This window comes from Ictalurus punctatus, chromosome 11, assembly GCF_001660625.3.
Source record: "Ictalurus punctatus breed USDA103 chromosome 11, Coco_2.0, whole genome shotgun sequence".
NCBI classification, from domain to species: Eukaryota; Metazoa; Chordata; class Actinopteri; order Siluriformes; family Ictaluridae; genus Ictalurus; species Ictalurus punctatus.
This window is the reverse complement of record NC_030426.2, coordinates 668,364-812,542: the sequence shown is the minus strand read 5'-3', so window position 1 is coordinate 812,542 and position 144,179 is coordinate 668,364. Positions and strand designations below refer to the sequence as shown.

General features: G+C 40.6%; 1 protein-coding gene across 1 annotated transcript; it reads left to right on the top strand.

Moving 5' to 3' along the window:
* The first annotated feature begins 26,913 nt into the window (after positions 1-26,913).
* On the top strand, positions 26,914-140,495 carry rims4 (regulating synaptic membrane exocytosis 4). Its single transcript, XM_017479581.3, has 6 exons — positions 26,914-27,583; positions 71,581-71,719; positions 118,705-118,817; positions 119,485-119,586; positions 120,797-120,936; positions 138,151-140,495. Exons 1-6 carry the CDS (start codon positions 27,487-27,489, stop codon positions 138,367-138,369), a joined length of 810 nt encoding a protein of 269 aa, XP_017335070.1. The 5' UTR covers positions 26,914-27,486; the 3' UTR covers positions 138,370-140,495.
* The last annotated feature ends 3,684 nt before the right edge of the window (positions 140,496-144,179 follow it).

The window sequence follows — 144,179 nt, the reverse complement described above, 5'->3', positions numbered from 1 at the left end:
ACAGTTGATGTCATATGCTGTTCCCGCCCATATTCACAGTGGCGGCAGACATAAATACGCAGGTTTAGCCTACTACCTGTCATGACAGTGCTTTGATCCTGCACTTACTTCCAGTCCCAGTCTCGTATCGTAACAGATTACTGCGCCATTCACCATGGAAGTTGCAGGAGAGTGCCTTGTCGGGAAACACTCGGATTACTGGCCGCGTTTCATGTCCTTGCAGTTTCCTCAAAGGTACGCCGCCGAACTCCCACCGAAGACAGTGGGATTGGGGAGCTACCCGCTGGAGTTCCTCTGCCACTGCCAGATATATTTCTGCAGCCTGGCTTATCCCAAGCCTAAGAAGAGACAGTGGATCGGGTTCTTAGTGTCCCGGTTTTGCGGCCCGGCCTGGGACTGGGCTGAGCAACTGGTGAGTACTGGGTCCTCCACCCTCCATGATGTACATGATGTCTGGATATACTGGGTTGGTGGATCAGTGGAAAGCCCCAGCCTGACCTGCCATTCCACCTTTTCTACAAGTGGGTAGACATGCTAGAATCCGCAGCTCCCAAGACCCAGCCCGAGGTCAATGTGGCGATCTTGGGGTCGCCACATTGACTTAATTATATTAATTAATATAATTAATACATTTCAGGACAACAGACATGCCATGTTCATATTTCAGGCACTAGCCGCACAGTGCCTGTTGGTGTATAATGCAGTGCAGAACAACTGCTGGACCTGCTTTTTCCTATTCTAATTTTCTTTGTACCAGCACAACCAGTCCGTTTTTTCTGCCTGTGATATATGGGGCTCCGTCAGTTGTAATGCCTACCAGTCGGGTCCATGGTAAACGAGCACGCTCAAATGCGTCACACAGCTCCTGAAAAATATCTTTGGATGTGGTGCGGCCGTGCATTGGACACAAACTTAGCAACTCTTTTGTCACTTCAAACTTCTCATTAATACCCCTTATGAAAATTGTGAGCTGAGCATTGTCAGTTTTATTTGTGCTTTCATTAAGCGCCACAGAGTATGCAGTGAAAGCTTTAACTTTATCACATAACTGATCATAAATGTCACTTGATAACACTCTGATCCACTCCGCCACCATGTTAGCTGATAGCACTATATTGTTGAACAAGCTCTTTTTTTTCTGGAAATAAAATATCCGCAACTTTCATCATGCAGTCCTTCAGAAACAGGCCTTCAGTGAACGTTGTTCTTGTTGCCCTCTCATCTCCCTCGTACCTCTTATACTGCTCTCTGTGTTTAGTCCAATAATGACGCTTGATATTATATTCCTTTAAAACTGCAACTTTTTCATTGCATATCAGGCAGCATTTCTATTAAACTCCACAAAAAAATACTGGGTAGTTCATCTTTATTGAAACAGTCTGTGTTCATCATCCACCTTACGTTTTGATTTAGACAGTGACATCTTTGTTCTTCAACACCTTGAGCGCATTTTGGCCAACTTTGACCTTTGCCGTAACAAATGAAATGCATTTTTAAAAAAAACAGAATTGTGTTTTTATTTGAATTATTTCAAATGGGTAGCTTGAATTGGCATGAAAACGCTATAAAATATCATTAGATTTGGCAGGCCAGATTATATTATTTTTTTTACATCCCGTCACGGGCCGGACTGAGAGGGAAGGTGGGCCTGAAGTGACCCGTGGGCCGGGAGTTTGAGACCCCTGCCATAAATGATGCATTTATAAAGGTTAGTAATTGTATTATAACTCACAATAAGTATTTATAAGGCAGCACAACACATCTATCAACAACAATATAAAATAATTCACTAATTGGACCTAGAAATAAATCTGCTTTACCAATAAGTTATTATAACTATAATATAATAACATTATAAAAATGCAGGCTGCATTTTTATGAATACATTAATGGAACCATAAGACTGACTAAATAATACTTATAAATTGGTGTATAATGCATTATGAGCAAGGGCATCGAAAAAGCAAGAGTATCACATAAGTAATTTTAACAATAATATGAATGTAGCTATATCTGTTATTATAACGAATTATAGGTCTTTTTGTGTTGTTATAAATGTGTTTATAGAGAAGTAATACTTGCTTATGAATAATTATAAATGGGATTATAATTCATTATAAGCATGGGCTTTGTAGAAAGTGTTACATATATTTTAAAAGTGTTTTGATTGCAATTATTTCATATCCATGAGAGCAGAATATTTTTGTGAGATTTTAAAACAAAAGATCAAAAGGTTAAATAATAAAGACAGATTTTCACAGCCTCCTTTGCTCATATTTACCAAGGGTGCCAGTATTAGTGGAGGGCACTGTATAACTGAAAGTATTGCTTAAAATACTACATCTAAGTCAGCTTTGGTCCACACCTTGTGTGCCAAGTTATGTTTCATGATTAGTAAAATGATTTCAAACTTGAAATGGTCAGCTGAGCCCCACTTTCTATATTAATGGATAAGAGGCTGCTCCATTTTCTGTGAAACTAGGTTGACATGTACTGGAAGAAACTGATCATGCTACTAAAATGAGTGCCTAGGATCTTGTGGTTGCATATTAAATTTAACTGTTTCCTGAGAGGTCTGGTAAATGCAAAATCAGTCACTGTAGTTTCCAAATCACTTAAATTCCAATTAGTTGCACAAAATTTCAAAAGTTCAAAAGTTTTAGTATTGTGCCAATACATAAACAATTATAATCAATATGCTTTTGGAGTTAATTGTCTTTCTTTTTTGTATGTTTGAAAATTTAGTTAATTTGGTGCATACTCAGACATTCGTACTTTTAAAAAATGACACAAATAAAATAATATGATAACAAAATGTGAACATGTATACACACATACTGTTTACAAGTAAGATATTTACCAAGTGCTAAAGGCATCCATAATGCATACATCAACTGAAAAATGTGATGCACTGAATTTACTTGATTTTTTTTTACTGTGAGTACATCATTCCCACATTAACTAATTTTGTCTATCATTTTACTTGCAACAATTTTGTAAATAATTGCAAACATGCTTATGCAAAAACAGTCAGCGAAACACTGAATCAATACTTCACAAAGCACAAAGACACAAGTGGGGGTTAAATATGCAGACTAGTCAGGACTAAACATGAGACAAGTGAGGTAGACATGACTCGTGAAGGATACAACCAATGGCAAGACAGGGGAGGAGACAGGGCATGAATGAAAACAAAACACACATTCAGGTCCTTTTCAAAATTAATCAAAAAGTGCCCCTCTCAACAATTATCAATAATAATATTGTGGTTAAAAAACAAAAAACAAAAAAACAAACAATGCATTTGAATTATAATCAATATGACAGCGTGTAAAAAACAGTAACAAATCATTCAAAACTCCCACTATGATCTGTGACAAGAAGTTGAAAAGAAAGCACCAAATACACAAATTGATGAAGAAAGCATCAAAAAATTAGATTTAAAAAATAATTTAAAAAATCCAGCAGATCCAGGTCTAATACAGAAATATGACATAAAGTCTAATCAAGGGTATATTAAGTTTGCCATCAAAAAAGAACCATGCCTACCTGATATGAAATTCCCTAAAAATGAAAGGGGCACTCTTTCAAGTGGTAACTTTTTCAGTGGTATAGTGACAGTCCTTGGCTTGAATATTCACCTGAAAATACTTTTAAGATCCTGTTGGATTCAGCTATACACTGTTTTTATTTCATTTTATTATTATTATTTTTAAACATTTTGTTGTAATTATTCTGCTCATTGTAAAAATAAAAAACAAGACATTTATATCAATAGTCCCATATTCATAATTGTGAACACCCAGTCTGTTTACAGTAGGTGATAATGATAAGATCATTTATCTCATTATTAGTAATTGTTACGTTGGTAGTGATAGGTGCCCTTTTTTTTTTTTTTTTTTTTTTTTACATGTGAGCCCCTGCCCTTGAGGAACTCTCTACATGTCCCTGCACACATGTTAACATAAACAAACCATAACACAGGGTGGCTGTGGTTCAGGTGGTACAGCGGGTTATCCACTAATCGTAGGGTTGGCACTGAACCCCAATTTGCTCCCGATGACAAATTAATGCCTTGCATGGCAGCTCTGCTACCATTGGTGTGTGTGTGTGTGTGTGAATGGGTGAATGAGACACAGTGTAAAGTGCTTTGGATAAAAGTGCTATATAAGTGCGCCATTTACTATTTCATCATTTATCATTGTGTTGCTGCATAATCCAGTTGCGCTTGAGTTTCAACTTACGGACTGAAGACCGGACATTCTCCTTTAGGATTTTCTGGTAGAGAGTACAATTCATGTTTCCCTAAATGATTACAAGTTGCCCAGGCCCTGAAGCAGCAAAGCATCCACACACCATCACACTTCCACCAGCATGCTTGACCATAGCTACGATGTTCTTTTTGTGGAATTCTGTGTTTGATTTACACTAGATGTAATGGGACCCCTGTCTTTCAAACAGTTCCCCTTTTGACTCATCAATCCACAGAACATTCTCCCAAAAGTTTTGTGGATCATCAAGGTGTGTTTCGGCAAAATTCAGATGAGCCTGAATGTTCTTCTGGGTTAGCAGATCTTCTGTGTTTGATTTACACTAGATGTAATGGGACCCCTGTCTTTCAAACAGTTCCCCTTTTGACTCATCAATCCACAGAACATTCTCCCAAAAGTTTTGTGGATCATCAAGGTGTGTTTCGGCAAAATTCAGATGAGCCTGAATGTTCTTCTGGGTTAGCAGATCTTCAGCTCTTTTTAAGTTGTAGGTCACATGACATTGCCAACATGTAGCATGTCCAGATTGCATTATACGATACACATGTACTGATCAGTATGTTCTGTTTCAGTGGCTGAGTAATAGGTACTGAATCGAATGCAATGATGATCACAGTGTGCTGTGTGATAACAGTGCAATGATGATGATGATGGCTTCAGAACAACACACTCTGATAGTCTCAGGACAAGACACTGTAATGATGATAATGCTAAACTCCGGAAAAGACATTATCAATGCGACTGGGGAGGAAGAGCTGTCAGAATCAAAAATGGCAGAAGGCAGCGTGTTGGCTCTTTTATGTTGTATGTCACATGACAATGCGAGCATGGCAGATGTAGCATGCCCAGATTGTATTCATACTACACACATATTCTGACCAGTATGTACTGTATCAATGGACTAGCAGTAGGTACAGAATCAAAGCATTAGGTACTCCCTATCCCCTGACCCCCCCCCCCCCCACACACACACACACACACATACACACACACTTACCATAGAATGTTGACTCAGGAAAACATAATGTGATGATGATGATGATGATGATGATGATGATGATGATGATGATGATAATTACTGACTCAGATTATTGATCATCTTTGAAACAGTGCCTATTAAGAAAGTTGATATTATAAGGCTGGTGCCAAGAAAGATGTCTGAACCAGGAGAGAACTGGTCTCTGAAGACAAAGGACTCTTACGAAAATTAACATTTTAACTCTCTCCCACAGAATTAGAATCTTCATCCGATATAACACATCACACTAAGTGGAGACTGGAAGACCACACCTCACTATTGTTCTTCTACATTGTTCCCTTCTCTCTCTCTCGCTCTCTCTCTCTCTCCCCCAACTCTTCTCTCTCTCTGTATTGAGATTACCTAAACTCACCCATGGTCTACATGTATTAGATAGTATATTTAATGTGAATAAGAACTTGACACTACATGTTTAGAATCATTCAAAAGCTCTGAGTGTGTCTGAAAAAATGGTCTCATTTCCTCAGCAGCAGTTCTGTGTAGAAAAATATTGCATGCTGTTGAAGGCATACCCTCTCCTCACACAAATCACTTCCTGTATGTAAATAAGGTACATCCTTCCACAGACATTGAAAACCCATTCAATAACAAATGCCAACTGCCCCCCTGAATAGTGGGACCAAATTCCAATTACAATCACAAATAACACCATTTGGTGGACATACAGATTATCTGAGTATTTAGGGAGAGCTAGTAAAAGATTCAGGCCTCTTTAGACAGATCTCACACACAATTATTGTGTATAGTTTTATTGTCAGGTAAACATTTCAAATTCTCTTGTTTGTGTTTTATGTGATGTTTTTATATTATTGATCACTGCTTGTTATCTTTTGAATTGGATTAAGAATAATCTTTGGAATTACCTGGTTAATAAATTGTTACCTTTGAATTTATTCTGACCTACCCTGAAATTATTGGCTCTAGTAGATAATGTTAAATCCATGTTACTGCAAATCTGTGACCAGGTTAGTACAGGCTAATATCCAGGTTTATGTGGAGCATTGGGGAACACCAACTGAGATTTTAGGTTAGGCTAACAACTTGGCTTTAGTTAAGTGTACTTAAACTGTAAATTGACCAATCTAAACAGGGTGAGCCTTAACCTCTGATTAGTGTAATATTATTCTAGTTAAGTGTACATGTGAAACCATAGTATGATTATACAAAGCTACTATTATAGAAAAGTAAACTTGGTCGACTTGTTCTGATAGTAGTGATCATGACCTCTGACTAGAGATAATGTTATTCTAATGATGTGTGTACAGATCTATGGGGACTAAACAAAGTACTTTTTAGAAAAGGGCCAGCAAGGGCAGCCTTTTAAATAGTATTAGTCAATTACCTTTGTCTAATGACCAAGACTGGTGAGGTTGTGACCATGAGATCTGTGTACATGGCTGGTGCATGGCCATCTAAATAGTATTAGTCAATTATCTCTGTCTAATGACCAAGACTGTTGAGCTTATGACCATTAGAGCCGCATACACAGCCGGGTTGAGACTCTGAGCGACACCGGAATCTGAACGAACAGGCACAATCTACATAAAGGCTTTAAAAGGATCATCAAATATCGAGATAAATTTAATGATAGAGATCGGAATTCTAATATCTCTTAGAATTGTTCATATTGGATAAATAAAAAATATATATATAATATTTAAGGTTGATAAATTGTTAATTAAAATGTTTATATATCACATCAAAGAAAGACAGTAACATGTAAGAAGCCTTCTGCCACTCCGTTGGATACCGTCGTTGGACCAGTGGGTGGTTTCCTTACAATTTACTTGAACAAAACAACAAGGAAAATTAGCTTTTTCAGTCATTTATTCAACAGAAATATCAACAGATGTGTTATTTTTCTGTGGACAAAGCAAGTACACCCTTGGCCTCAGAAGATAGCATTGCCCTCTTTAGCAGAAATAACTTCTTAGGCAATTTGCTTAATTGTCCGCTGACATTGGCTTGCTGAAATTTTTGACCACTCTTCCATGCAATATTCTTTCAGTTGAAGGGTTTAAGGGTTTTCTTGCATGTACTGGCTGATGCAAATTCCCCCCCAAATTTTAAATGCGATTCAAATCCAGGCTTTGACTAGGCCATTCCATAACCCTCAATTTCTTCTTTTTGAGCTATTCCTTGGAGGATTTTCTAGTGTGCTTAGGACCATTATCCTGGTGATAGGTCCACTTTTGGTTCAACTTCAACTTTTGGACAGATGGCCTCACGTTATCTTCAGTATAAATTAGTCCAGTCCCTGAGGTAGCAAAGCAACCCCAAACCATAACATTTCCACCACCATTCTTCTCAGTTGGTATGAGTTGCTTCTCCTGAAAAACTGTCTTTGGTCACTGTCAAACATGTCTGTTTTTCCTGTGGCCAAACAACTCTTTGATTCATCTGTCCAGAGCACATTATTCCAAAAGGCCTGCTCTTTGCCTATATGGCAAACTGTAGACTTGTTCTAATGTTCTTTTTAGACAGCAAAGTATTTTTCATTGGCACACATTCCATGCAGGTCAAATTTGATACTTTGACACCAACAGTTGCAAAACTTACTAACCAATCCTGCAATAAAATTTTAGGGTTCTTGGAGACTTCTTTTTTGCATCAGATGGTCTGCTCTTGGGATGAATTTGCTGGGACGGCCAGTCCACGACAAATTGGCAGTCGTTTGAAATCTGTGTCACTTGTAAATGATTTTCCTTACAGTGGAACTATGTATTCAAAAATAATTTGGAGATCTTTTTAAATCACTTGCCAGAATCATAGGCATCCATAACCTGAAGTCCTTATAGTACTCTTTAGATCTTGGCATGATGACACCACATCTCAATAACAAAAGGAACACCAGACACTAGATATGAGAGAGGTATAAATAAGACAAATTCCACCTGCACTACCTAGCCAGCTTCTAATCACTGGCACCAAATCTTGAACAGCTGGATTTGAAGGTGTGATAAATGTAGGGATGTACTTACTTTTTCCAGGTGACTGATCTGTTGTTGTTGTTTTTTTTTCATTTAAATTGTGGAAATGACTACAAAATGTAAATTTTATGTGTCATTTGGCAGAGTGTATCAACTTTATTAATAGGCACTGTTTCAAAGAGGATCAACTGTTTGCTTCTCCAAATATGAACAAATAAAACAATTTTTTGACTTTTTTTCCACATGATTGTAGTCCATATAGTATTGTTACGAGATTTTTTTATTATTATTTGTTCAAATTATGCATTTTATTTTGTTTGTTTTCTTTAGAATTCCAGCACTATATGCAAAAAAAAAACAAAAAACAACCAAACAAAAAAAACAAAAAACAACTAAAAAAAAATTAAAAAATAGTTCAAACAATGATCCATCTTGTCATGACACTGGTATGTATAGTTGTTTCTGTCTTTCTGATATGGGTGAAAATAGGATCTTGGTGAACAACAACCTTTACTAGTCTCCAGAGACATGCATGAAGTATTTTGAATTTTGATACCTAAAGTGCCTTTTGGAGACAAAATTAACTGCTGTGCCACGCTATGCTTTAGTAGTGAGAACTGTGTTGAATTTTGAAAATGTGCCTTCAGTATTGAGAAATGCATGTTAGCAATCTTAAAAATTTGTAATGAGACTGATCATTTTATGAGAATGATTAATTAAATTAACAGTGAAGCACCTATGATGCTGGTATGTACATTGCATTTCCAGTGCTTCCTGCTTAAACAGATCCACTTCCCCTACATATATCGACTGTTTTGCCATTGTCTGTTGGTCACATGATTGTACAGTGACCATTTCCCGATAGGTCTCGGAATCAGCCGCCTTGAGTATATATGCTTTGTGATATAGTAGCATTATGATGCTGGAAGTAGCCATTAGAAGATGGGCTAATTGTGTTCATGAAGGGATGCACATTGTCAGCAACAATACTCAAAAAGGCAGTGGCATTCAAGGGATGATTCATTAGCATAAAACAGGCCCAAAGTGTGCCAAGAAAACATTCCCTCCACCACTACACCACCTCCACCAGCCAGGACAGTTGACACAAGGCAGACTGGGTCCATGGATTCATAGTGTTGGTGAAAAATTCTGACCCTACCATCTGTGCGTCTCAACTCCAGATTAATCAAACCAGGCTACATTTTTCCCAGTCTGCAACTGTCCAGTTTTTGGTGTGCCTGTCCCTACTACACCATTCTGAGTGACTGTTAGTGTGTGTTACTTTAGTTACTAACATAACTTTAGTGACTGTTATGTGTGTGAAAATCCAGTGATCAGCACTACAGACACACACACACACGCACACACGCACACACACACACACACACACACACACACAAACACGTAGAGTATATATCAAGCATATACGTGGCCCTGTGGTTAGAATGCTTACTTTACACCTACACTGTTCAGGGATCGACTTCTGCTGCAGCCCTGTGCGCACAAAGGAAATGTCTAAGGACCTCAGTAAAAGAGTTTTTTACTTTATTATTTATTACATTTATTACATTACATTTATTTAGCAGAAGCTTTTATCCAAAGTGACTTACAAATGATGAACTACAAGCAAAGTGATGTATCAAGCAGAGAACAATACAAGTAGTGTTACCATAGAAGATTTTTAATTAAGATTTTTGTTGATTCTCATCAGACTGGAAACGGTTACAAAACCATCTCTAAAGAGTTTGGACTAAACCAATCCACTGTCAGACAGATTGTGTAAAAATGGAGGAAATTCAAGACCATTGTTACCCTCCCTTTGTTGTCGACCAACAAAGATCACTCCAAGAGCAAGATGTGTAATAGTCTGTGAGGTCACAATGGAACCCTGGGTAACTTCTAAACATCTAAAACACCCAACCTGGAGCCCTTTACCATCAAATTTTGCCCTTTCTACCTTCCACATGAGTTTACCTCTGTCATAATCAGTGCCGTTTATATTCCACCTCAAGTGGACGCGGACACTGCTGTATGTGAGCTACATTATGCTCTCACCATTCACCAGACAAAACACCAGGACACTGCGCTCATTGTAGCAGGGGACTTTAACAGAGCCAAACTGAAACACACAGTGTCAAACCTCTACCAGCACATCACCTGCCCCACCAGGTACAAGAGAACACTGGACCATTGCCACACCCCATTTAAGGGCAGTTACAAGGAACAGGCTCATCCACCATTTGGAAAATCTGACCACACCACCATCTTCCTCATGCCTAAATACAAACAAATGCTTAAACAGAAAACTCCGGTTCATAGGGAAGTTGCATGCTGGACAGACCAATCGGTGGCCACTCTGCAGGATGCGTTAGATGATGCAGACTGGGACATGTTCCGGCGTAGCTCTGACAACATCAACATGTTTACAGAAGCAGTTGTGGGATTTATCGGGAAACTGACAGATGATACAGTCCAGAAAAAATCAGTCAGGACATTTCCCAACCAGAAACCGTGGTTGGATAAAACCATCCACGACACTCTGACGCTCTGAGATCTCGCACCTATAACACAGGGCTTGCTACCTTGAACATGGACGAATATAAGGTTGCATCCTACAATGTGTGCAGAGGGGTGAAGGTGGAAAAGTGGCACTACGTGAGGAAACTAGAGACACAGATCCAACACCGTGGCTCTAGAAACTTGTGGCAGGGACTCTAAAACACTATGCAACAGCACCCTCTAGAATGATGAATGCAGACGCTTCTATGGTAGATGAGTTAAACACTTTCTAGGCTCACTTCGAGTCTGCAGCAAACAGCGCTAATGACGCAGTCAACGTGACTGACTGCATGCAGACGAAGAATACCATAGAAAATACTTTCATCATCTCTGAACATGATGTGAGGATGGCTTTCAGGAGAGTGAACACCAGGAAAGCAGCAGGACCAGATGGCATCACAGGTCAGATCCTCAGAGCCTGTGCTGGCCAGTGCTGGCTCAAATGTAGCCTATTACCCAAAATCACTTAAAATTCAACTTAGAAGCCAATACTCACATCTACCTTTTAGCCCAGTTGGAGATAGAAAAAAGACACCAGCCGTGAGTGAGGAGAAGCAAGGGTCCAGCTTTATTGGTTCCGTTCCACCACACGAGATCCACACCAATGAGAATTCTCAGAAGTGATCTGATACCCTGAGCTTAAGCTCCAGTATTTATACTGTATTTACACAGTAAATAACCCATATGTTTCAAGAAGACTATGATATCAATACCAATAGGGTTAAAAAAGAGCTCGTCTACCTTACTATTATGTTATAAAAAAGGGCTATTCCACTTACCATTAGCTCAAAAAACAGGGCTTTTCAACTTACACATAGAATCAAAACCAGGGGTTTTCAAATTACACATAGAATCAAAACCAGGGCTTTTCAAATTACACATAGAATCAAAACCAAGGGTTTTCGAATAACCCATAGAATCAAAAGTGGAGAGACAAAACAATTTAGAGTGACCTTGGTCTTACTATTATCTCACGGGGGGGCAGCTTGACTCAGCTACCCTTATAAATGGCTCCTCATGGTTTTCTCTTAAAATTAAGGCCTTCCTTGCGGGACAAGAATCTTCACCATCTGAATTATGAATAAGTTATATTTTCCTGCATTTCTAGTTTATAATTTATTTTCATATTTGCTCTATATCTCTATTTTATATAGTTATACTGCTTGAAAACTGGTTTACTGTACTTCCTACTTCATAATATCATTACAGTTCTACTGTCCTACATATCCTATTATTCTGTATTTTATAAAGAGTTTTCTATTATTATAAGATATTACCCTTATAATATCTTAATACTCCTTTTTATTATTCTTATAAAGTTATAATGTTATGTGCGTGTGTGTTATGTCTACATGCCCGCCCTTGACTGTGCGAGAGTGTGTGTGTGTTAGCGCTCCTCAGCTCTTATACTTCTGTTTGACTCTTCGACTAATAAACCAGAGTGTAGTACTCTTAAAGATCTTTAAAGTGTAAATCCAATTTGTCAATATTCGCCTAATACCGCTTCTGTGTGTCTAGGTGCCCATCGTCAGTCCTTCTTCTCCCCTTTACTGAATCTGGATCTGGATCTCGATCTGGACACTCATTATCAGCTTGCGCATCTCACTGCTGATATCATGATGCTACTTAACTTTCTTCGCAGCACCCCCTCTGGAAATGGAAATGCGGGGTCCCCCCCCTCTCCGATACAGAATCTGCCCCGTGAACGTGTGTATTGATGCCTCTACACAGCCAAAACCACCCTCCAGCTTTCAGTCTGAGGAAGATGTCACCTTCTCTGACCTGGGCCCCGACCATTCTTCTCTCTTCTCACCTGCCAGTCCGCCCCACTCTCAGTGGTCCTCCCACTTCACCTTTGCTGACTTTCCCATGTCCCCAGGACGCACCCCATTTTCTTCCCCCTACCGCTCTCCTCAAGATTACGCACCCACCAGTCCTGTGAATTACCAATGAAACTACATATTACTCATACTAAGTCTCCCTCATGTTTATTTCATGTCATTTTTATCCACAACACCAGCTAGCATCAGTGTTCACAGAGATATTCAACCTCTCCCTGGAACAGTCAGTAATCCCTATGTTCTTCAAGCAGTCCGTCATCATTCCTGTCCCAAAAAAACCCCAGCCCGCCTGCCTCAATGACTATCACACACTTTGAACACCATGATGTTCTTTTTGTGGAATTCTGTGTTTGGTTTACACCAGATGTAACGGGACTGCTGTCTTCCAAACAGTTCCACTTTCTACTCATCAGTTCACAGAACATTCTCCCAAAAAGTTTGGATCATCAAGGTGTGCTTTGGCAAAATTCAGATGTGTGTTCATGTTCTACTGTGTTAGCAGTGTTTTTTGCTTCAACACTTTTTTTTTGCCCAGTGCCTTTCTGATAGTGGAGTCATGAGCATTGACCTTTATTGATGCAAGAGAGGCCTGTAGGTCCTTTGATATTGTCCTTGGGTCTTTTGTGACTTCTTGGATGAATCATTGCTGTGCTCTTGGAGGAATTTGGAAGGGTGGCCACTTCTGGGAAGGTTCACTACTGTGCTAAATTTTTCCATTTGGAGATATTGGCTCTCACTATGGTTCTTTGGAATCCAGGAGCCTTTGAAATAGCTTTGTAACCCTTCCCAGACTGATGTATTTCAATCATCTTCTTCTTCATCATTTCTGGAATTTCTTTAAATTTTACCATTGTGTGTTACTGGGTAAGACCTTTTAACCAACTTCATGCTGTTGAAAAAGTTTTATTTAAGTGTTGATTTGATTGAACAGGGTTTGCAGTAATTATGACTGGTTGCATCTAGTACAGCTGTACCCCATTATGAATGCAATTTAATTTGGGGAGTTAGTAACTACATTTTCATAGAGGCCCAGTTGGTATTGGATAAAAAATTTTGCTTGAATAAATAATATTATCATAATTATCATAAAACTTGTGGGTTTATAGGACGATTACTTAATTATAGAATTATTACATAAAAACTGTATTTTGTGTTTACTCAGGTTGCCTTTGTTTTAGGTTTATGATTATGTGATTTTGCTTCAATTTATTAAATAATTTAGTATGAGATATACACAAAAACAGAAGAACTCAGACAAATGGTTTTGTGCAATTTAGACGAAATGGGGTGGACAGTGATATCACCACTCCCAAAAACATTCCTGTTAAATCTAAGGGAGGGAAATAGTTACAGTGTTTGTTTTAATGGCACAAACGAAGCAGAAATGACCAGCGCCGATTTGGAGTGATTTGAGTGACATGGGGTGGAAAGTTATGTCACAGATGCAAAAAAATAAAATAAAAAATGAACAGCCTAACACTAAACCATCACAAACATTCATTTTTGTGCCAAAAATCAACACAAACAAATGACATAGTTTTGGTGATTATTTAATTTCATGTGGTGCTGACTTCACTGAGATGACAGTTCCTGTGATACCCAGCCACTGGGTTGTGGCTCTGTGACAAACATAAGAAAAAATGCGCCCTCCCTCTACCTCAGTCTGTCAGACATAACACCCTAGCTGCTGTGTCACAAAAAAACAGCTCCCGAGTTACCTGTCATGAACTGTTTGGATTGTCGAGTGAGCAGTTCATAAAATTTGTGCATGAAATAAGGTTTGGATGAGTGTTTTAAAAATGTTTTATAATAATAATAATAATAATAATAATAATAATAATAATAATAATAATAATAATAATAATAATAACATAAAATAATTTTAAAATGTTAAGTGAATGTGAATATGTTAACGTTGGAATACCTAGAGAATCCTCGTACCCACCAAATGAGGAGCCCCTCCTCGTACTCCCCATATAAGCTGACCCTTCCCTCTCCAGTGCCATTAACAGCTTTGCTTTGCAAAATTGATTTTGCTTTGCAAAATCACTCAATCGAAATCATCCCACAGCCAGAAGTGAAATCTTGAATTCAACTGCATTGAAAAGTTTATGTAACAGTTCTAAAGAATTATATAAGGCACCCGTTGATATTTCATAATTTGAAATACATACATTTGATGTATGTTCTTAGTCTACAACGATGTGTAAATATATGATGAAATAAGGAATGTTAGGTCTTGTAGACAATACTAAAAAAAGAAAATATTAATATATAATAAAGATATATTGTTAACTTGAGGTGTAAAATGTGTAACAACTGTGTTTGTGCATATATCACGTTCAAGCGGTTATATTTTATATAAATGCATACATTTGATCTGTGTCTGTAACAATCTGTGTAAATTTATTATGGAGCAAGACAAAGTTAGTGCTAAAAAACAAATTATTTATGTTTGTTGTTATAATTACCCTGACGTGACATAAGCGACATTATAAATGTGTCACAGATGCAAGACAAGAAATAATGTCACCTTGAAGTGTAGCCAGCATGTTATAAAATTTGTACAGTTCAATATCAGATGGTATAAAAATAAAGACCTAAGAAACTCTTTTTATAACTAATCATTTTACTAACCTGTTGCCAATTAACCTAATTAGTTGCAAAATGTTCCTCCAGCTGTTTCTTTTTTGTAACCCTTACTTTTCCAGCCTTTTATTGCCCGAATTTTTTGAGATGTGTTGCAGCCAGCAAGTTCAAATTTACCTTTTTTTTTTTTTTCTTAAAATGGTACATGTACTCAGTTTAAATTTTATGTTTTCTATGTTCTATTGTGAATAACATATGGGTTTATGAGATTTGCACATCATTGCATTCTGTTTTTATTTACATTTTACACAGTGTTCCAACTTTTTTTGGATTTGGGGTTTTAATAATTAAAAAAGTTTAATAAAATATAATTTAAAACGTTGACATTTACCATTCGTCTTGAATTCATTCGAAACAACATATGTTTACCTGGGCTTTTGAGTACTAAATTTGTTCTGTTAATATGATTTGACTTACAGATGTGTTTTTCTTGTATTCTCCACTGACTGCAACTGACAAATCTAGCCCATTGGTAAAGCACAGTTGACAGTTACTTGCAAGAATGAGCTGTGTGTCATAGTTTGGAGGCGGAGACGGATGCAAGTACAGATTTTCAGTTTTAATGACTACGAAAACAAAACACAAAACAAGAACTATGAACAGGCATCAAAACATTAAGGCAAGACTCAAACATTAACAAAGACAATGAACACAAATACAGAAACAACAGCAATGAAAGACAAAAGCAAGACTAGGAATGCAGTGCAAACTGTGGCTATATACACATAAGTGCTCGTTAAGTGAATGAGAATCAGGTGCAGGTGGTCATATGATAATGCTGTGTGGTGCAGTGGCTGCTAGGAACTATAGTCCGTAGTCCCTTCTGGGATATCCATGACAGAACCTGTCCCCCTTTAAAGTGTGGCTCCCGACATGCGTACTAAGTCCGAGAGGGGGTCCTGGATACCCAGACCAGAGGTCCCCAAGTGTTCCAAAGTTCCCTTGAATGTCATCCCTCACAGGACCATAAAGAGGATGCTTGGCCTGTTCACTGGGGTATGGACATGGGACGGTCTCGTCCATACTGCAGAGAGATGACATACTATCTCCAGCCTGGCTTGAGCATGGAGTGATAGCCACCATGCAGCAAATGGGGGGAATGAAGCTCAAGGCAGACCCTGAGGTGGGAATGATGTTAACTACGTAGCTAGAAGGGAAAGCGATGTTCTCTGTGAGGCCAGAGGGAGGAGCAAAGCTTTCCGTGAGGCCAGAGGGGGAGCAATGTCTTCTGTTGAGCAGGAAGGGTGAGCGACATACAGCATGCAGGAAGGGAAAGCGACAAACGACGCGAAAAGGAGCAACGTCCTCAGTACAGCAGGAAGGCAGAGCGACATCCTCAACTGAGCAGAAAGGCAGAGTGACCTCCTCAGCCAAGTAGGAAGGCAAAGTGACTTCCTCAGCCTAGCAGGAAGGCAGAGTGATGTCCTCAGTGGAGTAGGAAGGCAGAGCGATGTCCAAATCGGAACCTGGCATAGTGACATCAGAGGTGGAGCAGGGAAGAAAAGCTGAGCACTTGGCGGCACCAGGAGGTGGAGTAATGTCTTCAGCTGTACAGGGAGAGTGAGTGGTGTCTTCAGCAGGGAGGCTGAACAATGTTCTCCGTCGACATGGCAGGCTGCATGAGATCCACATTGAGGGAGGGAGGGTGAGAGATGGTTCCAGCATCGTTGGAAGGATCCTCCTTGTTTTTTTTTATTATTTTTTTTTTACCCCATCCAATGACCCTCACCATACCTGGCCCCAATAAAATAAATCACAGTCAAAACCAAAAGAAAGGAGGAAACAAAAAACAACAACAAACAAACCAAAACAAACAAACAAACAAAAACAAACAATCCAAAAAACAAACAAACAAAAATAAATAAACAAGATTATTCGTATTTACCATATACCATCCCCCAATCCACCTCCAGGGTACGTATATCATTGAGGTAGGTAATAAATTGTTGCCATTTTCCCCAAAATGAGTCAACCCTGCCTCTGATGTTATACTTGATTTTTTCAAGTTTTAAAAAGAACATTAAATCTTTAAGCCAGACTGATATAGAGGGGGGTTGTGGAGAGGTCCAAGACAGCAATATTCTATGCAGAGCAAGTAATTATGCAAAAGCCACAACATTAGCTTGTTTATGGTTCAGAGGCTGATGCTGAGATGGAACACCAAAGATGGCAATTAAAGGACAGACATCCAATTTGATTTTAAGAATGTCGGAGACAGTTTCAATGAAAGAGTTCCAAAATTCTGCAGTTTGGGACAGAGTGCAAACATTTGACTGAGGTTACAGGGTGAAATTTTCCATTTTTCACATATGTCAGGAACATTGCCATATATTTTAAACAGTTTACTCCTAGAGAGGTGAGCTCTGTGGACCACTATAAATTGTATGAAACTAAGTCTAGCACATGACGTGGTAGTATGTATATTATCTAACACTCTGCCCCAGTAATCATCCTCAAGCTCTAGGCCCAATTCCTCTTCCCAAGCACTAATGGTTTTGATACTGTAAGAATCATCCTCTGACCAGATCATTGCATATATCTGTGAAATAATGCCACCCTTATGAGGATTCAGCTTGAACACCTCTTCCCATGCAGACTTTGTAGGTAAGGAGGGAAAACCAGCGAATAGGGAGGAGACACAATGCCTAATTTGAACGAAACGGAATAGGTGAGACAGGGGCAGGCTGAATGATGAGGATAATTCAGAAAAGTTTGCAAACACATTATTAATGAAAAGATCCTCAAAGCATTTCAGATCCTTCTTTTCCCAAAGAGAGAATGTATAATCTATAAAGGAGGGGGGAAAGAGGTGGCTATTACATATAGGTGCCATGGTTGAGTCCGAGATGGATTTAAAATGATGGCGAAACTGATAGAAAATTTTTAGTGAGGTACGTTCTATTGGATTATCCGTGTAGTGTGAAAGGGGTATAGGAAGGGAGGAGAACACCAGAGCCGGGAGGGAAGTTGAAATACAAGACTTTGCTTCTAAGTGGCACCATGGAAGAGAGGGGGCCTGCACCCAGAGCACCAGTTTCTGAATATTAGCCGCCAAATAATAATACATGAAATTGGGCAATGAGAGGCCACCACTTAGTCGACTCTTTTGAATTCAAAATTTATAAACCCTGGGAGTTTTTCCTGCCCATATAAAAGAGGAGATGAATTGGTCTATGTTCTTGAAGAAAGATTTGAGTAAAAAAAAAAAAGAATGGTCTGAAAAAGGTAAAGGAATTTTGGAAGCATGTTCATTTTTACCATATTTATTCTACCAAGAGGGGATGATGGTAGAGCTGCCCATCTTTGAAAGGCTGACTTCATGTATGAAATTAAGGGTGTAAATTTCCTGCCATTAATGCAGAATAGGAACGGGTGATATTAACTCCAAGATATTTGAATTTTGAATCCTCCAAGTGAAAAGGTATGTCAGTCTGTTTTATTTTTTGGCCTGATTGGTTTATGGGTAAGCATTCACTCTTTTGTAGGTTCAGTTTATACCCTGAAAATTTCCCAAAGTCATTTAATACGCGTATTATCTCTGGAATAGATGCAATTGGATCTGTAACATAAAGTAGTAAGTCATCAGCATGTAGGCCTAGTTTATGTTCAATTCTCTTGCGGATTATACCCTGAAATACAAGAAGAGTTCTAAGCGTCATCGAGGGGGGCTCAATTGCTATGGCAAAAAGTAAGGGCAACAGAGGACATCCCTGGCGTGTACCCCGTGACAAAGTAAAATAGTCAGATGTAGCATCGTTGGTGCATATGGAAGCTTGCAGTTCCACATATAATAAACGGATCCATATCAGTCCATCCCCAAAGCCGAACTTCTTTAGCACCATAAAAAGATATTCCCATTCTATCCTATCAAACGCATTTTCGGCATCCAAAGAAATTACCACTTCAGAGGAGTTGCTGTTTTGTTTTGAATATAAAATACTAAGAAGAGCACGCATATCAGAAAAGGAATGCCGTCCTTTTATAAATCCGGTTTGCTCCTCTGAAATAATGCTAGGGAGAATCCCCTCTAAATGAGAGGCCACAAGTTTGGCTAAATCCTGACATCAACATTGAGGAGGCTAATAGGTCTGTATGGATTACATATGGATTATCAATGTTTGTGGCAGTGTACCTAGTTCTAAGGATTCCTCGAATACAGCCAGAAGTAATGGGGCCAATGTAACATGAAATTTCGTATACAGTTCAGAAGGAAACCCTTCCGAGACAGATGATTTCTTAGATTGCAATGAATTGATTGAGTTAATGATCTCATCTAAGGTGATGGGGCTGTCAAGTTCAGATGTCAATAGAGTGTCAACTTTGGGAAAATCAATATTTCTAAGAAAATGGTTCATGTTATCAGAATTGTCAGGAGCTCCAGCTGTGTATAAAGTGAAGTAAAAGCTTTTAAAAGTCGAATTAATTACTACAGGATCTGAGGTTAATGCACCACTGGACTGCATAATATGAGTAATAGAGCATGAAGCCGCTTGGTTACGCAGCTGGTGAGCCAACAACCGACTGACTTTATCCACATATTCATAATAATTGCCACATGTATTTAACAAAAGCCTCTCTGCCTCACCTATCAATAACAAATCAAAGTCCGCCTGCAAATTAAGCCTTTATTTATGGAGCTCAGGGGTCAGGTTGAGAGCATATTGGTCATCTATAGCTCGAATATTATCAGATATCTCTTTTTTCTTATCCTTCTGTTTCTTATTGGCATAAGCAGAATAAGAGATTATCTGTCCCCTTAAGCAGGCCTTTAGGGTTTTCCAAAGTAAAGAATAAGAGATTGAATCGGTTTAATTAATAAGAAGAAAATCATCTATCGAAGTAGAAATATACTTGCAAAATGTTGAATCGGATAAAAGTAGTAAATAAAGCCTCCATGGTGGACGAAAGGCGCGATGTGAAGGTAGAAGAATGTCAAGACTTAAAGGAACGTGGTCTGAAATAACAATTGGTAGATATATAACCCGAGAAATTAGAGAGTTATTAATAAAAAAAGTAATCAATGTGAGACAATTTATGTACGTGAGAAAAAAAAGAATATTTTTTTACTGTGAGGTTAAAATACCACCACAGATCAATGTAACCATTTTGAACCATAAACTCAGAGAATACCTCTGCCATTGCAGAGGGAGTATTTGTCACAGCACTAGATTTGTCCAAAACTGGGTCAATAACACAGTTTAAATCTCCCCCAAATATCAAGAGATGTGTGTTCAAAGCAGGAATTTTTGACAACAAATTCTGAGCAAAAGGAGCATTATCAAAATTCGGGGCATATACATTTATCAAAACTACTGCCATTTGTGAAATTTTCCCTTCCACAATCACATATCTACCATTTACATCAGAAAGAACTGTATCAGAAGAAAAGGGCCCAGTCTTACTTATTAGGATAGAAACTCACTGCGTGGGTGTCTTCTCACTCACATGCTCAGATGGAAGTCGGAAAGCTCCTCCTTAACATACCCCATGATGGAGTACGTCATGTTAAGCCACTCCCGGTTGGCTTGAATTAGGCAGAATTTTCTCTCCTTCTCCAACCTCGACTTTTCCCTTTCATATAGCGCCTCTTGGACTCTGCAGCACCCATGTAGAGGTATTGCGTTCAGTCACAGTTTGGAGGCGGATTGAGCAATTTGATTAACCTATAAACACGTTTTTCAGAAAGTGGCTTACTGGCGAGAATACTTATGCACTACACAGAACTACCACTGTAAAATACGAAATGACACCCCCATGTCCTCTTTACTGACAGTTCTGTAGGTGGTGTAAATTTATGACCTCTGGTAGCCCTATTGATCTGTGTGTGTGTGTGTGTGTCTGTCTGTGTGAAATAGGGCATGTATTTCCTGAGTGGTTTGCTGGCCAGAATACTTATGCCGTGTTTATGTTAATTAAGGGGCGAGTCGTGCGTCTCAGTGTTTTATGACCCGTATCAATGCTTACATGTGTTATGGAGTCAGTCACACTGACACTGTCATCTCATACATATCTGTTAGCGTGTTTGTAGTATAATATTAATTTCTCAATTTACTTTTTTGGCCAGTTTTGAAACGCAAGCATACTTCAAAGAGAAGATGGCTGTCTATCTTAACAGTACATGATTTGTTGATTGTTTTAAATGTTCTTGTTTTTTTTGTGTTTGTTTTTTTCAGAAGATTTATCAAACCTTGTAAACAAGGTTGGTGCCTTTGGATGCAAAAATCGCATGGATAGTGTTAGCGGCTGTGGTGTGACAACAAAGCTGAAAAGACTGAAAGCAAATCGGTTACAATCACACAGGTGCATGCTCTAGTTGATGGTTGTGTGAGAGACCTTGATTTCGTTCCACCAACATCAAAACAGAACGGTCAAAACATTTGTTCGAAGAAGCAAATTAATGCTGCTGACATCGTTATGGAATGCTTGGACATCTTTGAGAAGATGCAGGCCGAATATAAGCAGTCTGGGATGGCCACACAACAAGAACACAGCATTTAGATTAAGCAGATGATAGCAACACAACATTTGCATAGTGGCGCTAGCCAACAAGCAGCCCACGATCAAAACCTGCCAATGGACTTGTTAAAGCAGGTTGTGTTCATTCTTAAAAAGAAACTCGGGTGAGTTGTAAAATATGCTTTATACAGCAGTGTTTATTTTTTTATATACTCTTGTTCAACCGTTATTCCCACTGTATGTTGATTTAGTTTCATTGTAATAGTTTTTTGTTTCTGTTTTGTTTTTACTGTTTAGCATTTTTATTAGATTTATTTCCATAGTTGTTTCATTAGTTATTTAAGCATACACCCCTACTTGTGGTTTAAAAATAAATAAATAAAATGATAAATAAGTAAATTGTATTATAATAATAATAATAATAATAATAATAATAATAATAATAATAATAATAATAATAATAAAAGATCTGTTTAAAGAAAGGGCAAACCGTGGTTGGGAGTCAGATGGTTGTGCTCAGAGACTAGCAGCTAGTTTTGGACAATGTGTTGACAGCAAGGCTGTAATTGGTGCCAAAGGTGCTTCAGCAAAGTATTGAGCAAAGGCTGTGAATACGTATGTACATGTGCTTTTTTTGTTTTTTATTTTTAATAAATTCGCAAAGATTTCAAACATACTTCTTTCACGTTGTCACTATGGCGTATTGTTTGTAGAATTTTGAGGAAAATAATGACTTGAATCCATTTTGGAATAAGGCTGTAACATAACAAAATGTGGAAAAAGTGAAGCGCTGTGAATACTTTCTGGATGCACTGTGTGTGTGTGTGTGTGTGTGTGTGTATATATATATATATATATATATATATATATATATATATATAGTCATGAAAAAATATATAAATTAGAGATGCACCAATACTAGATTTCTCAGCTGATACGATAACCGATTATTCAGAGTGTTATCGGCCGATACTGATAACCGATACGGATATTTCTGCCTTTTATACCTTCTTTTAAATTAATAATAATTAATTCCACAATTCTGAAGGAAATGCAAATATAAAATGTTAGTCTCTCCATTTCAACAAGTAATTTCACAGTAACTGATCTCAGAAACAGAAAACATTACTCAAATTAACATTAACACATTAACTAAATTCTGAAGATTAAAGTAAGATTTCTTAACATATTGAGTATTATTAATTCATATTAACATTAATGGAATTCTAAAAAATCTCCTGAAATATACTACTCTACAAATATATTTTTCTGTGCAATGTATACTTTTTTGTCATTCATCTTCATTTAAACCTTTCAACGGTGTTCTGGACCTTTAATTCAGCGCGAGCAGTTTGAGTAGCGCGGGGAAAAAGATTAAATAACTAGACTCTACGCCGAAACTCCCGCTTCACTGATGCTCACTTCCGGTGTAAAATTTTTGCTGTGCAGAGCTTACAGAGCTTACAAACTGCAGTTTTGTCATCATTCCACACAAGAGACATCTTTACACGCAGCAAAAAATCAATGTGTTTTCCTGCCCTCTTTTGACTGACAGGATATAATCAGCCCTGATCATCGGATGTTTTTAAACTATCGGCCGATGGCCCATAGCATGATAAATAGCCTTTACCTACATCGGTGCATCTTGTCATATGAAAAAAATGTATATACAGTGAGGGAAAAAAGTATTTGATCCCCTGCTGATTTTGTATGTTTGCCCACTGACAAAGAAATGATCAGTCTATAATTTTAATGGTAGATTTATTTTAACAATGAGAGACAGAATAACAACAAGAAAATCCAGAAAAACGGATGTCAAAAATGTTATAAATTGATTTGCATTTTAATGAGGGAAATAAGTATTTGACCCCTCTGCAAAACATGACTTAGTACTTGGTGGCAAAACCCTTGTTGGCAATCACAGAGGTCAGACGTTTCTTGTAGTTGGCCACCAGGTTTGCACACATCTCAGGAGGGATTTTGTCCCACTCCTATTTGCAGATCTTCTCCACTTGTAGATGATTTTCCTTACAAAGGAATGATGTATATAAAATACTTAGGAGATCTTTTTAGATCACCTGCCAGACTCATAGGCAGCCACAATATTTTTTCTGAATGCCTTATAGAACTCTTTAGATCTTGGCATGATGACACCACACACCTCAATAGCAAAGGGAACACCAGAAACTAGATGTGACAGGGGTATAAATAAGACAAATTCCACCTGCACTCCTAAGCAGGTTCTAATCACTGGCACCCAATCATAAATGTAGCGGTGTACTTACTTTTTCTATGTAACTTATCTGTTTTTTGTTCATTTAAATTGTGAAAATTACTACAAAATATAAATTTTATGTGTCATTTGATAGAGTGTATCAACTTTATTAATAGGCACTGTCTCAAAGAGGATCAAATGTTTGCTTATCAAAATATGTCAAAAAACCAACAATTTCCATGTGGTGTACCTTTTTTTTTTTTTTTTACATGTCTATCTATCTATACATACATACATACATACATACATACATACATACATACATACATATATACCGTGCATCCAGAAAGTATTCACAGCGCTTCACTTTTTCCACATTTTGTTATGTTACAGCCTTATTCCAAATTGGATTAAATTAATTATTTTCCTCAAAATTCTACAAACAGTACCCCATGATGACAACGTGAAAGAAGTTTGTTTTAAATCTTTGCAAATTTATTAAAAATAGAATACAAAAAAAGCACATTTAAATAAGTATATACAGCCTTTGCCATGACACTCAAAATTGATCTCAGGTGCATCCTGTTTCCACTGATCATTCTTGAGATGTTTCTACAACTTGATTAGAGTCCACCTGTGGTAAATCCAGTTGGTTGGACATGGTTTGGAAAGGCACACACCTGTCTATATAAGGTCCCACAGCTAACAATGCATGTCAGAGCACAAACCACGCCATGAAGTCCAAGGAATTGTCTGTAGACCTCCAAGACAGGATTGTATCGAGGCACAGATCTGGGGAAGGGTACAGAAACATTTCTGCAGCATTGAAGGTCCCAATGAGCACAGTGGCCTCCATCATCCGTAAATAGAAGAAGTCTGGAACCAGCAGGACACTTCCTAGAGCTGGCCGCCCGGCCAAACTGAGCGGTCGGGGGAGAAGGCCCTTAGTCAGGGAGGTGACCAAAAACCCGATGGTCACTCTGACAGAGCTCCAGCATGTCTCTGTGGAGAGAGGAGAACCTTCCAGAAGAATAACCATCTCTGCAGCACTCCACCAATCAGGACTGTATGGTAGAGTAGCCAGACAGAAGCCACTCCTCAGGAAAAGGCAAGTGTCATGTATGCAGGAAACTAGGCACCACTCATCACCTGGCCAATACCACCCCTACAGTGAAGCATAGTGGTGGTAGCATCATGCTGTGGGGATGTTTTTCAGCGGTAGGAACTAGGAGACTAGTCAGGATTGAGGGAAAGAGGAATGCAGCAATGTACAGAGACACCTTGATGAAAACCAGCTCCAGAGCGCTCTGTACCTCAGACTGGAGTGAAGGTTCATCTTCCAACCGGACAATGACCCTAAGCACACAGCCAAGATAACAAAGGAGTGGCTACAGGACAACTCTGTGAATGTCCTTGAGTGGCCCAGCCAGAGCCCAGACTTGAACCTGATCGAACATCTCTGGAGAGATCTGAAAATGGCTGTGCACCAACGCTCCCCATCCAACCTGATGGAGCTTGAGAGGTCCTGCAATGAAGAATGGGAGAAACTGCCCAAAAATAGGTGTGCCAAGCTTGTAGCGTCATCCTCAAAAAGACTTGAGACTGTAATTGGTGCCAAAGGCGCTTCAACAAAGTATTGAGCAAAGGCTGTGAATACTTATGTACACGTGCTTTTTTTGTTTTTTATTTTTAATAAATTTGCAAAGATTTCAAACAAGCTTCTTTCATGTTGTCATTATGGGGTATTGTTTGTAGAATTTTAAGGAAAATAATGAATTTAATTCATTTTGAAATAAGGCTGTAACATAACAAAATGTGGGAAAAGTGAAACCCTGTGAATACTTTCCGGATGCACTGTAAAAGAAAACATGATTCATCAGACCAGGCCAACTTCTTCCATTGCTCCAAGGTCCAGTTCTGTTGCTCATATGCCCATTGTAGGCTCTTCCGGCCATAGACATGGGTCAGTATGGGCACGCTGATCGGTCTGCGGCTACGCAGTCCCATTTTCAGCTTGCCAACTTTTTCAGCAATTTGTGCTACAGTAGCTCTTCTGTGGGATCAGACCAGACAGGCTTCACTCCCCATGCACATAAATATGCCTTGTGCGCCCATGACCCTGGTCTCAGTTCACCAGTTGTCCTCCTTTGGACCGCTTTGGTAGGTAACCAGTGCATACTGGGAACACCCCACAAGACCTGCCATTTTGGAGATGCTCTGACCCAGTCCTCTAGCCCATTATTCCTGCTTCCAACACATCAACAGAGAACTGTCTCTTCATTTGCTGCCTAATACAGTGGTGCTTGAAAGTTTGTGAAAATGTTCTATACTTCTGCATAAATATGACCTAAAACATCATTCAATTTTCAGACCTAAAAGTCCTAAAAGTAGATAAAGAGAACCCAAATAAACAAATCACACAAAAATATTATACTTGGTCATTTGACTTGGCCATTCCAAAACATTAACTTTATTCTTCTTTAACTTCTTTATTACTTGGTAGAACAGCTTGTGTGCTTAGGGTCGTGACAACTTTCCCTTGAGATGAAAATGTGCTTTTTTTGTTTTTTATTTTTAAAGATTTAAAACAAACTTCTTTCACGTTGTCATCATGGGGTATTGTTTGTAGAATTTTGAGGAAAATAATGAATTTAATCCATTTCGGAATAAGGCTGTAACATAACAAAATGTAGAAATAGTGAAGCGCTGTGAATACTTTCCGGATGCCCTGTACATAATATATATATATATATATATATATATATATATATATATACACAGAGAGAGAGACAGAGAGAGAGAAGTGAACCATAGCCTCAGACAACCCCCCCCCCCCCCCCCCGTCACCCATGCTGTGATTGGCTGCTTCTCTGAATCCCAGCAACAGCTCTATGCACCTCCTCCCTCTATTACCTCCACAAAGAGCTTGCTGCTGAATGAACTGAATCAGCCTCAGACTGCATGAATAGTACAAGCTTTTTCATCTCTCTATCGTCCCATCTCCTTTTTTCTCCCGCCCTCTCTCCATCTTTCTCTTGCTGTTCCTCCTCCTCCCTCTGATGAACTGCCTCGTCATGCCATCCATTTATATCTACAGCATTGCAAGCAGAGAGGGATAAGTACAGATCAGCCTGAACATCAAAAAGCAGTAGATCATGCTGTCTACAACAGCCACGGACATCCACTTCTGATATGAGATTGCCTGCCGTTTCATCTCTCTATCACTCAACCTAAAGACCTTTCCTGAGGCAAAAGGAGTGATAAAAAACAACAACGTCTGACCATCATTTCTTGAGACGAACTTTGGGATTCATTAACCCAGTGGGGAAGGATAATAGGCAACAATTTTGAAATATTGCTCCCCATTTTTTTCTGCTCATTTTTTCCTTTTCTCCTCCCTGTCTGCTGGCGAGGGAGCCGGTAGAAGTCTGCCAAGACGCCGCGTGCCGTGCTCCGCGTGAAGAATGCCCAGGCGCGCCTGCCCAAGCCATCGGAAGCGGCGCCCACGCCCGCCTCAGGACTCTACATGGAACGCTCACAGAGCCGAATCAGTTTGTCAGCCTCATTTGAGGCTCTTGCGATCTACTTCCCCTGCATGAACTCCTTTGATGAGGATGATGGCGGTGAGTTTGTGTGTGTGTCTGTGTGTCTGTGTGTCTGTGGAGGTAGGAGGTAACCCTATATTTCACAGTGAATGGTGATTGTAAACTTGAAACACCCTGGGATCTTGAAGGCCAGTTATGTTTCATAACATCATCCCAAGGCCATGCCTTAGGTTCATGGTCAGTAAAACATGAAACCCAAACAATAACACTTCTGGTGCCATTCCCTGCATTCTTTGATATTATTCAAGGCATGTTTCAAGCCTTTGTATCCTGTTTTGTAAAATATTTGCTGAAGTTCATATGTCAGAGCATCTCTCAAAACTCACTCTATTTCCACTTAAACACAGATTGCAAGTTAATATTTAGTTATGCTCATGATTAGATCACACAATGGGGTCAATTTATATTATTAAGCATATTCAAACTGCTCAGTGCACAAACATGCACACTTGCAGGTGCTTTCTGTTTTTCATTTCTAATTTAAAAAAAAAAATCTTTTTGAAAGATAAGAAATATTGCTGTGCTATTACATACATGCATGTTTAACAGATATGCTTATTGAATTCACATTCTATCTCTTGTCCTCCCTATTTCTTTCTCACACATGCACAGTATACTATTGGCCTCATTTTAAAGTACTAGCGTAGAAAAATGAGACACCATGTCTAGCCAGCAATCATTTCTGCTCTCTCTCGCTCTCTCTTTCTCTCTCTCTCTCACACACAGACTCTCTGCAAGTGTATGTGCTTTTCCTAAGACTACATTTCACAAATGAATTCAGCACATAACATACACATTCCTTATGATCAATGCACTGTTTGCATAAAACTAGTAAATGCAATTTTGTACAAATATGCAAATGAAAAATGTATATAATAATACAGCCTGAGAATCACATCGAACCACACACCTATTTAGACATATTTCTGAAAAAATAGATGAAGGTATTTCAATCAATATATGACAATTATTTAAAAAAGTTTTTTTATATATGTAAAGTATGTAAAATATTTTCCTCCGTTAAGTTATCATATTTGACGCTACAAACATGTAAAACTGTTCTGGTTTGAGAGTAACATATTCAATTTCTGTCTATTGAAATGTTTCATAATAGTTAGAAATCAGCTTTGGAAACCTTGTATTAGAATATATGTCCTAAACTGTCCTAAACTCTCTTACAACTTAGAAATCAGTTTGCCACAGTTTCTGTAATAACATTGATTATCAACACCAACATTTCTGATTATACAGAAAGAAAAGGACCTTGTAAAATGGATTCTTGCCAAAGAACATTCTGTTATACTTTTGTCTCCTGGGTACTGTATGAAGTGACTGTAAAAAATTCACACACATCTTAAGCTATAATCAATACTAAATTCCCCAGACAATACCCTAGAAATGAAAATTCATGGCAGCATGGTGACACAGTGCTGCTACCTCAGAGCTACAGGGGGTCTGTCTGGGGTTCTTCTGGGTTTAACAGTTTCCTCCCATCTCCCAAAAACATGCTGGTAGTTGGTTTGGCTATGCTAAATTGCCCTTACATATGAATGAGTGAATGAATGCATGTGTCTTTAGTGCTGTGTGATACATTGGCACCTGACAGTGTATTCCCACCTTACACCCAGTCTGGGGTGCCCACTGGGGATCCACTGTGACTCTGACCAGCAGGTACTGAAGGTGAGAGAATGATTGGATGAATGAATAAATGAATGAAAATTCTCTCAATTTGTTATGCAACTCCAATTGTGTTTCAAAACACTCTACAATCAAAGAAAGAATACTTCTGCTTTCTTATTCAATAAATGAATTACGATTACAATAACATTTTTTCTCAAAAACACAATCTGTATTTTTTTTAAATTCAGTTCTCCAATATAAAAAGAAACAGATATGTTCAGAAATGTGGATGAAAAGAAACAGAATGAGAGGAATTTTTTTCAAATAAAACAATGCCTTATTCATTGGCAATGTAGTTCAAAAGAGAATGAATAAGATTGCAAGAATAATTCTTGCAAGTGTGTAATGTCAGGAATGATCAGAAACTTGAGATACTTGACAACAATTATGTTTTTATAACCATTAAACACATAAGGCAGCAAGATTACAGCATGTTTGGATTGGCCATGCTTTGTGTATATGCCGGACTTAGACGTTACACTGTTGGTGGGAGAGACTGACTGTTCACACAAAAAAAATGGTAAAATTGTAAATATGTAGTGTTGATAAATGCCTCTACCCTAAACATTAAAAGTAACCTAAAACTCAAAATAAAATACCCTACATGACAAACAATATAGTATTAACTTATTATTTCACATTGTGAAGGCAATTCCTTCCTTCAGCTATTCCTCATGCTCTATTTCCTTCATTAAGACATTTCTCTCCTTTATCTTTGTCCATTGTACAGGAGTTTGTATAGGAGATAGTAAACTGCACTCTTTATCAGTGTGTTATATCCAAATGACCCTTTTGGAAGCTTGCTGGATAAACTTTGGATGCCAGGTATTGCCATTTCAGAAAATAAATTATTGCGTGGCTTTTATGAATAAAAAAAAAAATAGAGATTCATAATGATAGACACTTGGGTCTATATTGACATGCAGGCACAAGCATACTTTGCTGGTATAATGTTGGTAAAAATTTGGTGGCAGTTAAGGTATTTGTCAGGTATTTCCCCCTTGTGCTGAGTGCTTGCTGCCTGTACTTACCAAGCTGTCTTCTTTTGTGTCTCGCTTTCCAGGTTATTGATCTTGTTCTCATTTCCCAGCTCCTGCTTTTGGATTATCCTGTTTCGTATTGTTTGTATATAACTCGACCCATGTCTGTTTAAATGTTTCTGATTCTGTTTCATGTTTTGGATTATCTGCCTGCTCCTCAGTAAAGCTTTTCATTGAACTTGTATCCATCCTCATCCCTGTTTCATGACAGAATACTTCGCCAAATCATGGATACAGCAGGTAAGCATGAGGAGTGTTTCGCCAGATGGATGATGCTGGTGTTTGATTCAGTGTGCTTTCCCAAGTGGCTGGACATCGATACTCCAGCCCCCTTTGGTGGCATTGAAATCCCTCTGAATGGATTCTTCCTTCAATGCCAACTTTATTTTGTGAGCCTGCTTGACCCCAAGCCCATAGAGGGACAGGGGCTGAGGTTCATGTTGTCCCGGTTCATCAGCACAGCTCGCCAATGGGCTTAACTCCTGATTGCCACAGGTAGCCTTGGTCTGGGAATTGGGGACGAGTTTGTATGCCTCATGATGGTGAGCTACAGGAAAACTGACTTTAAATTTGACTTAGGAATTTTTTGGGGGTTTGGGGAGGGCCAACCTGACACTGGCTACTATGAGGAGAGGAAGGCTGCAGATGAAGAAGCCAATGTGGTGACCTCCCCTGCCGAGCTCTAGCCATAGGCTGACATGGCAACCTCCCCTGCTGAGCTCCAGCCATAGGCCGACATGGCGGCCTCTCCTGCCAAGCTCCAGCCAGAAGCCAATGTGGTGACCTCCCTCCCAGAGCTCCAGCCTGAGACCAACGAGGTGGTTTCCCTTGCCGAGCTCCAGCTAGAGGACAATGTAGTGGCCTCCCCTGCCAAGCTCCAGCCAGTGGCCAATGTGGTGGCCACACCACCGATCATGGGCAGTGCCAGCCTTGGGACCTTGAGTTGGGACCAGAACGGCCGGACCACTGGGGGGGACTATTTCCCCCTTGTGTTTTCCCCTTGTGTTGAGTGCCAGAGTGACAGAATGTGCTTCTGGGATGACATTAGTTTGTTTACTATGACACATGTTTGTTTTGCTTCCTGTCTTATCTCTTCCCTTGTAATGTTACTGGTTATCTCACAAATGTGTCATGTTTACTCTCACCTCTTTCGTATCTAGTGTTAGAGTATTTATAGCCCTCGTGTTTCCTTGTTTCTTTCTGAAATATTATTCAGTGTTTTGATGCCTGTACTTACCCCATCATTTTTTTGTGTCTCGTTCTCCAGGCTATTGATCTTGTTCTCATTACCCAGTTCCTGCTTTTGGATTATCCTGTTTAGTGTTGCTTGTAGATCTCTCAACCCTGGCCTGTTTAAAAGTTTCTGATTCTGTTTCGCATTTTGGATTACAGTACCCTCCACTAATATTGGCATCGATGGTAAATATGAGCAAATAAGGCTGTGAAACATTGTCTTTATTCTTTAACCTTTTGATTTTTTGTTAAAAAATTCACAAAAATACTCTGCTCTCATGGATATCAAACAATTGCAAACAAAACACAGGTTTATCAAAAACATATTTGTTAAATATAGGTGTGCAACAATTATTGGCACCCTTTTAGTCAATACTTTCTGCTACCTCCCTTTGCCAAATTAACAGCTCTGTGTCTTCTCCGATAATGCCTGATGAGGTTGGAGAATACATGGCAAGGGATTTGAGACCATTCCTCAATACAGAATCTCTCCAGATCCTTCAAATGTCAAGGTCCACACTGGTGGACTCTCCTCTTCAGTTCACCCCACAGGCTTTCTGTGGGTTTCAAGTCAGGGGACTGGGATGGCCATGGCAGGACCTTGGTCAGTAAACCATTTTTGTGTTGATTTTGATGTATGTTTTGGATCATTGTTCTGCTGGAAGATCCAACCACAGCCCATTTTAAGCTTTCTGGGAGAGGCAGTCAGGTTTTCATTTAATATCCATTGATATTTGGTAGAGTCCATGATGCCATGTATCCTAACAAAATGTCCAGGTCTTCTGGCAGAAAAATAGCTTCAAAACATTAAAGAGCCACCACCATATTTAACCATGGGCATGAGGTACTTTTCCATATTGCTACCCCTCTGTGTTCACCAAAACCATCTCTGGTGTTTATTGACAAAAAGCTCTATTTTGGTTTCATCTGACCATAAAACTAAATCTCATTTGAAGTTCCAGTAGTGAGTTTGTTCCTGGATGAAATCCAAATAACTTGTGGTGATGTAGGTGATTTTGGACTGTAGTTTTGGAGACTTTCTGACCTCAAGATGCAACTAACTTCAATTCTCCAACTGTGATTCATACCATTTCCAGTTGACTGAAACTTCTTAATTATTGCGCCGATGGTGGAAATGGACATTTTCGATGCTTGTGCTATTTTCTTATAGTCACTTCCCATTTTATGAAGCTTAACAACCTTTTGCCACACATCACAGCTATATTCCTTGGTCTTACCCATTGTTATGAATGACTATAAGGGAATTTGCCTATGTGTTACCTCATATTTATACCCCTGTGAAACAGGAAGTCATGGTTGAACAATTTCATGTTCGTAGTGACCCAGGTGTACTCCAATTTTTTAAAAATATATCAATGCGAATGTACTTCAAATATATTTTCCTCATATGAATTCATAATTCAATAATTGTTGCACACCTATATTTAACAAAGTTTTAAAAAAAAAAACCCTGTGTTTTGTTTGCAATTATTTGATATCTATGAGCGCAGAGCACTTTTGTGAATATATTTTGTGAAAGACAATTTTTCACAGCCTTGTTTGCTCATATTTACCAAGGGTGCCAATAGTAGTGGAGGGCACTGTATGTGCCTGCGCCACAATAAAGCATTTTATTGCACTTGCATCTGCTCTTATCCCCATTTCATGACAGTATTTTTATGCATACGCACTTGGGGGTGGTACAACAGGGAGCGTGACATTTTAAATCTACCAATGCAGTGGGGATTTTCTAACCCAGTTTAATTTAAAATTTCAATTATCAACTGCCTAATCCCCCTCTTAGGCAAAGCGAATGACAAAACAGTATTTTCCAACCTTAAAACTAAGGCTTAAAGTTCATTAACTATCTGCAACAAATAAGAACAAACAACTATGAAATGTGAATCAGCTTATGCACATTTATGCATGGATCATTAAAAATCAATAAATATCAAGAACACCAGACTTACCAAATTAATTCCCTTCATAAAAATGTTAGCCAGTGTGCAATAACAATGTGTAAACAATTATTTTAATATGTAAATTATACATTATATATATATATATAGATGTATATATACAGTCACCTCCGAAGTTATTGGAAGAGCAAGGCCAATTCTTTACTTTTTGATATAAACTGAAGACATTTGAGTTTGAGATAAAAAGATTAATATGAGATGATAGATCAAAATTTCAGCTTTCATTTTCTGTTATCTATATCTAGATGTGTTGAAAATCTTATGCACCTTTGGTGGCATCCCACCCAATCTGTAGGTGATCAAAAGTATTGGAACACATATTAAAGTAAATTGAAGCAAATTAAGCTGCAAGGAGCATTATCGTGGGCCAGGCATCTGGACTTGGTGATCTGCAAATTCACAGATATGCACAGAAATCACAGAATCACAGAAAGCAGAGCCATAACTTTAGGCAAAGGTATTCAAGTGTGATTTGTAGTTTCACTCATGATGTGTATGTTTTGACCACGGACAGTGGTGGAATTCTCTGACTGTAGGAGGAAAGGTCTAGATGAACAAATAGGCATCAGGGTGACACTGCTGCTGCACCTGAAACTACTGCCATGACCTGTGGTGTTGTCTGTTGCTACTTTGACCTGTGGTCATGATTGCTGCTACGCTAACCTAAAATTCTTCTTCTAATTTAAAAACATCTAAGGTATTTCTATCTTAGATTTCTCATTAGTCTGCCCCCAACCCCCCCCCCCCCAACCCCATCCCTTTTGTATATTTAGACATTATCTAAATATAAAAGATAATTATCAAGTTTTGTTATGATACATAAGCACTATTCCTGAATTGCATGCAGCAAGCAGAAAATGTGTGTAAGAGCTATGTTAGTTCATGTTGGCCAAAACACACAAGGAAAAGCATTATGAAAATATATTATAGGCAATCAGAGACATTTGCATTTGCACGGGATTAGATTTCTCAGAGGATCACTAAGTTAGCCGAAAAACAGCAGGTAATTTGCTCTGGAATTTGTACAGAGCAAATAGTACAGACTTGGCAGATTCGGACTGGATTAAAATTGTGAAGTACGTCTGTGAAACATGAATTCTCTCCTAGAAAACTAATCCCATCAAAATAGTGCTATAGATGCATTGCTAAGATAGACTCTCACATCCTATTTATTTGCATTTGCCTGCACATTACAGGAGAATGGTTTTGAATATCAATATTCCTTTGATTACTTTTGTTCAGATGGGTCTCAAGATGATGTGAGCTAAATGTGGTGAAGATTTGGAGGAGTAGCTTAGATTTAAGAAATTTTTTAGCATGTTATTGTTCCCTTTAACCAGTAGATGGTGCTACAAAATTGCTTGCATACCCTCAGTTCATGGTCCTGAAGAAGCATATGATACGAAGTTTTGTGTCAGTGCGCAAAGGTGTTGCTTAGATACAGCCTCACTTCCACTGTCAGATTCATTGACCCATTCTGGACAAACTGTTTGGTATATTCAAAATTCTTTTGATAACATTTGTGAGGCTTACTCTGAAGATGACGTCTACCTAATGTGGTGGTTATCAGAGCATGTGAGTGGAGCGCTGATAATTCCACAGTAGTGGAGAGCGCATTCTTAAGATTTTGTTCTGTTTGCTCAGACCGCTCAGCGCCACTCAGTCAACCCAGGATGCACTTTGTGATATGCTGGTTTGAGAAACTACAAAATAAGCTTAAAAATGTAATAAAAATTAATAAAAGGCACAGCAAGTAACAGAATGTCACCCACAAATATTTATTATATATAATAATTATTATCTCCACTACTGTTATTGAGGCATTTAATCAAGCAAACAGAAAGAATTATACTACAGAGAAATTTCATGAGCAGGATTTGAGTGAACTTTGTTTTACTGGTATGCGTGAATGGTACATGAATAGGGCGTTCACTTGGGCCATGAGCGATTGAGTGGAGGGCACACATATAGAGTGGAATATTGAGCGGAGTGTCACACCGCTCCACTTCACTCACATGCTCTGGTGATTACTGGACAAAATTTGTAGGCAGAGTAGCAAAAAAAAATGTTTTTAACAAAATCCAAGAAGGTTGACAGGAAATACACTAGAAGGTTCTGGTACTTCATCTTCTGGTATGTGTTCACTTCAGCATACACCAGGGAATTTTAGGAAAAATTAACTGCGAATTTAGCACAAATTTTTCACATGATATAAGGAAAATAATGAATGAGTTGTTACAGTTCTTGACCACAAGGGGGTGCAGTCAGGAACCTTCTTGGGCACATTTAGGCCATGGTCCTGAAGGTACTTATCAAGTTTCATGATGATACATACATGCATTGCTGAGATACACCCTCACATCCTTTTTATTTTTTTGCATTTGCATTTGCATTTGCCAGTACATTACAGGTAAGCGGTTTTGAATATCAAAATTACTGATTTTTTCCAGACAGGTCTTGAGATAATGTCAGCAAAATTTTAGGAACATTGTACAACGTTTGGAGGAGGAGTAGCAAAAATGGCAGTGAGATGGAAGTATTTCAGGCATGTTACTGTAACTTTTGACCAGTTGGTGGCGCTGTCACGAAATTTGTTGCATAACCTCAAGTCATGGTCCTGAAAATGCTTACCGAGTTTTGTGTCAGTGCGCAAAGTCACTGCTCAGCTTCACATCCTGTTTAACAGCATTGCTATTTGATTAGTTGGCCCATTAAGTGCAAACCGTTTGGAGTATAAGTTTTGTGAGTCTTACTCTGAAGACAATGTGTGCCACATTTGGTGATTATTGGAGAACATTTGTAGAAGTAATGAAAAAACAGTTTTTGACAAAATCCAAGGTGGTGGATGATATAGGCAGAAACTGATGTCATATGGTGCGTTGAACTCATTTTGACCCAGGGAATCCAGGGATTCCTGGCTTTTACATTTTGGACACATAGTTCAAAAGTTATGACTGTAAAAGTACTTCCAAATTATGCCAAAATGTGACCTGATGGTAGTGCTAGAGCGTTGGCAGCACTTGGCCCAAATTTGGAAGAATATTCCCTATACACTCCTGAGTCAGTCTGGCAAATTTCACAACTTTTTTTTTTTTACCAGACTGTTATATGGGCTGCCATAGACACCCTAGCCAGAATAAGAAGAAGAAGAAGAAGAAGAAGAAGAAGAAGAGGAAGAAGAAGAAGAAAAAGAAAAAGATGAAAAGGTACAATAACAATAAGGTGCCTACGCACCTTCAGTGCTTAATAACATTTAATATTTGGTTGCAACTCCCTTGCTTGCTAAAACTGCATTAAGCCGGCAACCTACTGACATCACCAAACTGTTGCATTCTTCTTTCGTGATGCCATTCCAGGCTTGTGTCACAGCTCCTTTCACTTCAGTCTCCTCTTCATGATGTGAACTGCATACTCAGCTGGTGACTAACTTGGTCACTTTTTCCACTGATGAGGTCCTTTGTTGTGTTGGCAGTGTTTTTTTTGTGTCATTTTTCTGTAAATTGTCAGACAGAACACTTCTGTTGACTTCTCAATACCATCATGAGTTACAACATCAATAAAGATTTTTGAGCCTGTTCTGTAAGCAGCCATGTAAGCTCAAGCCAAAACACTACCTCCACTTTGACCTAGGAACTTGTATGTTTTGGATTGTGTTTTGGCCTTTCCATCACCTTGGTAGAGATTAATCTTGGTTACAGAAGAATTGTGGCTCATCTCTGTATTCTTTGCGAATTCCAATCTGGCCATCATATTCTTATCACTGAGGAGTAGTTTGCGTCTTGTGGTATGGTCTCAACTCAGACAGGTTTTGCACTATTTGCACTCTATCAGCCCATGGTTTGCACCTGGGCTGATATTTGGAGCCCACCAGGGCTACCCAGTTGGGGCCCAGCCAGTTGTGTCCTCATTTTCCATAGAGGCCTCACAAGGGTTAGCCCTGATGACTTGATGATGGGCCCTTGATGGGCCATATAGGGCCCTGGAGCCTACAGGAGTCTGCCTACATGGGTTGATGATGGGACCAAATAGGTCTTATCTAGTGCTCTTATGGGCCACAACAGGTATATACAGTATCTCACAAAAGTGAGTACACCCCACACATTTTTGTAAATATTTGATTATATCTTTTCATGTGACAACACTGAAGAAATGATGCTTTGCTAAAATGTAAAGTAGTGAGTGTACAGCTTGTGTAACAGTGTAAATTTGCTCTCCCCTCAAAATAACTCAACACAACCTTTAATGTCTAAACCGCTGGCAACAAAAGTGAATACACCCCTAAGTGAAAATGTCCAAATTGGGCCCAATTAGCCATTTTCCCTCCCCGGTGTCATGTGACTTGTTAGTATTACAAGGTCTCAGGTGTGAATGGGGAGCAGGTGTGTTAAATTTGGTGTCATCGCTCTGACAATCCCTCATACTGGTCACTGGAAGTTCAATATGGCACCTCAAGGCAAAGAACTCTCTGAGGATCTGAAAAAAAGAATTGTTGCTCTACATAAATATGGCCTAGGCTAAAAGAAGATTGCCAAGACCCTGACACTGAGCTGCAGCACGGTGGCCAAGACCATACAGCGGTTTAACAGGACAGGTTCCACTCAGAACAGGCCTTGCCATGGTCGACCAAAGATGTTGAGTGCACGTGTTCAGCGTCCTATTCAGAGGTTGACTTTGGGAAATAGATGTATGAGTGCTGCCAGCATTGCTGCAGAGATTGAAGGGGTGGGGTGTCAGCCTGTCAGTGCTCAGACCATATGCCGCACTCTGCATCAAATTGGTCTGCATGGCTGTCGTCCCTGAAGGATTCCTCTTCTAAAAATGATGCACAAGAAAGCCCAGAAACAGTTTGTTGAAGACAAGCAGACTAAGGACATGGATTACTGGAACCATGTCCTGTGGTCTGATGAGACCAAGATAGACTTAATTGGTTCAGATGGTCAAGCGTTTGTGGCGGCAACCAGGTGAGGAGTACAAAGACAAGTGTGTTTTGCCTACAGTCAAGCATGGTAGTGGGAGTGTCATGGTCTGGGGCTGCATTAGTGCTGCCAGCACTGGGGAGCTACAGTTCATTGAGGGAACCATGAATGCCAACATGTACTGTGACATACTGAAGCAGAGCATGATCCCCTCCCTTCAGAAACTGGGCCGCAGGGCAGTATTCCAGCACGATAACAACCACTGCCTTGCTAAAGAAGCTGATGGTGAAGGTAATGGACTGGCCAAGCATGTCTCCAGACCTAAACCCTATTGAGTATCTGTGGGGCATCCTCAAACGGAAGGTGGAGGAGCACAAGGTCTCTAACATCCACCAGCTCTGTGATATCATCATGGAGGAGTGGAAGAGGACTCCAGTACCAACCTGTGAAGCTCTGGTGAACTCCATGCCCAAGAGGGTTAAGGCAGTGCTGGAAAATAATGGTGGCCACACAAAATATTGACACTTTGGGCCCAATTTGGACATTTTCTCTTAGGGGTGTACTCACTTTTGTTGCCAGCGGTTTAGACATCAATGGCTCTGTGTTGAGTTATTTTGAGGGGACAGAAAATTTACACTGTTACACAAGCTGTACACTCACTACTTTACACTGTAGCAAAGTGTAATTTTTTCAGTGTTGTCACATTAAAAGATATAGTCGAATATTTACAAAAATCTGAGGGGTGTACTCATTTTTGTGAGATACTGTATAGGGGCTACCATATTTGTCTGCTTGGGTTACCTTATTTGACAGTAAATCCCTAAAAACAAATATTACATTTAACCCACTAAAATACACTAAAATGTAAAATGTATTGCTTCAATGGAGAGAGACCAGTGGTTCATGATTTACTTAATTAAGCAAGGTTTTAGTGGAAATAATTTGTACATAACTATAATAACTTGTAAATAAATATAAAAATTCCTAAAGTATTCCAAAAAAAGATAAATGCAGTGAAGCTCCTGCCAGATTTTAACTTGTACTATTCATATCTGCAATATCTGAAAACTCTAAAATGAACTATTACAAAAACAAAACAAAACATTTGAATTGCTTGTTTTATTCCGAATTGTTATCGGTTTGATTATGGGGTGTGAGAAATTCAGGAAAAATGGTATACCATCTTCTAGCAATAAAAAAGAGGCGCAGACTCTGAAGGAGTTAGCTACCCAGTGATATTAGCTAGCTGTAATTCTAACATGATTAGAAGCCAACTAATGTTTTGGTCAGTTTTCAGTTTTGATATAGTAATGTAGTTCAGACCTTGGGTACACTGACTGACAGCAAAGTCACCTCTGGAAAATTGACAGCACAATGGTACTGGCATAAATGGAAATGTCAGGGGATGGGGCATTGGCATTACTATGCGAGATTTGCAAGATCTCACAATATTCTTTTTTTAAAACTTTTTTTTCTCCATGTCTGTGGGCTCTTGATCCATTTAAAGAGCAGAAAATTGGGTAAAATTGCATTTTTAAATTTTGATTAGATTGAAGTAGCTTAACTTACCAGCTATAGCATTTGAACATTAGTCCAAATGTCAAAACAACAACAACACCAATAAAAAATATATTTTTAATTGTGCTTATTTATATACTGTCTCGGACCCATATAAATCAGCCTATATGGGATTGATTGTGTTTGCACTTGTGTAACCCATTTGTTAAACCAAAATGGGCCTCATTTGTGTTGCCCATTTTGAGTCCATGCACTCATTTCCCATTAGTGACTCAACTAGGAGCCACATAGGGAGCCTACCTGGGTTCACCCATGTGGGACCTACTTAGTTGACCCAAGTGGGCCCCAGATAAGATGCCCATTTTGGGTCCATGCTTACTCTGTACCCATGTAGCCCAAGTGTAACCCATGTGGGGCCCACATAAACATGTTGGCTGGGTATATTTCTGCTCTTGAAATCTTCTTAAAATGGTGGGTTGTGATACTTTCACCCCTGCCCTGTACAGTTGTTGGTGATGGTTTTTGGCACACCTAGGCAACAAGAAACTGTCAGTCACATGTAATATTCTTTATTACTTGAAAAATTAGTAGGTTCAAGTAAACGGTGCCATGTTTTAAGTTGGTTAACACATTTGGATGTAAATATTGGGAAAGAAAAGCTGAAATTCTGGTCCATCTTCACATAATCACATTTTAATCTCAAATCCAGTGCACAGTAAAAACAAATGAATTGATCTTGCCATTACAGTACTTTGGAAGGGAACTGTATATTCTAGCAGCGTTATAGTAATAATGGGGGCATGGCTTCTGAACTTGATTTGCATATGGATCTCAGGAACTTTAAATATTATAGAAATGTTGTTTTCTGTACTTCTTGTTTTGTGTTAGATTAAAAACCTGGGGCTATTGTGTAATTATGTTTTGGAATATCAAGTGTTTCTTAGTTCATCCTGTTTGTGTTTCTCTGTTACTAGTATGTGTGCATGTGTATTATATAGTCTTGCTCATAAAGACCCATCTAAATGCAAGTTCCCATTATTTAATAAAGAGCTTGACTTCGACTAGTATTTTCTATATTTCTGCATAAATATTACGTAAAACATCATCAGATTTTCACACAAGTCCTAAAAGTAGATAAAGAGAACCCAATTAAGAAAATGAGACAAAAATATTATATTTGGTCATTTCTTATTGACGAAATGCTCCAATATTACATATCTGTGAGTGGCAAACGTATGTGAACCTTTACTTTCAGTATCTTATGTGACCCACCTGTGCAGTAATAACTGCAACTAGACGTTTCCAGTAACTGTTGATCAGTCCTGCACATTAGCTTGGAGGAATTTTAGCCCATTCCTCAGTATAGAACACCTTGAAACCTTGGATGTTGGTAGGTTTCCTCACATGAACTGCTTGCTTCAGGGCCTTCCACAACATTTCTATTAGATTAAGGTCAGGACTTTGACTTGCCATTCCAAAACATTAAGTTTATTCTTCTTTAACCATTCTTTGGTAGAACAATTTGTGTGCTTAGGGTCATTGTCTTGCTGCATGACCCACTTTCTCTTGAGATTCACTTCATGGACCGATGTTCTAATATTTTCGTATAAAATTCACTGGTATAATTCAGAATCCATTGTTCCATCAATGATCGCAAACTGACCTGGCCCAGATGCAGCAAAAGAGGCCCATCCCATGGTACTACCAGCACTATGTTTCACAGATGGAATAAGGTTCTTATGCTGGAATGCAGTGTTTTCCTTTCTCCAAACATAACACTTCTCATTTAAAACAAACTTCCAGTTAGGTTTCATCCATCCACAAAACAGTTTTTCCAATACTCTGGCTTGTCCATGTAGCAAACTACAGATGGACAGCAATGTTCTTTTTGGAGACCAGTGACTTTCTCCTTGCAACGCTGCCATACACACCATTGTTGTTCAGTGGACTCATGAACATTAACATTAGCGAATGTGAGAGAGGCCTTTAGCCTATAGATGTTACCCTGGGTTCCTTTGTAACCTTGATATAGAGTCCTCTCTGATATAGAGTCCTCTCTGAAACTATTGGAATGGCAAGGCCAATTCCTTGTTTTTCTGTAGGCTCAAAAGCTGAATACGAGAGTTTAGAATTTCAGCTTTTATTTCCAGGTATTTATATGTAGGTGTTAAAGAAAATGGAACATATCACATTTTATATAAGAGCACCCAATTTGTAGGGGAGCAAAAATATTGGAACATGCGACTGGCAGGTGTTTCTTTTTACCCAGGTGTGTACTGTTATATTGATTGTTTAATCTATAAATAGCTCTGAATGTCTACTTTTGGTTTTAGCCTTCAGTTTCACCTGTGAAGACAGCATTTGTTGTTAGAAAGGATAAGCCAACATGAAATAAAAAAACAGATGAGGACAGAATCATTGTAAGCTGTGAAGAAAAACTCCAAAACAACAATCAGTGACATCACCAACAACTTCCACAGGGCAGGATGAAGGTATCACAATACACCTTTCAAAGAAAACTTTGAGAGAAAAAATATAGAGGCCATACCACAAGATGCGAACCACTCATCAGCAGTAAGAATTGGAAATCTAGATTGGAATTTTTAATGAAATACTGAGATGAGCCACAAGTTCTGGAACCAAGATTAACCTCTACCAAAGGGATGGAAAGACCAAAGTGTGGAGAAAGAAAGCATCTGCTCATGATCTTAAACATACAAGCTCATCTGGGAAACATGGTAGAGGTATTATCATAGCTTTGGCTTGCATGATTGTTTCTGGAACATTCTCAGTAATCTTTATTGATGATGTAACTCATGATTGTAGCAGCAGAATTAATTCAAAAGTATACATTTGGTCTGACAATTTACAGAGAAATTAATCGGATAGAGCTTTATCATGCAGCAAGTGGAAGTATTTGAACTGGCCAAGTCAATCACCAGATCTTAACCCAATTGAGAATGCATTTCACCTCCTAAGGAGAGGAGACTAAAGGGAAACCCCCCCCCCCCGCCGAAACAAACAACAACTGAAAGCAAAAGACTGGAAAGCATCACAAAAGAAGAAATCACTGACTTGGTGATGTCAGTGATTCGCAGGCTTGATGGAGTTATTGCAAGCAAGTGATATGCAACCAAATTTTAAGTGTTATTTATTTTAATTTACAGTACGCAATACTACATGTACTGCAAATACACAACAGTGTGAGATGAGTGCAAAACAATAAATACACAGAGCAATACAATAAATATATAGGACAATAAATACACAGGACAATACATATACAGAACATGGACTATGATTGTAAACATGGACTGTAGCTATTTTGTAAAGTAGCAGCGCAAGTATAGCAGCAATACTGGCAGCAAAAACAAGTTCCATAATATAAAATGACTGATGCAGCTACTGTATGTAAAGCGCAGTCTTACTGGGTTAGGTGTTCGACTAGCCCAGGTGAGTGTTGGGAGGCAGCCGGGTGTTGATTAATCTGACTGCCTCAGGGAAGAAACTGTTGTGGAGTCTGCTAGTGGTGGCACGGATGCTCCTGTACCTTATGCCAGATGGCAGAAGGGTGAACAGTTCATCAAAAGGGTAAGAGGGGTTGTCCGCAATACTGGTGGCTTTGCGGATGCAGTGGTTGTTCAGTGAGGTGTCGATGGAGGGTAGAGAGATCCCGATGATCTTCTCCGCTGTTCTCCCCATCCGCTCTAGAGTCTTGCGGTCAGAGGCTTTGCTGTTCCCATACCACACAGTGAGACAGCTGGTCAGGATGATCTCTATCATCCCTCTATAGAAGGAGGTGAGGATAGGAGGGGACTGTTTGGCTCTCTTCAACCTCTGCAGGAAGTGGACATGCGGCTGGGTCTTCTTGACTAGGCAGGTGGTGTTGAGAGTCCAAGAGAGATCCTCAGTCATGTGTACACCAAGAAACTTGGAACTTTTGTCTCTCTCACAGTTGTTCCATTGATGTGCAGTGGTGAGTGGTCCGCTTGGGTTCTCCTGAAGTCAACAATCATTTCGTTAGTCTTATCAACATTAAGAGATAGATTACTGTCTCTACACCATTCTGTGAGCTGGTTCACCTCCTCTCTGTGTGCTGACTCATCATTGTTGCTGATGAGGCCCACTACTGTATTGTCATCAGCAAAATTGATGTTGTGATTAGAACTGAACTTTGCAGCACAGACATGTGTCAGCAGGGTAACCAGGAGTGGACTGAGCACACAGCCTTGGAGAGCGTTGGTGTTCAGTGTGGTGGTGCTGGTGGTGGAGTTGACGATCCTGTCGGACTGTGGTCTCCTGGTCAGAAAGACCAGGATCCAGTTGCAGAGGGAGATGTTCAAACCTAGCAGGCTCAGCTTTGTTGTCAGTTGTTGTGGGATGATTGTGTTGAATGCTGACCTGGTCTATGAACAGCATCCTTATGTAATTGTCCTTTTTGCCTAGATGGGTTAGAGATTCATGGCAGATATGGCATCCTCTGTTGAGCGGTTGGGACGGTATGTGTACTGAAATGGGTCCGGTGTGGTGGGAAGACTGCTCTTAATGTGTTTCATGACTAGCTGCAGAAAGCACTTCATGATGATAGGTGTGAGTGCAACAGGCTGGCAGTCATTCAGGCCGGACACGGATGATTTCTTTGGCACAGGGTTGATGGTGGTCATCTTGAAGCACACAGTGATGACTGCTTGGCTCAAGGAAATATTGAAGATGTCTGTGAGGACATCAGTAAGCTGATCAGAACATTCCTTGAGCACCCGGCCCGGTATGTGGTCAGGAACTGCAGTTTTCCATGGGTTGACTCGGGACATAGTTTTCCTGACATTTACTGCAGACAAACGAAGTGGAAGTAGGGGTGGTTTTCCTCGCTGACATGTTCCTCTGTGCTTCGAATCGTGCTTTGAAATCATTCAGAGTATCTGGGAGCAAGGCATCATCATCACAGACAGGTGGTGTAGCTGTGTAATCTGTGATGGCCTGAATGCCTTGCCACATATGCCTTGTGTCCTTGGTGTTTGTGAAGTGACTGTGGTTTCTTTCTGCATAGTTGCACTTGGCCTCTCTGATAGCCTGGGACAGATTGGCCCTTACTATGCAGAGGGCTGCCTTGTTATTAGACCTGAAGGCAATGTCTTGGGTTTTCAGCAGCAATCACACTTCAGCAGTCATCCACGGTTTCTGGTTTGCATATGTGGTGATGGTCGTGAAGGAAGTTACATCATCTATGCATTTGCTGATGTAGCCAGTCATTGATGCTGTATATTCCTCCAATTCTGTGTGCTGTTGTGCTATGTAGCAGCCTCTCTGAACATATTCCAGTCTGTGTGCTCAAAGCAGTTCTGAAGTCCTGAGATGGCTCCCTCAGACCAGGTTCTCACCTGTTTCAGAAGTGGTCTGTATGCTAGGTTTAGTATAACAGAGATATGGTCCAAGCCGCCAAGGTAGGGGTGGGATGCAGCCTTGTAAGTACCATGAATGTTGGTGTAAACAAGCTCTAAAGTGTTTGTACCACGGGTTGCAAAATCAACATGCTGGTGGAGCTTTGGTAGCAGTGATTTCAAATTCGTGTGGTTAAAATCTCTGGCAACAATGAAAAATCTCTCTGGGAGTGATATCTGTAAGTTACTGATAGCCCCATAAAGTTCACTTAGCGCTTCCTTAACATTAGTGCCGGGTGGAAGGTACACCGCGACAATAGCGTGGTGGTAGTATGGTCTCTAGGCAGGTAGTATGGTCGGCATTTCACAGTCATAAACTCCACCAGCGACGAACAGTAGCTTGAAACAACGACATTCCTGCACCATTCACTGTTCATGTAAACACACAGAGCACCATAGTGAGTCTTACTGGATAGTGCTGCTATCCTGTCGGCGCAATGTACGGTTAGCCTGGCTAGCTGAATGGCTTCATCCGGAATGCTGTCATTGAGTCATGTTTCTGAAAAAATTAAAACATAGCAGTCCCTGGTTTCATGCTGGGTAGTTAGCTGTAGTTTGAGTAGGTCCAGTTTATTGTCAAGAGAGCGAACACTGGAGAATGGATGGTGGAGCTGGACATCTTGGATTAGCCTTTAGCCTTGCACGGATGCCGGCTTGCTTTCCGTGCTTCTGCTGACTCGCACACCATTTTTGGCACCCTCTCTTCCAGCCAGCAACATCAGGCAATACCGCGGTCCCAGGGGGTCCCTGGTTCGCGTAGTAGTCCGAGGTCTCATAGCTCTTCTCACAGTCCATAGTTTATTGTTCCTGAGCTTTTTTCTTCAATGTTCAGCAGCATTTGGAGATGGTAGACATGTACACCAATTGTTCCGATGTACATCTGTTTAAAACGTTTCCAAATTGCTTTAGGCTACACATAACACGCACCATATTAAAGGACCCGAAGTGGCTGCTGCATGCTACCGCACTGCCATCTTGTTCCCCTGCAGGTCTATGGTTCTATGTTTTATGTTGTTTAACACATCTAAATGTAAATATCAGGAAATAAAAGCTGAAATCTGAAATTCTCACCTCATATCCATCTTTTGATCTCAAACCCAAATTGAGAATTGGTCTTCCCATTCCAGTAGTTTCGGAGCCGACTATAGTACTTTAATTAACCTTTGTAATTAGAATTTGATATATTTTGTAAACATTGTCCCTCAATGTGGGTAGTCACATACGTTTATTATATCTTTGCTTGGGAAATGATGTACAATTCTTTTTCCTTTTTCATTTTTTGACCGCTGATTTAAAATTACGTAATTTTAACATTTTTGTGACATATTTAAACATGATATAAAGTGTGTAAAACACAGCTACTTTCTCAGGGCATCATGATAATATTTCAAACATATCACTCAGTGTTTCATCCAATCTGCTGTGTTGCCATTTGTTTAAACACACAAAAATTCCCCTTGCACAAAGTATGCCTTTAATTCCCATTAAGTAGAGGAACAGATTTCTGGATGAGAACAATTTGATGCTCTGAAGTGCTCAAGCATATTAACCTTTGTATGTTATCAAGTCTTAAGTTGATATTTGTAGCTCAAAATACCCCTTAAAACAAAGCCACTGTCTGTTGCTGAGACTCAGTGCTTCTGTGGTGACAGTTGCAGTATCCATGTTGTGTAAGAACACTGTAAAACAAATACACAAAGACAGGCAGAAACAAGAGAGGCCAGAGTGATTGATAATGGGTAGCTACTAGCCACCTGGAGATAACAAAGGACATGCAGACAACCAGCTGTATGCCTTTGTATGTTTGTATGGTAATTTAGTGGCTGGCTGCTCTGGCTTGTACTCACTACAAAAGGATATTTCCACACTACATAGGACAACATCACTAAGAATGGTTTGGATATCAAGTTGCATCAACAATGCAGTGATAAAATGTAATTTTTAAATATATAAATATAATAGAAATACATAATGCCCAAGAAACATTTATCCATATCAGAGTTTCTACTATCGCTTCTGTTAAAGTAACTGCCAGTTAAGATTTTCGGCTCTGTTAAGACTCTCTTAAGAAACTTACAGGAGGTGGTCTGATTGGTCCTGTGAGCACGCACACTAAGAGAGAAGCGTTCCCATTGGCTGCAGCCTGTAGGTATTATGGCCAATCATGCAAATCAGCATAGTGCAACCACACGTAGCATATCCCTGCTACGCTTATGTGAAGAACTTGCTTTCACAGGCTTTCAAGTGGATAAAAGACAGAAGCTCTCTTCATCCCCCACCCCAAAATGTAGACAGTTTGAATGGGAACACCATCCCCCCTTGAAATTCACTCCCTGGACTCAGTCCCCCATGACTAAATTTGCCTACATTTTTTAAAGTTTTAAAACTCTTTGATTGATGACGATGAAAAGAGTCTGGGTTAAGCATGTATCCCTGTTCCCTGAGAAGGGAGCGAGATGTTGCGTTTAGCTTAACAATATGGGAGTGCCCTTGCGCTCGTGACCGGTATCTGAAGCTTGTGTAAAATCATGCCTCTACTTATAGGCCTGCCATGATCAGGTGACGTAGCAATTTTATATATATATATATATATATATATATATATATATATATATGGCACCTGTGAACCACGCTGCCAGCCTCTATTATCTGAAGCGAAGACACAATTCACAGGCCTGCCCTGGTATGACAAAGCTACACAATGTCTCGTTCCCTTCTCAGAGAACAGGGTTACAAGCATAATCCAGACATTCCCTTTCAAAGGGAACTTCGACGTTGCGTGTAGCATAACAGTTTGGGAATGAGAATACCCATTCCTGGTATGGCCTGTTCAAAAAGACCCAAGCCCGAGGGTCACTGCAAGATGTTCGAGTCTGGGGTAGAATGAATATCCAGACTGTAATAGCGAATGAATGTGTGTAGCATAGACCATCCTGCCGCAGCACACACATCCTGTAAGGATACCCCTTTGGACAAAGCCTGTCGCCGCCAAAGCAGACCAGCAGCTGCTCCAACTTACGCCACTGGCCGGAGCGGTGGATGTCAGTACAGAGAGCCCTTACTGGACACAGCAGGTGCATCCTCTCTTGTTCTGGTGTGAGGAACGTAGGAGGGCAGAAAGCCTGCAACACCACAGGGTGGGAAGCCGATGTAGGCACCTTAGGAATATAATCCAGCCTAGGATACAGGAAGGCCTTGGCTAATCCAGGGGCAAAGTCAAGGCAGGAAGGGGCAACAGAGAGAGCTTGTAGATCTCCCACTCCCACTAGCTCTCCCACCTTTAGAGTCAGAAGCTTCTCAGAGGCTGACTCTAAGGGCTCAAATGGGGCCCCTGACACACCTTCCAAGACCACAGAAAGGTCCCAGGAAGGTATGCGCGGCCTGAAGCCACCTGACACCAAGCATGAACCTCGAAGTTAGAGGATGTTGCCCCACAGAGGCTCCATTAACAGGGGCATGGCTGGCCGAAATGGCGGCCACGTAAACCCTGATTGTAGAAGGAGACAACCCTGCTGAGAAACGTTCTTGTAAGAACTCCAGGACTGTAGCTATTGCGCAGTTCACTGGGTCTAGCTGACCTTCCTCACACCACAAGACAAAAAGCCGCCACTTGAGCGCATACAATTTCCTTGTGGATGGTGCTCTAGCGTTTAACATGGTCTCTACAACCTCAGTTGTGACACCAGAATCTATGAGCTGGTGCCCCTCAGGGGCCAGACCCACAATTTCTATAGTTCTGGCCGACGGTGATAAATCAGCCCTCCAGTTTGAGACAGTAGATCCCTGCGGATGGGACTCTCCCAAGGAGTACCGTCGAGCAGGGAAATTATCTCCAAGAACCATATTCGAGCTGGCCAATAAGGTGCTACTAGCAGCAGATGTAGACGGTCTTGGCGAACTCTCGCTAGAACTTGTGGGAGCAGAGTGATTGGGGGAAAAGCATATAGACGTGACCTCAGCCATATGTGCACCGTGGCGTCCAGCCCCAATGGTGCGTGAGGAGTGAGGGCGAACCACAGAGGGCAGTGTGTTGTCTCCTTGGAGGCGAACACATCTACTTCACTTGTCTGAACCTTCGCCATATGGACTCCATCACTTGTGGATGGAGCCTCCAACCCCGGGCCTCAGCCCCTGCCTCGACAGGATGTCTGCCCCTACATTCCGGCTGCCCAGAATGTACATTGTACTCACTGACAAGAACATTGCCTCTGCCCAGAGAAGGATTAGTTGCACCTGCCTGAACAGGGAGCGTGAACATAACCCTACCTGGTGCTTGATATATGAGACCACCGCTGTGTTGACTGACACAACTAGCACATGGTGACCTCTCAATTGAGGAAGAAAGAATTTCAGTGCTAGGTATACGGCCCGCATCTCTAGGCGATTTATATGCCACTCCAGATGAGGGCCGCTCCAAAGACTGTGAGCTGGACAGCCATCTAAGACTGCACCCCAGCCCGTGAGGGACGCGTCTGTCATTACTGTCTTGCGATAAGGAGATGCCCCTAGAGTGTGACCCAAGGCTAGAAACTGCGGACACCTCCAAATACTCAGAGCATGTAGGCATCACCATGTGACACCGATTACTCTCAGAGATTTCATCCTCCGATGAAACCCCTGACTTTTCAGGCACCACTGAAATGGTCTCATGTGCAATAAACCCAATGGTATGATGTTGGCTGCTGCTGCCATAAGGCCCAACAGTCTCTTGTAGAGACTGGAGGGGATGCCCAGACCTAGCTTTATCTTGCTCAAAGTTGATAGGATCGATCCTACGCATGTTGGGGATAGAAACGTCCTCATCGTGGTAGAATCCCATATAACCCCTAGAAAAGTTGTCCTCTGCACTGGAGAAAGCATACTTTACTTGAGGGTCAACCTGAGCCCCAAGCTCCTCATGTGGGCGAGAACAACATCTCGATGTTGAACCGCCAGTTCCCTGGATCATGCTAGAATTAACCAGTCGTCCAGGTAGTTTAGTACACAGATGTCCTGGAGTCACAAGGGAGCCAGAGCAGCATCCATGCACTTTGTGAAGGTGCGAGGGGATAAAGCTAGCCCGAAGGGAAGAACCCAAAATTGGTATGCGATGTCTCCAAATGCAAACCTCATCGACTTCCTGTGACTGCGAGATATTCCTATGTGGAAATATGCATCTTTCAGATCTGTCATCACAAACCAGTCCTCGGACTGAATCTGTGGCACCATAAGTTTGAGCGTCAGCATCTTGAACCTGTATGTCCGAAGAGTACGGTTCAGATGACACAGATCTAAAATTGGCCGCATACTCCCAGTGGACCAGGAAATAATGGCTGTAAAAACCTCCCTCCCTTAGGGAACAGGGTACATGTTCTATGGCCCCTTTGTCCAAAAAGGAACTTACTTCCTGCGCTAACATTGTGCTCTGCTCTGTGCTGACAACTGTGGTGAACACACCTCTGAACTGGGGGGTCGAGCTCTGAACTGGACCCCGTAAGCCTTTTCTATGGTAGACAGAACCCATGGAGACACATTTGGCAGTAGTTTCCACACTGCCAAATGGTCATTCAGTGATCTTAGCATCAGATTTCCATCACCCTGTGACAGCTCGCTGACCAGAGAAGGCTGAAAACGTGGGATGGCCTTGGCCAGGGCAGGCCCTAGAGTTGCACTGGGGGCTATCTGCCCTAACAACCTCATGTCCCCTGATACATCCCTCCGTGGCCCATCAGGACCGTTCCTTCCTTGCCTGCTTTGCTTTTATGATCATTCTTAGATCAAGCCTCTTAGCAGGCTGTGGCTGTGGCTGCCCGGATCCCCCTGGCTCTCTTCGGGGGGAGGCGGGCCACCACATTCACCTTCTGTGCCTCCTCGCACTAGTGCTGGCCCAGGCTCCACTCATGGATGCCTGGGCGAACTCGACACGACGGGGAAGGAACTAGCTGAACACCGCTGTTTGCTGTTTTGCCGCGCGAAACCTGTCGGCAATGGAATTAACTGCGCCGCTGATATGGGCCGTTTGTTAGGTCACCCAGAGAGATAAATCTGTGGCTCGGCGCAGCACCTCTACTGCCTTGGGCCCAATTCCCTCCCCAGTATCGAGCTCACTCAGAAGGTCTGCTGGTAGGCCTGCAACACTGCCATTGAATGCAGTGACCCACAAGCAAGACCTGCTGCCACATAGGCTTTGCCCATCAACGCCAAGGTGGCCTTATGTGGCCTTACGTGGCTTAGAAGGTAAAGTTGGCCTCCCTAAATTACCTGCTCTTGATGGAGAGAGGTGTCTCTCAAGCGCTTCCTCCACCTTCAGCATTGCTAAATAGCCATGCTGCTCACTCACCATGACAGCTGAGTAATCAGACGTCGCGGGGTTATAAACATGGTTAGTGTATGGTTTTCTCCATAAGCGTGATATCTCATCATGCACTTCTGGAAAAAAGGGGAGTTTTCTGTGGTGTGAGGGAGATTTATATTTATTTTCACTGGAAAGGAAGCGCTCATCTAGACTCATCTGTGTCGGTAGACTTGGGCTTGAGCAGAACGTGGTCGGCCGTGTCGGTAGACTCGGGCATGAGCAGAACGTGGTCGGCTGTGTCGGTAGACTCGGGCATGAGCAGAACTTGGTCGGCCGTGTCGGTAGACTCGGGCTTGAACAGAACTTGGTCGGCCGTGTCGGTAGACTCGGACTTGAGCAGAACTTGGTCGGACATGTCGGTAGACTCGGGCTTGAGCAGAACTTGGTCGGCCGTGTCGGTAGACTCGGGCTTGAGCAGAACTTGGTCGGCCGTGTCGGTAGACTTGGGCTTGAGCAGAACTTGGTCGTCCTTGTTAACAGACACTTGGGACAGTAACTGGGCTTTACAGTGGATCTGTGGAGCTGAGACCCCCTCCTGAACCTCAGGCTGGGGCTCTGGTGCTGGGGCCTCCCTGTTGACCTCTAGCTAGAGCTCGGCAGGTGAGCCCACCTCGTGGGTCTCAGGTTCGAGCTCTATTTTTTGTTTGGAGTGTTACTTTCTTTTTTTTTTTTGTCTTTAATTTATTTATTCATTTTCATATGATTCATTTTCATGTGATTCATTTTCATGTGATACATTCTCATGTGATTCATATTCAAGTGATTCATTTACTAATTTGCTTCTCTTTAAATTCAGTTTTAGACTGTGATATTACAAAGGTCTTTCCAGATTATTACTTGCTACATTGTATGAAAACAGACACTCTAAAAACAGATTCGCAATTAAATAACATTACTCTGTTCCAATTCACATCCTTCAAAGCATTGGCATGTTCTGCTTACTCTCACAATCCACCAAACTCCCACACCCAAAGTCTCCATAAACAAATGAGACAGCAGTGTATCCTACAAAAACCGAACGTTGTCCACAATGTGAAAACAACTCAGATAGTAAGCTGAACTAACCAACAAAATTACCAAGACAAAAAGTTCCAGTAAGAGAAAAAACCCCTACTGACTTCAAGTCTGATAAACAGTCCACGCACAATAACAAATATAATGTCCTTATCTTTTAAAGACTTGTAACAAATAATATAATTATATTATATATAATATAACAGTGTAGCAAGTAAAGCCGAGGAGATAACACTAATAAAATTAAATAAACAGAAACTCTAACCTAGTCAGAGCATCAAAACAGAGAAGCACATTATACGGAAGTAAATTTTAAAAGGAGTGAGTCCACAAAATCTAGACGAAAAAATGCAATGACAATATCTTCAATAAAAATCAGAATTCTGTACAGCTGGAAGGCCGAGTGCAAAAAATAAAAATAATAGAAGAGCAAAAAAGACTCCGCTGTGTAGGTGATGCAGTTCACCCCGATATCAAGAGTTTAACATAGTCTCCTGCTTCCTCTGCTGAAATAAAGACCTTCTGAACACCGTTATATATAATGCGAAGCTGAGCTGGGTGAAGAATTCCATAGCGAGCACCCTCAATACCATGAAATTGATGCCGAACCTTGTTAAATGCAGCCTGGGCCCGGGCTGTCTTGGCTGTGTAGTCAGGGAAAACAGAGATGATCAAATCCCTCACTTTAATCTGCTTTAATCTCTCTCGCACGGTGTAAAATGTCAACACAGTCACTGTGATAGTGGAATCTGAACACAATAGCTCGTGGTTGTTCACCAGGCTTGGGCTTTGGCTGAAGGGTCCGGTGGGACCAGTCCAAAACCGGCTCCTTCTTCAGACCAAACGCCTCTTTTAACAAGGCCGCTACAGCAGCAGTTGTACATGTGTCAGCTCCCTCTGGAACTCCCACTATGCTAAGGTTATTGCGCCGTGACCTCAACTCCAAATCCTCACATTTATTCTCTAATTGAATCACGGTCGCAGTGAGAGACTCGATAGTAGTCTTCATATGAACTATGTCATCGGTGCAACTGGAGAGCGCGTGCTCCATTTCCCCAACAGTACCTTTCAGTGTTGACATGGTAGCCTCAGTAACAACTTTATCACTAGCCAGCTGTGTTTTCACGGCCTGCAGGTCAAGCTGGATAGTAAACAGCACTTCCCCGAGAATCTTCTGGAGCTCCTTTTTAAAAATATCGGCGATGTCTTTCCTCAATAAAGCCAGCAATTCAAGCCTGAGTGCGGCGAAGTCAGAGTCACCGCTCGGCGATGTGGATTCAGGGGGAGAAGGGGACTCGCTCGCGGCACGCACACTTGGCTTCAGTCGTGTCTGAATGCTACCACGGGTTTTCGTGTTCTTTCCAGACATTTTAACGTACCACAAAGTTAAAAGTGCAAACAAGGAAGTGGAGTAGAATAAGTCAAAATATATTGTATGACCGAAAAGCGCAAATTAATTACAATTTTAATCAAAATCAGCAGGAGCCTCCAACTTTGCGTCCCACACCATCGAATTCCGAATTCCGAATCCGGAGTGTTACTTTCTTGTTCAGCTTGGATGTATATGTAAATCATCAGACAATGATTTATGAGGAAAATTTTACTGGGGCTTATGCTGTGCGATATCAATTATGTTCACATGTGCTGCCAACTGATTAGATAATAGATTCTCTGACAAAGTCCTACCATGCAATATTGCTCCTATTGGCTATTTTTAGATGCATGTTGTAGCAACGATCACATTCAGAGATTATGTTCCTAAATTTCTGACAATGATGTTTTGTTGCTGTCATGGTCACAAAAGCACTGAATTACTGTATAACATTAATGTAATACTATACAGGTATAAATGATGGCATAAAAAATAGATTTAAGTACAGAGCACCCCTTACCACGATGACAAGATTTTTAAATTAACAATGTTGGCCTATTAAAAAAAAAAAACAAAAAAAAAAACAAGGAACAAATTAGAAAATAATTGTATATTATTTTAAAGGCTTGGAGCCATCCTCCTGCCAAGTACATTGTGAAAAATAATCCAGCAGTTAACCACTCATATCGATTTATACTTTGCAAATTGTAGAGACTAATTGTAGGCGGAGCTTTCGCCTCTGTCAACTCTGTCCCTCTCTCACGGCAGTCTCTTTAAAAAAAAATAAATAAAAGCACAAAAGTAAATTAACTGTGATCAATCAGGTGAGTATGGGGTTAGAATTGTTTCATAATTCCAAATTAATAGATTATGATCCACACATAAGTGTAGTGAGATTCCCCAAAAATTAACAAATTCACAAATAAATAGAATAAGATCCACAAACATGTTATGAGTTTCACAAAATGAATTAAATTCACAAGTAAATAAAATTAGATTTGCAAAGATTTATTTATTTATTTATTTATTTATTTATTTATTTATTTTTACACATATGTTTTTATGTCACAAACATAACTCTGCCTGGCATTCATTTGTGGATCGCGTCCTGTGCGTTTGTGGAATACTGCACGCATTTGTGGAGTTTGAACCATTTCTAGCATCAAGAGTGCACAGAAATCCACAAATAGGTGGACTCCACCCACCGTCTACTCAAGCTAATCAGATAACGGCCACATTGCACTGACCAATCGAAGCACTTTCTCGCTCCAACCAATCACATGTTGTTTTACAAATCAGGGTGGGAACTATAGACATATAAATACATTTACATATCTATGGCAAGAACAGAGTCATATTGCCCCAAACTCGCCTATATCATCTATCGGCATCATTAATCTGATGGATTAGTAATTGATTGATTCACTTATACAGTAAGGATTTGTTAGACTGATTGAGAGCGGTAACTGCTAAGGTTCGTGAGTCTTTTAGAATGATTCATTTAGAGAATGTAATCGTGTCATTAGCCCATTGTTACAAATCGGGACTGGAGGCGGATGCAGGTCAAAAGTCTTTATTAACAATAGACAAACAAACACAGGAAACGTGGTCTTCACCAGGAAAACGAGACACTGGTATCGTGGCTTGAAACTAGAGCAGGGCATGAAACCAGACCGCTTAGCATGCTAACGCATTCACGATCGTAATCAAACATAAACGGGAACCACATCAGCCGTTTGGTACAAACAATACAAACTATCCCAAATATAATACTGCGCGAAGTGCGCAGTCACACGAAGGGTTTAAATAGCAAACATAATCAAACCAAAACATGGACACCTGGGGCAAATCATAGACATGATCAAACTTAATTCAAAGTCCAACCGGGAAGCGAACGAAAACAAAATAGTCACGTGACCAGTCAGAACCCGTGCAGCAGTGCCATCTGCTGGCCGTGGCGTAACACCCATGAATTGAATGACACTGGTCACGCTGTGTTTGGCATGCAACCTGCGAGGGCAACACTTTCTTGCCAATTGCCAATCTTTTCCCAATACACAGTATTTTAATCTCATTACACTCAATTTACTGCAAAATTGGATTAATAAAGAATTGACCCATAATGTTGCTTGTTTTCTTTAAATGAAAGAAAACAAAATGGTGTTCGATTATCAGTCTTCTTATGTAGGTGACAAAATAATTTATTACCAGAAGATATTGGGTGTGGAGTGGCCTGGCAGAGAGATACATCTAGCATATGCTGAACTGAGCATGTTGATGTAGAAGATATATTTTTGGCATTTCAGTATTGCACAGATCATAATCTAGCAACGATTACTGCAATTGTTAAAATAGGGCTTGATTCAGTGAATACGTTCTTAGGAGGCGGTTAGGTTATATAAAACCAACGTCTCTCATTGCCTTAGTGCAGTAACATTTTCATAATTATACATAATTAAATTTCCTTCATTCATTTCAGTAACAAATTTACCTTGGTGGATTCACAGCCATATCCTAGTGAAGAGGGAACTGTGTGAGGAGGCACAGGCCAGTCCATCCGGACACCATGTGCTCATGTATCACACACTATTCACACCCAGGGGTAAATTAGAGTAAACAATTCACCTACTGGCATGTTTTTGTGAGGTGGGAGGAAACAGAAGGATCAAGAGGGGTACCATGCAGACATGAGGGGAATATGCAAAACTCTGCACAAACAGCAACCTGTGCTCACGATTAATTTCAGGGACCCTGGAACTGTGGAGGAAATGCTACCAGCTGCAGCACTGTGCCACATAATAAGATTCTATAATAAGGATTAAATAATAATAATAAAAAAAAATGGACTGCTATAGAAATATTCAAATTATGTTATGACCATGTAATTAAACAGCATTAAAAATGTTTAAACATTTAAAAAATAAATTTTAAATTAATATAGCAATAATATAATAGTAAACAAAGACACACATATTATACATATACCCGGTAAAATAGTAGTCTGTGGGATAATAAAGGAATAGGTCTGCATTTGGCAGCCAATCTACTGATCTGAAATTTGTATGTTTGAAAGGTCTAAATTGTTAGCTAATGATGAATATGTTTGCTTTGGGTCTTTTATATAAACTACTCATCAGATATGGTCATAACTACTGTTCTGCACTTGACACTTTCTGCCTGTCTACTTACAGCTAGTGTGGAATGGAGCATCTCTCGCTTGATCACTTGAAAAGTACATGAAAAGAAGAAAAAAAATCAAATGTATGGCTTTAAATCTGGTTTATTTTCAAATTGCAACAGGTACAATTTCAATGTCCAATAACTTTTTAGTTAACACAAAATGTATTAACTGTTATATCTGTATTAACTGTGGCAACTAAATAAGCATTACCGAGAGTAGACATATGCACTCACTGAGTGGGGAATGGACCTGGAGCATAGGAAAATCAGGGTTACTTACAGAGCAATCGGTAATCATCAAAGAAACAAACAGGAGCCTTGGCTGAGACCATGACAGGTGCACTAAAGAAAAAACATCCAGTGAGCGGCAGTTCTGCGGATGAAAACATGTTGTTGATGAGAGAGGTCAATGGATGGCCAGACTAGTTTGAGCTGACAGAAAGGTTACAGTAACTCAAACAACCACTCTTTATTATTGTGGTGAGCAGAAAAGCATCTCAGAATGCACAACACATCGAACCTTGAGGCAGATGGTCTACAACAGCAGAAGATCACATCAGGTTCCACTTATGTCAGACAAGAACATAAATCTGAGGCTGCAGTGGGCATAGGCTCACCAAAACTAGGTAGTTGGAGAATGGAAAAATGTAGCCTGGTCTGATGAATCTGGATTTCTGCTGAGGCACACAGATGGTAGGGTCAGAATTTGGCACCAACAGCATGAATCTAATGACCCAACCTGCCTTGTGTCAACAGTGCAGGCTGGTGGAGGTGGTAATGGTGTGGGGAATATTTTCTAAGCACACTTTGGGCCTGATAATACCAATGAATCATCATGAATGCCACAGAGTTTGAGTATTGTTGCTTACCATGTGCATCCCTTCATGGCCACAATTTACGAAACTTTTATTGCTACTTCCAGCATGATATTGCACCAGTTCAAAACTCATCTCAAACTAGTTTCATGAACATGATAATGAGTTCAGTGTTCTTCAGTGGCCTTCCCAGTGACTGGATCTGAATCCAATAGAAATTCTCTGGGATGTGATAGAACAGGAGATTCGCAGCATTAAAGCACACCTGAAAAATCTGCAGGAATTGCATGATGCAATCATGTTAACATGAACCAGAATCTCAAAAGAATATTTCCAACATCTTGTGGAATCCATGTCATGAAGAATTGAGGCTGTTTTGAGAGCAAAGGTAGGCCTGCTCAGTTTTAGTGTGATGTTCCTAATAAAGTGCCTAGTAAGTGTTTATTGGAACATCATGTACAAAACATCATTGCATCAACTAAAGTGAACCACCTTCAACCCCAGCATGACACTAGACCTAAAATATCCTGGCTATATTAATGTTATATTAATGATTATGCTGCCAACCATAAATAGGTCACCCCCTCATTCCCTGTACCCAATTATAGTGCAGACTGTTCCTGCTCATTTTTTATCCTTCTCCTCTTTTACCTCAATTCAGCTCCTGTACTGCTAACTCAAAATTAATAATTGCCATTATTAATGTGATAGTTCATTTCTTTTTTTATACCACATGTTAACGAGGAGTATTTATATTCTGTTATTGTTATACTATACTGGGATAGACATTCATAATACATACATACAAACAGACATAAAAAAAAGAAAACATATTTTGTAATGCAGTTTTGTTGTAAGGTGAATTCTCATACAGTTGCAGTACAATTATCAATACAAAAAAAAAATACATTTACTGAATGGTTTGGTTAATGTGTTGTTACTTTTGCTATCTTGATATTCATGACATTTGGAACTGCATTCATGAGTTACATATAGCTGCCATGTATTAATAATTATTTAAATGTGTATAACTACACACCTGAAATCTACAATAGATTTACTTGTTCATCAAGAGTGGGGGTATGAATCTTTGGGTTGACAGCAAATCAATTTGATATACGTTTCATTGGTTTTCGATCCGATTCAGAAGTAATTTTTGGAAAATTCAGGACAATTAAATTCAATTAGATTCATGTAACAATGATTCGGTAAAGTAAATTTTTAAAATGTATTATTCAAAGTACTTAACTTCAAATGTACCTTGAGCAAGAAAAATAATGACAACTTACTTTAAAAGTTCTTCTTTGATAAGACGTAGTGCTGAAAACTTGTTCCAAGGTCACACTGATAGCAGGAATGCAAAGATAGCTTCTTGCCATATTTGAAAGAAATGGTAGTTATGTCTCATGGAAGTTCCAACACTCCACTGCATTTAAGTCAGTGGCAGAGGAGACATGGATCTGTATTTCAGTACCTCTTCTCTGGTAACTTCTCTCTTGGACCTTGTCTCTGGCAACACCTACTGAAAGGTGTTCCCGAAAAGCAAATCCATGGCTTTTAGCTTCCAAATTTTATAGTGATACAATAACTTTACACTTTAATGAAACCAAACACTGTTTGTTAAGAAAATATAAGATAAAACTTTATTGATCCCACACTGGGGAAATTCCCTCATTACAGCAGCTCAATTACACACACACACACACACACACACACACACACACACACACACACACACACACACAAAAACAGATAAAGAATTCACAATAAATAGGAATAGAATAGAAAAAATGTCTAAAATTTCAATCACACACACACACACACACACACACACACACACACACACACACACACACACACACACACACGCACACACACACACGTATGTCCCTTTATCCAGGGGTACATGGGGTTGTGGTGTTTCTATACTACACATGGTGAAAACTTTTCACCTCACTGCTTTTCAAGGCAGTTTCAAATACTCAATTACCCCCCCACCAAAAAAAGACAACAAAATCAACAGAAGAGGGTCTGTCACAATCTCACAGCTTAGAGTCCAGCAGATTCAGAGTGTGTGGGTGTGTCTCAAGCTCTGTCAGCTATGCCACTCACTCTTGTTCAGGCAATCACTGAAAACACAGAGACTTCAAGAAATAGACTGTCAGTTATAAGATATGGGTGAGAATCATGCATTACCTAGCGGTTCAACCCAGCTTCTCTCCACTTAAACATGCCCAAGCTGCTATACGGATTAATTATGATGTTTTAATTCTATATACACTCACCATCCACTTTATTAGGAACACCTGTACATTCGTGCAATTTGTCATGGGTGGGAATAAAATCCCAGGTGTGGTACTGGGAAATCAACACTCTAACCACTACACTATGGAGTAATGAGGACCTAATTGCAGAGAGACAGTGGAAGCAGGACTTTGAAGAAAATTTAAAAAAGACAGTCTTTACTTAGTCTTCATAAGGGAATAGAAAAAAAGACATCCAATGCAGGGCTGTCAGACTGACAGAAGAGCCAAATAGAATGGCCAGAATGCCTTACAGTAACAGGGCATGAACTGGAGACCCCGATCAGAAACAGTGTCATTTGTAATTCTATGGATCCCGACAATATTTTGAAGAACAATATTAGCCATTTCTTTGGCAGACAGAAGTTTAGGTAAAGCAATGAAGTGTGCAGCCTTAGAAAAATGATCCATCACCACCAGAATAACTGTTACCTTAAGAGGTTGGCAAGCCAGTGATGAAATTCATGGAGATTCAGGACCAGGGGTGTTGTGGATTGGGCAGGAGGTGTAATAGACCAGCAGGGAACTAATTAGAATACTTCTGCTGGGCAAAAACTGGACAGGCTTGTACAAAAGTTTGGACATCTTTCATCATCTTTGGCCACTGTTAGAGACAAAGGAATCTCAGATTATATCCTTCAGTCCTCCATCAGCCTTTTCAGCCTTTTATTTCTCTTAACTCTTAGTTCTGTGCTATGAACGAGAAAGTGTGATTGACCACAGAGTATTCAGGCTTGGGGAGTCTAAATGAATACACTGACACATGCTGTTCACAAGGACATCCAGTTTATTTAGTCTAGAACAGGAGTATTTATACACATAGATAACAGCATTGCGTAGGCGGGTTTCTACTTGTGCAGGTGCTAGACAGATTTAGACAAAACACATCAGCACACTACAAAAATAAGTCTTTTTAAGATGTAGAAAATATAACTATAAACTATAACCCAGTATTCCTCATATCTAAGGTGTCTTAATAGCAGTTCATAATATAAGAGAGTACATGATATAAGAGAATTTCCTTCATTTGCCCTCTTTTATTCTAGTGTAGCACAGAATAACCCAAAAGGAATTCTCTAAAGTCATAGGTTAACATCACGCTTCCACAGAAAAGTCATGATATGTCTGTGAGAACACATCTGAGGCCGCTGAAACCGCGACGTCATGGTTATGAATGTAAATGTCAATCAGGGCCGAATGGGTCACCTTAGGGTAATAACCATGATTGGAATGGCCAACTGGAGTAGAGCTAAAAAGAGCTGTAGTTACAGAATTTTGAACCGAGGTGATACTACAACGAATACAGGCACAAATACAGGGGCCGAATAGGAAGATAAAGATGAAAACCACAATAATAGGGAGGATGGCAGATGCGTAAGGGGAAAACCATCTGAATAAGTCCCACCAAAGACCCCAAGTGGTTCTACCTTCTTCATCTCGCCGGAGATCCTCGGTGACCTTTTTCATCTTTTCTAAAGCATGCGAAATGTTACCACTGGGAGCATCATTATTGGGTACATATGTACAACAATGTTCACCAACCATACAGTATGTCACAAAAGTGAGTACACCCCTCACATTTTTGTAAATATTTGATTATATATTTTCATGTGACAACACTGAAGAAATGACACTTTGCTACAATGTAAAGTAGTGAGTGTACAGCTTGTGTAACAGTGTAAATTTGCTGTCCCCTCAAAATAACTCAACACACAGTCATTAATGTCTAAACCTCTGGCAACAAAAGTGAGTACACCCCTAAGTGAAAATTTCCAAATTATGACCAAAGTGTCAATATTTTGTGTGGAAACCATTATTTTCCAGCACTACCTTAACCCTCTTGGGCATGGAGTTCACCAGAGCTTCACAGGTTGTCACTGGAGTCCTCTTCCACTCCTCCATGACAACATCACGGAGCTGGTGGATGTTAGAGACCTTGTGCTCCTCCACCTTCCATTTGAGGATGCCCCACAAATGCTCAATAGGGTTTAGGTCTGGAGACATGCTTGGCCAGTCCATCACTTTCACCCTCAGCTTCTTTAGCAAGGCAGTGGTCATCTTGGAGGTGTGTTTTGGATCATTATCATGCTGGAATACTGCATACTGATTATGCTCTGCTTCAGTATGTCACAGTACAAGTTGGCATTCATGGTTCCCTCAATGAACTGTAGCTCTCCAGTGCCAGCAGCACTCATGCAGCCCCAGACCATGACACTCCCACCACCATGCTTGACTGTAGGCGAGACACACTTGTCTTTGTACTCCTCACCTGGTTGCCGCCACACACGCTTGACACCATCTGAACCAAATAAGTTTATCTTGGTCTCATCAGACCACAGGACATGGTTCCAGTAATCCATGTGCTTATCCTGCTTGTCTTCAGCAAACTGTTTGCGGGCTTTCTTGTGCATCATCTTTAGAAGAGGCTTCCTTCAGGGACGACAGCGGACCAATTTGATGCAGTGTGCGGTGTATGGTCTGCGCACTGACAGGCTGACCCCCCAACGCTTTAACCTCTGCAGCAATGCTGGGAGCACTCATACGTCTATTTCCCAAAGACAACCTCTGGATATGACGCTGAGCATGTGCACTCAACTTCTTTGGTCGACCATGGCAAGGCCTGTTCTGAGTGGAACCTGTCCTGTTAAACCGCTGTATGGTCTTGGCCACCGTGCTGCAGCTCAGTGTCAGGGTTTTGGCAATCTTCTTACAGCCTAGGCCATCTTTATGTAGAGCAACAATTATTTTTTTCAGATCCTCAGAGAGTTCTTTGCCATGAGGTGCCATGTTGAACTTCCAGTGACCAGTATGAGGGAGTGTGAGAGCGATGACACCAAATTTAACACACCTGTTCCCCATTCACACCTGAGACATTGTAACAAGTCACATGACACCGGGGAGGGAAAATAACTAATTGGGCTCAATTTGGACATTTTCACTTAGGGGTGTACTCACTTTTGTTGCCAGCGGTTTATACATTAATGGCTGTGTGTTGAGTTTTTATGAGGGGACCACAAATTTACACTGTTATACAAGCTGTACACTCACTACTTTACATTGTAGCAAAGTGTCATTTTTTCAGTGTTGTCACATTAAAAGATATAATCAAATATTTATAAAAATGCGAGGGGTGTACTCACTTTTGTGACATACTGTAGCATACACTTCTCCTTCCTTAGCTAACATCAGATCCAGAGCGAGTCGGTTTTGGGTACTCATTGATCTAAGTGCAGTCAGTTCATCACTAATCAATTCAATGGCTTCAGTTGTAGCATTTGCAAGCACGGAGAGGCGGTTATGAGTTACTTCTGCCAAATTCCACATCTCTGTCATTCCAAATCCAGTAAAAATAGAGGTCCAAAATCGTTTGGCCTCTGTTGACACTTAATGTTCATTCGGGACTTCAGAAAGATCGAAAGCAGTATATAAAGCCCTCTTTGAACGTCTGCCCTTGGGACGAAATGGGGCATATATGGACTGGACACTAACAGTGGCCCTTACTGTTCTAGTAGGAACACAATGGATGAACCATGTCCTCAGTTGTCACAACGTACATTCCATCAGTGAGTTGAGCAAAGGTGCAGAGACCATACCAGTTATGGGGGAGAGAAGCGTATGCCCTAAACCCACAAACCCAGTAATGATCTTCTACTATATTTGCTCCAAACACCGGAAAGTCCAATGAACAAGTATCGGGCAGGCCTTTACAAGTCCATTTATCAGTATACCATCCATCAATTTTGTTAACCTTTTCACCAGGGTTTATCAGTTTAGGGGGTGTAACAAGTTCCTCACAATGATAAGGAGAAAGAGCACCCATATACATAGATGTCATGCCATCCTTTCCTATAGGCTAAGGGGCGGTGGTCTCTGATACTTCACAATAAAAACATACTTCGAATTTATTACCCTTAGGTAAACGGACAGATTGATGAAAGGTTAGCAGTATCCGAGGGGTTTTAAAAGACCCTTCCTCTTGAGAGGAGTACAGGGGGTCCAGACAATCAGTAGACCAATTTGTTTCATGGTCAGCGAGATCATAAGGGAAATCTTTACAATATGGAGTAGCACCTGGTTTATCAACGCCTACTAAGGGTTTATTTTTACTGGTGGTGATGTTAAAGGGAGCAATAACACAGCGATGCCGTGGATCAATATTGTTGTAGTGGTGTCATCTAAGACCGATGGCTACAAAGCACCACAGATGTTGATATGTTTCTCACACTGGATAAAAGGTTGGAGGATGGAGAAAGGATGGAAGGTGCTATGAGGCATGAGAGCGCAGATAAAACAGGGTGTGGTAAGGTGCATTTGCTTCACAGTAAGAACTGAATATTTATTGTATGCATTTTGATTGAAATGTTCAATATGTAAGTCACCAGACACATCAGGCTCAGGTGTAAGACTGTCAGAATTTGAAAAATGAGAATCATCAGGTTCATCCCATCCAGGAGACAGGAGGATCAACCCCATGAGGATATGTTGGGAGTATAAATACACACAATAACAGGAACAGACTATAACGTAAAAACATGTTAATGGTTTTGTCATAAGAGCCAATACAGAAAACTATGTGTATATGTGTAAAAATGTGAATCAGGTCAGCCAGCAGGTCAGGACTTTCTTCCTTTGTAGACACATTCACCGACGCTCAGACCTCGTCAGGGGTACAGGTACGTTCCCGAATGGGAAACCTGTCATAGAGAACAGGTGGAGAGAAAAGAATGGGCAGAGCTCATTTGTTAACAGCTTTTAGCTAACTTGCATGTCTCCAGATCGGTCCTTCTGAGGTCATAACTGCGGTTCTAGTAACAGCCACAACGTCATACGTCATATTTAGGCTCCCCTAGCTGTTTGTTCCATTTGGGAACCCGCAAAAGGATGTGTGGGATTCTGTGAGGGTAAAGGTAATTTAGCACGTACACACTCATGTTTTTCCTGCAACACGTCAAGCAATTTAGACACGTAATCCTCTAGATGAATATCGACACCACTTCCTGCAGACTGAAAAAAGTTAGTAGACATTTTTCAAGCCATGGGGAAAGGTCGACCGAATAACACCTCAAAGGGTGAAAGGCCTGTGGTTTTCGATGGCATCATTCAAATTTCAGTAAGAACGGCAGGTAAAAGGTCAGTAATTAGAATCCTCAGGGGTTGCATGTGATTGCATAAGGGCAAAATCCACCCCTGGCAATGGAGCACTATTATAAAAATGAACAGTGTTAGACATTAGAAAAGGACAGGGTGATTGTGACTTAGCAGCCAGTTTTGCGTGCCTATCAGCCAGCGCGTTCCCACCTATCTCTACAGTGTTGCCAGTTAGATGCGCCTTTGTTTTGATGATCGTGAGAGATGTTGGTTTAGCACAGGAAGAGATTAGATTGTCGACTAGAGTGGAATGTGAGATTGGCTTACTGTCAGTTGATTTAAAACCTCGTTGTTGCCAAATCCTTCCAAAATCATGAGCTACTCCGAAAGCATAGCGCAAGTCTGTGAAAATAGTGATTCTGTGTCCTTCAAATATCGTGCACGTATGTGTGAGAGAGAAAAGCTCGGCTGCTTGAGCTGAGTTAAATGGCAGAGAGTGTGATTCAAGAACCACATTCGGTAGAGTACAGACTGCATACCCACACAGGAAAACTCCATCAGCGGGCTTAGAACATGATCCGTCTACAAATACATACTTACTGTTAAACAAAGGAGTATCAGACAGATCAGATTGAATGCTACACGAAGAAACAATTTCTTTTAAACAATCATGATTTTCAGGTAAAGGAATGGTGTCATCCTTTGAATTTAGCAGACGATTCAAAGCATGTGCTATCGTGTCTAGTGCTGTGGAACATTTAATGGTCAAATTGGCGGTAGCACAGAGAATAGTTTCATAACCATTTCTGCGCTGAGCCGTCATGTGTTGTGTTTCAATGTTGGATAATACCTGTTTCACCTGTTGAGTCGTGTGCAACACCAAAGGGTGTGACAAAACCAATCGTTCTGCATCTGTTACCATCAGAGTGAGTACCATCACAGCCACTGCACGCAGACTGCCAGGGAGTTCAGCAGCCATGGAATCCAGCGTTTTAGAGAGATAGGCACAGGGACGAAAACCACCCCCATGTTCTTGTGCTAGAATGCCTGAGGCCACTCTAGAGTGTTCATGAGTGTACAGGTGGAAAGGTGTTGTGTAGTCGGGCAGCCCCAGGGCTGGAGAGGAACATAAAGCAGTTTTTAAATGTTCAAATGCAGAGACAGTCTCAGGAGTATGTGTCACAGGAGTCAAAAGTGGATCAGAATATTCTACGATAGCCCTGAGCTGCTTGTCATAATATGAACAATCAGAGATCCATTGTCTGCAGTAATTAATCAGTCCCAAGAAGGCCAAAACAGATCTGTTTTGTAGTGGGCAGCTGAGAAGTCATCACAACCGCTATCCGTTGTCTGATAGACTTCTCTGTCCTTTTGATAAGAGAAATTTGACTTCTGTTTTACATGGTTGCAATTTTGTATGTGACACCTTGAATCCTTTGTGAGGTAGATGTTCTAGCAGTCTCAGGGTTGCAGTCCAGTAGCCAGCTTCTGACTCAGCAGTGATAATGAGATCGTCCGTGTATTGCAGAACACACGCGTCCTCTGCAACATGGAGATCTTGCAAGGAGTCTCACCACACAAGAAAACACCGTGGGGGAGTCAACGTAGCCATGTGGCAGGCGTTTCCAGGTCAGCTGCCATCCCCTGTGTGTGAATTCGAACAGTGGCTGATTCTCCTCAGCAACTAGAACACTGAAAAAGGCAGAACACAAATCCACCAAGCTAAACCATGCATGGTGTGAAGGGATTAATGTAATAATACTAGGCACATCAGGAGAAATCGGTATTACAACTTCGTTGATCCACCTGAGGTCTTGTGTAAATCGCCATGTGCCATCAGGTTTAGGAACAGGATTAACAGGCATGTTACGGGCTTACACAGAGCTTCAAAACACGTTGCTGTAACAAAGAGTTAACAATAATATCAATGCCACAGGCTTTTGATTCAGATAAGGGATATTGTTTTAGATACACAATTGTTTTACATACACAATGTTTGACTTAGCCTGATAGGGAACACATTGTACATGTCCAATCAATTCCTTGTAGTCTGTCCACAGAGAGTTAGGCAGAGTCTGTAATCTTCGGTCTGATGATTCATTGTGGGAGAACAGAGAAAGTGAGACACATTGAACAGCTGATTTAGGATGATTTACTGCGGTTTCTGCGAGCAGAGGTGTAGAAACCACCAATTTAGAGCCCGAGAATGCAAGTGTGAGATGCAGTTTGCTCATTAAGTCGCGTCCTAAAAAGATTAAAAGGACACTCCGGCATGTTTACGAATTCATGCGTGAAAATTAATTCAGGATCCAAGCAGGGAAACACACGCACAGGTGGTGTAAGATACTGTTCAGTCACAACCCCTTCTATCCCTACAGAGCTCACAGACATTGGGGTTTAAGGCCCAGTGTACAATTTCCCAATCGAAGACATAGTAGTCCCAGTATCCAAAAGAATAGCATACACGACATCAGCAACGCTTAATTCAGTCATGGGTAATTTCATGATCTGAGGAGAAATAAAAGTTAAGTTTAAGTATGATCGGCACACTGGGTCACAAGAGCTCCGTGGAGGAGGTAATTCTGCTTCACTAAGAGGCGGAGGGTCTGGCCGAATTCCCTGAATTCCTTCGTCATCGGTATCTGTATCTCCCTCGGGAGTAGCAGTGGCTAACGCTTGGTGTGGGGGCGGTTTAGCATGAGATTTACGAGGTGCTCCTGGAGTGGACAAAAGTGTGCGTTTTTACTTCGGAGTCGGGGAAGTGGCACTAGAATCATACAGAGGCGGAACTTTAGTTCTACGTGGTTGTGCGCGAGAAGTTTTATTATTCACATGGAACGCCTTAGGTAGTTTGTCCTTTAAGTTATAATGTTTATTCCAAAAGGGAAGTAGGCAAAGCCATTCCCTATAACATTTTGACATATATTCATAATCCCAATCCGGATCACCTCCCCCCTCAAAGGAGCCACAGAGTGAAATGATTTGGAGTTGTGGCGAGCATGCCACTGACCAGCCATGTAAACAACCTAAATATGGAGACATATATAATCTGCCTGACACAGCGTCTACCCAGTCCCTGGGTGTCATACCAGGACACGGAGGATCTGGAGTGGATGGAGACCCTCCCATAACTTGGAAAACAACACGAACAATAACCCAATAACAATATTAATATAACACTCTTAGGTAAACCACACACAGAGTCGCAAACTCTACGTAATATACTACAGCTTATAAACACAATTATTAAGCAGGCATGACGTTACAGAGGATCATAGACCAGAGTGCAGATTATCGACGGACAGATAATCACTCGATTATTCCACAACGGGGGGTTCAGGATACACCGCCCCAGGGAAGAAAGAAAGACACTTACCCTGGACCGGAGTATCACACTTCTGACACCAGATTGTTAGATACAAAGGAATCTCAGATTATGTCCTTCAGTCCTCCATCAGCCTTTTCAGCCTTTTATTTCTCTTAACTCTTAGTTCTGTGCTATGAGCAAGAAATTGTGATTGACCACAAAGCTTTCAGGCCTGGGGAGTCTAAATGAACACACTGACACATGTTGTTCACAGAGACATCCAGTTTATTTCATCTAGAACAGGAGTATTTATACACATAGATAACAGCATTGCGTAGGTGGGTTTCTACTTGTGCACGTGCTCGACAGATTTAGACAAAATACACCGCAGACTTCAAAAATAAGTCTTTTCAAAATATAGAAAATACATGTGTCAGCTATAATAAAAGATGGCAGTTGATCAGCTTATTCAAAGAGGTAATTAAATGAATACATTCATCATAGGTATTTGATAGCACAGAGACACACAAACAGAAAGTATAACACAGTATTCCCCGTATCGAAGGTGTCTTAATAGCAATTCGTAATATAAGAGAGTACATGATATAAGAGAATTTCCTTCAGCCACCAAAACCATCTTAGAATAAATCCTGTAAATTCGGCAGGTTTTTGTGATACAATTAAGGGATGCTTGGACTCCTCCAACCAGTGGCACTATTCTTCTAGTGCAAGTGCAGCAAGGAGTTCTCGGTTACCAACATCTTAATTTCTCTCTGTTGGAGACAGGCACCTGGAAAAGAAGGAACAAGGGTAAACTTTGTTATCCATGGTATACCTCAGAGAGAACCGCCTCCTATGTCTATTTTGAATGCATCCACCAGAACAATAAATGGTAGTTCAGGGGTACCAGGATTTTACGATTTAATGAATGAACCTCCTGTATAAATTGGCAAAGCCAAAAAATCTCTGTACCTGCTTCAATGTTTTGGGGTGGGGCCAGTTGGTGATGGCTGATACGATCCCTGGTTCCATCTGGATGCCTTCTTGGGAGATAAAATAACCTAAAATTGAAACTTGGGAGACATGGAACTCAAGCTTGTGTTCAAACATAGAGGCCTTGTTTTGAATTTGATCACTCCTGACCCAATAGGACTGCCATGCAGGTCCTGAACCTTCCAGGATAATGGACAAGTTTCATATGGAATGCACATCTTTCTCACCAATTCAATGTCCGAAAAGTTGTCTGCTGCACCTGATTCTACAAATACACTTAAGGAGACAGTCTTTTCCTTGTGTGACACCCTGGTAATGAAAAGCCTTTTTATAGGCCATCAATTTAATAACCCAGCTGATATTAATGTGCACAGATAGGAGATATAATTACTTTCTAACTACTTACACATTTTAGCAGGTTCCTTGGCTTATCTTACCTTGGAGAACTGCTATTTTTAGCGTGTTCAATACTTTTTTCCTGTGTCATTCCACTATATTACAGATAACTTAATTTATGGATTTTAATTATGAATTCTTTATATTTGCGGATTTCTTGAGTTAATACTGATGTCTGTTGAAAATTTCATGTGAATAAACTCATTGGAAATATATTTACTTAAAAAATGTTGACGAGTTCAATACTTATTTCCCCCCACTGTGTTTGTGTGTGTGTGTGCATATATATATATATATATATATATATATATATATATATATATATATATATATATATATATATATATATATAAAACCACTGAGAGGTGAAAATAATATATTGATTATCTCATTACAATGGCACCTGTCAATATATTAGGGAAAAATGGGCAAGCAAAAGGATCTGAGCAACTTTTACAAGGGCTAAATTGTGATGGCTAGGTCTTGTGGGGTGTTCCTGATATGCAGTAATTAGAACCTACCAAGGACCAGCAGTGGTCCAAGGATGCACAACCAGTGAACCGGAGAAAGGGCCATGGGTGCCTGAGGCTCACTGATGCACATGCTTCTGGTCCAATCCCACAGAAGAGCTACTGTAGCACAAATTGCTGAAAAAGTTAATGCTACCTATGATAGAAAGATGTCAGAACATACAGTGCAGCAGAACATGCTTGCATATGGGGCTGTGTAGAGTCGCAGACCATACAGAGTGATTATGCTGACCCCTGTCCACTGCTGAAAGCACCTACAATTGGCACTTGAACATCAGAACTAGACCATGGAGCAATGGAAAAAGGTGGCCTGGTCACGTTGCTTTTTCTACATCATGTGGACTACCGGGTACACACTGTATGTGTCGCTTACCTGGGGATGAGATGGCACCAGGATGCACCATGGGAAGAAGGCAAGTTGGTGGAGACAGTGCGATGTTCTTGTTTATGTTCTGTTGGAAAATCTTGGGTCTTGGCATTCATATGGATGTTTCCTTGACACGTACCACCTGCCTAAACATTGTTACAGACCAAGTACACCCCTTTATGGCAACAGTATTCCCTAATGCCAGTGGCCTCTTTCAGCAGGATAATCTCAATCCGATCGAGCGTCTGTGGGATGTGCTGGACAAACAAGTCAGATCAACGGAGGCCCCACCTTGCAACTTACAGGACTTAAAGCATGTGCTGCTAATGTCTTGGTGCCACATACTGCAGCACACCTTCAAGGTGGAGGTCATGTGGAGTCAATTCCTTGATGGGTCAGAGCCGTTTTGGAGGCACAAAGGGGATCTACACAATATTAGGTGGTGGTTTTAATGATATGGCTGATCAGTATATAATTTTTTTTTACTGTTAGTGTCTCTCTTTCTTTCTCAGAGACGGAAGGACGGCGGTTGAAGGGCATCCAGAGGAGCACAGAGACAGGATTAGCTGTGGAGATGCCCAGTCGCACAGTTCGCCAGGCCAGCCATGAATCCATAGAAGACAGCATGAACAGCTATGGTTCAGAGGGAAAGTGAGTATTACTACACATCACACAGCTCTTAATTGTGTGGGTCACATCAAAACAGTTTATTGCAGAATTTTTATATTATGCAACAGTATACACTATAAATCCACAATAAGTTCTTGAAAGTTTTGACATTCTGTAATTTGGGAAAATTGTAACAAATATATCCATGGACGATAACATTTAGTTACTTTATATACCTGTGACACTGTAGAAGATTTTTTTTGTTAGTGGTGTTGTGTTCACCACCATCACTGCAGAGGGAGCATCCATTTTAAAACACAAGGGTAAACAATTTCATTTTGTACACCATTTTAATTAATCTGGCATTCCTTTTGAAATGGTTAAAATAATTCCAACCTCAGCATTGAGGTTACAGCTGTATTACATTTATCGAAGTTTTTAAATATGCCTAATGGCATAGCTGAGGATTGAAAGAGGAACATTCAAAGATGAAACATATACACATATATGTGATCGAAAACATATCAATACATGATAGGTATTTGTTACATAATCTGTTCTCGAAACTAGCCAACATGTGAGCAACAATCCACTTCTTCACAGCTGGACTACCAGGAACTAAAATGAGAATAAAGATTATGCTGTTAGATATATTTACCATATAATACAGTCCTAAAATAACCAAAAGGCTCATAAGAAAAAAAAGAAACATAAAGTGAGAAAGAAAATGAGAGTGTTGGAGAGAGATGGATTGAGTGGGTATTAGGGGTGTAACACAATACCACTGAATGGCAATGCCACAAACCATGAAAAGTGAATGGCTCACATCACTCAATGATGAAAATATTGCCAGGTCAAGATACCACGCTAATACTATGCTAGAAGATTCTTACCCAAAAAGACTTGAGTCGTGTAATAAAATCAAAATGTGCTTTAACAAAGTATTAGATAAAGTATAAAGTATTCAATAAAGTATTGAGGTGTGAACACTTATGCAACTAGGTTATTGTAAGTTTTTTATTTGTGTTTTTCCCCTATAAATGTTTCTGATTGTTTTTCACTTTATTTGTATACATGCAATTCTACAATGCTGTGAAAAAGTATCTCAGTATCCTGAGTTCTTCTGGAAAAAAAAGAAAAACTGAAAAGTTTTAGATCATCAAATGAAATACAAAATAAAACAAAGGCAACCTGAGTAAACACACAATACAATTATATATATATATATATATTTTTTTTTTTTTTTTTTTTTTTGAAGCAAAAAAAAGTTGCTGCACATTTTCTATGTTTTCCATCTATCTCTACTAGGAACTAATTGATTTAAACAAATATTTTAATAAATCAGCATTTTTTTATTTGGGTTTAAATGGAAAAGTGCTACATGACATATGCTGTTTTTAACTGAGTTTAAATGAGAATAATGATTTTTTTTTTTTTTTTTTTTTTTTTTTACATATCAGGAAATGGTTATCATTTCTGCTTCAAATAAGTTTTTTAAAATAACATTTGCAGAGAAAGTGATATGATATAGTGGTGCTTGAAAGTCTTGCTGCATGACCCTCTCTTCAGATTGAGTTCAGACAGATGTCCTGACATTTTCATTACAAATTCAGTGCTATAATTTAGAATTTATTGTTCCATCAATGATGGCAAGCCGTCCTATCCCAGACGCAGCAAAACAAACCCAACCCATGACACTACCACCACCATGTTTCACAGATGGGATACGGTACTTATGCAGTTTTTTACTTTCTCCAAATATAACGCTTTTCATTTAAACCAAAAAGTTATATTTTGGCCTCACTTGTCCAAAAAAAATTAAAAATAATAATAATAATTTTTCCAACAGCATTCTGGCTTGTCTAAGTGATCTTTAGCAAACTTCAGATGGGCAGCAATGTTCTTTTTGGAGAGAAGTGACTTTCTCCTTGCAACCCTGCCACGCAGACCATTGTTATTCAGTGTTCTCCTGAGGGTGGACTCATGAACATTAACATTAGCCAATGTGAAAGAGGCCATTAGTTGCTTAGAATTTACTCTGGGCTCCTTTCTAACCTCGTAGACTATTATACATCTTGCTCTTGGAGTAATCTTTGTTGGTTGACCACTCCTGGGGATGGGGTAAGAATAGTCTTCAATTTCTTCCATTTCTACTCAATCTGTCTGACTGTGGATTGATGGACTCCAAACTCTTTAGAGTAACCTTTTTCAACCTGATGAGCATCAACAATCTTCTTTGTTCATGACATGATACACTTCCATCAACATGTGTTGTGAAGATCAGACATTGAGCGTGAGCGTCCCATCCCAAGGGCGCTTCTCCAATCACCGCCTAAGCGCCCAAAAACACTCCCTCTCGAGCCCCCCCGACCCGGTGGTCCTGGCCCTCTGGGCAAAATGTCCACACACATTGCCAGGTCCTGAGGCAGGTATTGTTCCCTGAGGAGCCGAGCTGGTCCCCTGAGGAGCAGAGAAGCAGACACGAGGCTGGGGCAGGCTCGGCGGGGTCATGGGGGGGAACAAGGCTTGGAAGGTCGAGGTCACACCATTAATCTTTGGCATGAGCAGAGTTTGGAAGGTCATTTCGTCGACCTCTGGCTTGAACATGTCGTGGTAAGCCGTGACTTTAGTCTCTGGTGTGAGCATGGCTTGGGAAGTCATGTCGTCTGCCTCTGACTGGAACATGTCTTGGTGGGTTGTCTTGTCGGCCTCAGATGTGAGCAGAACTTGGTTGGCCGTGTCATTGACCTCTGGCATGAGCCGAGCTTGGTGGGCTGTGCTGTTGGCCTCAGGCATGAGCAGAGCTTGGTGGGCCATGTTGTCGGCTTCTGACTGGAACATGTCTTGGTGGGCCATCTTCTCCACCTCTGATTGGATGATACCTTGTCAGCCTCTGGTTGGATCATATCATGATGGGCTGGGACGGTGGCCACCTCGATGGCCTCTGGAAGGAGTTCGGCTGGAGAGGCTGCCTTGTTGGACTCTGGCTCCCTCTCGTAAAAAGTGGTGAATGGCCAAGTGTGTTCGTCCATCTGGTTCACCCTCCCTAAAAATTTTTTAGGTTGAGTTTGAAATCTGATCTTCAACCTTGACTAAAAATGTAACAAACTAGATTACACCACTTAGGCTGCTGTATTTCGTGGCAATCAGGAGCTCCGCCCAACCGCGGGCTGGGCTAGTGAGCTAGGACAGCACTGCTTTTCTTTAGGCTTGGGGTCCACATGGCTCGTGAAATAAAACTGACATTGCAGGAGATAACTTTCTGTATATACAGTAAAGCCATCAAATGTTTCCGGGGAAATCAGAGAAGTCCACATGGAAAAAGGATGGAATTAAGCACTGGCATTCTGGTGCTACTCCCCACTCACCTTCCTGCTGCATCCATGGCAAAGTATTCCTTCAGGTAATGGAGGATCAGATGGATGCAAGTGTAGTTTAAGCATTTATTAAAGAGACAGGCAGACAATGCCAAATTGAAAGGCAAACACAGTCAAAAATCAAGCAAGGATAAACAGCGCTTAAACATAACAGGGCTCCAAATATAATATTTTTGTGTCATTGGTTTAATTGGGTTCTCTCTGTCTACTTTTATGACTGATGGTGTTTTAGATCATATTTATGTAGACATATAGAAAATCCTAAAGGTTTCACAAACTTTTAAGCACACTGTAACTTTCTATTTAATTATTATAGTTGTCCTATTTAAGCCTTTTTAAAGGCAATTTTCTTTAATATTCATTGTTATAGAATCAAAACTTGTATACATTACTGGCTACATGCAAGATGAATAAGCCTACATGTTAAAATCACCTAATGTGCACCTTTTTTTTTTTTTTTTAAACTTTCAGTTAAAGGGATGACAAGAAACTATTATTATAGTAATTATGAATTATAAACATCCCTCATCATTCATTATTTATGTAAACACACAGACCACTGCCGCTAGTCTTACTGGACAGTGCTGCTATCCTGTCGGTGTGATGTGCAGTTAGCCCAGCTAGCTGAAAACACAGCAGTCCCTGATTCTACACTGGGTAGTTAGGGCTATCAGTAACCTACAGACAGTGCACCCCAACAGATTTTTCATTGTTGCCAGAGATTTTAACCACTTGAATCTGAAATCACTGCTGCCAAAATTCCACCATCATATTGATTTTGCAACCCATGGTACAAACACTTTACACCTTGTTTACACATTGTTTAAACCAACATAAGCACCAACAGTGCTTACAAGGCTGCACAGTGCCTCCACCTCGGCGGCTCAGACCACATCTCTGTTATGCCAATCCCAGTGTACAGACCACTTCTGAAACATGCCAAACCTGTTCTGAAACAGGTGAGAAACTAGTCTAAGGTAGCCATCTCAGCACTTTAAGACTGTTTTGAGCACACAGACTGGAATATGTTCAGAGAATATGTTACATACCACATCAACACAGACTTGGAGGAAGACCAGCTTTATGAGGGGCAGTGGTGGCTTAGTGGTTAAAGGCTCTGGATTACTGATCAGAAGGTCAGGAGTTCAAGCCCCAGCACTGCCAAGCTACCACTGTTGGGCCCTTAACCCTCAATTGCTCACTGAGATAACTGGATAAGGGCATCTGCTATGGCCTTTTATTGCTAAATGCCATAAATGTAAATATCAAGTGCATTGATGAGTTAACTTCCTTCAAGACCATCACCACACGTGCAAACCAGAAACATTCTGTCCGGGGCAATCAGGGAAGAAAAGTGTAACTATGCAGAAAGAATCCACAGTCATTTCATAAGCACCAAGGACACAAGGCTTATGTGGAATTCAGGCCACAGAATACAGAATACAAAGCTACACCACCCATCTGTGATGATGATGATGATGCCTCGCCCGCAGATGCACTGAATAATTTCTACACATGTTTCACAGAACAACATGCCATCAAGGAAGACCACCCCAACTCCCAGTAACCAAGAACCTTGATCTGTCTGCAGTAGACGTCAGGAAAACTCTGTGCAGTTATTCCATGGAAAGCTGCTAGTCCTGATACATACCTGGCCTGCTCAGGGAATGTGCCGATCAGCTTGCAGATGTCCTCACAGACACTCCATTTAAAGAGTTTCACCTCTTTAAATGCCCCTCCTGCAACAGGAGTTTGGGATGGACTTTACCAGGTAGTCCAGCTGGCCTTTGATGTTGAGGGGAGGTGGTGGGGTTGTGGCTAGTAGGTTGGTGCCTAGGGGGCCAGGTATGACTGGTTTCAGGCATGAGACATTGAAAGATGGGGCTGTTCGCCAATGTCAAGGGAGGACAACAGGTTACCTGCTTGCAAATATATACCTATGGCTGAGTTTCTTGCATGGGTCTGGTGGTCTTAGGTCTTGTGTGGACAGCCCAATCCTCTGGGTTATTGGCACAGAATGTATGTAGGAATCGGCCTATTTCCTGGTTGGACTGTTCCACTTGGCCATTAGACTGTGGGTGATAACCAGATGTGAGACTGAAAGTTACCACGAGCTTCTATGAAGCTGGCCCAAAAGCATGAGGTGAATTGTGGGCCCGATCACTTACGATATCCTCAGAGATCCCAAAGTGACGGAACACATGGTTGAATAAAAACTCTGCCCTGGTGAATGTGGTGAATACATATACACACACACACACATACACAATATATATATATATATATATATATATATATATATATATATATATATATATATATATATATATATATATATATATATATATATATATATATATATATATATATATATATATATATATATATATTATATAAGTTATTGCAGTTATTGCTGCTAAAGGTGGCATAACCAGACTTTAACTTTAAGGGGCAATTGGTTTTTCACATTGGTGATAGGTGTTGGAAAACTTTTTTTTTTGCTTCAATAATTTTTTTTTTAATTGTTTTATTTCGTTTGAAGATCTAAAATTATATGGTATGAGATATAACCAAAAACAGCAGAATACTTTTTCATAGCACTGTATCTGGAGTTTTATGGATTTAAGCTTTTCTGGGTAGCAAGTTCCATGATACAAAACTGCTAGATTCAAACATAACAAATGAACAAATTCAATATTATGCACAGATATTGAGACTAAGAGGGAAAGACAAGCTTATGGTAAAAAAACAAAGCTTTGCTATGAGCCTAACTTGAGATATACATAAATAGTCCTTGGTAAATGAACCCCATGTGTTAGTTTTCAGTACAGATTAGTTACAGTACAATCAGGAGATGGACATGGACTGAGGATGATATACAGTATAATTTGAAGGGAGATGTAAGTGATCAATAAGCAAGTAATCTGTAAGTGATCTGTTGCAGGATCTTCTTCAATGGTCCAGTGAAATGAAGGCTGATTTTTCTTGACTCACTCCGACTGTATGTCCACTGGCAGGCCAAAATGGCAGTAGGTCCTCAGCAGTCTGGAATGCTGTCAGAAAGCCTCAGAGAGAAACATGAGAACAAGCTTTAGAGAAAGACTTACCTATAACCAGTATGGTGGTGTCTTGGCCTGGGTCATATCTTTGAACATCAGCATGAATTTTTGCCCATCAGTAGCAATGGGTTAACAACTAACAATCACAACAACTGTGACTCCTGGATCTCCTGTAGTGAGTGAGGTGTGAGCCAAGGTAATAAGCTACCCCTACAGGTCCCAGCAGACATATACTCTCTCTGGTTGGCCTGTCTGGTGGTCCAGGTATGGTTTCCTCATTATCATGTTATTGGTTACATTTTTTAAATATGAGAAGAAAACATTACTCATATATGTACAGTTTAATAGCTTAATTTCTTCAACTTCTTAATTAATTGTCTTTTCTTAACTACAATATAAGGCTAAAGGATAACAATTTTTTAAACTGAATGGTGAAAATTCAATCTAATTTTTTTTGTTTATCATTTACTATACACCACAGATATGCATTTGAAAGATGCATAGGAAGTTTATTTCTGTAAATAGTTTTGGTATTTCAGTGAAATACACAGAAAAAAACTTTCTCTGAATCAGACTTACAATTAATCTTATCTGTAATACAATATTTTTATTTATAGCATATTGCAAACAACATGTTGCAGGAGACATGGATTTAAGCCAATTACAGTCATTAACAGCCATTTGCAGAAATTGAGACAATCTAGCTGGCTGGTTAAAGCTAGCTCAAAGTCTACTGTACTAATTGACTTATTTATTGGTTTGTTAAAGACAGAGGACTACATAAATCTGGCAACAACTAACAGAGTTTTACTCTCAATATGCTGGAGATTTATGAACATCCAAGACAAAATCCAATAATCGTGAATGTAAAGCAATCACAGGTGCAACACATAATTCACAGAGCAATCAGGTAAAAGGGCAAATCCAAAGAACAGTCAAGATCACAGGGGTCAAAATGAGGGTCAAACACAGGAATATAAAACATGGAACAAAGCCTGTGAACTTAATTAATATAAATATTTGAAAAACCTTGAGATGAGAGAGAGAGAGAGAGAGAGAGAGAGAGGGAGAGAGAGAGAGAGAGAGAGAGAGAGAGAGAGAGAGAGAGAGAGAGAGAGAGAGAGAGAGAGAGAGAGAAAGATTGTAGAATAGGAAGTAACTGTGGACACTTCAAAATTCAGGGAGGGGGCCAGCGTAGAGGTGTCATGGCCCGAGCTGGTGTGAAAAAAACTTTTGCTGCAACCTAAGATCTTTCATCAGAACCATACCCCTCCCAGTACACAATATAGAACATTTGGTCACTCAGCACTGGTTGCCTGGTGGTGAGATGATAGAGAGAAATAGTTGGTATATATTGTAACCTTAGTTTTGACAGGTATAGGTCAAAGGTCAAAAAGATACACATTCTAACTCTCTATATCTAGATCAAAGGTCATGATCATAAAAATATGTATAGTTATGTTAAATCTGGTTCCCATGCATTCCAGACACATATGTTCTCATACCTGGTACGGCCATGTGTTTTTCGCCCCACACACGTTGCACACATGGTCCTTCTAACACTCTGTGGTAGGTCATAAAAATATATATAGTTATGTTAAATCTGGTTCACATCCATTCGTTACCATACATGGTATGGCCATGTGTTTTCCACCCACACAAGTTGCACACACATGTTCTTTCTTTTCACATAGAATATGAAACTCTCTGAGGTAGGTCATAAAAATATATATAGTTATGTTAAATGTGGTTCCCATCCATTCGTGACAGAAACGTTACCATACATGGTACGGCCATGTGTATCCCACATCCAAACAAAAATATAACACACACACACACACACACACACACACACACACGCGCACAACACACACATGTACAGACAAACGCATGCATACGAACCTGCTTATAAAAGTCGAGCATCCCTCTAGGTTTTATAATACTCTGTACTTAGAACAACGTGTGCGATCTTACAACATGGCTGATGTTTGTCCTATCGCGCCGAAAAAAGCTCACCCTTTTTTGGGAAGAATAGAAAAAATGTTAGAACATGAAAAGATTCAATATTGGGTAATGTCAAACGGATGTACAGCCGGGTTTTTTTTGATGCAGAAAAAGGAACCGTTTTGCTTTTCAAGTTCTTGGTCCCGGGACACACGATCTTTTCCTTTCACGTAGAATATGAAGCACTCCGAGTCAGGCCTAGGTCAAAAGGTCAACAACGTAAAACCCCCGTTCTGATGCATTCCCGAGCACAAACACACCCCACACACACACTCGAATGCATACGAACCTGTTTATAAAGTCGAGCACTTCGAAAGTTTTAACATCGGAAAAGGTTCGACCGAATTTCCAGAGTCAGTTCTTCACTACTTCGAAAGTTTGAACATCGGCAAAGTTCAACAGAATTTTCAACAGTCTATCCTTCACTACTTCCAGACACCATGAATTTCTCGGCAGGTAAAAATTTGTATTTTAATCAATTAATAGTTAAATATAAATTGAAATACAATGTTTATGTAATTATCCAGTAGGCAATGATATTGATATAAACTTAGAACTAATCTTTCTGAGTACAAAAATCATCATCCTTATCTGGTCATTATGTAATCTGGTACGATACTTTATCTAAAATGTAAATATTCATTACATTTATATTACAGTGCAAGACCGAGTTAAGCTCATCTGATTCTAGTGTATAGGTAATTAAAATTTGTCTCTTAGATCTATGTAGTGATCTAAAATGAGAATGTTAAGTTATTAAAAGTATGTTTTACTGTTTTATAGACAGCTTGGTGATTATTTCTGAGCATGAAGTTGATTAGGAAATTGTATGATAGATATGGCACAGAAACGACTGAAATGCAGTTCGGATATGGAGACTAAAAAAAAGAGAACCGAAAATTCTCCATTATCTCATGATTTATTTTATGACGGAAACCAGAGTTTTTCAAATGATTCGCACACACCCCTGAACCCATGTTTAACTGAAGCGATCAACCGGCTGAACGAAAGTTTAATTCCGTCACACCAAGTCGTTAGTGAGAGACCTAATCAGAGTCCAAATTACGTCGTATCAAACACAACGGTGACGCCGAATGATATATTTTCTGAATTAAATCAATGTCTGTTAGAGTTACATAATAACCTAAATGAACACGGTCATTCAGTACAAATAAACCCTGATCTAATCGATGCACTCAATCAGTTGAACGAAAATTTAAGATCGTCAGAACAGAGCAATACTCAAAAGGAAAACCCCAGTCGAAATTCCATTCAAACTGTATCAAGTACGCCGGTCACGTCGCACGACATATTTTTCGAATTAAATCAATGTCTGTTAGAGCTACAAAATAACCTAATCGAACAAAGAGAATCTATGCAGATAAATCCATGTTTAATAGACGTGGTGAATCAAATCAATGAAAATATGTCATTATCTCCAGTTCAGAATAGCGTCTCGACTCCAGAAAACGCTCAGGAACCTAGTCTGTTATCTTCTCATATGATATGATATACGAACTTAATCAAAGTCTTATGAGGATAAATGACAGTCTTGTTAACTTAATCGAAAACCCTGACAATATTGCACAAAATTCGGAAAACGATAATGAACGCAACCGCCCAATGGAAAACATACACTCACCTAATACCCAAGATTCTCAAATGGAAAACACACATTCGCCCGATACCCAAGATTCTCAAATGGAAAACTCGCCCGATATCCGAGTAGAGCAAGAGGGTGATGGATTAGATCCTAATATTAGAATAATTAATCGGGAAAGATTCAACAACACTGAGATTAGGAGAAGAGTGAATTTTTCTTCTATCGCGAACGTTGACAGCTTTGCAGATTTTTATAATTATGTTTTAGAGATTTTAAACAGTGTGATTGAAATCGCTAACAATTTAATTTCTGCCAAGGATGTAGTCACCGTTGAAATTAGAGGTGATACGATCAATGTTTCATCATGCGTTCAATTAAACAATGGTGTCATCGATTTAGGTTCTTTTCTGACCATGATCGAAAATGCAATTCAGAGTAAACGTGAAATTTTTACCGATAATACCCTTGAAATAGTCGTCCAGATCGTCCGACCACTTCGGGGTGGTGGAAATAGAAGGAAAATAGGCCATATATTCAAATCAGAAACCCTGCAGAAGAAAATGCAGCATCTATACATTTTTCACAACAGAGACAACATGTGCTTCGCCTTGTGTGTTAGCCAACCTTTGAATCGTGAAAAAAATGATTTTGAAATCGAACAAATCGCTAGAAAATTACAACACGATGTGGGATTATCCGTAAACACCGCGGTCAGCTTCGCTGATGTACCGAGATTTGAGAGACATTTGAATTGCAAAATCGTAATCGTATACTGTTCTGCTAGCAAAGCCGGATACTCTTTCTTTCAAACTAGCAAGACTCCCCACGAAAAAATGATTTACTTTTTTTTACATGACAACCACTATTATGGGGTTAAGGGTATCACCGGACTTTTAGGAACGAGTCATGTTTGTCATTTCTGCCATTCCGGGTTTGACGTTTTATGGAAACATAAATGCGCTTATAGCTGCAACGTTTGTCACGACCCCGATTGTTACAAACACCCTAAGAATGTTACTAAATGTCCAGAGTGTCAGAGACTGTGTAACTCACATTACTTTTTCGAGAGGCATAAAGCAAAGATTCAGTCGCGCAAAGGCAAATATTCTATGTGTGAAACAGGATTCTACTGCGGTAAATGTAAACGTGTGATACGGGATAATCCTTCTAATCATGAGAATCATGTATGTGCCCATTCGAAATGCATACTCTGTGGCCAAAAACTCGATGAGGATATCGAGCATAGATGTTTTATACAGAGGGCCAGGAAAGAAAGCGAAAATACGGATTATGTGTTTTATGATTTCGAGACTAGGCAGGAAACAGGAACTCATGTAGCTAATTTCATATGCTGTATTGATTTTAAGGGTGAGGAGTGGGTGGCTGAAGGGGATGATTTGCGTCAGTGCCTTCTTTAAAAGAATGTATGTACCGTTTCGGTGTAATACATACCACCGATACAAGTTTATCGCCCATAACGCTAGAGGGTTCGATTCATACCTTTTGTTAAACCATTTAGTGAAAGAAGGAATCACACCCGAAATCATAGCGCAAGCCGGTAAAATTTTGTGCTTCATCGATAACGCGTTTCGTCAGTCCTACATTGATAGTCTATCGTTCTTACCCATGAAATTGAGTAGCATCCCAAAAGCCATGGGTTTTTCGGAAAGCAAGAAAGGCTATTTTCCCCATTTCTGGAACACCGTAGAACATCAGGATTACGTAGGGCCGTATCCTGACCCTAAGTTTTACGGTGTAGATGGCATGATGCCTAAGGATAGAGAAGAATTCTTTAAGTGGTACAGAACGGTTTCTGACAAAGTCTTTGATTTCAAGAAAGAGATGGCGGAATACTGTGTGAATGACGTAGAAATTTTGAGAAAGGGATGTATAGCTTTCAGACAAGAAATTCTGGATAGTACAAAGGTCGATCCTTTTAAATGCATAACGATCGCATCTGTGTGCATGAAAATCTTTAGAACCAACTTCCTGCGTAAAGACACTTTAGCTATTCCACCGCTTGATAATTACATCACCACTCAGAAATCTTTCTCAACACCTTCCATACAATGGCTCGAATATGTTTCAAAAACGCAAAACCTACCCATTCGCCACGCGTTGAATGAAGGTGAAGTCAGGTTCGGTACCTATTACGTAGATGGTTACTGTGAGGAAGGGGAAAACCGTAAGGTTTTTGAGTTTCTTGGGTGTTTTTATCACGGCTGTGAAAAGTGTTTTCCCTCAATGACCCCGCATCCTCTTACCAAATCAAACGCAACCTTCTGAGATTTCCATCAAAAATCGATGGAGAGAATTAAGAATTTGCAAGACACTCTCAATTTGCAAGTCACTCTGATGTGGGAACACGAGTGGAATAAAATGAAGAAAAACGACAATCTCGTGCAAAATTTTCTAAAAGACTTTGACTTTCCTGAGCGTTTAAACCCGCGAGATGCTCTTTACGGCGGTCGAACAAACGCGTTAAACTTGCATTATGTAGCTCAACCCGGTAAGAGAATCGATTATTTCGACTTTACCTCGCTTTACACATTCGTAAATAAGACAAAGACATACTCGATCGATCACTATCATCATTTATCGTGACTTTCAACCTCTGAAATATTACTTTGGTATCATTAGAGCAAAGGTATTACCACCTAGGGGTCTGTGGGCACCTGTTCTACCATTTCGTGTAAAAAGCAAACTCCTCTTTCCTCTATGTAGAACGTGTGCCGAACATCAGTTAAAACATTGTGATCATACGGCTCAGGAGAGAGCTCTTATCGGAACATGGGCATCTATCGAAATTGAGAAAGCCGTCGAAAAAGGTTACAAAATTCTAAAAGTGTTTGAAGTGTGGCACTTTCCAAAAAGGTCTGATAAGCTTTTTACGGGATATATTAAAATGTTCCTCAAGACCAAACAGGAAAGTTCAGGTTATCTGTCCTGGGTCGTTGATGAATCATCTAAACGTGAGTACATTCGCAAATATAAGGAGAACGAAGGGATTACGTTGGATCCGAAATTTATCACTGTTAATCCTGCCAAAAGATCTGTGGCTAAACTCGCACTAAATTCGTTGTGGGGTAAGATGTGTCAAAGACCAGACAGATCAAACACGACCTTAATTCGCAATCCTGCCGAGTTTTTACAGTTCATGTTCTCCGATATTTATAATGTGAGTCAGTTCTCTTTTTTGAATGAGGAGGTGGCGATGGTACAGTGGCGTTACTCAGACGAGAGATTGATTAAACCGCTAAACGCTAATGTATTCATCGGCATTTTCACTACAGCGTACGCTAGGCTTGAGCTGTACAATTTGATGGATCGATTGGATCAGCGTTGTTTGTACACAGACACCGATAGCGTCATTTTTAAAAGCAAGGAAGGTGACTGGATGCCGCCCTTAAGCGATTACTTGGGTGGTCTTACCAGCGAACTAGATGATGGCGATCAAATCGTGGAATTTGTAAGCGCAGGTCCTAAAACCTACGGTTACAAAACCATGAAAGGAAAAACAACCATGAAAGCTAAAGGCATTACTTTAAATTGTATCAATTCTGAAATTGTCAATTTGAAATCATTAACAGAACTGGTGGACGAGCGAGTGAAAAATCCGGATCATACAGGTCATCTCGTAACCACGCATAACCAAATCGTGAGAGATAAAAAGGGGTTTCATTTGAGAAACAAATCACAGTTGAAAAGGTTCAGGGTTGTGTACGATAAGCGTGTTTTATTATCTGATTTTACAACTCTCCCTTACGGATATTAAGACTATTCTTGTATATATGTGTATATAGTTTCTGTTGATGTGTTTTGTAAAGGAAAATATGAACGTGACTGCTTTTGACGCTAGGATGCGACTTCCCTTTTCATGTATCGTATGTGGACCGAGTAATAGTGGAAAATCTTTTTTTATCAAAATGTTGTTGGAAAACTGTAAAGAGGCAATGTCGGTTGTTCCGGAAAACATTGTCTGGTGTTATACGTGTTGGAAGCCTCTGTATGATGAATTATTGACCAGAATAAAAATAAATTTTCTTCAAGGAATCCCTGATTCTTTGTGTGATGACGAACTATTTCCTCCAAATAAAAAAAACTTGTTGGTAATCGATGACTTGGTGGAATCCGCCAGTAAAAATGACGAAGTAGAAAAGGCTTTTACAAAATACACACACCACAGAAATCTGAGCGTCATCTATTTCGTTCAAAACTTGTTTTTTCAAGGAAAGACCAGTAGAACAATCAACCTGAACACCAACTACATGGTTCTTTTTAAAAACCCTAGAGATAAATTACAGATCAGCATACTGGCTCGTCAAATGTATCCAGGTAACAGCAAGTATTTTTTAGAATGCTTTCTCGATGCCGTCTCTAGACCTTACGGGTATTTATTTGTTGACCTGAAAGCACAAACGCCAGAAGAACTTCGTCTCCGTTCAGGGTTGTTTCCGGGGGAGAAACCGGTTGTGTATGTTCCGAAGAAGAAGAAAAAATTTTAAAGTATCGACAACAAATGTCTGAGCGATTGAAAAAAACCCTCCCGTTGCTGAATTCATTACACAGGTCTCCATCCCGAAGGAGAAAGGATATATTACGCGATGCGCCCACAGATCTCATCCTGAGCATATGTGAACTAGCTTTAAACGTGCTCAGGGGAAACATACCACTGACGACAAAACAGTATCGGGTTTTAAAAAAACAAAAAAAATGGATCAAACTATTTGCTGATAAAAGAGCTTCCGTTGAAAGAAAAAGGAAAGTTATTAATCAATCCAGAGGATTTCTTCTGCCTTTGCTCAGTGTAGCCATTCCTTTTATAAGCAGCTTAATCACGTCCCGCAACAATTAACATGGAGACTGCTGAGAAAATGTATTTAGTCCCTCAACATCAGATCGATAAACTTAGAAACATCGCCGCGGAGAAGGAAACCATAAGAAAGACTGTTGAAAACAACTTGGACGATGCAATATATGGTATTTTATCAAGGACTGATCTGAACGAATACGATAAGGCGAAACTTACAGAATACGCGTCTGTGCTGCAAAATTTTTTAAACTTGGTTAAAGTAGGAGAGCAGGAAACCGCTCAATTGACCCTGTCTCTACCTAAAACATCGGAAAGCAAAACGGAAGCAGCGGTGACCGAACCTCCCAAAGACGAGATCGTGCAAGAGGTCCTCGCTAACATTTCTGCTAGAAACAAAAGAAACGCTTCGTACGTTATGGAAAATTTTTTAAAAGCCGGGGCTGCGTGGAACGATAGCGGTGAATTTATTTTTAAAGGAAACACTATCAAAGGATCTCACATGGTGGATTTGCTTAAAAATCTCACGGCCCCTCATCGAGTATCCGACGAACGGAGGCCTTTAGGTTGGAAAGAGTTCTTACAGACAGTAGCCAACCTAAATATACCCTTTTCAGCAATACCTAATGGCGGTGTTCGACGCAAAATATCTGACATAAAAAGATCTAAAGATATCTCTCATCTTGTTTCCCCACCTAAAAGCAAAGACTACGATTCTGAGCCAGTTTTCAAATCCCCCGTTTTTAACCATTCTGACTGGTTTGGTTTTTGAAAATGACGAGGGACAAAGAATGTTATGATATGTTAACCCTTTATTTCAATAAAATAAGTTTTGTTTAACATTTTTCTTGTGAAGCATCGTCATTTAACATTCCACTACATATGTAAATGAAACATATCTAGAGAGTTAACACATTGTACACATGTAATTGAATGCTTTTTATTTACTCTAGGGTACATTTTTTTAACGAATGACACAACAGTGTTATCATTTCTAATTAAATCTTTGCAATACATAGACATAATACGGTTAAATGAATAACCTTTAGCTTTGTGACACAGAAAAAACACACAGTGTTGCCCGCAGCAAACCGACGTAAAGTTTTGAACTTGTACAGGGTTATATTTTATTTTGCAACAGTTCTTTGTCAAAAAATAATGAATCGATCGAGGAAAGAGTTCGTAGTCTGGAGGGTTTCCGTACGAGTCAAAAAATTCTCCTGTGTTTTCGTCATTAAGGCATAACGCTAGCCAGTGCTCACCCGGCATGTGTCTCGGATGTGTGTTTACGATGAATAAAGCTGGAAACTTTCTCAGAGTACTTGTAGGTAGCTCGTCACTGGCCATCACGCCATGAAATATTTTATCTATTTCAGGACAACTTCTCATAACCTCCGTTAGTTCTCTGGTATCCATGAGTTACTGGTAATCGATGAGCACGTTTCTTCGATTGTTTATTTCTAGAATGCTATCAAAACTGGCGTACACGCTTAGATTCACCGTGATCGGAAGTGGTTGACGAAATCTGAGTTCCAATCGCATATTGCCCGATTGTATTAATGACAAATGTTGCCCACAATCGTCATCGGGATTTAGGTTGAAAGAGAATAAAGTATATCCGTTCAGGTACTCTTCTCTGTTTATCGACAGTGCCTGATCTTTCAGTATTTTTCCTGATGCTAAAATTAAAGAATGGAATTCACGGACCATGTTACCGGACTGAAAAACAGGCTGAAACGGCTTTGCAGGATATTGCGTACCATCTACGTACAGCGCGATATACTCTGCATCGTAATGTTTAAAATTAAAAGGGTTTTTATTGTACGACCTGCTGAAGGCATCGTTGTCTACCATCCCAAAGATTATGGTTTTAGGTAAGGGACCGAGGAAAAGGTTCTCTTGTGAACAAATGCGGCTCCCTGCAGCTAGACTGAAGGTCTTCAAACAGACTCTTTCGATCGGATACTTGGCTGTGGCGGTGAGAAGTGCTTGTCCGTGACCGATTTTTACAGACGGTGAGACGGTTACTTTCTTCACAAAAAGAGAAGCGTTGAGTATTTTCAGATTGAAATTTGCATTTCCTTCCTTCATCAAACAGAATTCAGCTTTGCTGCGAACCATTTTAATCCTCAAATCGATCCCGTTCAGTAAAAGTTTATCCTGAAAAAATATATCCGAGTGAATGTGTCCAATCAGGTCGAAGGTGTTGCTTTCAGCACTGAAACTGGCCCTTTTTTTGAGGCCTTCATTTCGTCCGTCCGGGTCTGTGGCGTCCATATGCCCCGCTGTGTCTTTGTAGAATAGCCCGGTGCAAAATTGTGTTTCCAGTGTATCTTTTCCATAGTTGATAAGACTTTCAAAGGTAGCACGGTATGGGTATGTACTGCTACATTGAGAAATAAGACGATCTCCGAGCATGACATCCACTTGTGAAAAAAGTGAGGCTACGGGGTAGTTAACGACCCCAACCTTTGCATCGTTAGCTATATTGGAACCGTCGGGGTTCACGATTTTACAGGTCAGATGTAAAAAAGTGTTTTTCAAGTCGAGGTAATCCTCCCCGTTTCCAGCCATGTAGAACTCCAGGGGCCCGTTGTCCGTAAGAGCGGAAAGTGGTGGTATTTCGACATAAGTGTACTTTTTGATACTCGTTTGGGTAAAAGGTAATGTGAAAATATCCAATTCTGTCTTGGTACACTCTGAGGATAGACTGTGTAAGAACGCCATGATGTTAGAAAATGTTCAGCCGATTTCTCTTGTGAGAGATGTAAGGGTGCCTGTTGCCTCTCTGCTCGGTCTTTTTCACACTGTTCTTGATTTTAGTAACCTTACGTCTTTTATTAGGAACCACATGTCGACGCCCTGGGAGCCTTTTAGATTTTTTACACGCAATCAACGCAAGCCCCGATCCGTCTTGATTCTGAGCTTGTCTTGCTCATAATATTGCTGAATACGTCACTTACGAACCTTTTAGCAGCTGTTTTTAAATGAGGCTTTGCAATAGCAAAACCCCTTTTGAGGAACGGAACCGCCATTCTAAAAAGACTCTTGAACAGTCCTCCTAGCCCCGACCCATACATGGTGGGGGCGCCTTGAAACCCAGGAAGACCATTTCCAGCCTGGTGGACATAATAATCCACGTAGGTCTGCGGATGAACGTAGCCCCTATCCATCATTTTTACATACGGAACGAATGTTTAGCGGGTCTAAAGTGTAGTTTAGCAATAAATTTCCCGTAACTAAAAGGTATAGGCTTGTTCTGATCCGTTTTGACTTCGATTACTATATCGGTAATATGGTTCTTGGTGAGAGGTACGTAATGCAGCTTATCATAAGTAATTGTGACGACTTTGTTGTTTTCACCCGTTATATGTACGCATCTCAGTAACTGGGCAAAACTGTCACCAACTCGTTGATACTCGATAACGTCTGTATATACATACATCGTATAAAAGCCTGCGTGAATATCAGCGGGGTTAGGCGCGTTCTCGGGCCATTATCGGAACACCGGGGTTCTTACCGAGCATATATGCTAATTTTCCATTAGCTTTGAATGCGAAATGTTTTTGGGATACGATGCGTATTTTATTTTTCAAAGGGTTATAGAATAGCTCTATTCCGAGCTCCAATTTCTTTATGTTGTTGTTGATTTCACTAACCACTTCATCGATATTTTTATAATATCCTGGAGTGATATTAAAGTTACTGTTTTGTGATCTCTTTCCATCCCTCTGAATAATATGACACAAACTGTCTTCCTCCGTTAACAAGTACCAACTCTGGATATATTGAACCTCTGCGAGCGAGACTTCCCATATTCCGTTCAAATCGATTGGTTTGGCGAATTTAGTAGTGTAGTGCGCGATCTTATTATTAGGGTAAATATCCAAAGACGCGTTGCTTGGAAGGGTCACAAAGAATCCACACTCTTCCATGGTTTAATGAAAATAGTTTTCAGTTTTGTTCACGGTGATCCTTTTGTTATGTTAACAACGTCTTCGACCGGAACCCACGAATTAAATTTATCGGGCCAACCCACCCATTTCACCAGGCAGACTTTTTTCTGGTTTCGGGTCTTTTCAGACAAGATTTTCTCAATTTTAAACGTCTTGTCCTTACCGATAATTATCTTTTGTAACTCGGGTTCATAAAATGTTCCCTCAGTTTTTTCACCATCATAGTCTTGTAATTTATATACTGGGGGATCTCTCAGTATCCGTTCGGAGATTGTAAAATATTCATCCGTAAAGTTTTGCTCGTATCCTTTCTCAAACTGTCTTTTTAAACGAGAAATTCTAACGATATCACCGACTTTAAACTTGAAATTTAGTTTCTTTAATTTAGGTGTGAACAGTCCATAGAGGGTTTTAAATACTCTGAAGGAATTGGATTCGTTGACCTCGGCAGGTTTCATTTTGATGCTGGAATGGTAATTGTGATTGTACGCTTGAATCAAATCCTGAACTATGTCGATGTATTTTCTCGTGTTAAAAGCAGTAAAATATCTCCACATCCTGGTCTTTAGCGTTCTGTTGAACCTTTCACACACCGATGCTTTTTGCCCTGTACCCGTAGCAAAGTGAATAATGTCATGTTTTTTCATTAATGTTTGAAAATTTTTGTTAAAAAACTCCTTCCCTTGATCAGTTTGTAGTTTTTTGGGGACCCTACCTTCATTTAGAATGGAATCAACAGCTTTAGTTACTTCGATTCCGGTCTTGTTTCGTAACACACGTACCCAGGCATATTTGGATAAAATATCTATACATGTGATCATAAATTTCGCATTGTCGTTACTCTCTGACAAGTTGCTCATATCGACTAAATCAGCTTGCCATTGTTCATCGATGTTCTTCACAAAAACCTTGTTTCTTTTAAACTTTGTAGATACTGGTTTATGTAGACTGTATGCATCCTGCTCTGCTAACCAGTTTTTTATTTCAGTATCATTAGCTCTTTTACCTATTTTCTCAACAATAGCTCTTTGCAAACTCTCAACACCACCGTACGAACCAGGTTCTGACGGTGTATAATATATATTCTTCATCAATCGTTCAGTCATTTCGAGTGTCAAGGCAAGAATGATCAAACACCAGTGTAGATTAAGCATTTATCTCAGAACACACGAGTAAGGTATTACATATTCAATCAAAGTAACATTTTCCATTCTAAACACACACAGGTTTAGATACATGTTTAGTTTACATCTAAATGTTTCAGCAATACATATAAAAACTTGTTACACACCTATGTGTTAAGGACACACACTATTTACGAATGTCTTCAGCATTTTTGTTTTAATCGGCTTCAGAGTTTTCTCGCAGTCAGAATAGACGTGGGTTGTTTTGAAGTTTCCCATGTATGCGACGGTTCAGCAGGTTCCAGAGATGAGTGAAAGTTCCAGTAATCTACGACGTCTTCGCACACTTGCTCGTTGAAAACGTCTTTGGTTTTCTCCTTGACCACGTTCAGCATGGTTTTGATGTGAGGCTCGTCTCGCCATTCACACACGGTGGCTTCAGCGATGCCTTGAATTTTTTCCAGGGAAGGAGTGTGTTTGATTCCACACAGTTTCAGACCTCTTGCCAATGTGTATTTGAACCAAGGTTTAAACAGTTTTTTCAGCAATCTGTAGGTGTTTAGGTGTAGATAGTACTCTTCAGGATCGAACAAACACGCGTGTTGGAGTTGACTCGGGTGATCGATCGCGCAGCCGTGACAGTTGTCCTTCAGATCTTGTTGGATAACTCTGTCCAGCAGTTCCCCCGTAACAGCATGTATGATGGTTAGCACAGTGTTGGTTATACACCCGTCGGCTTCATCGTTCGTTGTGAGATAGGTCAGATTTCTTTTTCCTAGGTTTTCACCGTCTTCAAAAACCGAACTGGTCACATCATCATCATCATCATCATCAGCATACAGGGTTGCATCAGAGTTGTAGAAAACGGGGTTGAATTCACAAGACATATTGCTGGTTGACATTCAGAATACTTTGACTCGATATGTAATCAGACTCATTGATATAGCGTGTGGGGAGGAGTCTTGGGGGGAAGTGGAGTTTCTGATCAAGAATAGTATATTGACGATCTCAGAATAAGACATCTTCTAGCCTTACTTTTATTTGCATCATTTCTTTGTCTCTTCCAGTTTTTTGGAATAATTCATCGATTTGCCGGAAGTAGCATTGCAGATCGTGCCAGCTGGTTCGGTCATACCTCACTTCACAATTCTCTTTGTTATCAGGGGCGTTGTCACCGGTTAATACAGCAGCACAGTGCAGTGAAACTTGGTTCTTGGAGAAATTTGTTGCTCTGATACAGTATTTGCATTGAAGAGACGTACTGTTCCATTTATGTCTGCACTCATCCGGGGAAAAGAAGTCCATTCTAACAATGGAGTCAAAATCCTTGCACCATTTTCTGAACTTTTTCCAGTCACCTTTGTTAAAAGTTACGTTCTCTGTAGCACGGCTCCAGTGGATGTGTCCCGGGTCCGAGAACTTGAAAAGCAAAACGGTTCCTTTTTCTGCATCGAAAAAAAACCCGGCTGTACATCCGTTTGACATTACCCAATATTGAATCTTTTCATGTTCTAACATTTTTTCTATTCTTCCCAAAAAAGGGTAAGCTTTTTTTGGCGCGTTAGGACAAACATCAGCCATGTTGTAAGATCGCACACGTTGTTCTAAGTACAGAGTATTATAAAACCTAGAGGGATGCTCGACTTTTATAAGCAGGTTCGTATGCATGCGTTTGTCTGTACGTGCACGTGTGTGTTTGTGCGTGTGTGTGTGTGTGTGTGTGTGTCATATTTTTGTTTGGATATGGGATACACATGGCCGTACCATGTATGGTAACGTTTCTGTCACGAATGGATGGGAACCACATTTAACATAACTATATATATTTTTATGACCTACCTCAGAGAGTTTCATATTCTATGTGAAAAGAAAGAACATGTGTGTGCAACTTGTGTGGGTGGAAAACACATGGCCATACCATGTATGGTAACGAATGGATGTGAACCAGATTTAACATAACTATATATATTTTTATGACCTACCACAGAGTGTTAGAAGGACCATGTGTGCAACGTGTGTGTGTGTCCTATTTCTTGGTTTAACCACTCAATTTTCCCATTTTATTGTGGGTGGTATCCAGAGGACAGTCTGACTTTGTGAACTGGACTTCTGTATCAGATACAGTGTCTTCTGGAATTCTGTAGTGACTGATTACTGCACTGAAAATTACTTTAGCTGTTTCCATGACAGTGGGTAGCTAGGGCATTGGGACAATTTGGCAGGTTTTTATAAAACTAGCAAATGATAATTAAGATCCCCTACACACTTCTCCTCAATTGTAACAACCTCACTTCCCTCTGATAGCCACCTCTTCTCGCTGGATTTAAACACCACAACAGACATGCTCTGTTCCACTCTAACATCTTCTCTTGACAGCATCTGTCCCCAAACCTCCAGGCCAGCTTGCACATCACCTCTTAACCCTTGGCTCTTGGAAGCTCTTCATAACAATTGGACCAAAGAGCTAAGGGCAGCCGAAAGGAAATGGCGTAAATCAAACGATCTGACTGACCTTTTAATCTCTTTTTCCACAGCATCTGCACTGCTAAAGCCACATACTACCAGGAGAAGTTTTGCAGGTCTCCCAACACCCATACTCTCTTCACAACCTTTTCCTCTCATCTCTGTCCCCCTACTCCCCCGTCCCCTACCTCTCTCACTGCAGTTGACTAAGCCACTTTCTTTTCTAACAAGGTTACATCAATCAGGAACCAGTTCTTCACCCCAGACACCCAGACAGGGTCCTCTATACCATATCCCTTCTTACCTTCTTCAGTCCATCCCTCCCATGCTACTACCTGCACTCACACTTCCCTCTCCACCAACACATTCCCTACCTCCTTTAAGCAGGCCCGGGTTACCCCACTGCTTAAAAAAACAACAACAAAAAAACAACAACTCTGCTGTTGACAACTACAGCCCTGTGCCCCTCCTCCCTTTTCTGTCCAAAACCTTTGAAAGAGCTATTTTTAATCAACTCTCCACTTTTCTCACACAGAACAAACTCCTGGACACCAAGCAGGCTGGCTTCAAAAGCAATCACTCCACAGGGACTGTTCTGCTTTCCATCACTGAAGCCTTATGACTACCAAGATCAACCTCAAAATCACCTGTTCTCATCCTACTTGACCTCTCTGCTGCCTTTAACTCTGTGAATCATCAGGTCCTCCTGTCAACTTTCCCCAGCCTAGGCATCACAGGAACAGCTCAGCACTGGGTAGAATCCTGTCTCTCAGACAGATCTTTCAAGGTATCATGGAGGGGTATCTGAAACTCAGCTACTCACAACTGGGTTTCTCCAGAGGTCCGTTCTGGGTCCACTGCTCTTTTATATTTATAGTACATCTCTGGGGCCTGTGATTGTGTTGCATGGATTCTCATATCACTGCTATGTTGATGACACCCAGCTCTATTTGTCTTTCCACCCTGAAGATCCTTCCATTTCAGCACGCATCTCTGCCTGGCTGTCTGACATCTAGATTTGAACAAGGGAATGCCTCCTTAAGCTCAACTTGGCAAAAACTGAGCTTCTCATCATCCCTTCCTGCCCCTCAATCAACCACAACCTCACCATACAGCTTGGCTCAACCGTACTCAAACCAGCCAGAACAGCCAGAAACCTTGGAGTGGTTTTCAATGACCACTTGACCTTTAAAGCCCACATTTCAACAACTGCACAATCATTTAGGTTTATTCTGTACAACATTAAGAAAATCAGACACTATCTCACTGAACAGGCTACACAGCTACTAGTCTAGGCTCTTGTTATCTCAAAACTGGACTATTTCAATGAACTACTCCCAAGCCTCCCAGTCAGCTCCATCAAACCCCTTCAGATGATTCAGAATGCAGACCCACGCCTTGTTTTGAACTAGCCCAAAAGATCGTCATGTCACATGCCTATTCCTCTCCCTCCATTGGCTTCCTGTAGCTGCCCTCATCAAATTCAAGCATGTACTTCCAGCATGACAATGCAAAAGGTCACAAAGCAAAAGTCATCTCAAACTGGTTTCATGAACATGACAATGAGTTCAATGTTCTTCAGTGGCCTTCCTAGTCACCGGATGTGAATCCAATAGAACACTTTTGGGATGTGACAAAACACGAGATTTGCAGCATGAAAGTGCACCTGAAAATATGCAGGAATTGTGTGATCCAATCATGTCAACAGGGACCAGAAAAAACCCTTCACAACTTCACCAAGTCAAGAACACTCTTGTACAGTGCATCTGGAAAGTATTCACAGCGCTTCACTTTTTCCACATTTTGTTATGTTACAGCCTTATTCCAAAATAGATTCAATTCATTATTATTCCTAAAAATTCTACAAACAATACCCCATAATGACAACATGAAAGAAGTTTGTTTGAAATCTATGCAAATTTATTAAAAATAAAAAACAAAAAAGCACATGTACATAAGTATTCCCAGCCTTTGCTCAATAATTTGTTGAAGAACCTTTGGCACCAATTACAGCCACAAGTCTTTTTGAGTATGATGCTACAAGCTTGGCACACCTATTTCTGGGCAGTTTCTCCCATTCTTCATTGCAGGACCTCTCAAGCTCCATCAGGTTGGATGGGGAGCGTTGGTGCACAGCCATTTTCAGATCTCTCCAGAGATGTTCAATCGGGTACAAGTCTGGGCTCTGGCTGGGCCACTCAAGGACATTCACAGAGTTGTCCTGTAGCCACTCCTTCGTTATCTTTGCTGTGCGCTTAGGGTAGTTGCCCTGTTGGAAGATGAACCTTCGCCCCAGTCTGAGGTCCAGAGCACTCTGGAGTAGGTTTTCATCAAGGATGTCTCTGTACATTGCTGCATTCATCTTTCCCTCAATCCTGACTAGTCTCCCAGTCCCTGCCACTGAAAAACATCCCCACAGCAAGATGCTGCCACCACCATGCTTCACTGTAGGGATGATATTTGTCAGGTGATGAGTGGTGCCTGGTTTCCTATAGACATGACGCTTGCCATTCAGGCGAAAGAGTTCAATCTTTCTTTCATCGTGGTCTGAGAATCCTTCAGGTGCCTTTTGGTAAACTCCAGGTGGGCTGTCATGTGCCTTTTACTGAGGAGTGGGTTCCGTCTGGCCACTCAACCATACAGGCCTGACTGGTGAAGTGCTGCAGAGATGGTTGTTCTTCTGGAAGGTTGTCCTCTCTCCATAGAGACATGCTGGAGCTTTGTCAGAGTGACCATCAGGTTTTTGGTCATCTCCCTGACTAAGGCCCTTCTCCCCCGATCGATCAGTTTGGCCGGCCGGCCAGCTCTAGGAAGAGTCCTGGTGGTTCCAAACTTCTTCCATTTACGGATGATGGAGGCCACTGTGCTCATTAGGACCTTCAATGCTGCAGAAATGTTTCTGTACCCTTCCCCAGATCTGTCCCTCGATACAATCCTGTCTCGGAGGTCTACAGACAGTTCCTTGGACCTCATGGCTTGGTTTGTGCTCTGACATGCATTGTTAACTGTGGGACCTTATATATACAGGTGTGTGCCTTTCCAAATCATGTCCAACCAACTGAATTTACCACAGGTTGGCTCCAATCGAGTTGTAGAAACATCTCAAGGATGATCAGTGAAAACAGGATGCACCTAAGCTCAATTTTGAGTGTCATGGCACAGGCTGTGAATACTTATGTACATGTGCTTTTTTTGTTTTTTTATTTTTAATAAATTTGCAAAGATTTAAAACAAACTTCTTTTACATTGTCATTATGGGATATTCTTTGTAGAATTTTGAGGAAAATAATGAATTGAATCCATATTGGAATAAGGCTGTAATATAACAAAAGAGGCAAAATGAAAAAAAATATATAAACACTTTTGTCCAAATACTTATGGACCTGACTGACTACTTTATTATGTTCCATACAATCTCCAATTGTGCACAGTCATTTGTTGGCTATCATTGAGCCCAAATCTGTCCATCTTTAGTACTTAAGACATCAATTCCTTTTTTATACTTCTTTTTTAAATCAATGCAATGTTGAAATAATTCCAGTAAATTAATTTTGATATAGTACTACTCATACCTGCATGAATTAGCTATATAATTCTGTCTGTATGAATGCTAGTAATGGTTTTTTTCTGACATTCTTTTTTTTTATTCTTTTTTTTTTTTTTTTTAGATAAAACAACCTCTTTAACTCAAACTGTCACTCACAGAATGCCACTCACTTAGATGCATTCCGCTCCCACCTATGGGAATTCTATGATTATAGTACCACTTAGCAGTTTACAATAGCAAATGAAATAACATGGCTGCAACCATGGCAGCAGTAAGGCCATTCTAGATGTGTAACTACTGTAGTTCAATTCAGTTCACTAATTGTATTTGTATAGGGCTTTCAACAATTGACATTGTCAGAAAGCAGCTTTACAGAAATATATGAATCTTGGATATAAATTTAAAATTTACAAATTTATCCCTAATGAGCAAACTAGAGACAACAGTTGCAAAACTCCCTGAGATGATATGAGGAAGAAACTTTGAGAGGAACCAGACTCAAAAGGAAACCCATCCTCATATGGGTGACCATGTGATTGTAAATAATTTCCCTTCTAAAACTGTATACTATGTAATCAAAAGTGCAATTGTATAACCAGGATACTTGTGAGCTTTTAAGCAACTTATGAATATGAGTCATTTCTGATTTCATTATAGTTTTATCTATTTTGTTGAAGTTATCAACTGTTCAATGGTGGAGACTTCAAAACTGTTTGTAGCAATTGCAGTCCTATGACTTTCAAAGGAAGAACATCCACAACCATCTTCATGGTTTTTATAAGGTACCATCAACAGTAATATCTATTATCTTTGAGGTACTCTGAGACATAAAGCGACCAGCCTTTGCACTGTCAACAAATCTGAGTGAACCCGTGAGAGTAGGAAAGCAACAGCATCCAGATATCCCAGTTCACCAAAATACTCTATGCCCATGAGTGCTCCAGATCTGCTCCTTTACCTAAGAAAAAACTATTAACAAAAGGTTTGACTAAACAAATATTTTTTCAGCCTAGACTTAAACACTAATCCCAAACACTAATTGGAAGGCTGTTCCATAATTGTGCGGCTTTGTAAGAGAAAACTGTAACCCCCTGCTGTATCCTTCACTATTTGAGGTACCAACAAAGAGCCTGCACCTTGTGATTGAAGTAGGTTTGGTGGATTAAAAAAACAGCAGAAGTTCACTCAGGTACTGCAGCATGAGATCATTAAATGCTTTATAGGTCAACAGTAGTATTTTATGATCAGTGCAAAATTTGATTGGGAGCCAGTGCACTGTGGATAAGACAGGGGTGATTTGGTCATGTCTTCTGGTCCTAGTAAGGATTCTGGCTGCTGCATTGTGGACTTACTGGAGCTCGTTTATGACACAGACATCCAAACAGCAAGGAAATACAGTAATTCAACCTAGAGGTAACAAACTAGTGGCATTAACTAGTTTTTCTGCATCATGCAGTGACATTAAATTTCTTTTCTTATCAATATTTCTGAGATGAAAGAAGGCCATCTTAGTGATATATACATGAGTGTCAAATGAAAGTCTGGAGTCAATAATCACACCAAGGTCTTTTACTGCTGTACATGATGTAACTGAAAGGCCATAGAGTTACTATGTAATCAGACAGCTCACTTCTAGCTGAATGTGGTCCTACTACAAGTACTTCTGTGTTGTCAGAATTAAATAGAAGGAAGTTAATAAACATCTAGTGTCTAATGTCTTTAACACACCATACCATACAATTGTGTCATCACCATAATAATGGAAGCCCAATACCCTGTTTATGAATAATTGTACCCAGAGGTAGCATCCCCCGAGTACTGAGTTCAGCCAATCAAACCCCGTCTTGCGAGTCTGCAGACGGTTGCATATCACAGACTGCATGTGTTCAATGATAGAATAACCATTATGTGTCTGTGTTACAAGGGGACGTGTTACGTTGTGTGGGTAGCACTGTTCGCAATGATTCTTATGACCAAAGGCAATACAGAACGGTTTACAGAGGCGATACAGAGGCGGCCAACATCTTGGCATACAGGCTTTTAACTACTAATTGTCGTCCAATCTGCAGCAATAGTCTACTAAAGAACTTCGTGGGCTTATGTGGGTCCTATGGAAATCATGTCACCTTAGGAACTTAGTCCCGTCACCACGATCAGCTAAATACCAAATTTGGGTAAAAGTGTGCGTGTCATGCAATCTTTCTGCCGCAGTGAGGTGATTGGCGTGATTGATCAATAAGTCTTCCACCAAATAAACTTCAATATCGCACTTTGGTTTATCTTTCGAGCTTAAGGGTCTGCCCCGGACCCCCAGTGATTTCGGGAATGGCCCCAGTGATTTGTGAGTTTATTTCTATGACAGGGCTTACTAACAGATACCACCTATACCAGGAGAAAAATGCATGATTAGGAATAGGTTTGTATGTGTGACATGGTCTGGTCACATGGCTATATAGTACTCACTAATGAAGTTCAGTCCTCCTAAGAGTACAGTTTCCGTGCCTTCAACATTTTCTCCAAAACTATCTGTCCGTGATTTCACAGGCTACTAGATACCACTTGGTGTCTTGTGTTGTGTAACCAAAAGGAACTGGTGTGAGAATGTATGTTTGACTGCAGTGTGTGGGTGTGTATATGCAGGTCATCACTCGTGATTGCCGGTCCTCCTAGAAGCCTCTTGATAGAGAATCACTTTCTAGTCCTCCTGTTGAAGTCCCGTCTTCTCCAGCTCATTGCTCGGCTCTGGCACTCTCCTACAGTGGCTGGCATGCATCCACGTAGCTCTCTGTTTAGCACAGAGCGAGTGACAAAAAGGATCTAGAATGGCCACGACCACCGTGGCTTGTTCTACCTGGTCCTGTAGAAGTCCTTGGTCATGATCCACTCTCCAGGCTTCAGATCATGCAGCGGACCCGTGGCTGGAGCTGGAAGCACTGCCTTTACCTGCTTGTGGATAGAGTGCAGAGCAGAGAACAAGGTTGCACAGTAATTTAACATTGCATAATCACATGCTGCAGCGTCGAGAAGAGGAGCTGTCATAGGTCCAATTCCTGTGTGTGGAGGTCTCCCAAATAGCATCCCAAAGGGGCTAAGCCCATACTAAGCCTGTTTCAGAACAGCATTTGCTCATTCTGTTTTTCAGTGTCCCATTTTCTCTCTCTACCACTCCACCACTAGCTGGATAATATGCACAGTGCTGCTTTAAGTCAATAACCAAATATTCACCCACCAGCTTAAGATCACTGGAGGTTTTTTGTGGGAGTTCCCCATCTAGGAATTACTTCTCTGAGCAACACCTTTGTTACTGCGTCTAAGTCTTGTTTGGATGTAGGGACGTGGCTTTCTCTACCTTCAAACCTCAACCCACGTTATAAGTTGCTCAAACAATTTTTTTATTTTTTTTCTTAGAGTAATTAGAGAAACCAATGCCTTACATAGTTATCATTCCCCCTTTTGAAGCAATGGTCCCTGTCATGCGTCAACTTTGAAGACAAGGACAGCCCTGGGGGCACCACCAAACTCCATCAACAACCGTGCCTACTTTGCACCACACAGCCTTTACCTCCACTGTAGCTCGTGCTTGGAGGTTTGGAAGCTGTGAAGGAGTGATTATTTTTTCTTGAGTTTTGGGACCATAGATGCAGCTGCTTGCTTTGCTGCACTGTCCGCTCGCGCATTACCTAGGGAGACAGGATCTGATTTGTTAGAGTGTGCATCACATTTGCATACTTCAATAGTTTTGGGGAGTAGGACTGTGTCCAGCAGCTCACTGACCAGTTTGTGGTGGGGTATGTGTGTTCCTGAACTCGTCAGGAAGTTCCTGTTCCAAATTGTTCCAAAATCATGTACTAACCCAAAGGCATATATACTTTCTGTGTAATTTACTGACTGTCCCTCAGCATGTCTTCATGCCTCTATGAGGGTATACAGTTCAGCTGCTTCTGCTGAAAGGTTTGAGGGGAGACTTCCTGACAAGACCATCTCGTGTGTGGTTACTACTGCATAGCCCACTCGATTATTACCTGTCTCTGGGTTACGTGACGCTGAGCCATCCACGAAAAGGATTAGATCTGGATTTTCCAATGGAATATCCTACAGGTCGATTATAGGGGAGCAGAGTTTGTTAGTACGACACAACCATGTGGTTCCCTGTCTTCCTCTGTTGGAAGAAGAGTTGCAGGGTTTAAGGCAGTACATTGTTTTATAGTGACATTTAGCATATCTAGTAGTATAGTGTTATAGCGCAGCCACTGTTGGGTGGACAAGTGTGAGGTCTTCTCTTCAAGCATGAGTAATGACACTTCATGTGGTACCAGAAGGGTCAAGTCTGAGTAACCTACCAGGTCTCTGGATGCCACCACAGCTTTCTCGGCTGCTGCTACTGCAGATACACATGGGGGAAACCCTGCAGTGACTGGATCCAACTTACATGAGAATGAGCTGTCCAACCTGTCACATATGCCATCTCTCTGATCAGTGCTTCTAGAATGGAATAGTTTAGAATTAAAGTTCTGAAATACAAACACATACTTAAAATAGAGAGAACTTTTTTCTTTGTCAGAGATTTGGGAATCTTCTGGATTGCAGATAGTCTTTCAGCGGAGAGTTTCTTTCCCTTTGCATAAATGTCATGCCTTAGAAAACTCACTTCTTATTGTACATATTGTAATTTGAAGAGACTGGCTTTGTGGCCTCCTTTGGCAAGATGCTGCAACAATTTAATGGTGTCAGTTTCACACTGTGCCCTGGAGAAAGCACTGGAGGTGCTAAGCTGTCCTTTAGCATTTGGTTGTATATCATTAGTGACTCACAATACTCATAACACAAGTGAGTGAAAGAGTCAGGATGTCCGTCAAATATGAATGAAAACCGAAACTGACTGTCTTTATCAAGAGGTATATTGAAAATGCATTAGCTAAATCTACAACTGAAAACCATTCGATATTTGCTGGAACCTGGCTTAATGTAGTGTAAGAATTTGGCACGTCTGGAGCTCTCTGTTTGACTGCTGCATTAACCGCTTGCAAATCTTGTACAAATATCCATTCATCAGTTTGCAGGTTTTTTGGGTTTTTTTTGCTTCTCTTACTGGAAATATTGGAGTGTGCACTGACGAATAAGGACAGGGAACAATGACCCCTGCTTTTAGTAGTGAATTAAATACTGGCCTAATTCCCTCAAATGCTTTTGGTTTAAGAGGGTATTGTGATTGTCTGGGCCTAAAATCAGATTTGGGCGTGATCACGACTAGTGGTGCACTTTTAATCAGGCATATGTCATGTTTCACTTGGGCCCACAGCACAAGAGGCACCTTCTTCAATTGTGGGTGTATCTGTAGGGATGTGGGGCTTGTCCTAAGGTTCAGAAACATTCCCTTGTCATGACTGAATGAATGAATGAATGAATGAATGAATGAATGAATGAATGAATGAATGCCTTTTATTGTCACTATACATATGTACAATGAAATTAAGAGCCACTCCTTTTTGTTCCGTGCAAACATATACATTCAATACACAAGAAGAATAAACAGATAATACACAGATAAATAAATAAGATAAATAAACAAAATAAATAAACAAGATATACAATATATGCAAGATATATGCACGATAGATAGATATTAGGGTGGATGGCGGAGGTACTATGAAATGCACAGTTTGAGACAATATATACATATGCTGTGGACTCAGTACATGTGTTTGTTTATCATGGTAATAGCTTTTGGGAAGAAACTATTCTTAAATCTACTAGTCCTTGTTTTGATGCACCTGTAACGTCTCCCTGAGGGCAACAGATTGAACAGATCAAAGCCAGGGTGAGAACTGTCCTTAATGATAGTTTTTCCTCTGCTGAGGCAACGGGAAGTATAAATATCCATCAGGGAGGGGAGAGGGCAGCCAAAGATCTTCTGTGCTGCTCTTACTACCCTCTGAAGCCTCTCCCTGTCTGCTGCGGTGCAGCTACCATACCACACCGTGATACAGTATGTCAGCAAGCTCTCGACGGACGAGCGGTAGAAGATCAGCAGCAGATTGGAGTCCAGATTGTACTTCCTGAGAACCCTCAGGAAGTGTAGCCGCGTTTGAGCCTTCTTGATGACCGCTGTGATGTTGTCCGTCCAGGAGATGTTAGCAGAGATAAGGACGCCAAGAAACCGGACGGTGTGGACCTTCTCTACACACTCCCCATTGATGAAGAGGGGGGCCAGCTCCGTGTTGTGTTTTCTGAAGTCTACAATAAGTTCCTTGGTTTTCTTGGTGTTTAGAGTCAGGTTGTTCTTTGAACACCAGGCTGCCAAGTTTAGGACTTCCTCTCTGTAGGCTGCCTCCTCTCCTTTTGAGATAAGTCCGACCACTGTGGTGTCGTCAGCAAACTTGATGATAATATTATTGTTGTAGACTGGTCTACAGTCATATGTGTAGAGACAGTACAGGAGGGGGCTCAACACACAGCCCTGTGGAGAACCTGTGCTCAACGTGCGAGTGGAGGAGAGGTGGGGCCCGAGTCTCACTGTCTGGAACCGGTTGGTCAGAAAGTCCTTTATCCAGGCACACGTGAGGCGGGGGAGACCAAGGGTGACCAATTTGGTGACGAGAATGTCCGGAATTATTGTATTAAAAGCCGAACTGTAATCCACAAAAAGCATCCGTACGTAGCTCTGTTGCTGCTCAAGATGTCTCAACACGTAGTGGACAGCTACGGCGATAGCATCCTCTGTGGATCTGTTTGCACGATAAGCAAATTGAAAAGGATCGAAATCTGGGGGGAGGTAGTCCTTGATGTGCTGAACAACCAATCTCTCAAAGCACTTCATGATAACTGGAGTGAGGGCTACAGGACGATAATCATTCAGGCTAGTGGTGGGCGATTTCTTTGGCACTGGAATGATTGTGGCTGATTTTAGGCAGGACGGGATGACTGCTTGGGCCAGGGAGAGATTGAAAATTCTGGTAAAGATGTGGGCAAGCTGGTGGGCACATGATCTGAGCACGTTACCAGGTACACCGTCTGGGCCAGCAGCCTTCCTGGGGTTCACTGCCAGAAACATCCGTCTAACATCGTGTTCCCTCACAGTAAGTAGAGTGGTGCAGGAACCAGAAGGGGATGGAGGCAGGGCTGGACTGGTACGGGGGCCAGATGAGGGTGGAGGTGGGGCTGGAGCAGATGAGTGCTGTTGTTGTGATGTTTCAAAGCGAGCGAAGAAGCAATTTAGCTCTTCTGCCAGAATCGCACTCAGGACTCCTGTTGTCGCCTCACGGCCTCTGTAGTTCGTGATGTTCTGTATACCCTGCCACACCTCCCGTTTATTTTTGCTGGACAGGTGGGACTCTATGCTCCTCTTATAGGCCGCCTTAGCTTCCTTAATACCGCCTTTCAGGTTGGCACGGGCAGCTCTGTACAGAGCTCTATTACCAGACCTGAAGGCAGCGTCGCAGGCTTTGAGTAGTGTGCGGACCTGTTTGGTCATCCATGGTTTCTGGTTTTGGAAAACCCGGATGTTTTTTTCCACAGTCACATTTCCGATACAGAACTTGATGTAGTCCAGTACCGTTCCTGTTAATGTTTCTAGCTCTTGATGTTCAAACAAATCCCAGTCTGTCTGTTCGAAGCAGTCCTGTAGTTTGCAGAATGCATCATCAGGCCAGGTGGTAACAGTCTTTATAGTGGTCGTGACACTGCGTCTGAGGGGGGTGTAGGCAGGGGAGAGCAGGAGGGAGAGATGGTCTGATTGGCCGAGGTGGGGGAGAGGTATGGCTCTATACGCGTGCTTGATGTTGGAGTAAACATGATCCAAAGTGTTCGCCCCTCTAGTAAAACACTTAACATGTTGATAGAATTTCGGGAGTACAGTCTTCAAGTTCGCCTTATTAAAGTCTCCTGCAATTATGTGAACACCGTCTGGGTAAGCCTGACAAATGACATCCCAGTTAACCTTGCACATTTCCTGAAATATTTTTTATAAACTCCCAGCATCAGGCTGTACCATATGTTGGAGGTGGGTTTATGTTCTCAATCTGTAATTTTCTCACTCTCACATAGCCCCAGTTGTTGCGTCTTTTGAGAGTTTTAAATCGGGCATTGAATCACAAGGACGATGTATTGACGAGCTTGACCATCACCTGAACGATTACAGTGACCACATTGTAGCACTGGAACAGACGGTGTTAAAGCTAACATCAGCTAATAAACAACTTACCTGGAAAGTTGAGGATTTGGAGTCCCGTTCACTGCACTGCAATCTCCAGGTCATCGGTATTCCGGAACAAGAAGAAGGGAGCGATCCGGTAACGTTTATGTCTAAATTTTTCCAGGATGTCCTCGGCTCGGAAATCTTTCCAACCGCTCCATTGCTGGATAGAGTGCATCGTATTGGCCCTCGGAGGAGCAGCAAGAGAATCAAAGGTCCAGAGTGATGATTGTGCGGTTTCACTACTTTCATGACCAAGAAAAAGTTGTTCGATGCGGGAATTGGAATCAACTTTTCCATCAGGGCCGTAAGGTCTTCATCTTTCCTGACTTCAATTCCAGCGTCACTAAGAGGAGGGCGGCCTTCGCTGTGGTGAGGAACAGCTTGCGTGAGAGAAATGTGTGGTCTTCTCTCAGATACCCTGCTCGCCGTTGGATAGACCTCAGTGATGAGAAGCTGCAATTCGACTGTCCCCAAAAAGTGCAACGATGGTTTAATGAACAGTATCCTCCATCTTAAGCTGTCTACATGACAGTTAACCGATTTATTAATACCTGTAATGTGACTGTAATTTGCGCGGGTGTGGACAACTATATCAGTTTCCATGTAAATCTATAGGTTGCCTGAGATACATGGCAATTGTGGCACCTTTTACGCTCGGGAGTGACTTCACACAACAAGAATAGGTATGGTTAACAAGTTCCGGATGTTCCAGTGTGGTAGGACTCTGCCTCCACTGTTTGGCAATGGAGAGAAGTTAACTGATGTTCAGAGTAGGATGGGGAGGGTGGGGTGGGAGGCGGGGAGAGGTGGGATGTGGTGTTGTGTGAGGTGGGAGGTGGGGAGGAGTGGTATGCTGTGTTGTGTGGGTTTGTTTTTTTGCTTTTGCCTTTTTTATATTATTTAAAAAAAAAATTATTTATTTTTATTTTATTTATTTATTTATTTACCTTCGTTGGGGTTTTCCCTCCTATTGATATCAACCTCTCTGTACTCCATTCTGTACTAATCTAAATTGATGAAAAATACCTGAAGCTCATTCAGATTCCTAAGTTGGAATGTGAAAGGTCTGAATGGTCCCATTAAAAGATCCAAGATTTTGACACAAAATCCTGACGTTGCATTTCTTCAGGAAACTCATCTCCGTCTCAGGGATTAACACAGACTCCAAGCTCACTGGAGCTTGTCATATCGCATATGTTCCACTCCAATTTTGATTCCAGGTTCAGGGGAGTTTCTATCCTGATAAATAAGACTGTGCCCTTTTCCTTTGATAACATTATTTCTGATGTAAATGGTAGATATGTGATTGTGGAAGGGAAAATTTCACAAACACCAGTAGTTTTGGTGAACGTATATGCCCAGAATTTTGATAATGCTCCTTTTGCTCAGAATTTGATGTCAAAGATTCCTGCTTTGAACACACATCTCTTGATATTTGGGGGAGATTTAAACTGTATTATTGACCCAGTTTTGGATAAATCTAGTGCTGTTGCAAAGGCTCCCTCTGCAATGGCAAAGGTATTCTCTGAGTTTATGGTTCAGAATGGTTACATTGATCCGTGGAGGTATTTTAACCCCACAGTGAGAAAATATATATTTTTTTTTTCTCACATACATAAATCTTTTTTTCGCATTGATTACTTTTTTATTAATAATTCTCTAATTTCTCGGGTTATAAACTCTGAATATCTACCAATTGTTATTTCAGACCACACTCCTCTTGACGTCTTGAAGTCTTGACATTCTTCTACCTTCACATCGCGCCTTTTGCCCACCATGAAGGCTTAATTCTCTACTTTTATCCTATTCAGCATTTTGCAAGTATATTTCTACTTCGATAGATGATTTTCTTCTTATTAATCAAACTGATTAAATCTCTTACTCTTTACTTTGGGAAACTCTAAAGGCCTTCTTAAGGGGACAGATAATCTCTTATTCTGCTCATGCCAATAAGCAACACAAGAATAAGAAAAAAAGAGTTATCTGATAATATTCAAGCTATTGACGACCAATATGCTCTCAACCCGACCCCTGAGCTGCATAAACAAAGGCTTAATTTGCAGGCGGAGTTTGATTTGTTATTGACAGGTGAGGCGGAGAGGCTGTACATACGTGTGGCAATTATTATGAATATGGGGATAAGGTTGGTCAGTTGTTGGCTCACCAATTGCGTAGCCGGGCAGCTTCGCGCTCTATTACTCAGAATATGCAGTCCAGTGGTGCATTAACCTCAGATCCTGTAGAAATTTATTCAACTTTTAAAAGTATTTACTCCTCTTTATACACAGCTGTGGCTCCTGACAATTCAGGTAACATGGACCATTTTCTTAGAAATATTGATTTTCTCAGAGTTGACCCTTTATTGTCATCTGAACTTGACAGCCCCATTACCTTAGATGAGATCATCAACTCAATCAATTCATTGCAATCTAAGAAATCACCTGGCCCAGATGGGTTTCCTTCCGAATTTTATAAGAAATTTCATGTTGCATTGGCCCCATTACTTTTGGCTGTATTCAAGGAATCCTTAGAACTAGGTACGTTGCCAAAAACATTGACACAAACAACTCTATTGCTCAAAGATGGGAAGGACCCAACCTTATGTAATTCGTATAGATCTATTATCCTCCTCAATGTTGATGTCAAGATTTTAGCCAAACTTTTGGCCTCTCGTTTAGAGGGGATTCTTCCTAGTATTATTTCAGAGGAACAAACCGGATTTATAAAAAGGACGGCATTCGTTTTCTAATATTCGTACTCTACTTGGTATTTTGTATTCAAAACAAAACAGCGACTCCTCTGAAGTGGCCATCTCTTTGGACGCAGAAAAGGCGTTTGATAGGATAGAATGGGAATATCTTTTTATAGTGCTAAAGGGGTTCGGCTTTGGGGATGGACTGATATCATGAATCCGTTTATTATATGTGGAACTGCAAGCTTCTCTATATACCACTGATGCTAAATCTGACTATTTTACTTTCTCATGGAGTATGTCAGGGATGTCCTCTGTCTCCCTTACTTTTTGCCATAGCGATTGAGCCTCTCTCGATAACGCTTAGAACTCTTCCTGCATTTCAGGGTATAATTCGCAAAGGAATTGAACATAAACTAGTCCTGTATGCTGACGACTTACTACTTTAGTTTACAGATCCAATTGCATCTAATCCAGAGATAATACATGTATTAAATGACTTTGGGAAATTTTCAGGGTATAAACTGAACCTACAAAAGAGTGAATGCTTACCCATAAACCAATCAGGCCAAAAGCTAAAACAGACTGAAATACCTTTTCATTTGGGGGATTCAAAATTCAAATATCTCGGAGTTAATATCACCCGTTACTATTCTGCATTAATTGCGGCAAATTTTACATCCGTAATTTCATACATGAAGTCAGCTTTCAAAGATGGGCAGCTATACCATTATCCCCTCTTGGTAGAATAAACACGGTAAAAAGGAACATTCTTCCAAAATTCCTCTACCTTTTTCAATCCATCCCTTTGTTTTTACCCAAATCTTTCTTCAAGAATATAGACCAATTAATCTCCTCTTTCATATGGGCAGGAAAAACTCCCAGGGTTTCCAAATTTTCACTTCAAAAGAGGCGACTAAGTGATGGCCTCTCATTGCCCAATTTCATGTATTATTATTGGGCGGCTAATATTCAGAAACTGGTGCTCTGGGTGCAGGCCTCCTCTCTTCCATGGTGCCACTTAGAAGCAAAGTCTTGTATTTCAACCTCCCTCCCTGCTATGGTGTTCTCCTCCCTTCCTATAGCCCTTTCACAACACACGGATTATCCAATAGTATGTACCTCTCTAAAAATTTTCTATCAGTTTTGCCGTCATTTTAAATCTATCTCGGCCTCAACCATGGCATCAACACGTATTAACCAGCCCTTTCACCCCTCCTTTACAGATTCCACATTCTCTTTGTGGGAAAAGAAGGGTCTAAAATGGTTTGAGGATCTTTTCATTAATAATGTGTTTGCAAACTTTTCTGAGTTGTCCTCGTCATTCAGTCTGCCTCTGTCTCACCTATTCCATTTCTTTCAAATTAGGCATTGTGTCTCCTCCCTATTCGCTGGTTTTCCCTCCTTACCTACAAAGTCTGCATGAGAAGAGTTCAAACTGATCCTCATAAGGGTGGCATTATCTCACGGATATATGCAATGATCTGGTCACAGGATGATTTTTATAATAACAAAACCATTAGTGCTTGGGAAGAGGAATTGGGCCTGGAGCATGAGGATGATTATTGGGGCAGAGCGTTAGATAATATACGTACCACCACGTCCTGTGCTAGACTTAGTTTCATACAATTTAAAGTGGTCCACAGAGCTCACCTCTCTAGGAGTAAATTGTCTAAAATATATCACAATGTTCCTGACGTGCAAAAAATGCTAAATTTCGCCCTGTAACCTGAGTCATATGTTTGCACTCTGTCCCAAACTGCAGAACTTTTGGAACTCTTTCTTTGAAACTATGTCCGACGTTCTTAAAATCAAATTGGATGTCTGTCCTTTAATTGCCATCTTTGGTGTTTCATCTCAGCATCAGCCTCTGAACCATGAACAAGCTTGTGTTGTGGCCTTTGCATCGTTACTTGCTCGACGCAGAATATTGTTGTCTTTGACCCCCCCCCATATCAGTCTGGCTTAAAGTCTTAATGTTCTTTTTAAAACTTGAAAAAATCAAGTACAACATCAGAGGCAGGGGTGACTCATTTTTGGGAAAATGGCAACAATTTATTACCTACTTCAATGATGTATGCACCCTGGAGGTGGATTGAGGAGAGGTAGTCGGTAAACACTAATCATCTTACCCTTTTTTTTTCCTTTGTGTTTTTCCTTTGAATGTTTGCTTGTTTTTGTTGTTTTTTGTTTCCTCCTTTCTTTTGGTTTTGGCTGTGGTTGTTTTGTTGGGGTTGTTGGGTGTGGTGTTATAATGTGTAAAATGCAAATTTCCAATAAAAAGTCTATGATCAAAAACGTCGGGATTACGCATGTAACCATGTTCCCTGAGAAGGGAACGAGACATTGCATTTAGCATAACAGTATGGGAACGCCTTGCGCGCGTGACTGGTATCTGAAGCTTGTGTAAAATCATGCCTCTACTTATAGGCCTGCTATGATCAAGTGACGTGACAATTAAGCGTGTCGCATGATATATATATGGCACCTGTGAACCATGCCGCCAGCCTCCATTATCTGAAGTGAAGACGCAATTCACAGGCCTGCCCTGATATGACAGTGCTATCCAACGTCTCGTTCCCTTCTCAGGGAACAGGGTTACATGCGTAACCCCGACGTTCCCTTTCAAAGGGAACTTTGACGTTGCATTTAGCATAACAGTATGGGAACGGGAACACCCACTCCGTCATACTGAGGGTACGGCCTGTTCAAAAATATCCAAGCCCAAGGGTCACTGCAAGACACTCGAGCCCGGGGTGGAATGAATATCCAGGTTGTAATAACGAATGAATGTGTGTGGCGTAGACCACCCTGCAGCCGCACACACATCCTGCAAGGATACCCCTTTGGACAAAGCCTTCGAGGAGGCGACCGCCCTAGTGGAATGAGCTCTTATGCCCAGAGGCATGGCGAGACCGTGTGTTGTAAGCCCTAGAGATTGCTTCCACTATTCAAGTAGGGATGCGCTGCTTTAACACAGTATCACTTTTTCTGTCGCTGCCAAAGCAGACCAGTAGCTGCTCCGACTTAGGCCACTGGCCGGAGCAGTGGATGTAAGTACAGAGAGCCCTTACTGGACACAGCAGGTGCATCCTCTCTTGTTCCGGTGTGAGGAACAGAGGAGGGCAGAAAGCCTGCGACACCACAGGGTGAGCAGCTGATGTAGGCACTTTAGGAATATAATCCGGCCTAGGATACAGGAAGGCCTTGGCTAATCCAGGGTTAAAGTCAAGGCTGGAAGAGGCGGAGAGAGCTTGTAGACATTCCACTCACTTGAGAGATATCAGGGCCAGTTAAAGAGCTAACTTTAGAGTCAGAAGCTTCTCAGAGGCTGACTCTAAGGGCTCAAATGGGGCCCCTGACACACCTTCCAAGACCACAGCAAGGTCCCAGGAAGGTATGCATGGCCTGCAGATGGGCCTCAGCCGTCTGACACCACGCATGAACCTCGAAGTTAGAGGATGTTGCCCCACAGAGGCTCCATCAACAGGGGCATGGCTGGCCGAAACGGCAGCCAAGTAAACCTGATTGTAGAAGGAGCCCAGCCCGCTGAGAAGCGTTCTTATAAGAACTCCAGGACTGTAGCTATTGTGCAGTTCAATGGGTCTAGCTGACGTTCCTCACACCACAAGACAAAAAGCTGCCACTTGTGTGCATACAATTTCCTTGTGGATGGTGCTCTAGCATTTAACATGGTTTCTACAATCTCAGTTGTTAGACCAGAATCTATGAACTGGTGCCCCTCAGGGGCCAGACCCACAATTTCCGTAGTTCTGGCCGAGGGTGATAAATCAGCCCTCCGGCTTGAGACAGTAGATCCACTCTAGGGGCTCAAGTGGGGCACCCGACAGACCTTCCAGGACCACAGAAGGTCCCAGGAAGGTATGCGCAGCCTGCAGATGGGCCTCAGCCATCTGACACCACGCATGAACCTCAACATTAGAGGATGTTGCCCCACAGAGGCTCCATCAACAGGAGTGTGGCTGGCCGAAATGGCGGCCACGTAACCCTGCTTGTAGAAGGAGCCCACCCCGCTGAGAAATGTTCTTGTAGGAGCTCCAGGACTGTAGCTATTGCGCAGTTTACTGTGTCTACAGTGGATCCTTGTGGATGGTCATCTCCCAAGGAGTGCCATCTCGCAAAGATATTATCTTTCAGAACCATGTTCGAGCTGGCCAAAAAGGTGCTACTAGCTACTGTCTTGGCAAACTCTCGCTAGAGCTTGTGGGAGCAGAGTGATGGGGAGCAGCATACAGATGTGACCTAGGCCACATGTGTGGACTCCACCCCAAAGTCTCCCAAGATCCAGCTTTATATTGCTCAGTGTTGATAGGATTGACACTACGCATGTTGGGGATAGAAACGCCCTCATCGTAGTAGAATCCTATAACCCCTAGAAAAGTTGTCCACTGCACCGGGGAAAGCATACTTTTCTGAGATTCAACCTGAGCCCCAAGCTCTTCATGTGGGTGAGAACAACATCTCGATGTTGAACCGCCAGTTCCCTGGATAGTGCTAGAATTAACCAGTTGTCCAGGTAGTTTGGTACACAGATGCTCTGGAGACCCAATGGAGTCAGAGTGAAATCCATGCACTTTGTGAAGGTGCGAGGGGATAAAGTTATATATTCCTATGTGAAAATATGCATTTTTTAGATCTATCGCCACAAACCATTTCTCGAATTGAATCTGTGGCATGATAAGTTTGAGTATCAGCCTCTGAACCTGTATGTCCGAAGAGTACGGTTCAGGTAACGCAGATCTAAAATTGGCCGCACACTCACTTTTTTGTGGAACAGGAAATAATGGCTGTAAACCTCCCTCCCTTTGGGAACGGGGTACATATTCTATGGCCCCATTGTCCAAAAGGGAACGTCGGGCTCTGGTCTGTGCTGACTGCTGTGGTGAGCACACCTGTGAACGGGGGGGGTCGAGCTATAAAGAACCCATGGAGACACATTAGGCAGTAGTTTGCACGCTGCCCGATGGTCTTTTAGTGACGTTAACTATTCCACATTCTCTTAGAGGGAAAGCATCAGATTTTTGTTGCCCTGTGACAGCTCGCTGACCAGAGAACTCTGAAAACTTGGGGACCACCTTGGTTAGGGGAGGCCCTACAGTATTACTGGGGGCTACATGCCGTAACAACCTCATGTCCCCAGATACATCCCTCCACAGCCCCTCAGGACCGCTCTTCTTTGCCTGCTTGGCCTTTATGACCATTCTCAGATCAGGCCTAGTAGCAGACCGTAACTGTGGCTGCCAAGTTCCCCTGGCTTTCTGCGGGGGTTGACGGGCTGCCATACTCGCCTTCTGGGTCTCCCTCACACTAGTGCTGGCCCAGGCTCCACTCGTGGATGCCCGGGTGAGCTCGAGACAACAGGTAAGGAACTGGATTTTTTGAATGCTGCCATATGTCAAGCTCACTCAGCAGGTCTGCTTGGAAGGCCTGCAACCCCGTCATTGTCTGCAGTGACCCACAAGCAAGACTACTACTGCATAGGCTTGCCCACCAATGTCACGGTGGCCTTACATGGCTTGGATGCAAGCCGGCCCCCGTAATTACCTGCCGTCGGTGGAGAGAGGTAGCTCGCAAGCGCTTTCTCCACCTTGAGCATAGCTAAATAGCCATGCCGTTCATTCCCACAATGGCCGAATAATCCAACATCATGGGGTTATGAATATGGCTTATGCGTGGTTTTCCCCCAGAAGCCTGAGATTTTGTCATGCACTTCTGGAAGACAGGGGAGTTTCTGCAGTGTGAGGGATTTACTTTCACTGGGTAATCACTTCAAGCAGCTCTTTATATGCTGCTATCAGTTTTTAACATATCCTTCTAACTCCTCAGAGTCAGAGAGGAATTATTACCTTTTGGCTTTCCATAGCACTTGTCCTCCAGTTTGCTTGCATTCCAGAAAAGCTGAAAGACTCCTGCATCCCAGCCAGGAGACGCCAAATGTCATGGAAATCAGACAACACTCGCAGACTCGTCCTCTGAGGTGAAAAAGGTTTACAGAAGGATGATTAATACAGGATAGAAGAAAACAGGATAGAATAATGAGAGCACTCTGATGCGCTTGTGCTGCACAACTACTATAAATATGAAATGCAGTGTATGATACACTTCTGTGTATCGATAAGAAGCTGTTTGAGGCAATTCAAACAAGCTTTTTTTCAGGGTCTTAGAAGATGTGCAGATGAACCTTGAACAGAAAAACATGTTTGTGTCTCTGCATGCAGATAAACATTCTGTACTGATCCAAGTGACATGACATGACCTTCTTAGGCGTTATCCTCTGATGAGAATGAACAGAACAAGAACAAAACTTTTGCAAAGGAAAAATTTATAATTTCCCTCACAGGTTTAATCCACATTTCTGTTAAATACAGTAAATTAAACTCCTGAGCAATAATAGTTACATTAACAATAAGCACTTTAGATGCAAGCGATCTAATATTTAACAGTCCTAGCTTCAGATCAAAGGTACAGGCTGTGCATTCAGTATGATCTAATTTTATGTTACTTAGGTTACTAAAACAAACTTTCTGCATTTCTACATGTTTGTATAGCTGGGAGAACAGACAGTCTCAATATGGTGGAATGGTGGTATGGTGATGACTCTGTGCAACTAGCAGATGGTTGGTTTAGCCTGCTTGTCTGCTCCCAACCGTGGCTATGATTTGTCAGTGATTAACTAGGTTTGTTCTAAGACTATGAGCTATGCTGCAAGAAATGAGAGCAGCACCTTCCTAAGTGGGATGGATACTGTCTGCCCCAACAGGCCAGCCTTGGACTCAAAACTACTACAATTATCAATAAAGCCCACAGTTTTTGGACCACCACCTGCACATCCAACAGTTCAGTGACCATAACCTACTGTATACTATATTGTCATGCTGCATTGGAATGGGGCCAGAGCATATTACTGCATCAGACATTGACTTTGCTAATTTACACACTTCTACAAAGTTATTCTTAGTATAACCACTGACTGATGAAGGCATATCATTAGCTCCTATGTGAAAAACTACCTTTGAAAACCTATGATTGACAAATACCCTAAGATTACCTGCAATGTCCGGTGCCCTGGCTCCCAGTATACAGCTACTTCATGCTGCTGGTTCCCCTATAGGCCTTGCTAGTTTCACATGCCATAAGATATAAGCTCCTATAACCACAGCTCTTTCAGGTTTCTCAGCCGGTGCAATACTGAGGAGAGTAAACCTGTTAGACATGTGAAGCAGAGAGGAGTGGTGCTCCCATGGGCAAGCCTTAGCATTACCTTTGGCTTTACGATTATGCCCCTGTCACCCATTCGCCGAGCTATGAAGGCTCTAATGCTGGAGTTGGGGGATTGCTAACTCTGCCTAAGGCATATAGATTTTCCCCTACAGAAACTACACAGCTCTCACTCTCACTAACCCTCCCAAGAGTCTGGGTGCACACCTCTAATGCTGCAATCTTTTCTTTCAGAAGAATGAAGATTTCCGGAGATTGTTGTAATATGTAGGGAGCAACCAGTACTTGCCAGAAATGGTCACAATTCTATTAATGTGTCTTTATGCCTCTTGGCAGCCTCCCTGATCAGTTTTCTCCTGATTTTCTCAACAATTTTAGAATGACATCCTGTTTTCACTAGTGTCACTGTCATGCCAAATTTTCTCCATTTGTTGATGTTATATATAAACATTTTTTTGTAACCCTCACCTGATTGATTTTTTACAACAATGAGGTCTCATATCTGCTTTGTAAGCTCTTTGTGGCACATGGCTTTTCCAGTTGGATGTTGCCAAGAAGATGTCAGGAAAAATTCTATAGGAACAGCTGTACTTTATTTGGGGGTAATCAGTCACTTTAATCGATGGCAGGTGTATACTAATTAGTATTTAAGATGAGTTTCAATGGGACTGGTTGATTCTGAACACTGCCAAATTCTTAATTATAAAAGGCTGTGTACACTTATGGAAGCTGGGTATTAGAAGTTTTTCTTTTTTTTCCCCAAAAAAACATTTCTGGATGTTTGTCACTTCATATTTATATGTTGCAATTTCACAGTAACGATGAATATGGTTCTGAGATGATTTATGAGCAACTAATTTTTTTACATCACAGAAACCTGCCATTTTAACCGGGATGTGTTAACTTTTTCATATCCATTGTATGTGAGCCTTTGCATTCAGTATCTAGTGTGACCTCCTTGTGCAACAATGACTGCAATTAAACATTTCGGGTAACTGTTGATCAGTCATGCACATCGGCTTAGAGGACTTTTCGCATATTCCTCAGTACAAAACAGCTTAAACTCTGGGATGTTTTTGGATTCCCTCACATGAACTGCTTGCTTCAGGTCATTCCACAACAGTTCTACTGGATTAAAGTCAGAACTTTGATTTGGCCATTCCAAACCATTAACTTTATTCTTCTTTAACCAATCTTTAGTAGAATTACTTGTCTGCTTAGAGTCGTTGTTTTGCTGCATGCCCTACTTTCTCTTGGGATTCAGTTCATGGACAGATGTCCTGACATTTTTACTTTAGAATTTGCTGGTATAATTCGGAATTCATTGTTCCATCAATGATGGCAAGTCATCCTGGCTCAGATGCAGCAAAACAAGCCCAAACCATGATACTACCAACACCATGTTTCACAGATGGGTCAAGGTTCTTATGCTGGAATGCAGTGCTTTCTCCAAACATAACCCTTCTCATTTAAACCAAAAATTTCTATTTTGGTCTCATCTATCTACAAAACATTTAATCCAATAGCCTTCTGGCTTGTCCATGTGATCTTTAGCAAAATGCAGCAATATTCCATTTGGAGAACATAGGCTTTCGCCTTGCGTCCCTGCCGTGCACACCATTAGTGTTCAGTGTTCTCCTTATGGTGGACACAAACATTAACATTAGCGAATATGAGACAGGCCTTCAGTTGCTTAGAAGCTACCCTGGGTTCCTTTGTGACCACACAGACTATTACACATCTTGCTCTTGGAGTGATCTTTGTTGGTCAACCACCCCTGGTTAGGGTAAAATGAATTTCCTCCATTTGTACACAGTCTGACTGTGGATTGTGGACTCCAAACTCTTTAGAGATGCTTTTGTAACCTTTTACAGCCTGATGAGTGTCATCAACTCTTTTTCTGAGGTCCTCAGAAATCTCCTTTGTTCATGCAATGATACACTTCCACAAACATGTGTTGGGAAGATCAGACTTTGACAGATCCCTGTTCTTTAAATACATTAGGGTGCTCACTCACACCTGATTGTCATCGCATTGATTGAAAACACTGTATAATTTAAATTGTATCATTTAAATACTGACACAGGCAAAAAAAAAAAAAAAAAAAAAAAAAAAAAAAAAATCCCAGAAATCAATTCCTGGCATAGTAGTATGCATAAAGACCTAGGTGGATAAATGAAGTGTAGTGTGCAGTGGTGTAGTGCAGTATGTACAATACACACATGTAGATAATGTGCAATTAGCAATTAATATCTGACTAGGTCAGTGTGCAGTTATTCAGCATGTTTATGTGTCTATATGAAGAAACTGCCTCTGAGTCTGCTTGTGTTCATCCCAATACCGAAGTAGTGTCTGCTAGTAGACTGTAGAGTGAAAACCACCCTATGGTTAGGGTGGCTGTTGTCTTTGATAATCCTTCTGGCCCTCCTCAGGCACCAGCTGGTGAACATGTCCTTTAGGGAGGGAAGCTCAACTCCCATGATGGGCTGAGCAGTTTGTACAACTCTCTGCAAGTTTTAGGGTCTAAAACAGTTCAGGTTCAAAACCAACAGATAATGCTACTAGTTAAGCTACTCAAAAGTGCAGTTATAGAACAACATTAGGATACTGGGCCTCAAACAGAATTACTTATATGAGATCCATGGTAATTTAAAGTTGCTGATAATTTTCTGTGTAACTCTTCTGCAGTATTTGTTCTTGTACTTACAGTGTGTGCTTGTATTTATACTGCGAAGGGAACGGTCTACTTCGGTCTTTATTATGATTAGAAATTTTGAAAATGTTAACACAAATGAGGGTATTTATTTTAAACAAAGTTCTCAGAACTGTCAGAACTGTTATATGATTGTTATCAATCATATAAACATATTTATGTACTTGACGTTATATTATATTGATGTTAGGGACACTTGTAACAAAATATTGAAATATTAACATGACCTTTTGCTTTCCCTTTCAGTCTAAATTATAGTGGCGTGTGTTTGGCTTCAGATGCTCAGTTCAGTGATTTTTTGGATGGCATGGGCCCAGCACAGTTTGTTGGTAGACAGACATTGGCCACAACCTCAATGGGTAAGTTTATGCTGTCATTCAATTGTGTGATACTTATAAATATATTCCATTGATCCACATGAACTTTGCATTTACATTAATCCATAAGGCAGACATGTTCTCTTAAAGCATCTTACAAATAAAGGCAGAATCTAAAGTACACTATTTGGCCAACAGTTTGTGGATACCTGTCCATCACAACCATATGTGGGCCTTCCCCAAAGTGTTACCGCAAAGCTAGAATCATACAATTGTATAGTCTTTTGTGCTGTAGCATTACAATTCCTCTTCACTGGAACTAAGAGGTCTAGCACAACTCCCCTGTACACAAAGTGAGGTCCATGAAGACATGGTTTCCAAGGTTGGAGTGGAAGATCTTAAATTGCCTGTACAGAGCTGTGACCTCAGTCCTATTGAACAATTTGGGATGAATTGGAATGCTGACTATGTATTTAAAAGTGCTACAAATACTTGTCATATAAACAATCAAAATATGAATGTCACAATGTTATATGTTGAAAAAAAAAACTAACCATGTAACTGAATGCAAAGTAATATACATTGCAACAATTGTTATCAATCACAGCTCAGCAAAAGTGAACATACCTAGATAGCACATTAACAAAAGTTGGTCTCAATGACAAGTTGGGGTGCCTAAATACAGTGTATTTATGTGTGCGCATTTTAGGTGATGTGGAGATTGGGCTGATGGAAAGGAATGGACAGTTGGAGGTTGAAATCATAAAGGCTAGAGGACTCATCATGAAACCTGGCTCCAGAGGCCCTCCAGGTGACTCACCTATGTTCTGCTTTCTGTTTAAGAAAATTTGAGAGTTAAAAGGATAGATGGAATTATTGTCTGTCCAAGATATATTATATGAAATGTGAAAAGAAGTCATTGTATTTCATAAACTTTATAATTTCAAGAAAAGTTTCAATCACCTTTTTGTATTCATCTTAACCATTAATTACTTTTCATACAAATTGTCTTAGGTAAATCCTTTTGCATTTGCATTCATAAAACAATGGATTGTGGGAATAAATGCCAATGGTATAATAGGTTAGGAACTTTCCTTTGTGGGTATGTATCTGTGTCGTCTATCTCCCAAAGACAACCTCTGGATACGACGCTGAGCATGTGCACTCAACTTCTTTGGTCGACCATGGCGAGGCCTGTTCTGAGTGGAACCTGTCCTGTTAAACCGCTGTATGGTCTTGGCCACCATGCTACAGCTCAGTGTCAGGGTCTTGGCAATCTTCTTACAGCCTAGGCCATCTTTATGTAGAGCAACAATTCTTTTTTTCCAGATCCTCAGAGAGTTCTTTGCCATGAGGTTCCATGTTGAACTTCCAGTGACCAGTATGAAGGAGTGTGAGAGCAATGACACCAAATTTAACACACCTGCTCCCCATTCATACCTGAGACCTTGTAACACTAACAAGTCATATGATACCGGGGAGGGAAAATAGCTAATTGGGCCCAATTTGGACATTTTCATTTAGGGGTGTACTCACTTTTTTTGCCAGTGGTTTAGACATTAATGGCTGTGTGTTGAGTTATTTTGAGGGGAAAGCAAATTTACACTGTTACACAAGCTGTACACTCACTACTTTACTTTGTAGCAAAGTGTCATTTCTTCAGTGTTGTCACATTAAAAGTTATAATCAAATATTTACAAAAATGTGAGGGGTGTACTCACTTTTGTGAGATACATGATTGTCTTCATTGAATCATTATAGATTCACATGTTGAGTGTCTCATTGGACTTTTTATTAGGGGACAAGATTGCTTTTTTTGGCACATGTTTGCATTCTGCTGTTAAAATTCGAAAATCCTACCAAAATGTTTAATGTTTGGCAGGTTTGTAAAGATCATTTACATTTTTTTTTTTTACATTTTCCATCTCATCATGCCCCCCTTGCAATTATGCACCACAGTTTGAATACCTCTGCCCTAAAGCCTTGTGTATCTCACACTCATAGTTATTTCATATTTTTAGCGGCATACATAAAAGTGTACCTTCTGGAGAATGGTGTATGCATAGCCAAAAAGAAGACGAAGTCTGTTCGGAAGTCACTGGATCCTCTTTACAACCAGCTCCTTGTATTCTCTGAGAGGCCACAGGGAAAGGTTGTGCAGGTAACCAATATAAAAATGTGTGTGACATTATAGTAGGGATTTTACACAGAAAATAATTTTATATGAAAAAAAAAAGATGTATTTACTATAAAAAAAAGTACTTTGAAACCAAGTGTATCTGAAACTAAGAGTTTAAACTAGTTGATATTTAAAATTATCAGATTACTTTACTGTTACTATAGCATTAACTAGAAATAATAAAAGTGCTGTAATTAATGTTACGTCTATTTTGGAAATGCCTCACCACTAGAAATGAGAACAACTTTTTCCAGATGGCACAAAGAAATGAAAAGTTAACAAATCATTTATTGGTTTCCCCAGTGGCAGTTTATTGCATCTCTTGAAGGAAATGCAATGAATATGATGCACTTTAAGTGAGAGCACTGATTTAAAATAAAAAAATAAATAAATAAATAAAATAAAAAAAGATCCCTCAGGGCTTGTGACTTAGCAGCAATGTTAGTGAACTTGAAGTTTGCATATAGTGAATGCTTTCAAATGTGCGAATCAAAGAAAAAAGGGTATTCAAAACAGAAAATGGAGAAAACATAACCGCAAACAGACATTATCTGTGTCTGAGCACCTTCAGCAAAGATCACCCCCAGTGCCCAGTTCTTGCCAATTTACATAAAACAATAAAGAGTCCATAGATTAACATTATTTATATTATTATATAGACTTATACAAATTAGACAAAATTTACAGCTCAATCAGACTTTCGGTTCCTGAGAAACAGCAATTTGAACATAACTCTACCCCTTTTGACATCAAGATTGTGGAGATCCAAAGACCAGTTTGCAAAAGTAGGCTTCAAATATTCCACCAGTCATCACAAATTTCATTAGGTTGAGATAATTGGTCAAAAGGAGTTTGAGCAAATGAAACAATCTAAACAGTATTTTCACTGTATACCTTATCATTCAAGGGATATGCTTGCTTTTGTGGGCACAAAAATGAATGGAGTTCCAAGTGGCCAATTTGAGTAAGACTGCATCAGATAGTAATGTTTCCCTACCCAAACAAATTCAAGTTTTCTGACAATAGGTCAGTTAACCCTGTTAAATGCCTGCATTCTTAAACAGCCATGTTTAAGTAATTAGGTCAATAACAAAGGTCTACTCGCAGATTACCTCAGATATGCCCTCTACCAAATTTGATCTCAATAGGACTTATGGTTCCTGAAAAACAGCGATTTGAACTTAGCCCAGCCCTCCTGCTGTGTATGATCACACCTCAAACTTTACATATGAGCTCATAATGGTTTACTGTATATACCTTTCAGGTTTTGTGCAAATACATACAATGAGTTAAAGCTGTCTGAAAATTTTAGGTTTCACTTCATAAAAACTGAATGGCATGTGACTTCTATATTGGTTATGAATGTTAGTTTGTTTTTGATAATTATTGAGGGTCATAATAATAGTGGTAGTAGTAGTAGTAGTAATAGTAGTACTGGTCAATACTAATACAATCTCTGCCCATGAACCTTCCAAAGCTGTGCCTTTACCTAAGAAAAAAGCTAAAAGTTAACAAAAGGTTTGGCTAAACAAATTGGTTTTCAGCCTATACTTAAAGACTGAGACTGTGTCTGAGTCCTGAGCAGTAACTGGAAGGCTGTTCCATAACTGGGGGACAAAGATAGCTCTACCCCCTGCTGTAGCCTTCATTATTCAAGGTACCAACAAAGAGCCTGCACTTTTGATCAAAGCAGCCATGGTGGATAATTAAACATCAAAAGTTCACTCAGGCACTGTGGCCATTGAGTGATTTATAAGACAAAAGTAGTATTTTATAATCAATGTGAAATTTTACTGGAAGCCAGTGCAGTGTGGATAAGATATGTGTGATGTGGTCATATTTTATGGTTCTAGTAAAGACTCTGGATGCTGCATTCTGGACTAATTGGAGCTTGTTTATGCACCTACTGGAACATCCAGACTGCAATGCATTACAACAGTCCAGCCTAGAGGTAACAACACTGATAACAAAACTACTCTGGTCCTGATCTGGCCCAAACCTTTCCCAAGATCTGTAACAAATCTGGAAAACAGATGCGACCTGGTTTATTTCTGCAGAATAGGCCAAATCTGGCACAGATACGTTCTCTACATCTGATGTGACTTGAGGCCAGAGCTGGCCCAGCTCAACCTTTAATTTTATTATACAACCCCAATTCCAATAAAGTTGGGATGCTGTGTAAAATGTAAATAAATATAAATAAAAACAGAATGTAATTATTTGCAAATCTCAAACCCATATTTTACTCACAATAGAACATAGAAAACATATCAAATGTTTAAGTATATATTATGTTTTGAGCAATTATATATTTTGAGTAAATGTACCATTTTATGAAAAAATAAGGTAATTTTTAATTTGATGGCCACGACTTGTTTCAAAAAAGTTGGGATGGGGCAACAAAAGTCTGGAAAAGTAAGTGTTACTAAAAATAAACAGCTGGAGGTTAAATGGCAACAGGTCAGAAACATGATTAGGTATAAAAAAGAGTATCTTAGAGAGGCAGAGTCTTTCAGAAGTAAAGAGGCAGAGGTTCACCAATCTGCAAAAAACTGTGTCTACAAACATAAAATTTCAAAGACTATGAATATCTCATCATCTACAGTATGTAATATCATCAAAAGATTCTGAGCATCTGGAGAAATCTCTGTGCAAAAGGGTCAAAGGTGAAAATCAATATCACTTGCCCATTATCTTTGGGCCCTCAGGTGGCACTGCATTAAAAAATAGGCACGATTATGTAATGGAAATCACTGCATGGCCTCAGAAACACCTGTGAACACAGTTTGCCATATCATCCACAAATCCTGGTTAATGCTCTGTCATGCAAAGAAGAAGACATTTGTGAACATGATCCAGAAATGCTGCCATCTGCCCTGGACTAAAGATCATCTAAAATGGACTGAGGCAAAATGGAACACTGTGGTCAGATAAATCAAAATTTGAACGTTTTTTGGAAACCATGGACACCATGTCCTCTAAACTAAAGAGGACTAAAGAGGAGAGAGACCATCCATCTTTTTAGTGCTCAGTTCAAAAGCCTGTATCTCTGATGGTATAGGAGAGCATTAGTACGTATGGAATGCAAAAGCACCATCAATGCTGAAAGGTATATACAGGTTTTAGAACAACATATGCTTCCATCCAGATTCTATCCCATATTTACTTCTGAGAGAATCTGCCTCACTAAAATACTCTTTTTATACCCAGTCATGCTACTGACCTGTTGCCAATTATCCTAATTAGTTGCAAAATGTTCCTCCAGCTGTTTCTTTTTAGTAACACTTGGACATGTTGAGACCATCAAATTCAAAATGACCTTATTTTTTCCTTAAAATGGTACATTTCCTCAGTTTAAACATTTGATATGTTTTCTATGTTCTATTGTCAGTAACATATGGGCTTATTAAATTTGCAAATCATTGCATTATGTTTTTATTTACATTAATTTACATTTTCACAGAGTTCGAACTTTTTAGGAATTGGGAAAAAACATGGAATTGGATGTTTACCAACAAACATAACTGGGAAAGACCATGAAAAACATTTCTGTGCAATTGCCATTTCGCTAAATTCAAGTAGTTTTCTGCAAAAAAAAAAAAAAAAAAAAAAAACCTGCAGAAAATTAAGCATTCGTGGCCGCAGCAATCCCAAAAAAATCTGTGAAATCCTGTATGGACTGACAAGAATTATCAAAATATATACACTTGTTTAAATGACAAAAATAAATGTTAACTTAGCTCAGATATTATTTAAAGTGGTTTTTCCTAAATATTGAAAAATTAATAAAGTCCTCCAATAATGACCTTCATGCTATGTGATTCTAGAAAAGGAAGTGCAAACTGCACTTCCTTGGAATGTGACAGCATTTTTTATTATGTTAAAGTTAAAGCCCCTTTTTTGCAGTTACATAGGAAAATAGTAGTTTTGTATTATTTTATCAAAAAATTTGTGTGGGTACTCTAGGCTGTAGCGGGTGGAACATAGATGCTCAGGAGGCAGGAATGGGGAAAAATGGTGCTCTTTAATTTTATAAGGTGGAAGAAGGGGGAACGTGAGGGCGTGAGGAATCATAGTATGGGCGGTGAAGGTTGCAGACTTCCTGACGTGGGGAGCGGTGAGCGGGCTGGATCAATCTCAAGGCGGGACCCAGGGTCCCGTGGTGTTGTCCCTGACAGCATTAATGAGACAGGAGAACTTGCTCACCTCTCTGTGCTGGTGGTGCACTTTCTTGTCTTCTGCAGAAGGGTGCGGAGCTGCTGCTCCATTCATTAGCCTCCAGCTGTGTGTGCTTCTGCCACCTCGCCTTGCAGCCATGTGCTCTCAAGCTATTCACAACACGTGGGGTGCTGAAGCGGAGCTGTCTCTTCATCACAGTACCCCCCCACCCCCCACCCCACCCAGCTCCGAGCCTTCTGCAGGTGGATGCTGGGCCCATAAGGCACGCCTTCAGGAGAGGCCATGTGCATTTCCATGATGGGCCCTTGCTTGGTGCTGCACCTGGAAAGAGTCTGGAAAGTCCTGCAATGAGAGAAACTACCCTGGTGTTAGTGTCCTTTGCTCTGGCCAGCCACTGCAAAGAAGCGTGAAATGTGAAGTAACATACTGACGGGTAATACCACAGTTCCTCTATGGCCTACTTTATCGCCAGGGCTTCTCTCTCCATGGCTGTATACTTCGCCTCAGCAGGGTTTAGCTTTCGGCTCACGTGTAGGGCTAGGTTCTCTTCCCCATCAAAGGTCTGTGACAGGGCAGCTCCTAATGAAGTTGGATTCTGCCGGATGGGGGAACTGGTGAGTGCCTGCCTGAGGGCTTGGAATGCCTGCTCCATCTCCTCAATCCACTGCACTCAGTCCAGCTGGCCTTTCCTGGTTAGGTCTGAGAGGGGGGAGGCTAGAGAGGAGAATTTTGGCACAAATCTCCTGTAATATCCTGCCAACCCTAAAAGGCACGTACCTGTTTCTTCAAGGCAGCTCGAGGTTACTTTTTTACTGCCTCTATCTTCTTTTCCTGGGCTTTTAGTCGGCTCTAGCCATTGTGGTATCCCAGGAACTGTGCCTTGGTCAGCCCCAGATGGCACTTCTTTGGGTTGGCACTTTGGGTTGGCACAGACGAAATGGGCTCTCCCCAGCTACTCCACCATGTCATCCACTTGGGGGGTTGTAGCTGTCAAATTTGGACACCTCGTTCAGCTTCTTGAAGTCATTGCAGAGCCTGATACTGCTGTCAGGCTTTGGCACTATGACAATGTGTCTGGACCAGGGGCTGGAGGACTCCTTGATCTCAGAACATCTGGCTGACCTCCTCCTCAATAGCCTGACAGTGAGCCTCTGGAACAAGGTAGGGCCGTTGTCTTACCACTACTTCTGGCAGGGTTTTTATCTCATGGTGGATGTCGGCAAACTGGTCAACCAATTATGTCAGCTCTTGCCATTGCATGGGCTCAACCCATTTTTTCAACAGATTTATGCTATATAGCTGGGTGTATGCACGCTTAAAGGTGGTAGTTTACAGGCCCTGCCAGTGAGGCAGGAATTTACAGGAGGCATTCAGGAGTAAGAGTAGCACCTGGTCAACTGGCTGGCACTCTCTGGGCTGGGCTGGCCAGTTTTAGGCCCTTTGCTGGTCTCGCTGTGCCACCTCCACATGTTCCCGGATAATCGGCATAGTCCACGATGACCAGGATATACTCATGACCCTGGGCGGACTTCAGGAGCAGCCCTACGAGGTCCATGCCTTGTAGAGCAACCCCCACTTTACCAGAAAATAGGAGGCAGGCAGTCTTTGCTCAGGGTATTAGTTAACCCCCTCTGTCTGCTACACCTGGCCCCAACAGTGTTTTAGACAGTCATACTCCTTTTGCTCGCACCTGAAGTTTCCTTCTCAGGTGACCTGGGGAAACACTGAATACATAGGGTTAGAGTGTGTATCCCATTCCATGGGCCAGGTAGACTCGTTGCACCAGTGGTTGGGAAGCTGGCGGCTTACCCCTGGCAGCAGTGGAAGGGAGGTTGTGGGGAACCCTGGCCAATGTCGCACAAGAAGTAACAGGATGGGGAGCTCCAGGATTAGCCCTACAAGGAGCAGCCAGTCTCCATTGGAGGTTAAAACCCGGACTTCAGCAATGGGAACCAAGTATCTTGGGACAAGCCAGGGTCAAGTTGCTGAGACTGGTTTTCCATTCACCCAGCCAGAGATGGTAGGGGCATCGGTGGGCCTCAAGGCATGGAGGCTACATCCAGCCAGCCCGGGTTTGACAGTTCACTGTGGTGTTGGTGGTTCCCGTTCAGTGGGCATGGGCTCATCCCGGCGAGTTCCATAGGGATGGGGTGGCTATCAGGACGTCTCCTCTCCCTGTGGGCCTTCTCCCCTTCATTCTGGCAGGGGAGTGGGCCGCGGTTGAGGGCCACGGAGGACCTCTTGTTGTTCTCCTCTGCTGATCCTGAGGGTGGCTAAGGCACACTTGAGAGCATCTCCTTGGGGGTGTTGGAGCCTCGCATCCTGACAGCCTTGCTTCCTCTGGCGGTAGAGCTCTTAGGAATCGGTCCATCACCATCCACTTGATGACCTGGGAGGTGGTGCACCAGTCTGGTTGAAGCCACATCCTAGCAGTACAGATGCTGAGTCATCACCCACTCACTCTGCTGTGAGGGTTCTAATGCTTGAGTTGGGGGATTGCTAACTATCCCCTACTGAAACTATGCTGCTCTTAATCTCATTAATGCTTTCTAACATCTGGATGCACAAATCTAATGCTGCAATCTTCACCGTCAGAGTGCTAACTAATATGCACTTATTACAAATAAAGCTACTAGTAAAAACAAAGAAAGAATGATTAAACGCCCTGTACTCAATACACTGAACAAGCTGAATATGCCATGATGAATTATAGATACCAGCACAAATATCAATAGTGCCCCCAGTGGCCAATTTGAGTGAGATTGTATCAGAAAGTAGTGTGTCACTACCTCAACCTACCATTCAAGTTTCATGATGATTGCTCAATGTTAAGCCTGTCAAATGCCTGTGTAAATCTCATAGACTGATGGCAGTCATGTTTTTAATTAATTAAGTCATCATTAAAATCAATTTACCGATTAGCACATAGATGCAGCACATCAAATTTCAGCTCAATGTGATTTATTGATACTAAGGAAAAGTTATGTCACCATAGCTCTGCCCCCTATAATTAACCATGGCCCAAACTTACCCCAGAATCCTATCCTGTATAACATTTTAAAGTTTGGTGCATATCCTTTCAATCGGTCATGAGATAGAGTTGTTTGAGTAAATCCAAAAAATCCATTAAATCTGCAAATCTGCATCAATAGATTTGATGGATAATGGGGTTATATTGTTTCCAAATGTCAACAAGTTTCTGATCATTGTTGAGGTCCACACTCTGCTGAGCAGTGTGGCAACAAATTTGTAAAGATAAACCAAAAATCCTATGACTGGTTTGCTAAAGTACATGTTGCATGTTATTCTGATCATCATTAAGAGTCAGGAAGCTAAATGGTTTGGAAGAACCCAAGAAATCTTCTGGGTTACGCATGTAACACAGTTCCCTGAGAAGGGAAAGAGACGTTGCGTTTAGCATAACAGTATGGGAGCGCCCTTGCGCGTGTGACCGGTATCTGAAGCTTGTGTAAAATCATGCCTCTACTTATAGACCAGCCTCTATTATCTGAAGCGAAGGTACAATTCACAGGCCTGCCCTGGTATGACAAAGCTACGCAACATCTCGTTCCCTTCTCAGGGAACAGGGTTACATACATAACCCAGATGTTCCCTTTCAAAGGGAACTTCGATGTTGCGTTTAGCAAAACAGTATGGGAATGAGAATACCAACTCTGTCATACCGAGGGTACGGCCTGTTCAAAAAGACCCAAGCGCGAGGGTCACTGCAAGACACTCGAGCCCAGGGTGGATTGAATATCCAGGCTGTAATAACAACTGAATGTGTGTGGCGTAGACCACCCTGCAGCAGCATACACATCCTGCAAGGATTCCCCTTTGCACAAAGCGACCGCCCTAGTGGAATGAGCCCTTATGCCCAGAGGCATAGCAAGCAATAGAGATTGCTTCCACTATCCAATTAGAGATGTGCTGCTTTGACACAGCATCACCTCTACTGTCACCACCAAAGCAGACCAGCAGCTGCTCCAACTTAGGTCACTGGCCGGAGCGGTGGATGTAAGTACAGAGAGCCCTTACTGGACACAACAGGTGCATCCTCTCTTGTTCCGGTGTGAGGAACAGAGGAGGGCAGAAAGCCTGCAACACCACAGGGTGGGAAGCTGATGTAGGAACCTTAGGAATATAATCCGGCCTAGGATACAGGAAGGCCTTGGCTAATCCAGGGGCAAAGTCAAGGAAGGAATGGGCAACAGAGAGAGCTTGTAGATCTCCCACTCCCTTGAGAGATGTCAGAGCCAGCAGAAGAGCTACCTTTAGAGTCAGAAGCTTCTTAGAGGCTGACTCTACGGGCTTATATAGGGCCCCTGACAGACCTTCCAAGGCCACAGAAAGATCCCAGGAAGGTATGCGTGACCTGCAGTTGGGCCGCAGTGTGAGACCAAGCATGAACTTCAAAGTTAGAGGATGTTGCCCCACAGAGGCTCGGTCAACAAGGGAATGGCTGGTCAAAATGGAGGCCATGTAAACCCTGATTGTAGAAGGAGCCAACCCTGCTGAGAAGTGTTCTTGTAAGAACTCCAGGACTGTAGCTATTGCGCAGTTCACTGTGTCTAGCTGACGTTCCTCACACCACAAGACAAAAAGCCGCCACTTTAATGCATACAAGTTCTTTGTGGATGGTGCTCTAGCATTTAACATGGTCTCTACAACCTCAGTTGTGAGACCGGAATCTATGAGCTGGTGCCCCTCAGGGGCCAGACCCACAGTTTCCATAGTTCTGGCTGAGGATGATAAATCAGCCCTCCAGCTTGAGACAGTAGATCCCTGCGGATGGGAATCTCCCAAGGAGTTCCGTTGAGCAGGGAAATTATCTCTGAGAACCATATTTGAGCTGGCCAATAAGGTGCTACTAGCAGCAGACGTAGATGTCTTGGTGAACTCTCGCTAGAACTTGTGGGAGCAATGCGATCGGGGGAAAAGCATATAGTCGTGACCTTGGCCACATGTGCACCATGCCGTCCAGCCCCAGTGGTGCGGGAGGAGTTAGGAAGAACCACAGCGGGCAGTGTTTTGTCTCCTTGGAGGCAAACAAATCCACTTCTGCCTGTCCGAACCTCTGCCATATGGACTCCACCACTTGTGGGTGGAGCCTCCAACCCCCGGGCCTCAGCCCCTGCCTCGACAGGATGTCTGCCCCCACTTTCCGGCTACCCGGAATGCACATTGCACTCACTGACAAGAACTTTCCCTCTGCCCAGAGAAGAATTAATTGCGCCTGCCTGAACAGGGGGCATGAATGTAACCCTCCCTGGTGGTTGATATATGAGACCACCACTGTGTTGACTGACACAACTAACACATGGTGACCTCTCAACTGAGGAAGATAGAATTTCAGTGCTGGGAATATAGCCCGCATCTCTAGGGGATTTATATGCCACTCCAGATGAGGGCCGCTCCAAACACCGTGAGCTGGACAGCCATCTAAGACTGCACCACAGCCCGTGAGGGAGGCGTCTGTCATTACCGTCATGCGATAAGGAGACACCCCTAAAGTGTGACCTGAGGCTAGAAACTGCGGACACCTCCAAATACTGAGAGCACATAAGCATTGTCGCGTGACACTGATTTCTCTTTTGACAGTTCAGCCACCACTGAAACGGTCTCATGTGCAATAGGCCCAACAGTATGATGTTGGCTGTTGCTGCCATAAGGCCCAACAGTCTCTCGTAGAGACTGGAGGGGATGCCCAGACCCAGCTTTATTTTGCTCAAAGTTGATAGGATTGATCCTACGTGTGTTGGGATAGAAATGCCCTCATCGTAGTAGAATCCCATATAACCCCTAGAAAAGTTGTCCTCTGCACTGGAGAAAGCATACTTTACTTGAGGTTCAACCTTAGCCAAAAGCTCCTCATGTGGGCAAGAACAACATCTCAATGTTGAAGCTCCAGTTCCCTGGATCGTGCTAGAATTAACCAGTCATCCAGGTAGTTTAGTACAAGGATGCCCTGGAGTCACAAGGGAGCCAGAGCAGCATCCATGCACTTTGTGAAGGTGCGAGGGGATAAAGCTAGCCTGAAGGGAAGAACCCGAAATTGGTATGCGTTGTATTCAAACGCAAACCTCAGAAATTCCTGTGACTGGGCGATATTACTATGTGGAAATATGCATCTTTCAGATCTATCGTCACAAACCAGTATTCGAAATGAATCTGTGGCACTATAAGTTTGAGCGTCAGCATCTTGAACCTGTATGTCCAAAGAGTACAGTTCAGATTATGCAGATCTAAAATTGGCTGCATACTCCCATCTCTTTTGCAGACCAGGAAATTATAGCTGTAATAACCTCCCTCCCTCAGGGAATGGGCTACATGTTCTATGGTCTCTTTGTCCAAAAGGGAACTTACTCCCTGTGCTAACACTGGGCTCTGCTCTGTGCTGACAACTGTGGTGAGCACACCTCTGAACCGGGGGGGTCAAGCTCTGAACTGGACCCAGTAACCCTTTTCTATTGTAGACAGAACACATGGAGACGTATTTGGCAGTAGTTTCCACACTGCCAGATGGTCTTTCAGTGATGTTAGCTTTTCCACATTCTGTTGGAGGGAAAGCATCAGATTTCTGTTGCCCTGTGACAGCTCACTGACCAGAGAAGGCTGAAAACCTGGGATGGCCTTGGCTAGGGCAGGCCCTACAATAGCACTGGAGGCTATCTGCCCTAACAACCTCATGTCCCCTGATACGTCCCTCCGTGGCCCATCAGGACCGTTCCTTCCTTGCCTGCTTGCTTTTATGATCATTGTTAGATCAGACCTGTTAGCAGGCTGCGGCTATGGCCGCCCAGTCCCCCTGGCTCTCCATGGGGGGAGGCGGGCCACCATACTCGCCTTCTGTGCCTCCCTCGCACTAGCATTGGCCGAGGCTCCACTCATGGATGCCCTGGAGAACTCGACACGACTGGGAAGGAACTGGCTGAACGCCACCGTTTACTGGTTTGCCTCACGAAACCTGTCAGCGATGGCATTAACCGTGCCGCCAAACAGGCCGGAAGGTTTAACAGGGGCATCCAGCAAGGAGACCTTATTTTGTCCCCCATCCCTGAGAGGTTGAGCCATAGGTGCCTCTCTGCCACAATCAAGCTACCCATTGAACAACCGATATGACAGGCCGTTTGTTTGGTCGTCCGGAGAGATAAATCTGTGGCACTGCACAGCCCTGCCACTGCCTCGGGCCCAATTCCCTCCCCAGTATCGAGCTCACTCATCAGGTCTGCTTGGTAGGCCTGCAACACTGCCATTGTATGCAGTGACCCACAAGTAAGACCCGCTGCCGCATAGGCTTTGCCCACCAACACCGAGGTGGCCTTACATGGCTTGGGAAGTAAAGTTGGCCTCCCTAAATTACCTGCCATTGATGGAGAGAGGTGTCCTCCACCTTCGGCATCGTTAAATAGTCATGCTGCTCACTCCCCATGACGGCTGAGTAATCAGTCGCAGGGTTATAAACACGGCTAGTGTATGGTTTTCTCCAGTAGTGTGATATCTCATCATGATATCTCATCATGAGTGTTCTGCAGTGTGAGGGAGATTTATATTTATTTTCACTGGAGAAGAAGCGCTCATCCAGCCTGCTACAAGCCACTTCCTCTTCCCGGGGCCAGTCTATATTCAACTTTTCAACTGCTATAGTAATCCCCTCAGCTCTTTATATGCTTGAGAGCTGCTGTCTGTTTTTGGTGCAATGGCACCCTCTACCAACTTCTCAGAGTCAGAGAGGGTGTTTTGGCTTTACATAGGGGAAGGAGGAATCGTGACGCGAGCTCCAAAGTCAGGCAGAGAGCCGGACCCAGAAGACTGAGCAAAAGATAGAGCAGCATCTCTGGCTCCTTTTCCAAATCCATACGAGATCCTCAGGACCTTAGCTGGCTGGCTGCCTCGGCAGCGGCCAGCCCAGATCTGCGAGGCTCTGAAACCCAACTCCCTTCAGACGAAAAGAGAGCGGGACGCGAGCGGAGCTGCCTAACTGTGAAATGTTCACAATGCTGACAGACAGACCCTTCGAGAGCTGCCGTTGCATGCTTCATGCCCAAACACTTCACACAGAAAGCGTGTCTGTCTCCTCCCGTGATGAAACGGGAGCAAGGCGTAACACACTTTCTGAAATCTCTCTCACTCATTCTTTCTTTCTCTTTTCTTTTTAAAAAGGGATAGAATATTTAGAAATTTTGAGAAAATATAGAGTAGAAATGAAGCGTCTTTTTGTCACACAAACAACAGACATGCAAATTATTGGAAAAAGGGGTGGGCAGAGCTAAATTATTTAAATCGAAAATATATACAGTTTGAGCTAAGGAATCAGCAACATTTTCACTGTGGCTCTTATTTTCCAAGAGATACGCTCATTTATTGTTTCATTTTTTTTGTCTCATTTTTAAGTAACCAGGTCCAAGGTCCCCCACACATAATTTTCAGCTCGATCAGACGTGCAGTCCTTGGGAAACATTTATCTGACCTTAGCTCAGCCCTTATGCATGACCATGCCCCAAACTTTGTACACAACCTCAGAATCTTGTCCTATATATATGGTTCAAGTTTTGTGCAAATCCAGACAAAATGTCATTTTAGAGTTAGAGCTAATGGCCATATTGTTTATTGGACAACATGCTTTTCATAATTATTGAGGGTCACTCTTTGCTGAGTAGTTTGACACCAAAATTGTGAAGTTAGGACAAAAATCCAAGGCCAAGTTGTCAAAAGCAGGTTTTGCATTTTATTCAAATTAGCAAACAAATCTAAGAGGGTGGAGTTAAATGGTTCTTTTTTGTTAAATGGCTTTTTTATTTGAGAGAACCCAAGGAATAAGTAGCAAAAAAATTATATTGTAGGACTTATGATATTTGAGATGAGCCAAAATGTATAACACATTGCTATAGCACCACCTTTAGGCCAATCAGGTCTGAGTAGCAAGAGGGAGTACTATCCACTGACCAAGTTTCATGTCTCTAGGACTTACAGTTTGGTGTGCACGATCAGTCTTAACAAAGAAGAAGAAGAAGAAGAAGAAGAAGAAGAAGAAGAAGAAGAAGAAGAAGAAGATAATCCTAACAAAAACAATAGGGTTCCAGCACCTTTGGTGCTTGGACCCCTAATTGATATGAATAGATTCCATGGCTATATGCTATAGATTTTAATGTTTCTAAAAACAACAACAACAACAACATTGATCTAGCTTTCTGTACATTCAAGGCAATTAGCAAGGAAGCAGTTGACACTGATGACCACAAATTGTCCAATGACCTGTCCACTTTAAATAATGCTATAATTCTACAGACAATTTTGTGTACCCTTTAACAATATGTGAACCCCTGATGAGTGCAGGATAATCAAGAGGTCTGGTTCCTTCTATGTTCAAGTCTTACCTTTACTTAAGGTCCACTTTTGACCCCTCTACAGATCTATTTCCCTTCTTACATTTCTGTCCAAAACTCAACACATGTTTCTTCAACTAAATACACTGAATACCAAGCAGTCTTTATACAAGGCCATGCTTTCCATAGAAACTATCAGGTAATGCTCTCCACAAAACCAGGGAAACTATATGTTCTCAGTTTGACCTGTCAGGATACTGTGAATCACTAGATTCTCATATTCACTCTTGTTAACAGAGAGTGAGCTACTCTCTGACCTGGTTTTAGGATCAGTCTTTCCATATAGCATAGAGAAATTGAGTTTCATCACCGCACAGCCTCACTCTGGACGTTCTACAAGGATCAGTTTTTGGTCCATTCTTGTTTAAGCGATTAAGTTCTTGCTTGGTGATCAAATCTCACGACTAGTACCACTGCACTGCAAACCACGTGCAAAACCGAACTTGCAAATGCCTTGGTGGAAGAGTGGGGTAACATCTCACAGCACGAACTGACCAATCTGGTGGAGACCATGAGGATGAGATGCACTTTAGTACTTAAAGCAGCTGGTGGCCACACTGGACACCCCCCCTTTGTTCAGGGACTCATTACTCCATTTCGGTACGTCAAATATCTGTGAATCTTGTTCAATTTATGTCTCAGTTGTTGAATCATTTTATGTTAATAGGAATATTTACAAGTGTTAAGAAATTTGCAGGAAATAAAAGCAGCTGCATATGAGAGAAAGTTTCTTTTTTTTGCTGAGTTTATGGTTCATAGAAGATATCAGAATTCCTGGATAAAGCAATTGAAAATGAATCTCACCATTCAAAAAGCAGAATTGATCTACCTGGATCAGAATTTGCAGTAATACCCTCACAGAGAATTCTCCACTTGACACCAAGGCTACTGGTGTGATGTTAGATGACAGACTCAATATCTCAGATCACCACCAGGTCATGCAGATTTCTTCTTCAAACTAGAGTACTTATTACTTTATATTGCTGCAAATTCAACTGTGTGCACAATACTTCTGAATTAGAGTTTCTGCCTAATAGAAGTGTAGAGGTGGACAACAATTAAAGGAAAAAATTAACATAAAATGTCTTCGTATGGTGTTGAGTCACTATAAGTAACTAGAACAACTCCAATGTACCAATGTGTTTCAATAAGTCTCTGGAATGTTACTGAAAAGATGAACACCATTCATCCAAAACATATTCCCTCAGTTGGTAATTAATGAGGGTGGTGGAGAATACTGCCTAAAATGCTGGTTAAAAATCTCACATAGGTATTCAATTGTGTTTACATCTGTTGACTACAAAGGCCACTTACATGCATCATTTTCATACTCATCAAACCATCCAGTGAGTCCTCATGCCCTGTAGTACTAATGAGATTTAACTATCAGCTATCAGTTTCAGTCCTGGATGGCCATAATTTAGCACTGTTTGATAATGTTTCAGGTCAAACATAACTTATTCCCTTAGCCTATGGTGTAACTCATGCTTATAAGGGATGTTTTCAATAATAAACTAATAAACCCAATAACAATAATTACTGTTTCTGTGTAAATTCTGCCTGTATAGATATGAGGACAGTAAAATTGCTAAATGCACTAGCAGCATGTTTAAAATTGTGGTAGAAAAGGCCTGCCACAGAGCCAGCAAAACTTTTGGTACTAAAGAAGAAATGCAAGTTCAGTAATCAATACAATGTGTGAAAGTAGCTCATCAGAACAAGTAAATTGTGTGAAACTGTGCGCTTATATAATATTTGTTTATTAATTTATTTTATTGAAATGATGAACTTGTATAAATTACTTCTTGTTAAAATAGTGTTATAATTATTAGTTTATTAGTGTTATAATAATTTTTTATTTTAAATGAATTTTATTTGCCTTAAATAGAATGGATAAAAAACACAAGCAAGCAACCCCGATTTACACCTGTTGTTGGGAGATGGACAAATTCACAACCAAAAAGAAACTGCTACTAATTGCCAAACTATTGTATATAGGATTATTTAATGGAAATTCCATTTCTCCGCCATTATCTTGATGGACTTAACACTTTTTGCAGGATCCTCCCTTAAATGCATATGTACAGTGGATTTAAAAAGTCTGCACATCCATGTTAAAATAGCAGGTATTTTTGGATGTAAAAAAAATGAAATGAAAATAAATCATGATAGAGCTTTCTATAATCTTTAACATGATACTGCAACCATCAAAATCTAAGTGAAAAAGAAATAGAAAAAGGTTAGGAAAATAAGAAAAGGAAAAAGAAAACAACTGCAATAAACTGGATGCCTAAGTTGCAAATAAATATCAGCTATTTCTGTAGGATTTTTATTTTTTTGCCATTATCCACAAAGAGCTTACAAAGCATGTATGGGATCTCATTGTTGAAAAGTATCAATCAGGAGAGAGGGACAAAAGATAGGCTTATCACTCTAAGTGGTGGTGCCAGCAACATGCTATGGTACTGGTTCTCTTTAGCTGGGCCTGGGGCTCTAGTCAGGATAGCGGGAATCATGGCTCCAAATACTAATCTGTTTTGGCACAAAAGCTGCAAGCCTCTGTTTGACATCTGAAACATTTTCTCCATTGAGCATGAGAAATACCCAAAGCAGTAATCAAAGACAACAAAAGAATGGCTTCAGAAGTAGACGATTTCCATTTTCCATTTTGGAATGGCTCAGTCAGAGCACAGATCTAAATCCTACCAAAATGAATTGAAGAGGGCTGTGCAGAGTGGCTGAATTTTTTTTTAATATCACAAAAACTTGAATTTTTAACAGGGGTGTGTAGACCATATATATCCACTGTATCAAAGGTAGAAGTGTATTTTGCACATTTCCTCATGAATAGTGCTTAAATTGCATGTTCTGTTTCACCAGTTTTAACAAGAAGTTGTTGCTAACACCTGGATATCCTCTAGTACAAATGCAGTACAGACTAAACATGTCAGTGCCCAACAAAGTAGTCAAGATTTGTACCATAGGACCACTCTGTGTAGCTGATGGCTGCTGAAAATTGGTTGAGGTTATTCCTTCTTCTATGAAGTTGATCAAAGCCTTCTGGCAGCAGGGCATGTGGATTGGGAAATGGGAAAACTCTCTGCCAATTCAGTTTATGCATGGTACCAAGTGTATCTGGAGTAGTCCACATTGTTGAAAGCATGAAAAGCAACCCTGTCTTGGGTAGTTGGGATGTTTTTCCATCCTGCTGGCAAAGAAGCTTCAGAATCACAAAAAGCCAAAAGAACAAAGAAGGTCATGCTAAGGACTCCTAAAAACTTTATCTTAACACTTCACAGGCAGTTCCTTGATCTTCATGACTGCAGGACTGATCTGATCTGCTATTTTAGCTATGAGACCTCGAGTCAGTGATGTTATGAATATTTATTAATTATGCAGTTTTTAGACTAATAAATAAATAAATAATTTGGAGGACATCAAACAACAATTAAATTTTATTTCTGTAGAGAGACTCTTTAAAATGAGCAGGAAAAAAAATCCCATTCTTATATATTAAATTTGATGTTGCAATACAGCAAAAAGAGAGATAATCTCTGTGGGGGTGAATATTTTCTGGAGGAACTGTATATATGCTGAAAACATTCAACATGAACATTACTGTCCTTCACAGATCATTGTTTGGGGAAACTACAGCCGAATGGATCGTAAGTGCTTCATGGGTGTGGCCCGTATTTTATTGGAGGAATTGGATTTGACAAGCATGGTGATTGGCTGGTACAAGCTTTTCCCCACCTCCTCTATGGTGGACCCCACTATGGCACCACTCATTCGCCACTCATCACAGCTCTCACTGGAGAGCACAGTTGGGCCATGCTGTGAACGCTCATAAGACAAAGAACAAAGTTTTTTTTTTCTGTAAGGGCTCTCAAGACCCTTGACTTTAGAGTGCTGCTTGTGCATGCCTGTAGCAGCCATCTGGGGCCTACTAGAATACTTCAGAATCCTCTAGAACCACCCAGAAATTTCAGAAAGTAATCATACCTAAAGAAGTATTCTATATTAACTGCACTTGGCAGACCAAAAACATGACCTGAAGACTGACTGTCAACGAGTTCATAATTCACAATAATTAAATTGGATTTACTTTATCTGTTCTTCATTAGAGACCTCTCTGTTTTTCTGAACATGAGTACAGCTTTGTTGGAGAGGATATACATGATTTGTCTTGGCTTATTAATTGTTATTAAAAGGCAAAATGTTGCATCATTTGTGTTGAACACAGCAATACATCACTTTGTATATTATCAATTTGTGTGAAAAAGCAGTGCAGTGGAAATATAACTAATGGTTGCTAACATATGTCACAGAAATAAATTTTTGAGTTATTGTTAACACAAAAGAAATGGACATAAATTAGATTAGACATAAAAATGCTTGTGTTTGGTACTTGGCTCACTCACTCACTTGCTGTTTTCCCCTTCTTGTTTTAACTGTGCTGTTCCTTACCTGGCATTACCTGAAGGGTCATGCCATAGAGTGCTGCAGGGATGATATATTTTAGTAGGCCAACCAGGAGGTTAGCAACACCCTGGTTTCCTTGACAAAAATCCAGTACGATGTTTTGGATTATTGCAGAAAATAAGTTCTGTGACCAACAAAAGTTTATGATTTGTACACATTTTGTTCATCAAGATAATTTTCACAAAAATAACACAACTTTTATGAAATTTGAAGCCTTAATACAATCGCCACCACCACTAAGCTTCCGACAGAATTTGAAAAAAAAACCCACTACAATTGGAAAATACTATGAATTGATAAATCCACAAGTTGGAAAGTTTGAGCTGGACTACTTTGCAAGAGTGCAAGTATAAACACAACAAGGCTGTAGTAGATGAGTTTTCCTGTTCAGCGTGATGACTTTTAATGTCGCCGACAACCTATGTAATCCCATTTAGCCATACTTTAGCAACTGCCTTTTTCAAGGCACTTAAAACCTTAACAAAATCACAAGTGGGGTATTACTGATGTGTTTTATATGGTAGATTAAAACGTGAAAATATCTTGAGCTTATGTTAAGTACAGACCTTTCTTCAGGCATTTAACCAAAACCTCATTCAAAAAACCAACTGACTTTGGGACGATGGAACCGTAAGTACTAAAATGTACTAATTTCTGGGTTTTAGGATTCATTTTTTCACCACTCTATTGCTCACAAAACAGAGGCTAACTGATTTATCAGGCACATACAGGATTTAAAAGGGACATAACTTTAATTGTTGTTGTGACCAATAATTCCACATATTCTAGTTGAGGAATATTAGGTTGCTGAGATGCTTTTTCACAATCAAATAATGTACAAAATAAGGTATAGTTCTTTGTATGTGTAAGAGCTAAAATAAGAATTAGAATGCCAGAAAACAAGTGTTCATAAAACAAATGTAAGTAAATATCTTACACTGCATCATGTGATAGTCTAGTTGAGCACTTCATATGGATTTTTTTCCCTCATAGCTGCTTGTCAAGTGTGAGTGGGCCAATCAATGTTTTTTTTAATTAATAATATTATTATAATTATTATTTGAAACCTTTATTGTTGCAAATGCAGAACTTTCAGTAGCAATGTTATAGCATTATATAGTAGCACAGGCATAAAAGCCTTTCTAGTTTACCACAATATACAGTAAGATCTAGAGTAAGTGGTTTCAAAAAACAATTTTCAGTAGTAGTTGAATATGTAGCAGCTGAGATATATAAATTAAACATGAATATTCTATTGCATTGCACTAGTTTTTGCATTATTTGCAATGGTAATTATTCACATTGTTAAAATATATTACTGATGTTGGGAAAGCAAAGAGAGAAGGTTCTTCATAAAAAAATTACTTGGAGTAATTAAGCCATTACAAATTACATAAAATTAATATATAAATTAAATTAATTGCTAGTTTCTTTTTTGGGGTAGTATAAAATCTACAACATATGAAGCAATAAGAAGTAGATATATATCTATATATGCAGTATATGTACACATACAGTATATACACACACATAATGTCTCTCTCTCTCTCATATATATATATATATATATATATATATATATATATATATATATATATATATATATATATATATATATAGTCTATACAACATTATATATAGCAATATTTTCTCATTTATCCTTTCAAAAACATTCTAGATCTGTCAAATTGTGAGGGCATCTCCTGTGCACAGCCCATTTCAGGTCACCCTACAGATATTTAGTTCAATTCAGGTCTGGACTCTGGCTAGGTCATTCAAAAACATTTATCTTCTTTTAGTTAAGCCATTCCTTGGTTTATTTGGATGTATGCGCTGGGTCATTGTCATGTTGAAAGGTGAAATTCCTTTTCATCTTCAGCTTACTAGGAAGTGCCTGAATGTTTCACAATAAAATTGACTGGTATTTGTAACTATTCATGATTCCTGCCACCTTCATAAAAACCCTTGATCTGGCTGAAAAGAAGCAGCCCTAAAGCATGATGCTGTCACCACCATGCTGCACCTTGGGTATTTATGTTGTCTTGATAATGTGCTTTTTTTTTTTTTTTTTTTTTTTTTACACCAAACATACCTTTTGAAATTATTATACCTTTTGCAATTGGTCTTATCGACCATAACACAAACTTTGTAAGCTTTGTGTGGACCATGGCTTCAGCAGTCATATGAAACCAACAGAAACAGCTGATCTTTATTATGGGTTAATCAGAATAATTTCATTGATGACAGCTATATGATAATTACTTTTGAACATGAGATTGAATGCTATTGGTTTATTCTGAATACAGCCACATCCCCAATTATAAAAGGGTTTGCACACTTATGCAAAGTTCTGACATGATGTATCTTGGATCATTTTTTTTTCCATCACAAAAACCTGCCATTTTAAGAGGGGTGTGTAGACTTTTTATATCCTCTGTGTGTATGTATGTATGTGTGTGTGTGGTGTGTGTGTGTGTATATATATATATATATATATATATATATATATATATATATATATATATATATATATATATATATATATATATATATATATATTACATACATACATACATATAGTGGCACGGTGGCTTAGTAGTTAACACGTTTGCCTAGCACTGATGGGGAGCTTGAATGTCCTTGGGGGTTTCCTCCCAGTACAGTTTCGTCCCCAGTCTAAAGACATGCATTGTAGGCTGACTGGCATTTCCAAATTGTCCATAGTTTGTGAAGTGGCGTGTGTGCAGTTGTGCCCTGTGATAGGTTGGCACCCCGGCAAAGGTGTCCCCTGCCTTGTGTCCCGCTATCCCTGGGATAGGCTCCAGCCTCCTTTGTGACCCTCTGTAGGATAAGCGATATGGAAAATGGATGGATGAATATATACAGTGGTGCTTTAAAGTTTGTAAATATTATATATATATATATATATATATATATATATATATATATATATATATATATATATATATAAATATAAATATCTGCATTAATATGCACTAAACATCATCAGATTTTCACACAAGTCCTAAAAGTAGACCAAAAAAAAACAATTAAACAAATGAGACAAAAATATTATACTTGGCCATTTATTTTTTGAGCAAAATGATTCAATATTACATATCTGTGAGTGGCAAAAGTATGTGAACCTCTAGGATTAGCAGTAAATTTGAAGGTGAAATTAGAGTCAGGTGTGACTGAGCTCCCTGTTTTATTTAGAATGGTTAAAGAAGAATAAAGTTAATGTTTTGGAATGGCCAAGTCAAAGTCCTGACCTTAATTTAATAGAAATGTTGTGAAAGGACCTGAAGCAAGCAGTTCAAGTGAGGAAACCCAACAACTTCCCAGAGTTTAAGCTGTTCTATACTGAGGACTGGGATAAAATTTCTCCAAGTCAATGTGCAGGACTGATCAACAATTACCAGAAACATTTAGTTGCAGTTATTACTGAACAAGGAGGTCATACCAGATACTTAAAGCAAAGGTTCACATATTGATCATTTTCCTCAATAAATAAGTGACCAAGGATAATTGGGTTCTCTTTATCTACCTTTTAGTATATATATATATATATATATATATATATATATATATATATATATATATATATATATTTATTTTTTCATAGATATACTAGCTCTCTCCTCGCCAAACGTGGAACTTTACATGCTGTTAAGTCAGTAACTGTAAGTAAATTTTCATACAAGTTGTCTTTAATTTGCAACTGTGAGAGCATGTTGGTTTGTGAATCAATAAGCACAATGTAGTTATGTGCACAATTCACTAAATACAAGATGGAAATAAGTCTCCTAAGTGAGACTCAAACAAATAGATACCACAGAATGGGTAATAATGTCACACCATTAGTTCAGGGTTCTGATCTGCTATGAATGTTATTCTCATACTCACAAATATTATCATAATTATGTCTCACTTTAGAAGTCTGTACATTTGTCAGTTACATGGGGCAAGTCATTAAAGATAAAATTTGATTTTCCATGCTGTCTGAGATTGAGATCCAATATTTTAACTGTTTTTTATAAAAATTTAACTGAACATGTATTTAACGTGGTCAATTATTACTAATGAACTAAAATTACTATTAAAATATAAACATATTGGTTTAATATCTATTACCAAATATTTTTATCTGTCCTCTTTTTTTTTATGGACCCATATAATTGCATATGTTTTATTGTGATATATTAATTTGAACTACAAAATAATGTATCTTTGGAATGTAAACATGTCCACATTCTAAAATGATTGAAAATATGTTTAAAAACCATAGTTAGAAAATAGCTTTAATCCCAAGAAGTCTTTATATGATTCTGATTATAATACCTGAAAATAAACATTTGATGATTTTCTTCATAATAGATCATCTTTTATGATTTTCATTATCATTATATTTTCTTCTAAAGCAAAGATTTTGTTACATATTGTTTATTTATAAACATATCATTTATTATACCTGTGCCTGATGGGGTGGGGTGTCAACTCATGATGTTGTGATGAGTTTATTTTAAGTGTTTAAGAAATTTACTTATATTCATTCTATGTATTTGGAGAGTTATTAAAAGCATTGTAAAGAATAAACTAGTTCATTCTTATTTACAAACTGGATTTGTGTGGTGCAAAAATTAATGTTTGAATATAGTGAGTATATATGCTGACATGAATCTCGACTGAGAAGCTGCTTAGCCCCTAAGACTGCATGCTGCAAATAAAGTCAGCAACCACTCAAATTTGACCATCTGAAGAAAAAAAACATCAGAAGGTTGGCTTTATGGATGTAAGAAACATTGACACACAAAAAAATATTTTCACTTGAGAATAATGAATGTGAAATACAACTGTATAAACTAAGCTCACAACATCTGTTTTCATCTATGAGGGATTTTGTAGAGGAATTAAAGCAGGCTTGTGAGGTTAGTGTACTGATTATTTATTTATTTATTTATTTATTTATTTATTTATTGCTGACAAAATTGGGTGTGCTGTTAGGAAAATAATCAACAACAGGGTGGTTGTACTGTGGTGATTATAATTAAATATTTAGTATTGTTAAATGTGTGCAAAACAAGTTATTTCCTGGTATCATGGTTAATCCTGTAATAAGACAAAAGAAAACTCAACAACAATAAAAAGCATGGTACAGAGAAATGTGTACTGAACATT

Bases quoted from the DNA above. Each gene is read 5' to 3' on its own strand.
- rims4 (XM_017479581.3), top strand. From the start codon at position 27,487: ATGGAACGCTCACAGAGCCGAATCAGTTTGTCAGCCTCATTTGAGGCT. The intron at 27,584-71,580 runs GTGAGTTTGTGT...TTTCTTTCTCAG, and splicing joins CTTTGATGAGGATGATGGCG to AGACGGAAGGACGGCGGTTG. The intron at 71,720-118,704 runs GTGAGTATTACT...TTTCCCTTTCAG, and splicing joins AGCTATGGTTCAGAGGGAAA to TCTAAATTATAGTGGCGTGT.